At 42.3% G+C, this 138,156-nt stretch overlaps 2 protein-coding genes and 2 long non-coding RNA genes across 7 annotated transcripts; 1 reads left to right on the top strand and 3 right to left on the bottom strand.

Moving 5' to 3' along the window:
- Nucleotides 1–18,323: 18,323 nt before the first annotated feature.
- ZNF112 (zinc finger protein 112) lies at nt 18,324–51,670 on the bottom strand. Its single transcript, XM_049620939.1, has 5 exons — nt 51,619–51,670; nt 36,326–36,373; nt 33,320–33,446; nt 28,526–28,621; nt 18,324–22,412 (listed from the first exon to the last, which is right to left on the bottom strand). Exons 2-5 carry the CDS (start codon nt 36,338–36,340, stop codon nt 19,912–19,914), a joined length of 2,739 nt encoding a protein of 912 aa, XP_049476896.1. The 5' UTR covers nt 36,341–36,373; nt 51,619–51,670; the 3' UTR covers nt 18,324–19,911.
- Nucleotides 51,671–51,810: 140 nt separating this feature from the next.
- Nucleotides 51,811–52,949, top strand: LOC125915186 (uncharacterized). The gene is made up of 2 exons (XR_007455600.1): nt 51,811–51,920; nt 52,460–52,949. It is a non-coding gene; the product is annotated as an uncharacterized LOC125915186 (long non-coding RNA).
- ZNF229 (zinc finger protein 229) lies at nt 52,611–105,651 on the bottom strand. Of its 4 annotated transcripts, XM_049620836.1 has the most exons (4): nt 104,178–105,651; nt 100,583–102,734; nt 84,346–84,403; nt 52,611–52,861 (listed from the first exon to the last, which is right to left on the bottom strand). In XM_049620836.1, the coding sequence occupies exons 1-4, from the start codon at nt 104,209–104,211 to the stop codon at nt 52,757–52,759; spliced, it is 2,349 nt and encodes a 782-aa protein (XP_049476793.1). In that variant the 5' UTR covers nt 104,212–105,651; the 3' UTR covers nt 52,611–52,756. The 4 variants fall into 4 exon arrangements, 3 of the variants coding, with proteins under 3 accessions (XP_049476793.1, XP_049476795.1, XP_049476794.1); XM_049620838.1 differs by lacking the exon at nt 104,178–105,651 and having other exon boundaries at nt 100,583–102,746; XR_007455588.1 differs by lacking the exons at nt 84,346–84,403; nt 100,583–102,734; nt 104,178–105,651 and adding an exon at nt 62,905–63,157 and having other exon boundaries at nt 52,773–52,861.
- A 3,959-nt stretch (nt 105,652–109,610) lies between these two features.
- LOC125915184 (uncharacterized) lies at nt 109,611–114,129 on the bottom strand. The gene is made up of 3 exons (XR_007455598.1): nt 112,286–114,129; nt 112,032–112,088; nt 109,611–111,249 (listed from the first exon to the last, which is right to left on the bottom strand). It is a non-coding gene; the product is annotated as an uncharacterized LOC125915184 (long non-coding RNA).
- Between the last annotated feature and the right edge of the window lie 24,027 nt (nt 114,130–138,156).

Genomic DNA, 138,156 nt, shown 5'->3' with positions numbered 1-138,156 from the left:
CTGAATTTTCTCATATACTGGATTTGTCAGACAGCTCCCTGACAAATCTGTCTTTTAATTTTTCCCTTAGTTGTTGTCTTATGTAGAGGCCTCCAAAGCGATGCACATTGAGAGTCAGAGTGAAAGGCAAGTAGGCCTTCAGCCCAGCTCTAAGTCATTTCTATCTCCAGGAGTGTTTTAAGCTGATCCTGGATCACTGATGGCCTCACAGCTAACTAGCAGAAGGAAATAAAATTTTCTGTGGAAGAAAGACATTACCATCCTTGGCCACAAATTATTACCACATTTAAACCTACAACATAAATAATGGGCAAAGTAAACTTTAAGGCAAAAACACTATGCTGGAATTACTAATGGATTAATCATAATGATAAAGAGATTAAATCTTCCAAGAACATAACACAAATGTGTCTTTGTATGCTTGTAATAAATATCCTCAAATATATATTTTTTTAAATTGGCAGAACTATAAGGATAAATATTCTCCAATTACCAAATAGAATAAACACATGCAGTAAAACAGTGAAAACAGTGTATGGAAAATTTGGCACCTTCAGGACATTTGATCTAATAGGTTTTTTTTTTTTGTAGAATACACATCTATTTGGGTATATATAAAATGTTAATAAAATTTGACCATATGCTGAGCCATAGAGCAACAGCAGCAAATTTCAAAACGCTAATAATATAAGTATATTCTCTGGCCAAAATTCAATAAAGGTAGAAATCAGTAATGAAATCCTTCCTAGATAATTATAGTTGGTCTGAAAATTAAGAAAATCAATCCTGACCATGGATTCGTGATCCATGAGAGTTCAGCGGATGGGCTAGGCAGAATCTGGAATATATTTTAAAGTGAGTGGTAATAAAAATAACACACATATATATTTATGGAATGCGACCAAAGCCATACTTTAAGGGAAATGTAAATAAATATGTATACTGGAAAGGAATAAATGCTGAAAACCAGTTAGAGACATATCCATCTGAAGAAATTTAAACAGGATAGCAATGGACTTCCAGTTCTAAGCACATTTTGCCCTATTCCTCCTGCTATTTACAAGTGAAACCCCTACACACACAACAACAACAACAACAACAACAACAACAACGGGAAACTAAACAAATTCTGAAAAGTGAAAAGAAGATGGCAGATAAACTAAGATACTTTAAGGTAACACTTCTTTTTTTTTTTTTTTTTTTTTTTTTAATATATGAAATTTACTGTCAAATTGGTTTCCATACAACACCCAGTGCTCATCCCAAAAGGTGCCCTCCTCAATACCCATCACCCACCCTGCCCTCCCTCCCACCCCCCATCAACCCTCAGTTTGTTCTCAGTTTTTAAAAGTCCCTTTTGTTTTGGCTCTCCCCCCCCCTAACCCTGTTTTTTTTTTTTTTTTTTTCTTTCCTTCCCCTCCCCCATGGTTTTCTGTTATGTTTCTCAGGATCCACATAAGAGTGAAAACATATGGTATCTGTCTTTCTCTGTATGGCTTATTTCACTTAGCATCACACTCTCCAGTTCCATCCATGTTGCTACAAAAGGCCATATTTCATTTTTTCTCATTGCCACGTAGTATTCCATTGTGTATATAAACCACAATTTCTTTATCCATTCATCAGTTGATGGACATTTAGGCTCTTTCCATAATTTGGCTATTGTTGAGAGTGCCGCTATAAACATTGGGGTACAGGTGCCCCTATGCATCAGTACTCCTGTATCCCTTGGATAAATTCCTAGCAGTGCTATTGCTGGGTCATAGGGTAGGTCTATTTTTAATTTTCTGAGGAACCTCCACACTGCTTTCCAGAGCGGCTGCACCAATTTGCATTCCCACCAACAGTGCAAGAGGGTTCCTGTTTCTCCACATCCTCTCCAGCATCTATAGTCTCCTGATTTCTTCATTTTGGCCACTCTGACTGGCGTGAGGTGATATCTGAGTGTGGTTTTGATTTGTATTTCCCTGATAAGGAGCGACGTTGAGCATTTTTTCATGTGCCTGTTGGCCATCCGGATGTCTTCTTTAGAGAAGTGTCTATTCATGTTTTCTGCCCATTTCTTCACTGGGTTATTTGTTTTTCGGGTGTGGAGTTTGATGAGCTCTTTATAGATTTTGGATACTAGCCCTTTGTCCGATGTGTCATTTGCAAATATCTTTTCCCATTCCGTTGGTTGCCTTTTAGTTTTGTTGGTTGTTTCCTTTGCTGTGCAGAAGCTTTTTATCTTCATAAGGTCCCAGTAATTCACTTTTGCTTTTAATTCCCTTGCCTTTGGGGATGTGCCGAGTAAGAGATTGCTACGGCTGAGGTCAGAGAGGTCTTTTCCTGCTTTCTCCTCTAAGATTTTGATGGTTTCCTGTCTCACATTCAGGTCCTTTATCCATTTTGAGTTTATTTTTGTGAATGGTGTGAGAAAGTGGTCTAGTTTCAACCTTCTGCATGTTGCTGTCCAGTTCTCCCAGCACCATTTGTTAAAGAGACTGTCTTTTTTCCACTGGATGTTCTTTCCTGCTTTGTCAAAGATGAGTTGGCCATACGTTTGTGGGTCTAGTTCTGGGGTTTCTATTCTATTCCATTGGTCTATGTGTCTGTTTTTATGCCAATACCATGCTGTCTTGATGATGACAGCTTTGTAGTAGAGGCTAAAGTCTGGGATTGTGATGTCTCCTGCTTTGGTCTTCTTCTTCAAAATTACTTTGGCTATTCGGGGCCTTTTGTGGTTCCATATGAATTTTAGGATTGCTTGTTCTAGTTTCGAGAAGAATGCTGGTGCAATTTTGATTGGGATTGCATTGAATGTGTAGATAGCTTTGGGTAGTATTGACATTTTGACAATATTTATTCTTCCAATCCATGAGCACGGAATGTCTTTCCATTTCTTTATATCTTCTTCAATTACCTGCATAAGCTTTCTATAGTTTTCAGCATACAGATCTTTTACATCTTTGGTTAGATTTATTCCTAGGTATTTTATGCTTCTTGGTGCAATTGTGAATGGGATCAGTTTCTTCATTTGTCTTTCTGTTGCTTCATTGTTAGTGTATAAGAATGCAACTGATTTCTGCACATTGATTTTGTATCCTGCAACTTTGCTGAATTCATGTATCAGTTCTAGCAGACTTTTGGTGGAGTCTATCGGATTTTCCATGTATAGTATCATGTCATCTGCAAAAAGCGAAAGCTTGACTTCATCTTTGCCAATTTTGATGCCTTTGATTTCCTTTTGTTGTCTGATTGCTGATGCTAGAACTTCCAGCACTATATTAAACAACAGCTGTGACAGTGGGCATCCCTGTCGTGTTCCTGATCTCAGGGAAAAAGCTCTCAGTTTTTCCCCGTTGAGGATGATGTTAGCTGTGGGCTTTTCATAAATGGCCTTTATGATCTTTAAGTATGTTCCTTCTATCCCGACTTTCTCAAGGGTTTTTATTAAGAAAGGGTGCTGGATTTTGTCAAAGGCCTTTTCTGCATCGATTGACAGGATCATATGGTTCTTCTCTTTTTTTTTGTTAATGTGATGTATCACGTTGATCGATTTGCAAATGTTGAACCAGCCCTGCATCCCAGGAATGAATCCCACTTGATCATGGTGAATAATTCTTTTTATATGCTGTTGAATTCGATTTGCTAGTATCTTATTAAGAATTTTTGCATCCATATTCATCAGGGATATTGGCCTGTAGTTCTCTTTTTTTACTGGGTCTCTGTCTGGTTTAGGAATCAAAGTAATACTGGCTTCATAGAATGAGTCTGGAAGTTTTCCTTCCCTTTCTATTTCTTGGAATAGCTTGAGAAGGATAGGTATTATCTCTGCTTTAAATGTCTGGTAGAACTCCCCTGGGAAGCCATCTGGTCCTGGACTCTTATTTGTTGGGAGATTTTTGATAACCGATTCAATTTCTTCACTGGTTATGGGTCTGTTCAAGCTTTCTATTTCCTCCTGATTGAGTTTTGGAAGAGTGTGGGTGTTTAGAAATTTGTCCATTTCTTCCAGGTTGTCCAATTTGCTGGCATATAATTTTTCATAGTATTCCCTGATAATTGTTTGTATCTCTGAGGGATTGGTTGTAATCATTCCATTTTCATTCATGATTTTCTCTATTTGGGTCATCTCCCTTTTCTTTTTGAGAAGCCTGGCTAGAGGTTTGTCAATTTTGTTTATTTTTTCAAAAAACCAACTCTTGGTTTCGTTGATCTGCTCTACAGTTTTTTTAGATTCTATATTGTTTATTTCTGCTCTGATCTTTATTATTTCTCTTCTTCTGCTGGGTTTAGGCTGCCTTTGCTGTTCTGCTTCTATTTCCTTTAGGTGTGCTGTTAGGTTTTGTATTTGGGATTTTTCTTGTTTCTTGAGATAGGCCTGGATTGCAATGTATTTTCCTCTCAGGACTGCCTTCGCTGCATCCCAAAGCGTTTGGATTGTTGTATTTTCATTTTCGTTTGTTTCCATATATATTTTAATTTCTTCTCTAATTGCCTGGTTGACCCACTCATTCGTTAGTAGGGTGTTCTTTAACCTCCATGCTTTTGGAGGTTTTCCAGACTTTTTCCTGTGGTTGATTTCAAGCTTCATAGCATTGTGGTCTGAAAGTATGCATGGTATAATTTCAATTCTTGTAAACTTATGAAGGGCTGTTTTGTGACCCAGTATATGATCTATCTTGGAGAATGTTCCATGTGCACTCGAGAAGAAAGTATATTCTGTTGCTTTGGGATGCAGAGTTCTAAATATATCTGTCAAGTCCATCTGATCCAATGTATCATTCAGGGCCCTTGTTTCTTTATTGACTGTGTGTCTAGATGATCTATCCATTTCTGTAAGTGGGGTGTTAAAGTCCCCTGCAATGACCACATTCTTATCAATAAGGTTGCTTATGTTTATGAGTAATTGTTTTATATATCTGGGGGCTCGGGTATTTGGCGCATAGACATTTATAATAGTTAGCTCTTCCTGGTGGATAGACCCTGTGATTATTATATACTGCCCTTCTTCATCTCTTGTTACAGCCTTTAATTTAAAGTCTAGTTTGTCTGATATAAGTATGGCTACTCCAGCTTTCTTTTGGCTTCCAGGAGCATGATAGATAGTTCTCCATCCCCTCACTCTCAATCTAAAGGTGTCCTCAGATCTAAAATGAGTCTCTTGTAGACAGCAAATAGATGGGTCTTGTTTTTTTATCCATTCTGATACCCTATGTCTTTTAGTTGGCGCATTTAATCCATTTACATTCAGTGTTATTATAGAAAGATATGGGTTTAGAGTCATTGTGATGTCTGTATGTTTTATGCTTGTAGTGATGTCTCTGGTACTTTGTCTCACAGGATCCCCCTTAGGATCTCTTGTAGGGCTGGTTTCGTGGTGACAAATTCCTTCAGTTTTTGTTTGTTTGGGAAGACCTTTATCTCTCCTTCTATTCTAAATGACAGACTTGCTGGATAAAGGATTCTCGGCTGCATATTTTTTCTGTTTAGCACACTGTAGATATCGTGCCAAGCCTTTCTGGCCTGCCAAGTTTCAAAGGAGAGATCAGTCACGAGTCTTATAGGTCTCCCTTTATATGTGAGGGCACGTTTATCCCTTGCTGCTTTCAGAATTTTCTCTTTATCCTTGTATTTTGCCAGTTTCACTATGATATGTCGTGCAGAAGATCGATTCAAGTTACGTCTGAAGGGAGTTCTCTGTGCCTCTTGGATTTCAATGCCTTTTTCCTTCCCCAGTTCAGGGAAGTTCTCAGCTATAATTTGTTCAAGTACCCCTTCAGCACCTTTCCCTCTCTCTTCCTCCTCTGGGATACCAATTATGCGTATATTATTTTTTTTTAGTGTATCACTTAGTTCTCTAATTTTCCCCTCATACTCCTGGATTTTTTTATCTCTCTTTCTTTCAGCTTCCTCTTTCTCCATAACTTTATCTTCTAGTTCACCTATTCTCTCCTCTGCCTCTTCAAGCCGAGCCATTGTGGTTTCCATTTTGTTTTGCATTTCGTTTAAAGCGTTTTTCAACTCCTCGTGACTGTTCCTTAGTCCCTCGATCTTTATGGCAAGAGATTCTCTGCTGTCCTGTATACTGTTTTCAAGCCCAGCGATTAATTTTATGACTATTATTCTAAATTCACTTTCTGTTATATTATTTAAATCCTTTTTGATCAGTTCATTAGCTGTTGTTATTTCCTGGAGATTCTTCTGAGGGGAATTCTTCCGTTTGGTCATTTTGGAGAGTCCCTGGCGTGGTGAGGACCTGCAGTGCACTTCCCCTGTGCTGTGGTGTATAACTGGAGTTAGTGGGCGGGGCCGCAGTCCGACCCGATGTCTGCCCCCAGCCCACTGCTGGGGCCACAGTCAGACTGGTGTGTGCCTTCTCTTCCCCTCTCCTAGGGGCGGGATTCACTGTGGGGTGGCGTGTCCCGTCTGGGCTACTTGCACACTGCCAGGCTTGTGTTGCTGGGGATCTGGCGTATTAGCTGGGGTGGGTAGGCAAGGTGCACGGGGGCTGGAGGGGCAGGCTTAGCTCGCTTCTCCTTAGGTGATCGACTTCAGGAGGAGCCCCTCTTCCGTGGGCCTCTAGTCTGCGCTTGACTCCGGAGACTCCCTTCTGCTAATCCTCTGGCGGTTTTCTGGGTTCTTTAGGCAGGTGTAGGTGGAATCTAAGTGATCGGCCGGACGCGCTGTGAGCCCCGCGTCCTCCTACGCCGCCATCTTCTGGAACTCCCAAGGTAACACTTCTTCAGTAATACCACACAAAAATAATTCCTCTCCCTCCTCACTCAGCCTGGCTGTCCTGGAAGCTGTGGGTAGAGCCTTGTTGTTCATTCATGCCCTGCACTAACGAGGGGCTACCTCCTCCTCCCTACCATGAGCTTTAGGGACTGTGAGATGGAGCCCTCTTGACCATTCCCGCCCCTTGCATTGAGTGAATGTCAGCAAAGAGGCAGCACCCACTCCATCCCAACTAGAGAGTGAGAGACAGATTTCAGAGAGGAGGAGGTTGGACAAAGGAACTCAACATATCTCAGCAAAAATGAATAAACAAACAAATAAAGCAAATATGGCAAGATCTTTATTGTTGAATCCGATGGGAACAGGGGAAGGCATTTTACTACTCTTTTGGGGTATTTGAAAATTTTACGGCAAACACTCAAAAGTGATCATAGTCCAACCAATTCAGATTCTGCTATTTTTGTGAGATAAAGCTGCCACCTTAACCTCTCTGAGTCTGGTTTTTAATTTCTGCCATCAGGGTGCGTCCACTTCATCAGACTAGGAACATTACTTTTAGGAGAAATAATGGAAATCCCAAATTACCTGGAACTTAGGTAACATAGTCTATTTTTTGAAGAAAAGCAGGATAATAACAAGGCATAGTTGAGGGAGAAGGAAAAACACATGTCATTACTGTTGACTGCTTTACCAGGATTAGTTAGGTGGGGACTACAGAGCCCCAGGATGAAAACATTTAACTAGCTGTGACTATTGGGTCTCTCTCACCTGCATGATTTCTTCACACATCATGTTGTTTCCACTTTCTCAATTACCTAAATGCAATGACATCATCTAGGTTCTAAATAACTTGAACAGAAAGTACAGAATTGCTTCCTTGGGGATATATCAAGGAAAATTCTTATTATCAAGGAGTGGGGTCTTCCCCTGTTTTCATTTTCTAGAATTCTACTATTGTTCTGGTAGTTCATTGGCCTGAAAAGAAAAGCTTTAAGATGGTTGACATCTTTCAAAAGTCTCTCCCCACTGAAAATATTTGTTTTGCCCACTTTTTCTGGAAACACAACTACACATTTAAGTCAGATTGTCCAGCTTGGGGAAGCTCGAGTTATTGAGCTATTAACTTCCTAGAAATGTGAGTCTCAGAGACAAGAGTGTAAACTGTACTTTACGTACTATTATGTGTAGCTACTTAATTTTTTTAAAGCCAGGTGTGACAGAAATTGGCCATCTGCTCCCCAAACTTACTTCTTCCTTTGGGACTAGACCACATCTCCCAGGTTCCCTTACAGTTAGATGTGGCCATGTGACTGGGTTCAGGCTAGAGGAATATGAAGGGAAGCCTTGGGCAGTATTTGCAAGTCTGGTCCAGGAAAACCCTAATGCTTGACCTTACTTGCTCTTTCCTTGTTTACCAACAGAATGAAAAGGGCACGGAGGAGGCTGGAGCCGTAAGGATGACAGAGCCTGGGTCTCTGACTCATCATAGGGAAGCTGCCCATTAACCAAGTCCTCCCACTGGACAATGAGCCAGAAATAAAATCCTGTTGTGTTAAGCCCCTGAGATATGAAGGTTGATTTACAGCAGTTGCCCTATCCCCAGTAATACAGGCAGGCAAAAAAGGAGGTAGCTTTTGTGTGTTTTTTAAATTTGTTTTTATTTTTGGAAGATGTCCAGAGGTAGGAACGGGTTAGATCATGAGTGTGGCACAGGCCATGCTAAGAAAGCTAGGATTTTCAGTGATTCTTGAGTTTTTTTGGTGTGTGTATCGGGGGCGGGGGGATCAGAGATCCCTATTTAGCAGCTGAATAAAGTTATAGACCCTCTTTCTCCCCAAGTACACATACTCAAACAATTTTACAGATAATTTTGGAAGATTCTCTGGCTCTGTGAAGCGCATACATGGAAACTTGGATGATCCATGGGATCCAGGTTTCTTTGGATGATGAAAAAATATTTTTTCTTTTGCATTTATGTATTTTTGATAGACAGAGCACAAGTGGGGAGGGGCAGAGAGAGAAGGAGACACAGAATCCAAAGCAGGCTCCAGGCTCCCAGCCGTCAGCACAGAGCCCGACAGGGGCCCGAACCCACAAACCGCGAGATCATGACCTGAGCCGAAGTCGGTTGCCCAACCGACCGAGCCACCCAGGCGCCCCACTTTTTTTTTTAATGCATATAATTGACATATTAGTTTCAGGTATACAACACGATTATTCAATATTTATATATATTGCAAAATGATCATCATAGTAACTCTAGTTATCATCTGTTCATTTTAGTTATTGCATTTTGTGGTTCTATAGGAATCCAAAATCTCTGGTGAAACCTTCCATCTTTTCATCTGTTTTCTTGAATATTTTAATCAATATTATTTAGACTTTTTAAAAGTGAGATCATGACCTGAGCTGCAATCAGGGGTCGGGTGCTTAACCGATTGAGCCACCCAGGCGCCCCTAATCAATATTATTTTTAAATCTGTCAGATAACTCTGGTATCACCCAAATTCTGTTTCATTCATCTGGTCCTGATTCCTAGCAAACATGGTAATTTTTTGAATGTCAGATATTTTGTGTGAAAAATTATGAAGTTTCTGAATGATTTTATCATGTCCCATAAAGGAATAATTTTCTGGGGGCAGGCTGGTAAAGCAGATCACCTTTACTTGGTGGCAAATGGATATCCATTGTTCATAAGGATGTGCTCTTATGCACTTTTTAGAAGAAAGGGGCTCAGGAAACATCAAATTTAAAACAAATATCTTTGGACCCAAGAATCTTTAAAAAATTTCTTCTACAAAAATGGAAAGAAAATCATTAGTGTCGTCTCAGTAACTCACCCCTTCTCCCTGGAAATATCTTAAGAATGTTGACATCAATCAGACCACCATGGAAACATGCTAATAGGATTTACTAGCATGAAGATGAAATCAAGAAATTCTAGTTTAAAAGTAAGCTTTTAGCTGGGTATACCTGGCCTATCCAAGTTGTCTGGGGCAAATAAACTCGAAATTTATGTATATATGGAATATGGTTTGCTGGAGAAATAAAGTCAGTATCCATCCACCTCTTTATCCTTACGTGAAAGAATAGTCAAATATAAAATCTAAAAGTTCCCAAACCAAACGGCTTCCTCTCAGCTGACATGCATCACATACATTGTAGATGTTGATCAATTACTATGAAGCCAAAATACTACCTAGTGCATAATTACAAAGCTGCGTTTCATCATTTCAGGCCTCTCAAAAAAGGAATGCTACATCTGGGCCTGATTTGGACAAATACTGACACACTTTTTTAGTGATCATCCAAAATGCATTCCAGTGCAAGAAATGGGACTTGTGAGGAAGGTGTGGTTTTGACAGTTTTGAGGCCCCCGTAAAGGAAAGCTACATCTGGGTGTGATTTTTGCTTATATGCTTTGAATCGTTAATAAGATCTGTTTTGTAAGAACAATTCATGTGAGTTTGATGGCAATTATTTTGTTATCTAAGGAGTTAACAGGAGAATTGAAAGAATATAAATTTTATGGTTCTCAATTTTCCATTGACTTTTTGGGAGTGAAAAAACATCAGTAGGAAATAAAAATCGATACATAAGCATAGAACACTATGTAGTCAATAGAAGGATGTAGTAGGTTAATTTGTTGATAGGGTAAATGTCTTTAACATATTGATAAGTTTTTTAAAAGTTAGAAGATAGTATGCATGATATAATTGTAGTTTTGAAAAGTATTATACAGTGGTATTTGTCTTTGCAACACGGGGCATAGTAAACCAAAGTATTCACAATAGGTATTGGAGTGGTGAATTGGTGAGTTTGAAGTTTCAAATATTTTCACTTACACATTGGGTTTTTCTATACACTTTTATTTGTAATGTTCAGGCATTTGTTTCAAGGCAATTCATTGAGATGTAATTTACATATGATACATATGATGTTTACTCTTGTTAGTGTACAGTTCTCTGAATTTTGACTAACATATACATGACAAAAATCAAGATATGGAATGCTTCCATCAGTCCAAAAAGTTCCCTCATACTCTTTGTGATAATCCCTTTCTCTATATCCAGATAAGCAATGATCTGTTACTAGTCCCTGCTATTTTGACTTTTCCAGATGTGGTATAAATGGAATCACACAGTATTCAATCTTTTGAGTCTGGCTTCTTTCCCTTAACATAATGCATTTGAGATTCATTCATGTTGTTCTATCAATACTCTGTTTAATTGCCAAGTAGCTTTGCATTGTGTGGATATGACAGTTTGATTTTCCACTCTTCAGTTAAAGAATATATGGGCTGTTTTGAGCTTTTGCAGTTATAATAATGTTGCTATAAACTTTTGCATATTTGCTTGAACATGTTTTCATGGGATTGCTATATTGTATGCAATGTGTATGTTCTCCATAAGAAACTGCCCTCCATATTTCAAAGTGGCTGTAGTATATTTCTACAGCAATGTCTGAGAGATGTATCCTTGCTCTGTATCCTTTTCTGCACTTATATTGTCCCGTTTTCTCATTTGGGTCATTCTAATAGGTGTGTAGTTCTATCTCATTGTGTGGTTTTTTAAAAAGTAGTTTCCATGCCCAATATGGGGTTTAAACTCACAAGCCTGAGATCAAAAGTCATATGCTCCACCAATGGAGCCAGCCACATGGCCCTCATTGTGGAATTTAACTTATGGAATTTCCCTAATGGCTAATGATGTTGATCATGTGTTTATTTGAAATCCACACATATTATTTGGTGAAGTGCCTGTTCAAAACTTTTGAGTATTTTTTTTTAATGAGTTGTTTGTTTTCCTAGTATTGAGTTTTGAGTGTTCTTTATATATTCTGAATACAAGTCCTTTTTTTAAAGCTTATTTTAATTTAAAGAGAGAGAGAGAGAGAGAGAGAGAGAGAGAGAGAAAGCAGGAGAGTGGCAGACAGAGAGGGAGACAGAATCCCAAACAGGCTCTGCACTGTCAGCACAAAGCCTGACATAGGACTTGAACTCACAAACCACGAGATCATGACCTGAGCTGAAATCAAGAGTTGGACGCTTAACTGACTGAGCCACGCAGGTGCCCCTGAATACAAGTCCATGTTAACATGTTTTGAAAATAATTTTCCCAGTGTGTAGATTCTCTATTTTCATAACAATGCCTTTTGAAAAGCAGAGGTTTTAAATTTTGATCAAGCTTACCAAATTTCTTATATGGATCATATTAATAACTCCTTGCCTAACTTAAAGTGATAAAGAAAACTGTCCCACATTTTCTTCTAGGTCTTTTATTGTTTAGGATTTACATGTAGGCCTAAGACTCATTTTGAGTTAATATTTGATATCGTGTGATGTATAGGTTAAGATTAATTCTTTTGAACATGGATGCTTAATTATTCCTGCATACTTTGTTGAAAAATGATTTCTCCCATTGAATTGCTTTCACATCTTTGCCAAAAATCGATTGAACACATATATGTGGATCTATTTCTGGATTCTATTATGTTTTACTGTTTTATGTGTCTATTCCTTCACCAATACCACGTTGTATTGATTATAGTAACTTTATAGTAAGTCTTGAGATCAGATAGTGTGAGTCTTCCAATATCGTTTTATTTTTTTAGTTTTTAGGCCATTCTTATTTACTTCTTGCAGATTTTAAAAATAGCTTGTCAATTTCTGCAAAAACTTCTGGGATATTGAGTGAAACTGTGTTGCATTATAGATCAATTTAGGACAAATGGCTTAACAATTCCATGAGTAGGTCGTATCTACTTGTTTGAGTGGTCTTTTAAATCTTTCATCAGTATTTTGTAATATGCAGCATACAGATCACACACACTCATGCCCCCAGTCTCTCCCTGTTACCGTACATTATATACTCGGTGCTATTGTAAATTGTACTGCTTTTTTCTTTCTTAATTTCAATTTCCGATAGTTTGGAACAAGTATAGTAAAACTTTGGACTGTGAGTAAATTGTTCTGCAAGTTTTCCACAAGACGAGCAAACATTTCTAATAAATTTTAGCTTGATAAACAAGTGATGTCTTACGAGTTGTATGTGATGCCTGTTGTCACATGATCACAACTGAGCCAATGGTTCCTCTCTCTCTCCTGCTGTAGGATTGTGGGTGATCATCTCCCATGCTCGGTCTCAGGCGGTAGTATTTAGCAGAAATCAGTGATTTTTCAGAATGTTGGAAGGTGCCCACAACTGGCACTAGTGTATTTTTTGTCACTTCAAAGCACCTATGGACAGTCCTTGGCTTTTCCATACAAGGGTAAGCTTAGGAATGCTTTGCTTCATTCTGGGTCAGGCTGCCTGCAGATATAGACCCTTTCCTCTGCTGCCTTCTTGCCAGTTACATTAAATACAGTATACGACAAGAGTTTATTAATATTGTACCGTAGTCAGCATCTGTGTGAGCATATACAATGGCTCCCATGCAGAAGAAGATTCCATTGAGCTAATGGATAGCAGCGATTCCATTAGTGATAGTGAAAGTTGTCCTACACAATAACCCTCCTCTCTCTTGTCTCCCTCAAATAGCCACGAAGGTGTTCAAAGGTAAGTGTAGGCTAATTTATTTTTCTTTATATTTTGTATTTTCTTTATTATTTTGTATTATATTACAGTATTGTAATCATTTTTATATGAACATTTTTGGGTTGTGGAACAAACCATCTGAGTTTCCATTATTTCTTATGGGGAAATTTGCTTTGATATGCATGCACTTTGGATTACAAGCATGCTTCCAGAATGGATTGTGCTCCCAAAGGTTTTACTGTACAGTGATTTTTTTTTTTTTTGTATAGTCTTGTATCCTGTGGCTTTGCTATATTCATTGGTTCTACTTGTTCTTTTGTTGATTCCTTGAGATTTTCTGCATAATCTTGTCTTCTGCAATTAGAGTTTTATTTATTCCTTTCCTGTCTTTTTTTTTTTTTTTTCTCACCTTGGTGCACTGGCTACTTACCTCCCATATAAATGTTGACATGGGGCGGGGAGAGTAGAAGTCCTTGCCTTGTTCCCAAACTTTTGGGTGAAAGCATCCAATCTTTTTCCCTGCCCCCACCCTTCTAGCAGTTTGTATCTTATTTATTTTTTGTGTTAACTGGAATTAAAATACAACTTTAAAAGAGCATTCAATCTGTCACCACTAAAAAGATGTTATCAATATTTTTGCCTATGTCTTATATCAGCTTGAGGTAGTTTCCCTTTAATTCCTAGATTTTGGGTATTTTTTTTAAGTCATGAATTGATGTTCAATTTTATAAAGTTCTTCTGCATTTAACTGAATTAGACAGCTTGACTTTTGTATATTGAAACAATCTACATTTTCAGGGATGCCGGGGTGACTCAGCCGGTTAAGCATCTGACTTCAGCCCAGGTAATGATCTCACGGTTTGTGGGTTTGAGCCCCATGTCAGGCTCTATGCTGACAACTCAGAGCCTGGATTCTGCTTCAGAGTCTGTGTCTTCTCCTCTATCTGTCCCTCTCCCGCTCATGCTCTGTCTCTCAAAAATAAATAAATGCTAAATTTATTTTTAAAAAATCTACATTTTAAGTCTATACCACTTTATGATTTATTATCCTTTTTAGAAATTGCTGAATATGATATTTTGTTGGGGATTTTCAAGTGTATGTTCATGAAGGGTATTAGTCAGTTTTCTGTTCTTAAAATGTCACTATTGGATTTTGTTATCAGGAATTTGTTATCAGGAATAGTGACTTCATAAAATGACTTAGAAAGGTTCCATGTCTATTTTTTTTTTTTTTGGAAGATTTTGGTTAGAATTAGAATCATTTTTTCCTAAGATATTTAGCTAGAACTTGCCAGTAAAGCCATTTGCACCTAGGTTTACTTTGCTAGGTTTTTTTTTTTCTATAAATTTACCTTGTTTAGGAGATATGACTCTCCAGGCTGTCAATTCTTGTATGCTTTGGTAATTTGTGTATTTCAAGGAATTTGTACACTTTGTTAAAATTGTCAATTGTATAGACATAAAGGTGTTTGTAATGTTCTCATGAAGTTGTTCGCAATATTTACAGGGACCTCAACATTTGCAAGCCATGCAGTGGGTTGACAATCTGGAACTGCTGCTCCTTGTGGTTCACAACAGGTATCACTTGCTTGATACAATTTAATTCCATTTGGATTAGAGAACATATTTTTTTTTTTAATTTTTTTTTCAACGTTTTTTATTTATTTTTGGGACAGAGAGAGACAGAGCATGAACGGGGGAGGGGCAGAGAGAGAGGGAGACACAGAATCGGAAACAGGCTCCAGGCTCCGAGCCATCAGCCCAGAGCCCGACGCGGGGCTCAAACTCACGGACCGCGAGATCGTGACCTGGCTGAAGTCGGACGCTTAACCGACTGCGCCACCCAGGCGCCCCTAGAGAACATATTTTGCATGATTTTACTTCTTTTAAATTTGGTATGGTTTGCTTTATGGCCCAGAATATGATTTGTCTTGGTGAATATTCTAAATGCACTCGAAAGTAATGTTTATTCAACCACTGAGATGTTCTCTAAGTGGCAAATAAACCACGTTGGGTGGTAGTGTTGTTCAAGTCTTCTATATCCTTACTGATTTTCTGTCATCTTGCTTTGTCAATTACTAAGAGAAATATACTGAGTTCTCCAAAGATATTTATGGTATCCTATCAGTTTTTGCTTCATGAATTTTGAAGCTCTGTTGTTAGGTGCATACACATTTAGAGTTGTATGTCACCTGATGTTCCTTTGGTAATACTCCTTGTATGAATTTTTTAATATGAATATAGGTAGTCCAACTTTCTTTTGATTAGTTTTTTTTTCTTAGTCTTTTAGCCTACTTATCTCTTTATACTTAAAAAGGGTTTCTTTAGAAGGCATATAGTATATAGTTGGGTTTTGCTTTTTTTTATCCAATCTGACGATCTTTAAGTGGTGTGTTTAGAACATTTAATGTAATTATAGATATCACTGGATTTGAAGCTATTATCATGCTAATATTTACTATTTCCACCATGTGCTATTTGTTCAGTTTTCCTGTCTGCTTTTGGATTATTTTTTATAATTCCATTTTGTCTCTACTACTGGCTTATTAGTTATATATCACTTCAATTAAAAAAAATTTTTTTATGTTTATTCATTTTTGAAAGACAGAGAGAAACAGAGCACAAGCAGGGGTGGAGCAGAGAGAGAAGGGGACACAATCTAAAGCAGGCTCCAGGCTCTGAGCTGTCAGCACAGAGCCTGACGCGGGCCTCGAACTCACGAACCATGAGATCATGACCCGAGTTGAAGTCAGATACCCAATGACTGAGCCACCCAGGCACCCCTAAATTTTTTTAAATGGTTGTTTTGGGGCTTATAATATGCACCTATAATTTTTCACAGCCTATCTTATAATATTTTTATGCCAATCCATGTAGTGTAGAACAGCATACTTCCAATTTCTTTTTCCCCTGATTTAAGGTATTGTTATATTTTACTTTTTACACGTGCTATAAACTCACAAAACCTTGCTCACTTTTTGCTTTGGTGAATATTTTTGAGTTATTAAAAATAAGAAAAATTATATTTCTTTCTTTCTCTTTCTTTCTCATTCTCTTTCAATCCAAATTTATCTCTGGTATAATATTCTCTCTGCCTGTAGAAATTCCTTTAATATTTCTTGTAGTGCAGATCTACTGGTGGTGAATTGTTAGCTTTTATTCATCTGAAAAATCTTCATTTTGCATACTTTTTAAAAAGACTTTTTTTCACTGGGCTTGGAATTTTTGATTAACAGCATTTTGTTTCAGGATTTTAAAGATATCACTCCACTGACTTCTGGCTTGAATGATGAGAAGTCTGTTTTTTCTCATCTCTGTTCCTTGTACGTAATGTGTCCTTTTTCTCTGTCCACCATCAATATTTACTCTGCCTTGTTCATTTTCAGCTGTTTGGCAAGGATAGGTCTCATTTTTTTGTTTGTTTGTTTGTTTTTATATCCTGCTTGAGCACTCTGAGGTTCTTGGATCTAGAATTGGTCTTCTACTATTTATGGAAAATTCTCAGCCATTATCTCTGCAAATATTTCTCTTCTCATTCTTGCTTTCTTCTCTTCCTAGATTTCCAATTATACATATATTAGACCATAAGAAGTTTCCCCGCAGTTCTTTGATGCTCTGTGTCCTTTACTCTGTTTTAGTTTGAATGATTTCAATTGACCTATATTCAAGTTCTCTGACACTTTCCTCAGTTTTGTTGAGCCTACTCATGAGTCCTTCAAAGCATCCTTTATGATAAAATTTTTCTTGTCTAGCACTTCCTATTTCACTCTTTATTAATTTCCACTCAAGTTCCCCCATCTGTTCATGTATATTGTCTGCCCTTTTCACAAAAGCACTCAACACATCTATCAGTTATGTAAAACTTTCTGATATTCCAAAATATGGGCATCTCACTGTGTGGTTTTATTAATTGGTCTGCTGCTACTTGGCAGAGAGGGTTGTTTGTTCTTGTAATCATGTAATTTTTTGACTGAATGCCAAATAACGTGTGTCAAATGGTAGAAACTGAAGTAAATGTTATTTTTGTCTGGAACTGGGCACAGCTATTCTGCTAAAGTGTTAGGGTGAACCAATCTGGCCAGGAGTTAAGGTGGAATTAGATTCTGTTGTTGAAATAGTTATCTTTAGTATACCACTTCAAATTTTTCTAATATTACTGGCGCTTCGGGTAGGGGCTGGAGTGTTGGAGGGTTTTTCTCAATGTTCCTTCTTCACCTTCAGCTTTTGGCCATCTCTGCATACCTGTGCCACAGCATTCTCGGTCCATATTTTTGCTGTTTTTCCAATGTAGCCTGCTACTGCTTGCCTCTAGGAACAAGCTAGCCTATTTATGGGAAAAAAGGATATTCTTTATTGTCTTGGTTTAGCGTCAGTCTTGAGTGGGGGTTGGAGAGGACAGAGATCTTATGTATTTGGGGGAACTAGGACTACATAACACTAAAAATGAGACAGAAGCTCTCTTCCCTCACTTGTGAGCAAAAAAAAAAAAAAAAAAAAAAAAAAAAAGCAGGTGATACTGCCATCTTGTGAGCAATCTAAAGACAAGAGTTCACATAAAAGGACAGAGGTGGGAGAGTTAAACAAAAGCAATACAAAGCCCAGACCCACATCTTACCCTGCCTGCATCTTTTTATTTATATGAGCTGAGAAATATTTTTGGTCTAAGCAACTCTAAGTTACATTTCTTGTTACTTACAGCTAAAAGCTTCCTAAATGATAAAACCACCATGAGCGTTCATGATTTTCCCTTGGAAGTGATGACAGTAAAGAAATGCATTAGAAGCCCCAATGTATGACACTGTGCAACTTGACTTAGCACCTTGAAAGCCAGGGTAAGGGCATGCTCTGGTCGCCCCATTCATCCAACGGGAGAAATCTGAGAAAAATTATGATACACCAGTTTATAATAGTAGTGAATTGTACTAGAGCATTCTAGGCTGCATGGCCTCTGAGACCTAAAGAAATTTCACAGTAAGAAAAAGTTGCTGACACCTAATTTACCTGTATCCTTAGAAACCTAGAGAATTTTGAAAATTAACCTCACGGATTTTATTCTTTAGTTTTGGCCATAATGCCGTCTAGTGAAATAAAGCAATCACATTATGGATTCTTAAATATAAAGGATGATAACTCAGTAGTTTATTACTTTGGTAAAATTGGTACATGTTAATTGAAAAAAAAATTTTAAATGAAGTACAAAAAAAAAAAAAAGACTACGCCAAAATTTTGCTTGTCAGAGAAAACTGTTGTATATATGATGGTGAGTAATCTTTCACACATTATCTATGAAACACGTATTTGAACATATATGTATGCAGACTTAACTTAACTGGATATTTTGAAGGTACAATCCACATTTTCACTGACACAATATGTATAATTCTTTCCTATCATTATGGATTGATTCCTTACTTTCTATAATTCCATTTTTATAGGAACTTGGAGAAATTTATCTATTTATTTCTAGTTTAAAAAATTACCCTCATTGTACAAATCCCTTTATATTATTAAGATGGCCTTATCATAAATTATTATTCTAAGTTTCCAGGTGGAAATCAGTCAGACCAGTGTCATATGTAAGAGATGAATCACTGGGTTCTACTCCTGAAGCCAAGACTACACTGTATGTTAACTAAGATGAATTTAAATTAAAAAAAAAAAAGTTTCCAATAAAAATTTTGACTAAAAACAAAAATCAAATCAAAAGAACTTTGACAGAAACGTGAAGACTAAAAAAGCGAAGTATTGTAATTTTGACATTTATTAAGAAAGTACTTTTCATTAGCAACCATTTCTGACACTTTGCAAATATTACAGGAAAACTCTGCCTTAACACACACGGCAGGAGTAAAAAGTCAATTATGTAAAATGCAGTGCAACCAGAAACATTGTTTATCAATTTGTACTGTCATTTAAAGTGCACATATGGGTACACACACACACACACACACACACACAGCGCTAAACTTAAACTGATGGAATACTGTATAGAAAGAGACCAAATGATAAGAATTCAGCTCATCCCTGTTTAAGACAAGACAAAGGATGGGAACCAATCCCAACAGGGTTACAACCCAATTCGTGTAATTTCAGATGACAACATTGCTTGATATTCTACATTTCAAATATTTTCCCACTTGAAGTGCTTATGTTAAGGTTACTTGCAGGATTCCTCCTCCAAATACATTTTTAAATGATCTTTTTGGGGTAAATAAGCTTAATAAAATTTTCAAACATGAGACTTTTATACATTTTTAGCCATTTAGTAAAAAGTACTGAGCACCTACACTGAGTTATGCAATGTCATGGTTTTAAAAACTCAGTAAATGAGTGAAGCCCCTTTTCTCATTAAGCTTACATTAGAGTAAACATAGATTTAGGCACGCTCTTCACTGTACTTTCGTTCCTCTGGTCTTTTATAAGCCCTAGTACAATGATAGTTAAAGTCACGTGCAATGAATCTTAAAATTGTGAGAAAACCCCTTACGGAGACTCTCTTGTTAGATGTCTCCATAGTGTGGTCTCCTGACTATCGTGAATGTTGAGGCTGGGCAGAAACATTATTTTCATGAAAGGAATTTTGTCTACTATAAGAACTCTAGGGAGTGGAAAATTTCAGTTCCCATTTGAGGACTTCAAAACAAATATAACGGTTTTATAGATCTTCACTTCTGTATGGATTCTCTGATGAAGGATAATCCTTACCATACTCTTCGCTTTTATAGAATTTGTCACCACTATGGACTCTCTGATGAATAAGTAGACCTGAGCTCCAACGGAAACCCTTACCACACGCATCACATTTGTATGGTTTCTCTCCTGTGTGGACTCTCTGATGAGCCTGAAGGTTTGATCTCTGACTGAAGCCCTTTCCACACACCTCACATTTGTATGGTTTTTCCCCAGTGTGGACTCTGTGATGAGCTTGAAGACTTGAAAACCCACTGAAACCTTTACCACACTGTTCACATTTATAGGGCCTCCCTTCTGTGTGGACCCTCTGATGCGCTTGAAGACGTGAACTCTCACTGAAGCCCTTTGTGCATACCTCACATTTGTATGGTTTCCCTCCTGTGTGGACCCTCCGATGCGCTTCAAGACGTGAACTCTGACTAAAACCCTTCCCACACATCTCACATTTATATGGTTTCACTCTAGTGTGGACTCTTTGATGACCTTGAAGATATGCTCTCTGACTGAAGCCCTTCCCACATACCTCACATATATATGGTCTCTCTCCAGTGTGGACACTCTGATGGCTTTGAAGATAAGATCTCTGACTGAAGCTCTTACCACACTCATCACATTGGTATGGCTTCTCTCCTGTGTGGACTCTCTGGTGGGCCAGGAGGGTTGAGGCCTTACTGAAGCCCTTACCACATTCTCCACATTTATAGGGTTTCTCTCCTGTATGAACCCTCTGATGAATTTGAAGATTAAAGCTCCAACTGAATCCCTTCCCACACTCCTCACATTTGAATGGTTTTTCTCCAGTGTGAACTCTCTGGTGGCCTTGAAGGTGTGAACTCCGACTGAAGCCCTTCCCACACTCCTCACACTTGTATGGTTTTTCTCCAGTGTGAACTCTCTGGTGGCCTTGAAGGTATGAATTGCGACTGAAGCCCTTCCCACACTCTTCACATTTGTATGGTTTTTCTCCAGTGTGGACTCTCTGATGGGCTTGAAGGTATGAACTCCGACTGAATCCCTTATCACACTCCTCACATTTATAAGGTTTCTCTCCTGTGTGGACTCTCTGGTGAACATTAAGAACTGATCTATGACTGAAGCCTTTACCACATGCATTGCATTTGTACGGTTTCTCTCCAGTGTGGACTCTCTGATGATCTTTAAGTTTTGAACTCCAACTGAAGCCATTCCCACAGTCCTTGTAAGCTTTCTCTCCGATGTGAATTTTCTGATGACCTTGAAGATATGAATTTTGGCTGAAGCTGTTACCACATGCATAATGTTTGTATGGTTGTTCCCTAGTATGGACTATCTGAAGGTCCTGCAAATGTGAGTCCAGACTGAAGTTATTACCACATTCCTCAGAACTATAAGGAATCTCTTCCATGTGAACTCTATGCTGAATGTTAAGATTTGAGCTACAAAGAAAACCCTTCTCATATTCTACATCTGTGTATAGTTTCTCTCCAGTGTGGATTTTCTGGTAGACTTGGAGACAAGAACTCTGATTAAAGACACCCCCATTCTCCTCATATTCATGGGGTTTCTCCTTAGTATGGATCCTAAAAATACTATTAAGGTCTAAGCTATGATTGAAGGCTTTCTCATAAATATTGCATCTATAGGACGTCTGTCCCGTGTGAATAAGTCCACAAGTGTTGAGAGAGGAGGGCTGACTGAAGTTCTCACCATATCCACATTTATATGGCTTCTCTTCTGTATGTACCCTCTGATGGGATTGCAGAGGTGAACTCTCAAAAACACAATCATCTCTTCTATGAACACTTGGATGAATATGAAGAACTGAACTATAACTACAGCCCTTTCCACATGGACTGTAGGTATGGGTTTTCCCTTCTAAGTGTAACTGCTGATAAACTTCAGAGTTGGAGTCGTCACTGAAGGCTTTTCTGTACTCATTACAGGAGTAGGGCTTTTGCCCCATTTTGATTAAGTCTTGATTAAGCAGTGAAACCTTCATGAGGTTTTCTCCACAGTCATGGCAGCTGTAAACTTTTTCTGATCTGTGTACTCCCAGATTATCATTGTGTGGTGTGATCCAACTGGTGCTGTCACACTTACGGAAATTATTTTTCATCAAAATTTGCTGACACCTACACTGATAATTATGTGACTCTGCCAGATACATTTTCCTCCAAGAATGCTGGGCTCTCCAAGATGGAAATTCTTGACTTTTTACGCAACTGGAAACATCCTCTATATGAGTCAATATATAGTTCTCATCTTCGGGAACATGAACTGGCACTCCTGCCCAAACCTGGCAGGGGAAATCACCTCGGTTTTGCAACTGAGAAATATTCCTTTGAAAATTTTTCATGGCATCTTGACACCTGGTTAACCCGCCTGTACTTTGTTGCCAGGTCTTCCGGGAAGAAGGCTCTTTGGGGGAAATGTAGCCTAATCCCACTGCTTGACTACTCTCCATATTATGTTGACTCTTGGCTCCTATAATGATAAAGAGAATTTAGATATGTGCAGAAGTGGAAGTTTTTATTCAGAGACTTTAAGATTTTGCAATTAGATCACGACATGAAATTACAGGAAAATTCATGTTACTATGTCTAAGAATACTTAGAAAATGGCTCTGGTTCTTCTTCAGTTGTATCAGGAATATAAGTAAGGTCCACATAATTCAAGCTATCTGTATGCCTCAAAATCAGGGATTTGCAACGCAACCTGGAAATATCAAACACGGTGGCCCTGTTCCAAAGGTCTAGTAAAACCATATACTATTATTTATGGGTTTATCATGGATTGCCTGGAGATCCCAAGAAGGGGGAATTCTCAAATTGGGAAGAATGGAGATTCAAGTGGACAAAAAACTTTTTTTCTCTCTGGCATGTGGGTATGGCAATGTTTTTGTCTGTACGTGTGTCAGGAGACAGTGTTAAATACCGTGCAAAGGTAAACACAGACCTTTATGCATGAGGCATCATATGGCCCCTATAAACTCTTTATCTTCATGAGAATAATAAATTCTTCTAAGTCACTGTAAGCCATATCACTTTCACCTCTTTTCAAAAGATATTTCACAATCAGCAAGGGCCATCGTATAGGTCAGAATGTGAAACACTGTGACAGAATTCAACTCCAAAGACATCAGGGGAAAAAAGGAGGTTGAGGGAGGCGAGCACAGCCAAGTTCCCTGGCACCTGGAGGTGTACTTTGAGGCAAATCACCAAAAACCAAAAGCTCAATGAACACTGACTTTGGCTTGTGTCCTTTTAGTGGAAAAATACTTTAATGTTCAGAAAATTTGAAGCACCAGAAGAGTTGAAGACAGGCACATTTGAGTATAAATGGTTTGTCGCTTAGTTATTAACACTCAGCTTCCTAGCAGACAGCGGATCCTCAAATCCAAGAGTACCTCCCTACTGACACCGGATTCAGCAGGGCTGACATCATAACATGTACCTTCCTAACACCCGGCAGCACATTAATTCTCTATAGCATCCAGAAAAGAAAGCAGTAAAACAGAACTAAGAGGGCATGAAGATGTGTTGTTTTTCATGGGAAGGTGGTGATGGCAATTTTGCCACAAGGCTGAAAAGCTGTATGAGAGGCAGGGCTACCCTTAGGGTAGCACCTGCTGATGAGAAAAGCAAAGGTCGCAGGAATCTCTTCTGGATTGAGTCTTTTTAACTTTTAAACTAACTCAAAACAGTGTATTTCTTCTTGTATAAAATCTTACCAGTAAACCCATACTATCTCCAACTTTTTTTTTTTTTAGTTTTGCATTTTATTTTTTTTCCAATTAAAATTTTTATTTTACTGAAAATGTTTTATTAAGGTTAATTTTCTTCCATAAATATTTTTTTTAATTTAAATTCAAATTAGTTAACATAGCGTGTAGTCTTGGCTTTAGGAGCAGAACCCAGTGATTCATCTCTTACGTATGACAACCTAGGGCTCATCCCGAAAAGTGCCCATCCCGAAAAGTGCCCTGCTTAATGCCCATCACCCATTTAACTCAGCCCCCCACCCACTTTGTCTACTATCCCCAACTTTAAAAAAAAAAAAAAAAAGAAAAGAAAGAAAAGAAGAGAATAGAAGAGAAAATAAAAGATAAGAAAAGAAAAGAAACAAAATGCCACACTGATGACTAGGGTGGCACTAGGCTGTGGGACACTGCGGTAACTGCAGGGTAATACTTTATGGCACATCCATACATAACGCCTCTCAATACTTCAAAAAAGCCAAACACTTAGTGATGTCTCTGGCTTCTCAAAAGCAAAGTTTCCAGTTATTACACTAATATTTTATCACTTAAACATGAAACGAAGAGACATCCTACAGGAGGCAGACAAAGTTAATAGCTTATATGTGAGAAGTTTGGTGTCCAGCTGGAGTTCATCATAATCCTTATAGTTTTGCTTGGTATCATCAAAAACACTCAGTATACATCCATAAAGATACAGTTTAAATACTTTATATCTTTTGGGACTGACATGGTGGCTTGAGGACATGAAAAGAGGCTTGCCGGTCAAAACCCAGTTTTTTACAAAGCAGCTCTTTCAACAGAAATTTGTACATAATTTTTGATATGACTGTCTCAAATATTTCAGAGATTAAAGTTTCATCTTGACCAGTGGCTTCACAATGTGAAAGTGTTACAGGAAGGGGAAAAAAGGTCATTTTACTTAGTTTCAGGCTCTATGGAAAAGATCACACATTTAATGACATTAACTTTAATTTCCTTTAGCCAGTGGGGTGTACCAAAACACCTTGTCATTTCCTTTCCCTCTCTCAACATTTAGGTTCTCTCTTAGTATCAATGGCAGGGTGCTGATAAGAAATTGTGTTAAATCAAATTCATAAACGAACTGAATAAATGAATTTGATGGAGAAAATATGCACTGCAAGAAAAACACTAAAAGGCCTTGTTAAGGTGCACCTGGGTGGCTCAGTAGGTTGAGCATCTGACTCTTGATTTTGGCTCAGGTTATGATCCCAGTCAGGTTATGATCCCAGGATTGTGGGATCGATCCCTGCATCAGGCTCTGTGCTGTGGAGCCTGCTTAAGATTCTCTCTCTCCCTCCACCCCTCCCAAGCTCGCTCTCTCTCTCTCACTGTCTCTCTCAAAAAAAATCTCATTTGAAGAAAGCTGAGAACTTATTTCATCTTCTTAGTAGTCCTTTAGCTTTAGAGGTTGAGAAATTCAATCATTCCAACATCCTCTATGAACCAATTCGATAACAAAAATTTTATATGTGTTGTAAATACCAAATAATCCCTTTAAACAGTTAGCTATAATGAATTAAGAAAAAAAAATCTGAGTTTAGATTTTCTTTTTCTCTTCTCCTTTAATATAAATTAGTCAAGAATATCAACTCAGGCAATCCAGGCTGAGATGAGCCTGCATTCTTACTGAGCTTTTTAAATAGTAAGAGAAACCAAGGCATTTTGCAGGCAGTAGAGGATGAAGTAACAATAATGTTTTAATTACAAATATTTACAAAGCTGGCTACTCTCCTAACCACATCTGAGACTTAGCTCTATCAGAGTATATTTAACCTTTGAGGATTTCTTGTCTGTCTCCACTGTTTTACTCCATGATTAAATGAGTTCTTTCTTTTTGGAAGGTTCTTAATTATCATTTCTTCAACAGATACAGGCTTATTCAGATCGTCTATTTCTTCTTGCATAAGTTTTGGCAAATTACGTCTTTCAAAGAATTGGTCCATTTCATCGAGGCTATCATATTTGCGTAGAGTTTGTCCACAGTATTCCTTTATTATTCTTTTAATGCCCACAGGACCTGGGTGATGTTCCCTCCTTCATGTCTGATATTAGTAATTTGTATCCTCTCTCTTTTTTTCTTAGTTTGCCTGGCTAGAAGCTTACTGGTTTTAATGATTTTTCAAAAAGCCAGTCTTTGTTTTCATTTTTTTCTCCATTGGCTTCCTGTTTTCTACTTGATTTCTGCTCTAATTCTTATTATTTCTTCTCTTCTGCTTACTTTGGATTTAATTTGCTCTCCTTTTTCTAGTTTACTACAGTAGGACCTTAGACAATTGATTTTAGATCTTCTCTTCCAACATATGCCTTCAGGGCTTTAAGTTTCCCTCTTAGTACTGCTTCCACTGCGTTCTACAAATTTTTATGAGCTGTGTTTTCATTTTCAGTTAGTTCAAAACATTTTTAAATTTCTCTTGAGATTCTACTTTGACCCATGTATTATTTACAAGTGTGCTGTTGAGTCTCTATGCATTTCGGGATTTTCCAGTTACTTAGTTTATTGATTTCTAGTATAATTCAATTGTGATCTGAGAGCACAATTGTATGATTTCTATTTTTTAAATTTGTTAAGATGTGTCTTATATATATAATGCATAAAACATATAATGTATGAAAACAAGAACAGGTTATGTAGAGTGGGAGCAGAGGGGGTGAGATGCAGAAAACAAAGACTGCCCTTTATATTAGAGCATAAAATTGGCCAGCCTATCACAGTGTGAGATCTGATATCAGAACCACTATTAACGATCAAAAGTTACTAAGCATATGTGTAACTTAAAACACGGATTTGTCTTCTTTTATTAGCAACGTGCCATTTTACCCACATTTTCTTTATGTCTGAAGTTAGTTCAGGCAAATGTGGTAAGTTTTCTATTAAAAAGTAAGTTGTGGCAAGGAATTGTAATTCTGGATAAACATGTCTGGCACATGTAAGACATCACCAAATATTTATGAAAGGTTGTGTTAAAACTTAAGGTGTAGTTAAGGTTAAGTTGACATATAAAGTTAAGTCACAATTGCAGCAATTACTAACACAGTGACGTTTGGTATCCCAATGAAGCCATAACAGAATTAAAGTTATCGAAGGAAACAGAGAGAACAGCTGTCTGAGACCCACGGATAGGCATGGGAAGTTTCTCTGTTCAGTGCCAGATAAATACATAACATATGCAATAAATTTACATAATAAAATATATAAAAAATAAAATGGAATATGATTCAGCCATAAAGAAGAAAAGCATCTTGCCATTTGTGACAACATGGATGGACCTTGAGGCATTATGCTGGGTGAAGTAAGTCAGACAGAGAAAGACAAACACCATAGGATCTCTCTTATATGAAGAATTTTAAAAACAACAACAACAAAACACCAAGCTTGCAGATATAGAGAAGAGATGGTGGTTTTGAGAGGGCAGGGATAGGGGTGGGAGAAATAGGTGAACTGATGGTTTTGCGGGCTTAAGTTTAAACAAATTGAATACGAATTTTAAGGGGTGTCTGGATGGCTTAGTTGGTTAAGCATCCAACTTCGGCTCAGGTTATGATCTCACGGTTCATGGGTTCGAGCCCCACATGGGCTCTGTGCTGACAGCTCAGAGCCTGGAGCCCGCTTCAGATTCTGTGTGTGTCTCTCTCTCTCACAAAAATAAATATTCATTTAAAAAATTAAAAAAAAAAAAAAAGAATTTTAAGATAACCGGGGCACCTGGGTGGCTCAGCTGGTTAAGCGGCCAACTCTTGAGCCGGCTAAGGCCATGATCTCACAGTTTGTGGGATGGAGCCCCATGTCCACACTATCAGTGTGGAGACTGCTTCGGATTCTCTCTCTCCTCTCCCCTGCTGACACACTCTCTCTCTCTCTCTCAAAATAAATACAGTTTAAAAAATTAAAAAAAAAAAAACAAAAAATAAAACAACGGGGCGCCTGCGTGGCACAGTCGGTTAAGCGTCCAACTTCAGCCAGGTCACAATCTCGCGGTCCGTGAGTTCGAGCCCCGCGTCAGGCTCTGGGCTGATGGCTCAGAGCCTGGAGCCTGTTTCCGATTCTGTGTCTCCCTCTCTCTCTGCCCCTCCCCCGTTCATGCTCTGTCTCTCTCTGTCCCAAAAATAAATAAAAAACGTTGAAAAAAAAATTAAAAAAAAAAATAATTAAAAAAAAAAAGAATTTTAAGAAAACTGAAGCTAGGTCAAGAGACTGTTCAGATGCTAGAGGATGAAAAGAGAGGACAGAACGGAAAGATGAAGAGCTGGGCATTTGAATAGGAAGTAAGTGCAAGAGTGTCTCAGTCGAAACCGCTGCGTGGGAAGAATCAGCTGTGATGTTGGCATCGATCACTTTTGATCCTGACTTTGGTTGACAGGCTAGCCTCAATCTTCCAAGAATAATGGCTACGTGTCTATAGATACTCAAGGACACCTAAATGATTAGAATCAGGACAGGCATTCATCAGAAAACAAACAACGCTCTGGAGTATCCCTCGATTGTGTGGATTTATTTTACGCCTACCAGCTGTCTCAAGGGGGCACTGAAGACAGCGAGGACCATGCCTCTATTAACCAAGCCTGGAGCCTGCCTCAGATTCTTCAAGGCGAAGAGAAAAGCAAGTCAAGTGAGCTGAAGCAGAAGCGTGACCGTGACGGGTCTCCTGGGCAGCAGTGGGGCGGTGCGGAACAGAATGAGTGAGCGGAAATAAACACAGGGAAATATGTGAAAAGCCAGAGGAAGCTGAGGGGACAGACGCCTTAGGGCCTGACCTGTTCTGACTCATGTCTTAGGAGAGGCTCTCTAGCTGCTGTGTTACTGCAGGGCGGCTCTTACCTAAACACCCATCTCTCTGGGTTTCTGTCTCCATCATCAACAGCTTTTCTTCTCTCTCCAACTGGGATATAAGCTCCGGTTTGAAGGGCTGATTCCCTGTAGAAAGGCAAGGACAGCAGAAGTTTTAAGTTTTGACAAAATCCAAGTGATCTTTTTTTTTTTTTTTTTTTTTTTTTTTCCTGAATCATGCTTTTGGTGTCTAAGAACTCCCTGCCTAATGCAAGGTCATGAAGAATTTCTCCTGCGCTTCCTTCTAGAAGTTTCACACTTTTACATTTTCCATTCAGTCTCTTAACCATTTTGAGTTAATTTTTTGGTGAGGTGCGAGGCATGGATATAGGCGCATACAGAAGTCCAAATGTTTCAGCACCCTCTGTTGAGAAGACTATACTTTCGAGGCGCCTGGGTGGCTCAGTCGGTTAAGAGTCCAACTTCGGCTCAAGTCATGATCTCGCAGTTTGTGAGTTCGAGCCCTGGATCGGGTTCTGTGCTGACAGCTCGGAGCCTGGAGCCTGCTTCAGATTCTGTGTCTCCCTCTCTCTCTGCCCCTCTCCTGCTCATGCTCTGTCTCTCAAAAATAAATATACATTAAAAAAGTAAAAAAAAAAAATTTTTTTTTAAAGACTATACATTCTCCATTAAATTGCTGTGGCACCTGTAATGCATCTAAAATAGTTTCAGAGGGGCGCCTGGGTGGCTCAGTCGGTTAAGCATCGGACTTCAGCTCAGGTGCGTGATCTCGCGGTCTGTGGGTTCGAGCCCCGCGTCGGGCTCTGTGCTGACAGCCCAGAGCCTGGAGCCTGTTTCAGATTCTGTGTCTCCGTCTCTCTGACCCTCCCCCGTTCATGCTCTGTCTCTCTCTGTCTCAAAAATAAATAAAGGTTAAAAAAAAAAAAGTTTCAGAATGGCTTGTTCTGTATCACTACAAGAAGCAAATCCACTAAAAATTGTTCAGGATCCCGGTTTCATTCCTCTACCCCCCCTCCCATTGTACCTAATGCTAAGGTGATATGATATAGTTACGTGCTATGTTCCTTAGCTATTTCCATAAGTTCTTTTCTCTCTTCTCTCTTCAGTGGCTATGGTATTAGTTTCAAATATAATTTAACTTTTCTTTCAGCTTTAGACTGTCGCGCCTTCGCATTCTTCATTTTTTACTGTTTTTTTCTTATTTAACTTTTATCATGTGGTGAACTAGCATATTTTCAAGAGTCCAGACCAGACAGAAAGGCACACTCAAATGAATGTGACACACCTCTTCCACACTCTTACCTCCCACCCACCGTAAGAGACTAACTTCACGATTTTCTGATTAATCCTTCTTGGGTTTCTTCTTATAAAGACAAGCAGATATACATAGATTTCCTTATTTCCCCTTCGTTCTTATACGAGTTGTGGTATACTATTAATGCTCTTTTGCACTTTACTATCTTTATGTTTATTTACTTACTTACTTATTTGTTCATTTTGAGGGAGAGCAAGCCAGGGAGGGGCAGAGAGAGAAGGAGAGAGAAATCCCCAACAGGCTCTGTGTTGTCAGTGCAGAGCCTGACGCGGGGCTCGAACTCATGAACTGTGAGATCATGACCTGAGCCAAAACCGAGAGTCAGATGCTTAACCGACTGAGCCACCCGGGCACCACTGCACTTTGCTATCTTTAGGGAAAATTTCTAGAAGCGAATTGCTGGGCCCATTGCTGAATAACTGTCATCTTGCATTCCTACTTTCAATGCATGAGAGTGCTCTATGTCCCGCCACTTTGCCCAAAAAAGTATAGTGTTTGAATTTTTGCTAATCTCATGGGTGAGAAATGGTATTTCAGTATAATTTTATGTAACATTTCTCTTATTTTTAATGAAAGTGAAATATCTACTCCTATGTATGCATGTACTTACATGTATGTGAGTGAATGTATGCGTGTGTGCGTGTGCGCACACACACACACACACACAGACACACACACTCCTACCTGCTAGTTCTATCCCCTGAGGCCAAGAAACAAAGCCACCACAGTGTCAGTGACACTGGATGCTAGGTATCCAGACCTTGTTGTTAAATACCACGCTCCAAGAAATGGATGATTCCAGAGCTAGGGTAAAGTAAAAGAGGGACAAAGAACAGCATGCTATGCCATCAAGTAAAGAAGTGCTCAAAACAAGGATGGGGGGATATTACAAAAGTCCGAATTTGGAGCAATTTTAGCACCCAAATAATTACAGTAATATTACAATCCATAGAAAAAAAAAAAAGTCGCAAGTCCCTACAAATAAACAAATGGTTAAGGCGTAGGGGGCTCTTGCTTACTGTAGAATGCCAAGAGCTGACTGCTAACTGTGAAGGAGGTACTAAGGCAGAAAATCATTTTGTAATGACCATGGTAAGGACTGGAAAAGGCAAGAATCATCACTGGATGCTAAATCTATGGGGAAATATTTGTGTCGTCTTAAAAAGTGTCGCCCTATGATTGCAAGAGAAACAAAGCAGTGATTTTATAGTGGAGAATTAGCACCACCGGGGCGCCTGGGTGGCTCAGGCAGTTGAGCGTCCGACTTCGGCTCAGGTCACGATCTCACGGTTCATGGGTTCAAGCCCTGCGTCGGGCTTTGTGCTGACAGCTGGGAATCCGGAGCCTGTTTTGGCTTCTGTGTCTCCCTCTCTCTCTCTCTGCCCCTCCCCTGCTCACGTTCTGTTTCTCTCTCTCTCAAAAATAAATAAACATTTTTTAAAAAATTAGCACCACCCACGGGGGACAGACTGTGTGCCTCTATATGTGATATTCTCAAAAGGACTACCAATATAGGGTTCCAGCCAGAATGGATCATCTGAACCTAATTACAAGGGAAGTCTCGGGAATATTATATACAAAATGGGGGAAAGGGAATTATAGAGTTCTTCCAAAATGTCACGGTCATGCGGGGCGCCTGGGTGGCGCAGTCGGTTAAGCGTCCGACTTCAGCCAGGTCACGATCTCACGGTCCGTGAGTTCGAGCCCCGCGTCAGGCTCTGGGCTGATGGCTCGGAGCCTGGAGCCTGTTTCCGATTCTGTGTCTCCCTCTCTCTCTGCCCCTCCCCCATTCATGCTCTGTCTCTCTCTGTCCCAAAAATAAATTAAAAACGTTGAAAAAAAAAATTAAAAAAAAAAAAACAAAAACAAAAACAAAATGTCACGGTCATGAAAGACAAAGAAACTGTGTGGAAATGTTCCAAATTAAAGAAGATTAAAGAGACATGGCAGCTAGACTAGACTCAAGACTAGGCCTTGCTCTGGGGAGAGAAAAATCGGCTTTGAGGAATGTAAGTTGCTCTACTGTTACAATTAGAGCACAAATGAAAAATGATGTAAAACTATTATATCTGCACGGGGAATACGTAAGAGAATATTGCTATTTCTACAAAATGGACCGTTTCGTGAAGAATTAACCATGCCCAAATAGACGCCCGGTCTCTGTCCTCAGCTCTTGGGAAGTGATCTCTAAGTCCTGGGGATTTCCTGTCTGATGCGAGTGTCTTTCTCACCTGGAGGCCCTGGGCTACAATGTGACTTCTGGTGGGGCCTGTGGCCCACCTGCCATCGGCTTGATTTCCAGAGGGGATGGAAACGAAGGTCAGCCTCACAGGTGTCCAACCACATCGCCAAACGGCAATAAAAGCTCTGGACACCTTGGCTTGTGTGAGCCTCCCTGGCTGGCGACACTCCACGTGCAGGATGATCCGGCACCGCCGGGCACAGTTAGTGCTGCGCACGACCCCTCTGGGAGAGACCGCTAGGAGCTGGTGCCCGACACCCCCTGGGTTCTGTCCCAGGTGCCTCTTCCGGTGGCTGATTTTAACCTGTATCCTTTCCAGGTAATAGAGCGGAACCGTGGGGATAACAGCTTTCAGTGCATTCTGAGAGTCCCTCTACCGAATTATTGAGGCTGAGGGTTATCTGAGGGACCCCTGAGCTTGCGACCGGTGTCAGACTGACAGTAGCCTTGGGGACTCCCAAACTCTGCATACACACTGAAGTATTCAGAGATAAAGAGCCATATACATATGTTTTCATATATACACACAAATATATTTGGAGAGAGAAAAAATATTTTATTTTACAAAAATAAATGGGGTATAATGTTACTACAGGTGAATCTAGGTAGAAGCTATAGGGGTGTTCTTGTTCTTTACTTTTACTTTACCTTGGCAAATGTTCTGTACATTTGAAGTTATTTACAAAAATATTTTTTAAAAATTTTGTTAATGTTTATTTATTTTTGAGATAGAGAGAGAGGGCAAGCAGGGGAGTGGCAGAGAGAGAGAGAGAGAGACACAGAATCCGAAGTGGGCTCCAGGCCATGAGCACACAGAGCCTGACGCAGGGCTCAAACCCACCAAACTGTGAGATCATGATCCGAACCAAAGTCATATACTTAACCGACTGAGCCACCCAGGCACCCCTACAAATACATTGTTAAAGCAAAAAACAAAAACCAAAAAATAAAAAACCTCTGAAACATCAAGTTAATAAACAGTTACCATTACTGGCACCCTGGGGGGGTGGGGGGGAGCTGAGCAACTCACTAAATTGATTTCACAACAAACCATGTTGCAGAACCACAATTTGCCCATTTACATAGTTGGAAGGATGGATTTTTGCCTAGACAGAGACATCTTGTCTGTGTTGTACAGGGATTATTAGGACTCTTATTTGGCCAAGCTCAGAGGATGGTTTCAAGAGTCCCAGAGCTTGAAACACCTGAGCACATTTAAAGACACCCCAAGGCGGCTGGCATTCAGTCACCGCATGCCTGTCCTCACCCACAGAGACCAGGTTCCGGAAGTTCTCCAGCATCACGTCTCGGTACAGCTTCCTCTGGGTGGGGCCCAGCAGCCCCAGCTCCTCCTCACTGAAGACCACGGCCACATCCTTGAACATCACCGGCTCCTACAAACACCAAGCACACGCAGACCATGCTTATGGAAGGGGGCAGCATGAAGTGTGTGTCAAGGATGGGAAGCTGTTCTAGAGTCTGGGGACCCAATCGAAGTAGCTGCCTTCTGTTTGCCTTCTACACCACTCATTCCAGCCACCCAAAGGGCTGCAAGAAAAGAACTCCTTGCACACCAAGTTGCTGCCACACAAACAAATAAATTGCTCCCTTTTGTTGGCACTCTTACAGGTAAGTCCCTGGAACTGTGGCATCATGGGCTACCGATATTTTAAAGTCACCCTTACTGTTGAAGCGTCTAGTTCGTCCTCTGTACCCCCTCTGGAGTGTGCAGCGTTTATAATGTTGTGATGCGGGCAAGGCTTCACGCGGGAAGGCTCTGCCTCATGCTAGCTATGTGACCTTGGAAAAGTTCTTGATTCTCTCACCTGCATGCTGATACGTGCAGCATGGGGTACTGATAATAAAACGAGTGACCTAAGTACCCGATAGATGTTAACTGTTATCATAATCACTCTTACGACCAGCTTTCGTCCCATTGCGGGGCTGTATAGTAAGTCGAGGAATTGATGGCCTAGGATACAATGCACTGATCCAAACGATGCATGCTGGCTTAGTTTCAGCTTATCTATTATAAACAAGGCTGAAAAAAAAAATTCCTTTCACAGAGACCCTGGCTCATCCCCTTAAAATAAATTCCGAAAAGTAGAAATGGTAATGCTGAAGGCCAGCTTTTAGTGTTTTGAGCTCTTAACGACAGGTGTTTCCTCCAAAAAGATTTTTCTTGCTTCTTCTTCTTCCAAGTATAAATTCCTAAACCTCTATACCCTGGCCAACACTAGACATGAATAGCTAAAAAAAAAAAAAAAAAAAAAACCTCTGATAATCTCAGAAGTAGACATGGAAAGTAAACACCAGCTATTTAGCAAAATGTTTACAAAGGTCCTAGCAATGAAGACCATTCCCTTTTCACGTATTTGCTGGGCGTCTCTATTTCTTGTTGCATTCCAAATATTCGTTTGGGGGACATTCAGTCCTTTTCTTCCAAATACGCTGTAAATACTTCGCATTCTACTTTGCCGTTTGTCTTCTAACTTTTTACTGCAGGGGGTTTAAATCTTTTGTATGAAGACCGGGTCAACACTGCATTTGTTCTGGCTGGAGCTCTAAATATCACGACCCGAGGCCTTCAGTCTCTGCGTGAGAACACTGCTTTGGTTTTGGATTTTGTTTTGTTTTGTTTTGTTTTGCCTCTCTTTCCTCCCAAACGATGCGCCTGATACTCTTGATCCAGGAGGGAAAGGCTTTGGAGTTGGCCAGACACTGGTCTGCTGTAGGAACTTGAGCAGGACTTGAACCTCCAGGGCCGTCTTACCTTCATGTTAATGCTGCAGATTATTCTAAATTCCCCTCAGGGCAGTGAATAAAGTAACAGGTGCAAAGTGCCTGCCTGTCCTATAGTCTGACTAAAATTGTTTTTAATGAAGTCTATCGGTCTAACAAAATGAGTTAATATACAAGGAGTGAAACACAAGGACACATCCACAGACACACGCAAAGAAAGTTTCAGGTCTTGGGAAGAAAAACAAAATCTAGCTCTTTTTGTCTGAAAACATCTCACACAATTTTTTTCTGCGTTCAACTTCAGTAGGATTCGGTTAGACAGAACCACCTTTTAGGTATTCTTTTTATAAAGTAGCCAAGGCATTAGGAAAAAAAATTTTTTTTTTAGTTTTGAGTCCCTACAACAGAAGGATAAATTGTATCAGAGTTCTCTCAGAATTGCTTTTTTGGAAAGATTGTTGGTAGTAAAACCGATACTGTTGCCTTAAACTGCAAGAATTCCCAAGAACTTAACTTGTGAATGGGGCATAGTTGAAAAGGGGGCAGGGACGGCAGTTCATTGAAATTAATAAAAGATGACACGTTAGGTGAAATAATTTTAAGTGAAAAAAATTCAAAATTATAGCTATTATTGCATATCATAATGCATATGAAGTGACTGGGGAAAAAGGTAATTTATAAGCAGAATAATGTGTGGGCCTTTTCATCTTTAAAACTTTTTGTTTTTTGGGTTTTTTTTTTTTGGCAGGGGCACCTGGGTGGCTCAGTCAGTTAAGTGTCTGACTCGATTTCAGCTCAGGTCATGATCTCATAGTCACGAGATTGAGCCCCACAGCGAATTGGGGGCCACGCCCAGCATGGAGCCTGCTTAAGATTCTCTCTCCCTCTTTCTCTGCCCCTCCCCTGCTCACACACTCTCTGTCTTTCTCTCAAATAAATAAAGTTTTTTTAAAAATTATTTTTTGGGGCGCCTGGGTGGCTCAGTCGATTAAGCGTCCGACTTCAGCTCAGGTCACGATCTCCAGGTCCGTGAGTTCGAGCCCCGTGTCGGGCTCTGGGCTGATGGCTCAGAGCCTAGAGCCTGCTTTGGATTCTGTGTCTCCCTCTCTCTCTGCCCCTCCCCCGTTCATGCTCTGTCTCTCTCTGTCTCAAAAATAAATAAACACTAAAAAAAAAATTTAAAAAAATTTTTTTAAAAGATTTTATTTTTTAGTAATCTCTATACCCGATGTGGGGCTCAAACCCACAACCCCGAGATCAAGAGTCACACACTCCACCGACTGAGCCGGTCAGGTGCCTCCCATTTTTTAAAATGTCTATTTCTCTTGCACACTATTGTTTGTGCAATAAGAAGAACATAAAACAGAAACTGGAAGGAAAACGTGTTTTAAAAAGAAACTGCGTGGCACCTAGATGGTCTTAAACATCTGCTGTAGTTCTTTCTTCTTGGCAAGGAAGAGAAAAGAGCGCGTCCCCCTCAGTGAGAAGTGAAATAATGTGCTCAGTGACGGAAGTGAAAACCCCAGCTCACCTGGAACTTGATCATTTTCTCCTCCTTTTCCCAGGGAAAGGCGGATACCTGAGAAGGCAAAACAAGGCTCTGAGAAAGGAACCAGGCGAGGCAGGGAAACGCAGCTTGGTGCAAAAGAGAAAAAGGCGGCCCAGTGTCGGCCGGATTCCAGCCGCCGGTGAGGTTTCTCCTGGCAGGACGCCCGCAAGCACGGGACAGGCTGCACAGTGACCCTCAGCCCTCCCTCCTCACGTCGCCTTTCTGCTCCTAAGGAACTCGCCCCGATCCCGAGACACGTGGGCAAGGAGAGGCCCTGGGATGTACTGGTTAGAAGTGGACTCGGGCACAAAATTCTGTTTCAAAACCTGGCACCGTTGTGTGTTTGCTGTATATCTGCTGTATGTTGGCACTGCCACAGCATACGCATGCGTAATATAGAACATATAACATAATATGTATCGTAAATATTATATACAATGTATGACGTATGACAATATATAACACATGTATTATACGCAATATATAACATATATATTATATACAATATGTAACAATATATAACATATTGTATACAATAAATAATACATAACGTAATATATATTATAGTGCCTATAATATACAATATATGCATCCATTTAACCACGGTTAATTAATAACCTCTCCATGTTTCATTTCTGTAACCTAAAGCAGGAGGATCATAATGGAACCGACATTATCCGATCGCTATTAGGATTACGCGTGAATAGCAGAAAACTATTGCAATTATACCAATTTCTATTATGAGAAAACCAGATACTAATCTTCATCATAAAACCATCCTTGTAAACGTGTCTTGTAAGGCATCTGGGTGGCAAAGAGGACTTGCTTCATATTTACACACTGAGACCACCTTTCTGAAAAGTTTAATGATGGATGGGTATTTTAAAACTTATTTAGATCTTATTTCATTATTCATCTTTAAAATTAAAAGAAAAATTTTTTTAACGTTCATTTATTTTTGAGAGAAAGAGACAGAGCATGAGGGGGAGAGGGACAGAGAGAGAGGCAGACACAGAATTGGAAGCAGGCTCCAGGCTCTGAGCTGTCAGCACAGAGCCTGACACAGGCTGGAACCCACAAACCGTGAGATCATGACCTGAGCTGAAGTCGGACGCTTAACCGACTGAGCCACCCAAGTGCCCCTGGCTTTTACCATTCTTAGTGATGGACTCACACTGATTTTTTTAATGGTTGAAAAAAAAATTTTAAAGACGATTATCTTATGACATATGAAAAAATCAGATTTCATAGATACTAATTCACAAATTCTATAAGGCATTGCTAGAACAGAGCCACGCTCATGGTTTAAGTATTGTTTCTGGCTTCTTTCATACCACAGCAGAATCGTATAGTTGCAACAACTGCATTGTATATGTGCAACTTACTACGTTGCACTGTTACAAAGCACAATCCAAATCACCGTGGCTCGGTTATAAATCACAAGCACTTCATGTAGCACATGCATTGCTATACCACAACGTTTTAACTTGTATTACAGGTACATCCTAATTACATCAAAACAAGAAGATAAAAATAGACTTTCAAAGTCTTACTTTTAAGGCACAATGGAGTGAAATATTTTGTTAGTGAATTAGAAGGCAAAGATATATATATATATATATATATATATATATATATATATACACACACACACACACACACATATATATACATATACACACACATATATATCTATATCTATATCTATATCTATATCTATATATATATATATAGATATATATATATACATACACACACACACACATCAATACATATATATACACACACATCAACATTATCAGACCAAGCCCTCATCACAAATATCCTCAATTCACAGTAGTGGTCAGAAAAATTAGAAAACAAATTCCAAAGGTTGTCTTTTAGTCTTGTTGATTGTTTCCTTCGCTGTGCAGAAGCTTCTTATTTTGATGAACTCCCAACAGTTCATGTTTGCTTTTATTGCCCTTGCCTCAGGAGAGATATTTAGTAAGTTGCTACAGCCAATGTCAAAGAGATTCCTGCCTGTAACCCTCTAGGATTTTGATGGTCTTCTGTCTCACATTTAGGGAGAACATATTTGCAAATGACATAGCTGATAAAGGGTTAGGATCCACCATCTATAAAGAACTTATCAAACTCAACACCCAAAAAAGAAGTAATCCAGTGAAGAAATGGGCAGAAGACATGAATGGACATTTCCCCCAAAACATACAGATGACCGACAGACACAGGAAAAGATGGTCAAACTCACTCCTCATCAGGGAAATACAAATCAAAACTACGAGGGATCACCTCACACCTGTCAGAAGAGCTAACATTAACCACACAGGAAACAACAGATGTTGGCGAGGATGTCGAGAAGTCAGAATGCAAACTAGTGCAGCCACTCTGGAAAAGAGTATGGAGGGTCTTCAAAAAGTAAACAATAGAACTATCCTACAATCCAACAATTTGCACTAGATATCTACCCAAAGGATACAAAAATACTGATTCAAAGGGATACATGCACCCCAATGTTTATAGTAGCATTACCAACAATAGCCAAATTATGGAAAGAGCTCAAATGTCCACTGACTGATGAATGGATGAAGAAGTTGTGGCCTGGAATATTACTCGGACATCAAAAAGAATGAAATCTTGCCATTTGCAACGACATGGATGGAGTTAGAGTGTACTATGCTAAGCGAAAAAAGTCCATCAAAGACAGACAAATACTATATGATTTCACGCCTATGTGGAATTTAAGAAATGAAACAGATGAGCATAGGAGGAAAAATGAGAGAGGCAAATCATAAAACAGATTCTTAACTATAGAGAACAAACTGAGGGTTGCTGGAGGGGAGGGGAGGGGAGCTGGGGGGATGGGTTAAATGGATGATCGGTACTAAGGAGGGCACGTGTGATGAGCACTGGGTTTTATTATTATTTTTTTTATTTTTTTTTAACATTTATTTATTTTTGGGACAGAGAGAGACAGAGCATGAACGGGGGATGGGCAGAGAGAGAGGGAGACACAGAATCGGAAACAGGCTCCAGGCTCTGAGCCATCAGCCCAGAGCCCGACGCGGGGCTCGAACTCACGGACCGTGAGATCGTGACCTGGCTGAAGTCGGACGCCCAACCGACTGCGCCACCCAGGCGCCCCTAGCACTGGGTTTTATACGTAAATAATGAATCACTAAATTCTGCTCCTGAAACGAATATTACAATATATGTTAACTAACTGGAATTTAAATAAAAACTTGAAACTACCAAAAAAAAAAAAAAAAAGAAAGAAAGAAAGAAAGAAAGAAAGAAAGAAAAAAAGAAAGAAAGAAAAATTCAAAAATTTAAAATGAAATGTCTCATTGGGGCGCCTGGATGGCTCAGTTGGTTAAGCATCCGACTCTTGATTTTGGCTCAGGTCATGATCTCGTGGTTCATGGAATCAAGCCCCACATCGGGTTCCGTGCTGACAGCACCGAGTCTGCTTGGGATCCTCTTTCTCTCCCTCTCCTTCTGCCCCTCCTCAGCTCATACTTGCCCTTTCCCTCTCTCTTTCTCTAAAAATTAGTAAACTTTAAAGACAAAATGAAGCGTCTCATTGGAGCAGACTTTCTTCACCAAAACATAAACGCTTCAGCCAAGAAAGATACGAGGATGGGAAATAAGCGAAAGACGTATCTGCTGAACATCATTAGTCACTAGGGAAATGTAAGTTAAAGTCACAATGAGATTGTAATACACGTTCATTAGAATGGCTACAATTAAAAGTAAAATACAGACAATGCTAAATGACGAGCAAGGTGGGGAGCAACTGGAACTTTCATGCATCATTAGTGGAAATGCAGGATGGCAGACAGCCCGGAGAACAGTTTGGTAGTTTCTTATAATGTTAAATATTCAATCCCCATAGGACCCAACATTCCTATTCCTGGCTATATACACTAGAGAAATAGGCACAAAAATCTGTACACAAATGTTTATAGCAGCTTATTCATAACAGCCAAGAACCGGAAACAACCCAAATACCCTTCAGTGGATGGATGAGTGGATAAACTATAATATATATTATATTATTACATATATTTTATTAATTAATGGAGTATTAACCAGCAATAATGGCTAATACTTAGCCAGATGAAGCCGTGATACTTACAGTGTGGATGAATGTCAAAAGCATTATGCTGAGTGAAAGAAGCCAGCCTCAAAAGTTTACATATGGTATGAGTTCATTTATATGACACTCTCAAAAAGACAAGCCTATAGGGGGTCTAGTGGTTGCCGGTAGTTACAGATGTGGTGAAGGATGATTATGAAGAGAAAACAGGAGGGGAATTTGGGGAGCTGATGGGACTGCTCTGCATCGGATGATGGTGGCGATTATATACACTTATACCTGCATTAAAATGAATAAAACTGTACCCCCAAAAGAAAAAGATAGTGAACTTTACAAGAATTGTTTTTTAAAAGTCCATTTCCTTATCTGTAATATAAGGGTATTAGGTTTGTTATGAGAAATAAGGTTTTTTCCTTCATTTATTTTATTTTTTGGAGAGAGAAAGCATGTATGTGAGCTGGGGAGGGGCAGAGGAAGAGGGAGAGAATATTAAGCAGGCTCCATGCAGCGCGTGACCTCACGACTGTGAAATCATGATCTCAGCCAAAACCAAGAGTCGGACACTTCACAGACTGAGCCACCCAGATGCCCTGAGAAAGAAGTCGATCTATGTAAACTATTGGAAACACTGCCTCCTCGTCATAACAGTCTGCAAATATTTGCTATTATTATTTCTACCAATGTATTTCTTAGGAAAAAATATAGTTGATTCTTAGGAAATATGTTTTAGATCATCAAAAGAATTTCCCATCCACTTTTCAACACTCTGAAATAGTTGGCGGATTATGTAGCTCACTAACATTAACTGAGATTAAGGAATATCGCCATCGACCATTTTGCTACCTCATTCCAATTTCAGAAATTCTGCCCTGCCAACGTTTCATGCCAGCTGTCTGTTGAGTAGTTATTCTAACCAGAAACCCTGGCCCATCTTATACTGAGTGCTGAACACACAGAGAAAAATATGACATGGTCCCAGCAACACAAGAACTGCAGGTGTATGGAAAGAGAGGGATAAGAAACAAAAAAACCAGACGCAGGTAAGCCAAATTCTATATACGGAAACAAAATCCATCACCATCCCTCTCCAAAGTGCCATGTTCTTGTGGAGCCTTCTGAACTAACATTCTCCAAGCATCAAAGATGCTTGAAGTGAAAACCTTAGAGTAGCTGCTAACATCTCCCTTTCTTGGTCTTGGATATAAAAAAAAATGATAATCAATTTCTGGCAATTATGACAACCAACGAACCACTATCATGCTGACTCAATGTTGGGGATTTGCTTTAAGAGGCTGAAACAAAAAGACTGGGGGCGGTGGGGGTACAAGGCTGACAAATGGTAACAAGGATTAAATACGGGTGATGGTTCCACTGGGGCTCATTATGGTTACTCTTATTACATTTGGCTATATTTATAAATTTCCACAGTAAAAACTTACGGGAGAAATAAAACCTATATCTACTTTGTAAATCTTTAGTAAAAAAAGCCAAAACTATATATATGGACCAGGAAAACATTAAAATATTAATATTGTTATCTCTATAACCTGTGGTTACTGGCAATTAAACTTTTCTCTTGTGGAACCTGGGTGGCTCGGTCGGTTGAGCGTCCAACGTCAGCTCAGGTCATGATCTCATGGTTGAGCGTCCAACTTCAGCTCAGGTCATGATCTCATGGTTTGTGAGTTTGAGCCTCATATCGAGCTCGCTGCTATTAGCCCACTTCTGATCCTCTGTCCCCCTCCGTGTCCCTTCCTCACTGGTGCTCTCTCTCTCAAAAATAAATAAACCTTAAAAAAAAAAAAAAAAAAGGAAAAATCCCTTTAATAGAGAACAGAACCTTAAAAAAAAAAACAAAAAACTTTTCTCCTTATACCTCAGGTATTTTCTTAATTCTCTACAATATGCCATCGTTATTTCTATAATCAGAATATGAACTATAAATTTCTAGGATTGAAGTTTTAAATATTTATTTATTTATTTTGAGAGAGAGAGAGAGTGAGCAGGGGAGCAGCAGAGAGGGAGAGAGAATCCCAAGCAGGCTCCACGCTGTCAGCACGACCCTGATGTGGGACTCGATCTCCTGAACTGTAAGCTCATGACCTGAGCCGAAATCAAGAGTTGGATGCTTGACCAACTGAGCCACTCAGGCACCCCCCTAAGATTTAGTCTTTTTAAATTAAAGTATAGTTGACATATTATGTTTCAGGTATACAACACAATGATTTGATAATTCTACACATTATGCAATGCTCCCCACAATAAGTGTAATTATCATTTGTTACCATACAAAATTAATACAGTATTATGGACTCTATTCTGTACTTTTTATCCTTGTGACTTATTCTATAACTGGAAGTTTGTACCTCTTAACTCTCTTCACCTATCTCACCCATCACCCCCAGCCCTCTCTCCTTTGGCCACCACCAGTTTGTTCTATTTATCGGTCTGTTATTGTCGTGTTTGGTTTTTAGATTCTAATATAAGTGAAATCATACGGTATTTGTCTCTCTCTGACTTATTTCATTTAGAAGTATAAATATTATTCCAAATAAAATGCCATTAAATTACAGATGACTGAAAATATCTTATCAAAAACTCAAAGTTCATTGACATAGCTTTCATGGCCCTCTACAAAAATCCAAAACATGCCTTCTCAACATGATACTAAGCATAGTAAGAACTAAGGCAATAGGTTGAAACCTAACTCAAATCTCAGCTCAGCCTTCCTAGATGTGTGACCTAGGACAAACAACTTATGCTCTCTGTGTCTCTCTTTTCTCATCTATAACATGGGAATAACAGTATCCATGGGACCCCATAGGGCTCTTGTTGGGATTGCATATGTTAATTCACATAAAATTTCTAGGATGATGTTTAACATTAAATGTTTAAATAGAATCATTAGGACACAGGAAGATGGTGACAAAGCAGGAGGACACTAGGCTTGCCTGGTCCCACAAATGCAACTAGGTAACTATTAGATCAAGCTAAATACCCTAGAAATCAACCTGAAGACTGACGGAACAAACTCTACAACTAAACAGAGAGAAGGGGCTACGTCCAAGAAGGTAAGAAATGCAGAGACGTAGTTTAGGGGAGAAACAGATCCTGGCTGCTGTCGAGGGAAGGGTGCCGCAATCATGGAGAAGGGAGCGAGAAAGAGAGGAGCACACCAGGGACACCCGAGGAGAATGTTTCTCCATTGTCAATGGCTTGGAAAGTGAGAGGGGCTGAATTGTGTGCATTCTTACAATTGTGCGGGGCTTAAAGCCTAGAGGTTTTTTGGGTTTTTTTGCTTTTTGTTTTTTGGGTTTTTTCCCTGCATGGCATTTTTTAATTGCGCAGCCAGTTTTAAATAAATGGAGAAAGCACCTTCCAAAAATTACACCAGCAAGGAAATATTCTGTCAAGCATTTACATAGTAAATTTCCACAGTTTTACATAAGATTCTTGATATCTACTTTCACTGTACACGAGGGAAAGGAGCCCCCTCAGGTAGGTGTTCTCTCTGCTTTCAGAAACAAACTAAAGGACCTGAAATTGGAGGCAAGCCTGGGATGCCAAGAAGGGGGAAAAGAAATGATAATGGGCCATTCATAAATTCCATGTCCAAGCCACTTGTTCAATGGCCCTTACATAATTTTAGGGCAAACTACTGCCCTTATGATAAAGTTGCGATCTGAAAAGCTGTAATTCTGGATCGTAGTAATATATCTCAGTACCTTGCTAGATGATAAAGACAATACTTAGGCTCACCTATAAGGTTTGAATAGACAAATACTTTAGAGGAATTCCCTAGGACTTTACAGTCTCTACTTTGAAAGCCTGGAGCTTTAAAAGTCAGTGGGCTTGGCTGAGATAGAGCCCAGAAGGCTCTTGAAGAGAAGCTGTTCTTGAAGAGAAAGACAGGCAAACAACCGAGGGGAATGCAGCACGAAAACAGCAATCTGAAGAGCAGCTGGGGCACACAGTTGGGAGATTATTTGCTGTTCTCAGAGCATGTCCCTGAGAGGCAGCATCCACAGAGACACCACCCCAGGATAAAGGAGGTGGCCCGGCACCATTTCCCTCTCCCATCCCTCAGCATAAGCACAGAGCCACCTGCAGAAAGCAGTACAGCACAGATACTGGCTGCCTAACCTGCTTGCACCAAGCCCCACCCTGCTGTGCTCCAGTGGAACTGCCTTTTCAGTCTCGGTACAGTGGGCCCCTCCCCCAGAAGACCAACACAACCCCCTGCCCTCACCATGTCTCCAGACCAGAGAGTTTTGCAGGGCCTCAGTTCCAGTGGAGATGGTGAAGAGACTCATTTCACAAGCAGACCAGAGCACACCTATTTAAAACTCACCAAATTTAGGCCAGGGACCAATCACTGCCCACAGTAGGCAAAGAGAGCCTCTGCAGGCAAGGAGAACCTCTGCAGACAACTGGCCTGAAGGACAGAGCAACCAGAACACAACAGCAGAGTGCATGCAGCACACACTGTAGACACCCTGAAGTGCCAGGCCCTGGGAAATACATGGCTTCTTTTTCACAAGGTCATTATTTTCAAGAGCAAAGACACAACTAGCTGTTCTAACACAGAGAGGCAGGCAGAGACTTAGACAAAATGAGAAGACAGAAGAATGTATCCCAAATGAAAGAAGAGACAAGTTCACGGCTAGAGATCTAAGTGAAACAGGTATCACTAACATACCTGATAGAGAATTTAAAGCAACAATCATAAGGATGCTCAGCGGACTAGAGAAAGAATGGAGACGTTAGTGGAACCCTTAACACAGTGATAAAAGAGTTAAAAAAGAGATGAAGAGTGCAATAAATAAGATTAGAAACACGCTTGATGCGATGACCAACAGGCTGGAAGAAGTATAAGAACAAATTAATAACCCAGAAGACAAAGTAATGGAAAACAATAAAGCTATATAAAACAGAGAAAGAATTATGCAAAACAAAACTTAGGGAACTCAGTGATTCTATCAAATGTAATATTTGTATCACTGGAGTCCCAGAAGAAGAAGATAGTGAAGGGAGCAGAAAACTTATTTGAAGAAATAATAGCTGGAACTTCCCAAATCTGGGAAAGGAAACAGACATCCAGATCCAGGAGGCACAAGAACCCCCAACAAAATCAACAAAAGCAGGCCAACACCAAGACACATTGTAGTTAAATTTATAAAATGCAGTGACAAAGAAAAAAAATCTTAAAACAGCAACACAAAAGAAGTCAGTAACTTACAAGGGAAAACCCATAAGGCTAGCAGGAGATTTCTCAATAGAAACTACAGGCCAGAAAGGGGTTGCATGATATTTTCAAAATGCTCAATTCAAAAATTCTGCTGCCAAATATACTCTATCTAGTAAGGCTATCATTCAGAATAGAATGAGAAAGAAAGAGTTTCCCAGACAAACCAAAGGAGTTCACGAGGACTAAACCAATCCTGCAAGAAACATTAAAGGGGACTCTGAATGGAAAGGAGAGACCAAAAGTGAAAGTATGAGGGCAAGAAAAACAAAAGCAGTAAAAATGAATATTTATGTAAAAACTCAGTCAAGGAACTCTCTCTCTCTCTTTCACACACACACAAATATAAAATATGATGACAAATATAAAAATGTGGGGAGGAAAGGAAAAAGAATAGGTTCAAACTTAAACGACCATCAAATTAATATAGATTGCTATATGCAGAAGAGGTTATATACCAACCTAATAGTGACCATATTATCAAAAGCCACTGATAAATATGCAAAGAATACAGAGAAAGAAATCCAAATATATCACTACGGAAAATAAGCAAAACATGAAAGAGAAAAAGACAAGAAAGGATCAGAGAAAACATAAAACAAGTAATAAAATGGGAATAAATACATATCTATTGTAATTACTTTGAATGTAAATGGACTAAACGCTCCAATCAAAAAACATAGGGTGTCAGAATAGGGGGGAAAAAAAGACCCCCTACATATGCTGCCTACAAGAGATTCATTTTATACCTAACGACACCTGTAGATTGAAAGTGAGGGGATGGAGAAACATTTACCATGCAAATAGATGTCAAAAGAAAGCCAAAGTAGCAATACGTACATCAGACAAACTGACTTTAAAACAAAGACTGTAACAAGAGACAAAGAAGGGCCCTATAATAAAGGGGACAATCCAGTAAGAAGATATAACAATTGTAAATATTTATGCCCCAACATAGAAGCTCCCAAATATATAAACCAATTAATAACAAACATAAAGGAATTTATTGATAATAATACAATAGTTGGGGACTTTAACAGCCCACTTACATTAATGCACAGATCATCTAAGCAAAAATCAACAAGGAAACAATGGCTTTGAATGACACACTGGACCAGATGGGCTTAACGGATATTTTCCAAACATTCCATCCTAAAACAGCAGAATACACATTCTTTACAAGTGCACACAGAATGTTCTCCTGACTAGATCACATATTAGGTCACAAATCAGCCCTCAACAAATATAAAAAGACTGAGATCATACCACGCATATTTTCTGACACAACACTATGAAACTTGAAGTCAATCACAAGAAAAAAATCTGGAAAGACCACAAGTACATATAGGTTAAATAACATGCTACTTAACAATGAAAGGGTCAACAAGGAAATGAAGAAGAAGTTAAAAAAAAAATCCACGGAAACAAATGAAAATGAAAACACGACAGTTCAAAACCTCTGGAATGCAACAAAAGTGGTCGTAAGGGGGAAGTATATAGCAATAGAGGCCTACATCAAGAAGAAAGGAAAAAAAAAAAAAAGAGAAAAATCTCAAATAAACAATCTAACCTTACATCTAAAGGAGCTAGAAAAAGAACAACAAACGAAGCCTAAAGCTAGCAGAAAGAACAAAGATTAAAGCAGAAATAAATGATATAGAAACTAAAAACTAAAAACAAAACAAAACAAAAAAACCAATAGAACAAATCAATGAAACCAGGAGCTAGTTCTTTGAAAAAATAAAATTGAATAAACCTCCAGCCAGACTTATCAAAAAGGAAAGGGAAAGGACCCAAATAAATAAAATCACAAATGAGAGAGGAGAAATATCAACCAATACCACAGAAATACAAACAATTATAAGAGAATATTATGACAAAGTATATGCCAACAAACTGGACAATCGGGAAGAAATGGATAAATTCCTAGAAACATATAAACTACCAAAACTGAAACAGGAAGAAATAGAAACTTGAACACACCAATAACCAGCAAAGAAATTAAATCAGCAATCAAAAATCTCCCCACAAACAAAAGTCCAGGGCCAGATGGCTTCACAGGGGGAATCCTACCATACATTTAAAGAAGAGGTAATATCTATTCTTCTCAAACTATTTCAAAAAATTAAAAAGGAAGGAAAACTTCCAAATTCATTCTATGAGGACAGCATTACCCTCATACCAAAACCAGACAAAAGACTCCACTAAAAAAGAAAACTATATCCCTGATGAACATGGATGTGAAATATCTCAATAAAACACTAGCAAATCGGATCCAATAGTACATTAAAAGAATCATTCACCATAATCAAGTGGAATTTATTCCTGGGCTCCAAGCGTGATTCAATAGTCACAAATCAATGTGATATACCGCATTAATACAAGAAAAGATAAGAACCATACAACCCTTTCAATAGATGCAGAAAAAGCATTTGACAAAGTACAATATCCATTCTTAATTAAAAAAAAAAACTGAAAAAAATAGGTTTAGAGGGAACACCTCAATATAATAAAGGGCATATACAAAAAACCCACAGCTAATATCATCCTCAATGAGGAAAAGTTGAGAGCTTTTCCCCTATGGTCAGGAACAAGACAGGGATGTCCACTCTCACCATTGTTATTTAACATAGTACTGGAAGTTCTAACCTCAACAATCAGACAACAAAAAGAAATAAAAGGCATCCAAATCAGCAAGGAAGAAGTCAAACTTTCACTATTTGCAGATGACATGATACTCTATATAGGAAATCCAAAAAAAAAAAATCCACCAAAAAACTGCTACAACTGATAAACAAATTCAGTAAAGTCATCAGATTCAAAAAAACAGAATCTGCTGCATTCTATACGCCAATAATGAAGCAGCGGGAATCAATCTCATTTACAAGTGCACCAAAAATAATAAGATACCTAGGAATAAACATAACCAAAGAGGTGAAAGACCTGTACTCTGAAAACTAGAAAACACTGATGAAAGAAATTGATGAGGACACAAAGAAATGGAAAGACTTTCCATGCTCATAGGTTGGAAGAACAAATACTGTTAAAATGTCAATACTACCCAAAGCAATCTACACATTTAATGCAATCCCTAGCAAAACATCACCAACATTTTTCACAGAGCTAGAGCAAACAATCCTAAAATGTATATGGAACCACAAAAGACGCTGAGTAGACAAAGCAACCTTGAAAAAGAAAAGTAAAGATGGAAGCATCAGAATTCCAGACTTCAAGTTAAATTACAAAGCTGCAGTAATCAAAACAGTATGGTACTGGCACAAAAACAGACACCAAGATCAATGGAACAGAACAGAAAACCCAAAAATGGACCCACAATTATAGGGTCAATTAACCTTAGGCAGAGCAGGAAAGCATATCCAATGGGAAAAAGACGATCTTTTCAACAAATCGCGTTGGGAAAACTGGACAGCAACATGCAAAAGAATGAAACTGAACCACTTTCTTACATCATACACAAAAACAAATCCAAAATGGATGAAAGACCTAAATGGGAGAGAGGAAAGCATCAAAATCCTAGAGGAGAACACAGGCAGTAACCTCTTTGACAGTAGCTGTAGCGACTTCTTTCTAGACACGTCTCCTAAGGTAAAGGAAACAAAAGCAAAAAATAAACTACTGGGATTACATCAAAATAAAAAGCTCTGCGCAGCAAAGAAAACAATCAACAAAACTAAAAGGCAACCTATAGAATGGTAGAAGATATTTGCAAAGTACGTATCTGATAAAGGGTTAATATCCAAAATAAATGAAGAACTTCTACAAATCAACACCCAACAACAAAGAATGCAGTTAAGAGATGGGTAGAAGACATGAGCATACAAGTCTCCAAATAAGGCAGTCAGATGGCCAACAGACACACGGAAAGAGGCTCAACAACACTTATCATCAGGGAAATGCAAATCAAAACCACAATGAGATACCACCTCACATCTACCAAAATGGCTAAAACCAACGGCATAAGAAACAACAATTGTTGGCGAAGATATGAAGAAAAGGGAACCCCCTTACACTGTTGGCGGGAATACAGACTGGCGCATCCAAGGTACAAAATGAAAGGAGGTTCCTCAAAAAGTTCTAAATAGAACTACCCCACGACCCAGCAATTGCACTTCTACGTATTTACCCAAAGGATATAAAAATACTGATTCGAAGGGATACATGCACCCCGATGTTTACAGTACCATTATCTACAACAACCAAATTATGGAAACCCCTCGACTGATGAATGGATATGGAAGATGTAGTATATGTATACACGATGGAATATTACTCAACCATAAAAAAGGAATAAAATCTTGCCATTTGCAATGACATGAGTGCAGTTAGAGTCTTACGCTAAGTGGAGCAAGTTAGTCACAGAAAGGCAAATACCATGTTATTTCACTCCTGTGTGGAGTTTAAGACACAAGCAAAGGAAAAGAGAGAGGCAAACCAAGAAACAGACCCTCAACTATAGAGAACAAACTGATGGTTACTAGAATGGAGGTAGCGGAGGGATGGGTAATAAGAGGTGGGGATTAAGGAGGGCACTTGTATTTTTTTAACCCTTCCTTCCTTCCTTCCTTCCTCCCTTTCTTTTTTTTTTTTTTTTTTTGGTGGGGGGGGGGAAGCAGAGAGACAGAGAGAGAGAGAGAGAGAGAGAGACAGAGAGACAGAGAGAGTGAGAATCTCAAGCAGGCTCCAAGCACAGCTCAGAGCCCGAGACAGGCTGGATCCCACCACCCTGGGATCAGGACCTGAGCGGCAACCAAGAGTCAGATGCTCAACAGACAGAACCACCAAGCCGCCCCCAAGGAGGGCACTTGTGATGACCATCAGGTGTTGGCTGTCAAATCACTATACTGTACATCTGAAACTAGTATTACACTGTATGTTAACGAACTGGAATATAAATAAAAACTTTTTAAAAAGTAAGTGCAATCCTTATGACTCGTGCCCAAGTACTCCCCCACCCCTTCCTGTATTTAAACAAAAGTCAGGAAAAAAAACAAAAAAAAAACAAAAACAAAAACACAAAAGTCAGGGCGTGTTCCTGGTAGAATTTGCAGATGCGTAAAGGAAATATCTTCTCCCCTGAGAGGAGATAACCTAAGAGGAAGAAAGATGCTAAGTCCTACTCAGGTGAGGCTCTTCTTCCAGGAGGCAAAGCGTCATTTCCCCCCTCCCAGCAGCCTTTTTCAACGATGTCCAGGCTGCGGAAGGAAAGGAGGCTCAGAGAAATCACAACTTCATCAGAACTCCCATGTACATTACAGTGGGCAGTGCAGACAACATCCGGGAATAACCCCTACAAAAACCTACATTTAGATTAAAAACAAACAATTAGGAATCTGGGTGCAGCTTCGCTTTCTTCAGGGATCTGAGAAAGGCCAGGAGCCGGAGCTCTGACCCCATCCCAGGTTCACAGAAGCTTTCAGGGGACTGAGAAATTAAAAGGTACTGCTAACAGGGGACTTTTTTTTTTTTTTTTTTTTTTTTTAAACCCGAAGCCAGGCTCTAAGTCCTTCACTTCTCCGTCCTCCCTTAACTCGCAAAATAACTCTATTAGGTAGACGCTAATATCCACTTAAAGAAGAGGAAAGAGAGGCAGAGACGCACAGAAATTCTCCGAATATTCCACCGCGGGGATGCGGCAGCACTGGCTGGGGGTCGGGGAAAGGGCGGGGAGGCGCAGAGCCAGGAGGAGACCCTCACCCCCGGCGAGGTGGGAGCCTGGCCCGGCCCCGAGCCGGGGGATGCGCCCACCGCCCCGCAGTCCACAGAGCTCATTCAAAGGCAACACCAACCCCGCCCTTGGCTGCAGGCGGCTTCTCTTCCCCAGCGTCCAGATCCTGGTCACCGTGGGCCAAGGCAATGGGAAGCCAGGTCAGTGCGGCCGCGGGGAGGGCCCCCGGGGAGGCAGGGGCTCACCTTTCGCGGAGGAACGAAGGCCGCGGCCTCGCGTACCTGGAGCGGAAGCGACTCTGCCTACAGAACCCCCCCCCCTGGACTACGCTTCCCAGAATTCCCGGCGGGAGCAGGGACGCCGCCTTGGCCGCCTGCGGCGGAAGTTATCCAGCCTCACTGAGTTCCGGGACTACACTTCCCAGAATTCCCAGGCCACCTCGTCGCCTTCCTAGGGTGGAAGTATCGGCTGTCCCAGCGAGAGGCTGGATTGTATTTCGGAGCCTGCGGGTCGGAGCGAGTTCCGTAACCCCGAAATGCTGCCACAGGTACAGAACTCCTTGATGTACTTCTGTATTATCTCCAGCCAACCATGCAAGCGAGGCGTCTTTCGGGAGCGTAATACGTCTGGCCTTGTGCATCGGTGGACTGCAAATCCCGGAACCTCCTGCGGAGTGGCCTTTCCTCAAGGCTCTCCTCTCTCTTTGGGATAGTCAGTATTTGGACAGGCGGTATTCTCTTTTGGATAGTCAGTACGAATTAATTCTATACCGTTAGTGGAGCTTGGCCGCCCCCTCCCCCGTTGTTTTCTTGAAAAATTTTTTTTCTTCCAAACTAAGTGACAAAAACTAAGAAAAAACTCAACCAAAGCAAACTATGGAGCTATTCTAAGAAGCTACCTCCTAGAGACCAGTGAACTGGAGAAAGAGTAGAGGGGAGGGGATTATGGAAAGGAAGGGATGGCGGGGTGGGGGTGGGGGTGGGGAGCGGAATGCAGATACTAAAAGGACATTGTACTGACCTATACAGAGTATTGAATTTGACAAATAGAGTCTCAACCTTACCTTGACTGGATTGCCTTTTTTAGTCTATATGGGCGTGCATGCATTTAGAACCGACAGTGCTACCTACCCTGAAGTGTTCATCGCAAGATCCACAAGAATGGACGTGGATGCCAAGAATCCACAAGAAGCAGATGCAACCATTGATTGGTCAGGCCATAGAGCAGAAGCAACAAATGTTTTCCACATTTCCTTGGCTTTAATTGCTGATTTTGAAACGTGAGTCATAAGGCAAATGGGAGGAGCTATACTGACAGAGACAAACGTTGGAAACCTTTATAAAATCTTGAAGTATTTTTCTTCTTTAAGCTTCTGGCATCACATCACTGATCTTCTCCCTGCTCTAGACATAAAAACTTGTAAGTTGTCTTATGGAGGACGTGATTCAGGGAGGACAGGAGATGAAATAATGGCTTAATCCAGAAAATCTGCAAAGAGAGAAAAGAGAAGAAAAAGTTTAGTTGCTCAGGTTTCTCCTGGGGAATAAATATATTATCGTTTTCCTTTATGCTGGAATATTAATTGTATTCAATGCTATGTCACTTGAGCCTCTTATCATCTAGAACAGCTCCCCTTCTTTTTTGTGTGCCCTTGACCTGCTGAAATAGTAACTCGGTTGGCATGTAGGATTGCTCACATTCTGGATTCGTCTAATGACTCTTCTGGCATGTGTTGTCCTGATGCCAACATTTTCTGTAAAGTATAAGTTAAGGCCTAGATTTTTGGCAATAATAAGTACAGTGTGGTGCTGAAAAACAGCTGAATGAGGTCAAATACAATGTCCACCTGAAACTATCTCAAATGTTGGGTGAGTACTGTCACTGAGGAGTGAAGGAAAAATGACAGGACAGGTGTAAATACCAAATGAAGACACCTTTTACAATCTGTATAAGCAAGAAAGAGAGTTTTGTTTAAGCCCAAGTTAGGACAGCTGCCCGGGAAACACTCTTCACAGGGAAGAATGTGTTCTGGAGAATGAACAGTTTTCAAAGGAGTGTATACCTTTTTTTACATCTTATAAAAGCTCAACAGGTTATAGATTAACATGTATGCAGGGGTCACAAGTTTTAACATCAAGGAATGCAGGGAGAAGGAGCACTGCTGGCTATCTTAAGGACAAGATGGTTTTCCGTTAGGCTACTCATTTACAGAGCAGGTGCACAATGTATGCTTGGTGGGCCATAAATCAGGCTTTTGGTTTAGACAAAGTTTATGTACAATCAGGCTGACTTAGATAGAAATCTAAAATGGCTTCCCTTATATCTCAGGCCTTTAGAGATTTTTTTTTTTTTCTCTCATCACATCCGTTATGTGAAAATGGTCCGTGGTTCAAAAGGACCAGAATCGATGTAAGAAATCATGCGGGGTACCGAACTAACAACACAGGAAACAACAGGTGTTGGTGAGGATGTGGAGACAGGAACCCTCTTACAATGTGGGTGGGAATATAAACTGGTGCAGCCACTCTGGAAAACAGTATGGAGGTTCCTAAACAAAAGTTAGAAATAGAACTACCCTGTAATCCAGCAATTGCCCTACTAGGTGTTTACCCAAAGGATACAAAAACACTGATTCAAAGGGATACATACACCCCAATATTTATAGCAGCACTATCAACAACAGACAAATTATGCAAAGAGCTCAAATGTCCATCGGCTGTTGAGTGGATAAAGAAGTTGTGGCATATACATACAATGGAATATAACTCAGCCATCAAAAAGAATGAAATCTTGCCATTTGTAATGGTGTGGAGCTAGAGTGTATTATGCTAAGCGAAATAAGCCAGTCAGAGAAAGACAGATACTATATGATTTCACTAAGAAACAGAATTTAAGAAACAGAATAGATGAACATGGGAAAAGAGGCAAACCGTAAAACAGATTCTTAACTATAGACAACAAACGGATGGCTACTAAAGGGGAGGTAGGTGGGGGATGGGTTAAATGGGTGATGGGTATTAAGGAGGGCACTTGTGATGAGCACTGGGTGTTGTATGTAAGTGATTAATCACTAAATCCTATACCTGAAGCTAATATTACACTGTATGTTAACTAACTGGTGTTTTTTTTTTTTTTAAACATTTATTTATTTTTGAGACAGAGACAGAGCATGAATGGGGGAGGGTCAGAGAGAGAGGGAGACACAGAATCTGAAACAGGCTCCAGGCTCCAGGCTCCGAGCTGTCAGGACAGAGCCTGACGCGGGGCTCAAACTCACAGACCACGAGATCATGACCTGAGCCGAAGTCAGACACTTAACCGACTGAGCCACCCAGGCGCCCCAACTAACTGGCGTTTAAATAAAAACTTGGAAGATTAAAAAAAGAAATAATACCATGTAATTCCTAACTTAACAACCCCTCCCAAAAGACAATGCTTTAAAAAATACCTAATAGTTTGTATATTAAGGAGGATCAATCTGATAATAGGTGAATTTTCTGGATAAAATGACAGGGAAATTTTAAAATGCAATAGATAAATTTTTAATATACTTCCACTCCCTGTAATAATAAAACAGGTCATTTGAATAAACTTCTGGCAGATGATGGGTAGATAACACTTTTTTATTGAATTTTTTTTAACGTTTATTTATTATTGAGAGACAGACACAGAGCATGAGCAGGGGAGGGGCAGAGAGAGGGGGAGACAGACTCTGGAGCAGGGTCCAGGCTCTGAGCTGTCAGCACAGAGCCCAACGCGGGGCTCGAACCCACGGACCGTGAGATCATGACCCGAGCTGAAGTTGGGCACTCAACTGACTGAGCCACCCAGGCGCCCCTAGATATATTTTTAAAGCTGTCAAGAGGCATCGAAAGACAAGATGATGGAGAATTTGTGGGCTAAAATTCAGAGAAAGTGAGGGAGTCATGCGCTTGTGGTGACTTTTCTTGTGGGGTGATAGCTGAAAAGCCTGGAAGGTCCGCAGCATTTTTGACACCCATTTGAGGGTAAGGGGAACAAAACGTTCTGGCAAACGCTCCAAAATACACATCTTTTCAGGCACACATAAAATATTTACAAAAAGGGATCACATGACGGGCCCTAAAGGAATAGCAACAAATTTCACAATGCTGAGATAATACCGGATGTGCTTTCTGAATGTAATGAACTTCAGCCAGAACTCAATAACAAAAAAAAGATGATTTTAAGACTCCCATGTGTGTTCTAATACAGTACTGTCCCTCAGCTCCCAAACCACCCTTCTTTACCCTGTTTTATGGCGCTGGGATGGAGGCTTTGCAGCCTATCCTTCTGCTTTGACACCTGGTTCTGTGTTAGTCTCTGCCGACAGAAGGAGACTGCAAGGCTGGAGAAGGAAGAGACTTGCTACTTCCTCTGGGCTTCCAGGAACAGCACTGCCTTCTGGTAGCAGCTGCTCACTCTAATTTGCACCTTTCCCAACACCTGACAACCAGTTTCATGGCTCCTCGCAGACACTATCAAACAGCCTCTCACATCCTGCTCCTCAGATGTCTAAGTCCTAGAACTGCAGCACTCTTCCTCTGACTGAGCTCGGGAACCAGAGCCAGCGGAACACTCCTCCCACCTTGGCGGTTTGAGTTTCAAGATATCAGGACCTTCCTCCAAGCTTGTCAGTTTTAATCCCTGTCTCTTCACTTTGTTACCCCAGACCTGGGGGTCGTTGCTGATTGTTGTGCTTGTTACCTGCACCACGCCTTAGAATCCTCTGTTCTTGGGGCGCCCGGGTGGCTCAGTCGGTTGAGCGTCCGACTTCGGCTCAGGTCATGATCTCGCGGTCCGTGAGTTCGAGCCCCGCGTCGGGCTCTATGCTGACAGCTCAGAGCCTGGAGCCTGTTTCAGATTCTGTGTCTCCCTCTCTCTCTGACCCTCCCCCGTTCATGCTCTGTCTCTCTGTCTCAAAAGCAAATAAACTTTTTAAAAAAATCCTCTGTTCTCCCTTTCAGTAATCTAGTCATCAACTCCCTACATATACCAATTCTCTCTTTTCAAATAACTGGTGTGGTCTGTCTTTTCAGTGGACTCTAAGTTATATACCATGTTTGGAAATAAACCAAATCCATATAGATCAAAGAAATACTGCATACAAAACTAAAATGTATTTTAACTGAGTGATAATAAAAATACTTCCTATCAAAGCACATAGGATGCACCCAATACATCAAATTAAAGGAAAGCTTTAAGTAAAGGCATGAAGGAAGTAAAAAAAAAGGCTGGAAATTAAGAAATGAAACATCCATCTCAGTAAGTTAGAAAAAGAGCAAATTACTTCTCCCAATGTACAGGTACAATAAAAATGAGAACAGATGGGGCACCTGGGTGGCTCAGTCAGTTGAGCGTCCAACTTCGGCTCAGGTCATGATCTCACGGTCTGTGGGTTAAAGCCCTGTGTTGGGCTCTGTGCTGACAGCTCGGAGCCTGGAACCTGCTTCAGATTCTGTGTCTCCCTCTCTCTCTGCCCCTAACCCACTCGCATTCTGTCTCTGTCTCTCTCAAAAATAAACATCTAAAAAAATTTTTTTTAAATGAGAACAGATACATAAAATAGAAGACAAACATAGTACAAGAGGACTAAAAGGTTATTCTTTGAAATGAGAACAAAAACATTGACAAATCCATGTGAAGATTTATTATTAAAACAGTTAGAAATCACAAATTACCAAGGAAATGAATGAAAAAGGAAACATCACTATTCATTCTTATGGACATGAAGGGATACTCTGTGAACTTAATGCCAATGAAATTGAGAACTTAAGTGAATAAATTTCTAGAGAATTTAAAACATAGTTTAAAACACACATCAAAACAGACACAAGAAGTTATCACAACTCTGAATAGAACTAGTACTTGAAATGGAATTTATTAAAAATCCACAAAGGAATTCTCTGAGACAGTGTCATCAGTGAACTCTATCAAACATTTAAGGAAGAACCCATGCTTATCTTAGAATACAATGGAATATTACTCAGCAATCAAAAAGAATGAAATCTTTTTTTTTTGCAACAATGTGGATGGAATTTTGCCATTTGCAACAATGTGGACGGAACTAGACTGTATTATGCTCAGTGAAATAAGTCAATCAGAGAAAGACAAATATCATATGATTTCATTCATATGTGGAATTTAAGAAACAAAACAGATGAACATAGGGAAAGAGAAGGAAAAATAAGATGAAAACAGAGAGGGCGGCAAAGCACAAGAGACTCATATATAGACAACAAACTGAGGGTTAATGGAGGGGTGGGATGGGCTAAATGGGTGATGGGTATTAAGGAAGGCATTTGGGATGAGCACTGGGTGTTACATGTAAGTGATGAATCACTAAATTCTACTTCTGAAACCAATACTACACTGTATGTTAACGAACTTGGGTCTAAATTTAAAAAGAAAAAAAAAAAAAAAAGAATTCTTCCTGAGAGTAACAAAATAGGAAACACCTTCAACTAATTCCCAACCAACACTGATCAAAATCTGTTGCAGTCTTTATTAGAATGGAAAACGGTAGGCCTATCTCATCGGAAACACACATGTAAAAATTCTATGCCATAACTTATTCAACAGTTTATAAAAAGATAACACATCATGCCTAGCAGACTTACCAGGAATGCAAAAAACAGAGAGGTTGATAAATTAATCCTCCATTCATGATGAGAAATTTAGGAAACTGGCAATAAATTACAGCGAACATGGAAAGCAATGTGAAGAGTTGAAAACATTTGCTATGAGACTGGCAATAAGATAATGATTCTTACCCTAACCACTTCTACTAAATGTTGCTTTTGCCCCTTTATTCTTCAATCTTGCCAGCTTTTCTGATTAACTTTGATAATTTATACTAGATCCTTTGGATTTTCTAGGCACAAGAGCACATGTTGACTTCAGGCTTGCAACAAAGGTGGCACTGCAGAGCTAGGGTAACGAGGAAGGTATTCCATACATGGTGCTGAGTTAAACTGGGTGGTGTCGAGGGGGGAATAATGATCTCTACCTCAAGCAATAAGCAAAAAATCTCATGCTGGTGGACTATAGAGCCAAATTTGAAGTATTTCTTATGAAACTTCCAATCTACTCAAGATATATACCCATAAGTACTGTGTGTGTGTGTTTACCAAAAAGACATGTATACGAATTTTCATTGCAGTATCATCCATAATAGTGATATGTTAGAAATACTCCAAATGTTTATCCATGATGGAATGAATAAATTTTTTCACAACGGAGCCGGACACAGGAAGGATATTGAACAAACTTTAGCTATATGCGACACCATGGGTGAATCTCATAAATATGATGTTGAACAAAAGAGCTAGGCAGAAAATAGGAGGTGTGGTATGATTCCGTTTATACAAAATTCATAAGCCAGTCAAAATTGAACTGTACTATTCAGGATGGACACTTTTGTAGTAAAAACATAAAGAAAATCAAAGGAGTCTATAAAAATTAGGGTAATTGGTTACTTATGATAGAGAAGGAAGCATCACGGTGCTGTGGGTAAGAGTGGAGCTTCTTCTGGGGTGCTTCACTTCTTGGTGTGAGTGGTGATTATGTAGCTGTCCATTTTCTGTTGATACTTTCACATGCATATTTATGATTGGGGCATTATTCTGAATATGAGTGATTTTTCGCATGCATAAAAATCAATGATATATGGTTGTATGGTACATCCGTACAATGGAGCATTATTCAGCAATAAAAAAATTAACTATCAAGTTATAAAACGACATGGAATAACATTAAATGCACATTGCTAAGTGAAAGAAGCCAGTTTGAAAGAACTATATACCATAGAATTCCAACTGTATAGACAGTAAAAATACCAGTAGTTGCCAGGGGCTTAGGGGAAGGGAGGGCTAATCGGTTGAACAGAGTGCTATTTTTGAGGCAATGAAACTATTTTGTATGATACTGTATGGTGGACACAGGACATAATGCATTTCTAAAAATTTTTTTAAACATGTATTTATTTTTGAGAGATAGCGAGACAGAGCATGAGCGGGAGAAGGGCAGAGAGAGAGGGAGACACGGAATCCAAAGCAGGCTCAAAGCTCTGAGCTGTCGGCACAGAGCCCAAGGTGGGGCTCGAATTCACAAACCGTGAGATCGTGACCTGAGACGAAGTTGGACGCTTCACCAACTGAGCTACCCAGGCGCCTGTGACATTATGCAATTTTCAAACCCACAGAACTGTACAACACGAAGAGTGAACTCTAAAGTAAACCGCGAACTTTAGTTAATAATAATATATCAATATTGGCTCATCAACTGTAACAAACATGCCACACTAATGCAAGATGTCAATAATAGGAAAAGCTGTGTTTGAGGGGGGAGGCGGGTATATGGTAAATCTCTGTACTTTCTCCAAAATTTTTCTGTAAACCTAACACTGCTCTAAAAAATAAAGTATTTTTTTAATCAGATCGGCTTCAAAGGAAAATGAGTATATGGCAGAAAAGAACGTTTCATAAACTTGTTTTCAGAACTCAAAGGAAAAGCCTGAAGATAATGAGAATGTCTATAATGAATACAAACACATCAGTTAGGTGTATCTTAGAAACTAATTAGAAAAAAAAGAGGATTACAGAAGGAAGCAGATTGTAGTAAGTAAACAATCAAGAGAGGATGAACAAAATTTCTCCACGTGAGCAATATTAAATAGTGTAACGAACAGAAATAGGAGAAGGGGAGGAGGGAGAAGAAGAGGGAGAAGAGGGGGAGGGGAGTGTGGAGAAGCGCTTGTCAACATTTGAGGTATTTTTGAAATACAAGGTAAAGCTAAAAATCAAGTCAGTTTCAAAGGAATGAAACATAAGCCGTGCATTTGAATTCTTTTCTGCAACATTAAAAGCACTCAAAAAATATAATGGTATCTACAGGATTTTGACATGAAAAGATTGTGTTCTTTCTATGGTCAGAAAATGTACTGTCCATGTGCAATATACTTGGCACACAAAATTCAGGTGTGATTCACTTCCAGACTCTTCCTGGAAAATTATAGGTCTCTGGCAACAATGTGGACAGAATTTCCATAGACCCTATTCCTATTCTAATTACATAGAAATGCTGAACAAAATGTAAAACTAAAAATAACATTTACTTATTCAATTATATCCCCTACCACTCACATTCTCATTCTCTCCTGCCCCACTGGTAGTCATGCTGTGATCAATGTGCACCTTTTATGTGTGTGTGTTTCTGTCAAATTGTGTGGGATTGTGTGTGTGTGTGTGTGTGTGTGAGTGTGTATATATATATATATATATATGTGGGTGTGTGTTATATATATAAAACAAAAATTACTCATAACTTTTCTTTCAAAAAAAATGTTTTAATGTTTATTTTTGAGAGAGAGGCAGAGACAGAGACAGAGCATGAGCAGGGGAGGGGCAGAGAGAGAGAGGGAGATGCAGAATCTGAAGCAGGCTCCAGGCTGTGAGCTGTCAGCACAGAGCCCAACGCGAGGCTCGAACTCACAAACTGCGAGGTCATGACCTGAACCCAAGTTGGACACTTAACCAACTGAGCCACCCAGGCGCCCCATACTCATAACTTTTCAAAGCTATGTTCCCCCAATATTTTTACATGAAAAAATTTTTAATGTTTCTGCATTTTGAGAGAGAGAGAGAGAGAGAGAGAGAGAGCGAGCGAGCAGGGGAGGGGCACAGAGAAAGGGAGAGAAAGAATGCCAAGCAGGCTCCTCGCTGCCAGTGTAGAGCACAACACAGGGCTCTAACTCACCAGCTGTGAGCTGAGATCAAGAGTCAGATGCTTAACCAACTGAGCCACCCTGGTGCCCCTTTAATGTGGAGATGAGTTGGAAGAATTATAGTGTTCACCCATATACTCACAGCCTAGGTTCTAAAATCAGCAATATTTATTTCTTAGCTCTCCACCCAGATATCCTACCTATCACTTCTGTATCCAATTCAGAGTCCTATTAAGATACAAGACATTAACATCACCCCAGAAAATTCCCTCGAGAGACTTCCCAATGTCTACCCCTTTCCCCAGTAGCAACCACTGTTTTGATATTTTTTTCACCATAGATTCATTTTAGAATGTCAATTATATGGAATCATACAGTAGTACTCTTTTGCATTACAGTTATTGGAGCATAGTGTTTTTCAAATCCATTCATGGTGATGCACGTATCAGTCATTTGATCCTTTTATTAGAGTGATGTTCTATTGCATGAATACATCACAGCGGGTGGATTATCTGTTAATATTTTTTTTAGCTATTATGAATAAGGCTTTCACAGTTTCTCTCCGTTATAAGATACTCTTGAAACTCAAGATAAAAAAAATCCAGGAGTGCCTGGGTGGCTCCATCAGTTTAGTGTTCGAGTTCAGCTCAGGTCATGATCTCCCAGTTTCCGGGTTTGAGCCCTTCGTTGGGCTCTGTGTTGACAGCTCAGAGCCTGAAGCCTGCTTTGGAGTCTGTGTTTCCCTCTCTCTCTCTCTCTCTGCCCCTCCCTGATCATGCTCTCTCTCTCTCTCTCTCAAAAATAAATAAACATTAAAAAAAGATTTAAAAGAGAAAAAAATCCAGAGAACGATTTGTAAATGTCTCTGCAAGCACACTTAGCCAGGGAAAGGGCAGTTTAGACTTACCAGATTAGTTTTTTAAAACAATAAAGTCCATTGTAATATCTCCTGCCCCCCTGGAGATTTCTGAATTCAAATGATAATCAAATCTGTGTCAATTAGGTGTTTAACAATGGTGATCATACAGATCATCCAAACATTTCAGGTATATAAAAGAACTAAATTTTAAAAAAGAAAAGTAGGGGGTGGGGAGGAAGCGAGTACTTTAAGATCACAATTCACATACTTGGTCTCAGAATCACCCAAAGAGCTAAGAAAGAAGAGAGGCCCAGTCTCCTGAAACTATTACAGGGTTTGGATTTTTTTTTTCTACTTCTACCAAATTTCCCAGGTAATTCTAACACCTAATTTTGAGAACTACTGCCTTAAAAATATTATGATATTCTCTATGTTTCCTAATATAACTGATTGAATTTCCCACACACTACAATTATACTGTACTCTGTAACATAGAAGGCACATAGGGTGTGCTAGGAACGATTCCAAGCCCTTTTCATATAATCTCATTTAAGCCTCGTGACCGCTTAATGTGATATGGAAGCAGATTATCGCCCAAGATCATAAGGAATCATGGAATCGTGCTTCGGAGGTTTAACCCTGGCCCAGCCACTTATTGGCCTATTATCACCCATCTGTAAAATGAGGATAATCATAGGGTTGTTCTGAGAAAGAAGTAAGTTAACACAAGAAAATTGGAAATACTGTCTGAGTCCTCAGGGACTCTCCATAAATATTGGCTGTTATCAGCCCCACCATGATCACGGTGGGATAAATAGAGAACTCAAGGAGGTGGCAGAGTTGCAGAGAAAACAGAATACAGGAGATCCGCTACTCGCTGAGCAATCTCTATAAACCTGGAAAGCTCACTCAAATGGGGGCCAAACCCACCTTCTGCTACTGCCTACAGATTTCTCTTCCAGAAGGGCAAAGACGTGTTTGTCGCAGCTGACCTCCGGCCAAGAGAAAAGGCATCGCCGCCAATGCGGGCTCAACTCCCTCAGAGGAGACCCTACCACAGCCGCACTTCCCTGGAGCGGAAGCGACTGCCCGCAGCGCTCCCAGAATTCCCAAGGAGACTCTGGTTACAGCCACGCCCTTCTGTAAATGGAAGTTCCCGACTGCCTCGCGCTCTTAACGCTGACCTTTCCAGAACCCTGGGAAGAACTTTGGCTTCCTGGGGAGGAAGGTTGGCCACGTCTTAGAACGTGGCTTATGTTTCACATGATTCCGGAGCAGTATGCGAGCTTCTTAGTCCTGTCCTTGAACAAAATGCCTTTTATAATGAATTTGGAAGAGTTCCCTTATCTTCTATTTCTTTTTGTGCAAGTCTGAGTAGAATATGAATGCTTTAAATATTTGGTATACTTCACCGGTGAAGCCATCTACTCCTGGATTTTTGTTTGCTGGGAGAGTTTTGATTCCCAATTCAATCTCCTTTACTAGCAATTGGGCTGTTCATATTTTCTATTTCCTCATGATTTAGTCTTGGTAGGTTATGTGTTTCTAGAGATTTATCTATTTCTTCTAAGTTGTCAAATTTGTTGGCATATAATTGTTCATAGTAGTTTCTTAGGATCCTTCGTATGTCTGTGGTATCAGTTATAACCTCTCCTCTTTCATTTCTGATTTTATTTCAGTCCTCCCTCTTTCTTTCTTGGTGAATCTAGCTAAAGGTTTGATGATTTTGTTTATCCCTTTCCAAAGAACGAGCTCTTAGTTTCATTGATTTTCCCCCCATGTGTCTTTTTAGTATCCATTTCATTTATTTCTGCTCTGATGTTTGTTATTTCCTTCCTTTTACTAACTTTGGGCTTTGTCCTTCTTTTTACAGATCCTTGAGGTGTAAAATTAGGTTATTTATTTGAGATTTTTCTTGTCTCTTGATGTGGGCACTTACTGCTATGAAATTCCCTCTTAGAACTTCCTTTGCTGTGTCCCATAAGTTTTGGTATGTTGTACTCCCATTTTGACTTTTCTCAAGGTATTTTTTTTTTAATTTTATTTTCTAAATTTACATCCAAATTAGTTGGCATATAGTGCAACAATGATTTCAGGAGTAGCTTCCTTAATGCCCCTTACCCATTTAGCCCATCCCCCCTTCCACAACCCTTCCAGTAACCCTCTGTTTTTTCTCCATATTTAAGAGTCTCTTATGTTTTGTCCTTCTCCCTGTTTTTATATTGTTTTTGCTTCCATTCCCTTATGTTCATCTGTTATGTGTCTTAAAGTCATCATATGAGTGAAGTCACATGATATTTATCTTTCTCTGACTAATTTCGCTTAGCATAATATCCTCTAGTTCCATCCATGAAGTTGCAAATGGCAAGATTTCATTCTTTCTGATTGCCAAGTAATACTCCACTGTATATATAGACCACATCTTCTTTATCCATTCATCCATCAATGGACATTGGGCTTTTTCCATACTTTGGCTATTGTTGATAGTGCAGCTATAAACATTGGGTTGTGTGTGCCCCTTCAAAACAGCATACCTTTATCCCTTGGATAAATACCTAGTAGTGCGATTGCTGGGTCATAGGGTAGTTCTATTTTTAGTTTTTTGAGGAACCCCCATACTGTTTTCCAGAGTGGCTGCACCAGCTTGCATTCCCACCAGCAGTGCAAAAGAGATCCTCTTTCTCCGCATCCTCGCCAACATCTGTTATTGCCTGAGTTGTTAATCAAGGTATTTCCTTATTTCTTCTTTGAGCCATTGGTTCAACATTTTACACTTTTTAAACATATAAGATCTGTACATTTCAGTCCTTTACTAACAAACACATATATCCTTCAATACCAAAGTAAGAAGTAGCCATTTTACCTCATGCCCAAACTTTGAGGAATTCTAATTTGTGTGCCACTGGCCTTAAGAACAACTACATTTTTTCATGTAATAAACAAATTTTATTAGAAGAATACAAGTATTTTACAAAATCCAAGAAACTAAATCAACAAACATACTTTAAAGGCAAAGAAATGAGAGATGGTCAGGAAAACATAACAGGCAGTCTGTTAAATACATAATCTGCAAATACATACATATGTGCATACATACATGGAATTAAGGAGACTTAGCAGAAAATCACTCAGTTCCATGGTTTATTTTCAAAATCCAAAATTTGTAGGACAAAGACTGTGAGTGGCTCAACCAGGGTAAGGTGAAAAGTATGAAACCAAGTAGCTATGGGCCAGAGGACTCAGTCACAAACACAAGATCTCAGAAAACAAGTGCCTGCCGGACAGACCAATCAGCCTGAAACTACTACCTTCCACCCTGTAGTATACAAATACTATAGTACATATGTTTTGACATATTGTCATAGGTAAAATTTCAGAATCCTTATGTAACCACAAATGCACATACTGTACACAAAGTAAACAACCCAAAATCCAAGCCAAAACCAGTCCCAAAACCAGTCCCCAAAGAACAAATTCCTTCATATCAATAAATTACTGATGTCATAGGGCTGTTTGTCGAGTTAAAATCAACCAGGTGAAATTAATGTCTCCTGTAAAACTGCTGTGATTCTTTGAGATTCAGAAACCTATAGACTAAAGGTTAAACAGTGCAAATATAAAACATTATATGCAAATTAAAGAATCAAGAAAAATCCATTTCCCTATTAGAAACATTCTTCCCTTTGAGTTTTAAAATCTAAAAGCATATGAGGACAGTAATCTCAGAATAGAGGAGCACTTCCTCAGCTTGAAAGAGTATCTACAAAAAACCCTACAGCTAACATCATACATCATGTGGAGAATCTAGAAATTTTCTCACTAAGATCAGGAACGGGGCAAAGGTGTTACCATTCAACACTCTTTTCAACATCATACTAGAAGTTCTAGCTAATGCGTTAAGATAAGAAAAGGAAATTAAAGGTATACAGATTGGGAAGGAAGAAATAAAACTGTCATTTTTCACAGATGACATGATCATCTATGTAGAAAGTCAAAAAGAATGGACAAAAACATTCCCAGAACTAATAAGTCATTATTGCAAGGTTGCAGGATACAAAGTTAATACAAAAGTCAATCACTTTCCTATATACTAACAATGAAGAAGTAGAATTTGAAATTAAAACATAATACCATTAGCAATCCCCAAGGTGAAATACTTAGTTATAAATCTTAGTTATAACTACAGTTATAACAAAATGTTTATAAGATCTATATGAAGAAAACTACTCTGATGAACGAAATTAAATAATAACTAAATGAACGGAAAGATATTCCATGTTCATCGATAGGAAGACTCAATATTGTCAAGATGTCAGTTACTCCCTATTTCATCTATAGATACAATGCAGTCACAATAAAACTCCCAGCAAGTTATTCTGTGAATATTGAAAAACTGATTGTAACGTTTATATGGAGAGGAATAGACCCAGAATAGCCAACACAATACTGAAGAATAAAAAAGTTGTAGTATTGACACCATTTGACTTCAAGACTTACTATGCCACAGTATAGTTACAGTGATAAAGACAGTGGAGGTGTTGATGAAAGAATAGACAAACAGATCAATATAACAGGAGAGAGAGCCAGAAATAGACTAAAATAAAAACAACCAACTGACCTTTGACAGAGAAGCAAAGGCATAACAGTGCATCAGAGATAGTCTTTTCAACAAATGGTTCTGGAACTAGATGTCCTACTGCAAAAGAACGAGAAGGAGAAGGAGGAAGAGGAGGAGGAGGAGGGGGAGGGGACGCAAGGGAGGAGGAGGAGGAGGAGGAGAAAACAAAAAGAAAAAGGAGTCTAGATCCAGACCTTAGATCCTTCATATAAATTAACTCAAAATGTATCAAAGACTTAACTGTAAAATTCAAATGTAAAACTCCTAGAAAATAATATAGAGGAAAATCTAGATGATCTTGAAGATGGCTGTGGCTTTGTAGATCAACATGAAAGAAATAGTTGATAAACTGGACTTTGTTAAAATTAAAAACTTCTGCTTTGTGAAAGACAATCTCAAGACAATGGGAAGATAAGCCACAGACTGGGAGAAAATATTTGCAAAAGACAGATAAAGGACCTTTATCCAAAATACACAAAGAACTCTCAACACTCAACAAGAAAACAAACAATCCAATTTAAAAATAGGTCAAAGACTTTGACACCTCACCAAAGAAGATATACAGATGGCAAATAAGCATATGAATAGATACTCTGCATAATATCTCACCAGGGGAATTTAAAGCAAAAGATTATCTTCTCGTTTTTCCTAATCAAAATCCCATCAATAACTTTAAAAAAACAAAAAACAAAAAAACTGTGGTATATCCACAGTACTAGTCAACATTAAAAAGAAATAAACTAGAAGAAATTACTAGATTTATGCAATAAGGATGAATTTCACAAGTATTATGCTAAGTGTAAGAATTAAGACAAAAATATACATTTTATGATTATACTTATATGGCATACTGCAAAAGAAAAAAAAAAACTATAGGGAAAAAAATTGGATCTATGGTTGCCAAGGGTTGGGGTGGGACTGATGATGTTGTGGCACCAGGGGTCTGTTTCTGTTGGGCAAAGGTTTTCTTTCTAAATAGGACAATTAACTGTCTGGATTTGAATTTGTCTTATCAGTCCACTGTGCTTACTTCAATTATACAATATATAGACTACTGACTGCTGCCAGGCAGTCCATCTAATAACTCATACTTGGGTTGTCCTTGCATTTTTTTATTCATATGCAAATCTATTGTACTGCTTCTTAATAAACTTGAGAAAAGAAAATGTGTTCAGTGAACCCTAATGAGATCCAGGGATTTTCCCAGTCTCCCCGTCATTCAGACACAGGGATCTTAAAGAAAGCTGAAAAGGCCTGTTGTAGATTCCACTCTAGTATCAGCTTGGAGACCACAGGTTGTGCAGTCAATGTGTTGAACTACAAGTTGTGAAATATGGTTTAAGCCAGGAAAAAAAGTATCTATTCTTCTCCTCTAGGGCCCTGAATAGATGAATCTGGGAATTTTGGGTTAGAGATAAGCATGGAACCTCCCATGCTTACAGATGAGTGCTCCTCATTCATGTGTTTTTATTAAAAGATTTTATTATTTAGAACAACAAAATTAAGGAACATATAGGCATTTATCACATAGCCCCTATCCCAACACGTGCATAGCTTCTGTCATTATCAACATTCCACACCAAAGTGGTACATTTATAACAACTGATGAACCTACACTGACACATAATCACCCAAAGGCCATAGTTTACAATAGGGTTTACCCTTGGTGCTGCATATTCTATAGGTTTGGACAAATGTATAAAAACATGTATCTATCATTACAGTATCACGCAGAGTATTTTCACTGCCCTAAATCCTCTGTGTTCTGCCAATTCATCCCTCCCCTCACCGACCCCTGGCAACCGCAGAACTTACTACTGTGTCCATGGTTAGGCCTTTTCCAGAATGTACAATTGGAATCATAGTATACTGTAGCCTTTTCAGCTTGGCTTCTTTCACTTAGTTTTTAAGTTTCCTTAGCATTTAAGTTTCCTCTATGTATTTTCATGACTTTACAGCTCATTTCTTTTTATTGCTGAATCATACCCCATCATCTAGATGCATCACAGTTTATTTATCCATTTACCTACTAAAAAACATCTTGGTTGCTTCCAAGCTTTGGCTATTATGAATAAAACTGCTACAACCATCTGTGTGCAGGTTTTTATGTGGATATAAGTTCAACCCATTGAGTAAATATCAAGGAACACAACTGCTAGATCATTTGGTAAAAGTATATTTGATTTTGTAAGAAACTACCAAACTGTCTTCCAAGGTAGCTGTATGGTTTTGCATTCCCCCCAGCAATGAATGAGAGTTGCTGTTGCTCTATATCCTCCCTAGCATCTGGTGTTGTCCTTGTTGTAGATTTTGGCCATTCTAATAGGTGAGTAGTAGCATTTCATTGTTTTAATTTTCATTTTTCTGATCACAATGATCTGGAGCCTATTTTCATATACACATACATTCAAAATACATTTGTCCAAAAACCCATAGCATGTATAATACCAAGAGTAAACTCTATTGTAAATTATGGACTTTAGGTGATTATAATGTGTCAGTGTAGTTCATTTAGGTCAGTGATCCACCTTCAGTTAATTTTTGTGAAGGGCATAGAAACTAACCTTTTAAAAGAGACACAGAGTTTGGGGAAAGGGAAAAAAGACATAATGCAAATTCTTTAAGCTACCCGTGAGAAGGGGGAGGTATATTCTGCCTTTAAAAATTCTCCTCCCAGGTAGTTTTACCTTAATCTTTCACATCTCTCAGGGCTCTGCTCAAATGTCACCTCATCAGTGACAGCATACCACTCAATGTAATTTAGCAAATCTCTTCCAACCCACCCTCAACCCTGGCAATCTTCATCCCCTTACCCTGATTAGTTTTTCTACATAGGCTTTATTACTACCTGACTTACTATATGTACATATATACGTATACATGTATATGTACATATGTTTTTCATCTTTATTTGAGATAGAGCATGAGTGGGGGAGGGGCACAGAGTCCAAAACAGGCTCCAGACTCTGAACTGTCAGCACAGAGCCTGACACGGGGCTCAAACCCATGAGCCGTGAGATCACGACCTGAGCCAAAGTTGAATGCTTAACTGACTGAGTCACCCAGGCACCCCCTACATTTTTGTTTTCATAGGTCTTTTCCAACTGAAATGAAATATTCCTAAGTACAAGTACTCATATTCCCTTTTCCCAGAAAAGCACTTGTCAGATAGCAGGTGCTTTGTAATGAGGTGTTAAATAAATGTGTCCACTTAATTTTTCTGTGAGAACTTGGACTAAGTCACAGAAGGTCAAAAAGATCTTTTCAAGTAATATATTCATAAGAGGAAAAATTGCATGTCAGTTCTTCTAGAGCTAAAGGCTATCAGGCAAAGGTACACTAAGGTGGAATACGGTAATGAAAAATAAAAGCTGAGGTAAAAAGAAGGTATAAGACACAAGTTCAGCAATGGCACTGATAGGTTGGTTCTTTCTGTAGTTCTTATACAGCCTCCCTGGATGTATTAAAATATTCATTTTCCAAGAAGCTCATTTGAGCCCCAGTGTCTAGAGTTTTTATTGGAGTTTCATTTTGTGGGCATGACGCATCAAATCATTAGCCATGTGATGGGGCTGGTATCACCTGCTTCTCAACCCCAACCATCGTATGGTTAGTTTTGCTGGTGACCAGCCCCCATCCTGATTCATCTCATTAGAATAAACTCAGGTGTGATCCAACTGGCTCACCCTGAGTAACAGGATACTCCTATCAGTTGGGAAAATCCAAGAATTTAGAAGGTACCCCTCAGGAATCCAGAAAAAACACCAGACAAATTATTTACAGATAGGCATTCATCAGAAGATTAAAAAAAAAAAAACAAAAACCCTACCACAATTCTACAACATACATCAAAACGGTTTTCTGAAAGGGCCAGATAGTATTTCAGACTTGAAGACTATACAAAACTACTCTGTTCTGCCACCACCGTGCAAAAATAGATAATATGTAAACAGATGGGTGTGGCTGTGTTACAACAACAGGTAATATGTAAACAGATGGGTGTGGCTATGTTACAACAACAGAAATTTATTTACAAAAAACAGAACCATAGTTTGCCAACACTAGTAGAATATCTATTAATCACATTGGCTTATTCATAATCTCAAAGTCTAAGGGATGCCTATCCACTACTTTGTTCACACTCAACAATCATTGGCTGAACACTTCCATGTGCCAGGCCTGTCCTAGTCACCAGAGATACAGTAATAAACAAGACACAAACTTCCTCCTCACAGGAAAATTACATTAAAGCAGAGAGAGAGGTGATAAAATAAATTTATGGTCATGGTTTTGAATACTCAACAGTGGTAGGATACTCATACTCCCCAAAATGATCTACAGGTTCAATGCAATCCCAATCAAAGTCCTAATAGGCTTTTTCATAAAAATTAAGAAGCTAATTCTAAAATTCACCATCTTAAAAAAATAAAATCCACAATCTTAAAAAGAACCACCTTGGGATACTTATATGATCTGATCTCAAGATTTACTATTAAACTACAATAATCATGAGAACGTGGAATTGACAAAGGATAGATATAGGCCAAAGGAGTAAAACAGTCCATGTATGTATGTCAACTAAGGTTTTTCTGCAAATGTGCTAAGGTAATTCAATTGGGAAAGGATAGTCTTCAGCAAAAGGAATTTGAACAGCTGGATATCCATGTGGGAACAAAAGAAGAAACTTGATCCTTAGTGCAAGCTATATACAAAAATTAACTCAAAATATATCATAGACTCAAACTTAAAAAGCTGAAATTACATAACTTCTAGAGGAAAACACAGGAGAAAATTTTGTGATGTTAGGATGGGCCAAGATTCTTAGGTAACATACAAAAAGCATGAGCCATAAATTAAAATATTGATATATTGGATTTCTTCAAAATTAAAATATTCTTCCCTCCAAAAGAAATCCTTAAGAATGCAAGAAAAAAAAAGCCACACACACACACACACACACACACACACACACACGAGGAAATATTTAAATACATATGATAAAGGACTTGTATTCATAATACTTGAACTACAACTCAGTAATAAGAAATCCAACAACAAAAAGGGCAAAAAACCCTAAAGATACTTAAAAATGGAAGATACATAAATTGCCAATGAGTACATAAAAACTGTTCAACATCATTTGTCTTCAGGAAAATGCAAATTAACACTACAAATGCATTTTGATTGATATTGCCAAGTGCCCCATAAAAGTTCTTACTAATTTCATCCCAAAAGTGTTTGGTAATTGTCACTCCTGTATTGCACATGCTAACTCTGGATAATATACCTTTTTTATTGCAACAGGCCATCAGTCATTCTTTAAGGACAGTCATGAAGTTTGTTCTCTGTGTTCTCAAGGTACATGGCACATTCATCTACTCTGCTTCAAGATTAAGAGCATGGTCTCTGGAACCAGACAACCTCATTAGAATCCTAAATTTGTATATCTTATTAGCTTATTAGCTTGCTCAGACAAATTCCTTCACCATTCAATATTCAATCTCCTCATCTGTAAATGGTCCCTATATCATAGTTACAGAAGGAATCTTCAAAAAAGATACATGATAAGAATTCAAAACAGGGTCTGGAACCTACTGTGTGCTTAGTAAATGTTAGCTTTTATTATTATTTTCATCATCAATTTTATTCCATTCCATGGTTCATGGTAGTTCATGGAATTAATAATTAAAATATAGGTAATGCACACACACACACACACACACACACACTCCAAGTAATGCACAATGAACTTTAGATTCTTTCCTATTAAGAATGCTGCAAAGAACTTCTCTTTCCTAGATCTTAGCCTACTTGTCCAATTGCTTCTCTTGGATGAATTTCAAAAAATGAAAACTGAAACACCAAAGTATATACATTTAAAATTTTTGATAGTGAAGTAGCATATTTTCTTACCAAAAGTTTTTCCTATGTTTCCCTTCTCCCAAGAAAGTATAAGTATCCCTGATTCTCCATACCATGATTAATATTAGGTATTACCAATTTTTAAAAACCTTGAGTGCGGGGCGCCTGGGTGGCTCAGTCGGTTAAGCGGCTGACTTTGGCTCAGGTCATGATCTCGCGGTCTGTGAGTTCGAGCAGCACGTCGGGCTCTGTGCTGACAGCTCAGAGCCTGGAGCCTGTTTCAGATTCTGTGTCTCCCTCTCTCTGACCCTCTCCCGTTCATGCTCTGTCTCTCTCTGTCTCAAAAATAAATAAATGTTAAAAAAAAAAAAAACCTTGAGTGACATAATCAGTGGAAAACAACATTAAGAATGTTTATTTACGAATAATATTTTCATATCTTTACTTGCTATATCTATTCCTTCTTCCTAAAATTTGTCTATTCACATTTTTGTATTCATATCCATTATTTCTATTGGGGTTTCACTACCTTATGAATCTCTAAGATTATTAAGCCACTTTCTAGCATATATGTTGTTGACATTTTCAGCTCAGTTTACCGTACATCTTCTACACATGTATGTATGGTGCCTTTTTCACACAGGGAAATCTAAAATTTTCATACAGACTTGCTCATTGTTATATTTACTTTGGCTAGAGCCCTGCGCACCCGTAACCAGAAGCAACCTTTTGTGTGTGTCAACACCGTTCTGCAGCGTTTTAGAAGTATTAACCCCATTTAACTCTCACAAGCTCATTGGGTAAGTACTATAATTACACCTCGGAAACTCATTCACGGAGAGCAACTTGCCCAATGTGACGGCGCTAGGAAGCGGCACGGCTGATTGGCGAGTCAAGGAAAGGGCTGCGGGAAGCGGTAATACTGAGTGTGGAGTCCGAGAGGGCTGGGGGCGCTCAGTACCTAGGAAACTGTCAATCCCGGATGAGCGACGGTAGCCCGCCTCCAAGCTGGGACTCGCGATCCGCCCCCAAACGCCAGGAAGCTCTGCCCAGCCAGAGGGAAACGCAAATGCGTCTACCCCTTGTCCTCCATCCACCATCACTTTTCGCCCTTCACACATAGGGCTGGGACACCACTGGTCCCTGGCCTAGGCTAAGGAGGCCTAGAGTCGCTGCCAGAACTCAAGTCTCACCACTATCTGGGGAATCATGGCCGCAACCTCCCCTGGAGCGGAAGTTCCTGCGACTCACTTCCCAGAACCTAGAACCACACGTGAGACACACCACCCGCACTGCTAAAGAGGAAGTGTTGTCCACGGCACGGAACTTCTGGACTACACTTCCCAGAATGCCAAAGCGGTCTAGGGCTACAGCCCCACCTGCCTGGAGTGGAAGTGCTTCCGACTACACCTCCCAGAATCCTCTGCGGGATCATGCTTCTTCCCTACCCTCTCTATTTCTTTTCGTTAATTAAATATTACCTGAGTCACTTCTCCAGCGCTATTAGCGTTTGGCTTTTTTATATTTGTAAAAAAAAAATTTTTTTTTTGTCAAGAAAGCTCTAGTTTTTTTTTTGGGGGGGGGTGGGAAACAAGCAAAGCTTTCTATACGAAAAGAAAATTAACATGTTTTTTAGCAGAAAGACAAGATTTTAAAAGGGACTTGGTCTGGGCTGCATTGTACATCAGACTTAAGGAAGATGGGATGCCAGACTTGGTTTGACTTGATTGCCTCTTTACTTGTGCTTGTATTCATCTATCTCTGACTGCTATCTGGCACGAAGTATTTATTTCAAGATGCCAAGAATCCATAAGAAATTCCAAGCACAAATCAGGCCATAAAACAGAAACAGCAATGTTATTCCTGACAAATGAAAGGAACTGCACTGGCAAGGAGTTGGAGAAAAGATTGTAATAGGGAAAATGGCTCTTTCCTTTAAAAATTTTTTTTAAGGTTTATTTATTTTTAGAGAGAGAGAGAGCGGGACAGGCACAGAGAGAGGGAGACAGAGAATCTCAAGCAGGCTCCACACTGTCAGTGCAGAGCCCAATATGGGGCTCAAATTCAGGAACTGCAAGATTATGACCTGAGCTGAAGTTGGAAACAACCGACTGAGCCATCCAGGCGCCCCTTTCCTTTAAATTTTTTAGTGCAAACTCATGCTTCCTTTTGACTACTCCTGTGTTGGTCTTCAATATTATATATTTGCTGAGTATTTCTTTTATTCAGGAGGGGAGGTAGGTTGAGGTAGGAGTTGGAATGCAGGTAACCATGACCAGTGAAACCATAGGAAGTAGTACTTACCACTTTGCTTCTGGGCAGAAAAAAATTTTTTTAATGAAACAATAATGCCAAAGTATTGAGAATAGTAACATGAAACACCAAATGCATATACCTTAAATTCCACGCTTAAAATTTTTTTGCCACACTGGCTTCATTTACCATTTTCTGAAATATTGTATAGCTACTTCTTGATATTATTTCCTTCCAAATACTACCTATATCACTTAAAAAATAACGATATTATATATCCACAAAATCATTACCTTATGGGACAAAATTAACAATTCTTAGTATTATCTAATTTGTATCCCAGTATGAGTTCCTGTTTATTGAAAAATACTTTTTTTTTAAAAAATACTTTTTACAACTAGTTTATTCCAATCAGTATCCAAACGGATTAACCATATTTGATCATCTCATCTGAAGTTCATTTATTCTAAAACTACCCTCCCCAACACACATCATCACCATCATTTTTCATTTCTTCAACTGTTGTAGAATCGAGATGTCAAATTACATATCCAAATCTGCATTTTCTATTGGCCTCCTCATACTTTTTCCTGCAAACTTCTAAATTTTCTGTAAAGTAGAATTTTGATTTAAAGGCTAGGTTGGATACAGGGTCAAGGGGGGGGGGGGCAAGAATACTTCATAGAAGGGACTGGGAATATTTGAATAAGAAACCATATTCCCTTAAACCAATTCAAGTCCTAGAAGCACCTGGGTGGCTCAGTCGGTTAAGCAGCCGACTTCAGCTCAGGTCATGATCTTATGGTTCATGAGTTTGAGCCCCGCATTGGGCTCTGTGCTGACAGCTCAGAGCCTAGAGCCTGCTTCAGATTCTGTGTTTTTGTTTCTCTCTCTGCCCCTCCCCTGCTCATGCGCTCTCTCTTTGTCAAAAATAAATTTTAAAAAAATATTAAAAAATGAAAAACCTTGTCAGGTCTATTGTAGCTACAATAGAGCAAAACCTCATTAATTCAAACTACTCTGATGCACAATTGGGATAATTATATGTAATTAATATTGAGTTAAAAGTTCAAATTTTTCAACATAATTTAAGACTTTTTGATTTAGGTTTTGATGATCTATTGCCTATAAATTGCATTTGCATGTTGAATAAAACTGCAAAACAACATAATGTATAGAACATTTTGAAAAGTGCCATAGAAATAAAACTACTGTAATTCACCATCTTTCATGCTTTTTTTTCAGATTTAAAAATTGAGATGTAATTGACATAAAATTATATTAATTTCAGGTGCACAACATAACGGTTCAATATATGTACATATTGTTAAAGTATTACCATAATAAATCAGTTAATATCCATTACCATACATAGTTACACTTTTTTTGTGGCGATTGGAACTGTTAAGATCTACTCTCTTAGCAAGTTTCCAATATACAATTCAGTATTATTAACTATAGTCACCATGCCGTACATTACATCCCCAGGACTCAATTTATAACTTGATGCTTTAATTTTGCACTACTCCACCCATTTCAACCATTCCTCATCTCTTGCCTCTGGCGACAAGTCTTTCCTTTGTGTCTATGAGTTGGTTTTTTGTTTTGGATTCCACATATAAGTGAGAGCATATGATCTATTTCGCCTCAGGCTGGATAATTTCAAATGACTAGTCTTCAAGTTCACAGGTTCTTTGCTCTGCTTGATCAAGTCCATTTGATGTTCTCTATTGTGTTTTTCCCCCATCTCATCCATTGTATTCTTTTTTTTTTTTTTAATTTTTTTTTCAACGTTTTTTATTTATTTTTGGGACAGAGAGAGACAGAGCATGAACGGGGGAGGGGCAGAGAGAGAGGGAGACACAGAATCGGAAACAGGCTCCAGGCTCCGAGCCATCAGCCGAGAGCCTGACGCGGGGCTCGAACTCACGGACCGCGAGATCGTGACCTGGCTGAAGTCGGACGCCCAACCGACTGCGCCACCCAGGCGCCCCTCATCCATTGTATTCTTGAGCTCCAGACTGTGTTCAAATCTTTTGTGATTTCTTTTTTAATGTTGATTTATTTTTGAGACAGAGAGAGACAGAACATGAACGGGGGAGGGTCAGAGAGAGAGGGAGACTCAGAATCCAAAGCAGGCTCCAGGTTCTGAGCTGTCAGCACAGAGCCTGATGACCCTGGGGAAGGAGGGTTGTGGGTAAAGTGAAACTGTTCTTACCCTCTTCAATGTGTCTATTTTTTGCCCCAAAGTTGTGCTGGAACTTTGCTGGACTCCTGGACTTCCAGAAGGGTACTCTTGTTCATGGGTGGTTGTCAAAATCAATGTTCTTTGGGGGGAATGAATGTAGAAAACTCCTGTTCTACCATGTTGCTGATGTCGCTCTCTTTCAGAATTTTATTTACAAAGCTAAATGTAAAAATGGCAGGATCTTCTTCTTTTCAAGGCTGAATAATATTCCAGTGTATGTATATGCCATATTTTCTTTATCCATGTATCTGTTGAGAGACATTTGAGTTGTTTCTTAACTTGGCTATTGGGAATGGTGCTGCAATAAACATGGGACTGCAGATATCTCATCCTGTTTTCAATTGTTTGGTGGTATATATCCATAAATGGGATCATATTGTAGTTACATTTTTAATTTTGGGGAGGGGGGAATTTCCACTGCTATTTTCCATATAGGCTGCACCATTTTAATTCCCACAAACAGTGCAGAAGAGTTCGATTTCTCCAAATGTTCAACACTTGTTATCTATTTTTTTTTAATAATAGCCATCTTACTGGTGTGAGTTGATATCTTATTGTGGTTTTGATTTGCATTTCACTGATTAGTGATGTTGAGCATATTTTCATATACCTTTTGGACACTTGTACATCTTCTTTGAGAAGGGTCTATTCAAGTCTTATATCCATTTTAAAATCCGGTTATGTTCGTTTTTGCTATTGAATTGTAGGAGTTCATTTTATATTTTATACATTAACCCCTTATCAGATATGTGCTTTGCATGTATTTTCTCCCATTCCATAGATTGCCTTTTCATTCTTTTGATTGTTTCCTTAGCTATGCAGAAGGTTTTTAGTTTGATGTAGTCCCACTTGTCTACTTTCACTTTTGTTAATTGTGCTTTTGGTGTCATATCCAAGAAATCACTGCCAAGACCAACGGGAAGAAGTTTTTCCCTTATGTTTTCTTCTAGGAGTTTTATGGTTTCAGGTTTTATATTTAAGTCTTGAATCCATTTGTATTTATTTTTGTGAATGGTGTAAGACAGCATCCAATTTCATTCTTTAGCATGCTCAGGACTTTATGCTTAGTGAAATCAGCGAGTCACAGGTCAGAAGTGGCATGATTCTACTTAAATGAGGTTCCTAACTAGTCAAATTCACAGAAGCAGAGATTAGAATGGTGATTACCAGGGGCCAGGGGAAGGGGTAAATGGAGAGTTGTTCAATGGGGCTACAGTTTCATTTATGCAAGGTAAATTAGTCCTAGAGATCTGCTGTACAGCATAGTGCCTAAAATCAACAATACCGTATTATATACCTAAAAGTTTGCTAAGAGGGTAGATCTCATGATACCACACGCACGCTAGTGCATGCGCGCGCACGCACACACACACACACACACACACACACACACACAAATCATAATAAAATAAAAAAGAGAGAAGGAAACTTTTGGAGGTGGCAGATATCATGTCTCCCAGTTTGCCAATAGATGTTAAGGCCAGTCTTCCAAACCCTTTATGTTTGCAACTATCAAGGCTGACAGTCAAAGAGTATATTCCATATATTTTCTCCCTCACCACTGTTGAATTACCCCAAACTCACTGTACTCTTTGGCCTTAAAACTCCCATTGAAACAGAAATTGCACTTGTCACCTGATCAGTCTGGGTCCAATAAGGAGACAGAAACCACACAGTGCTTTCAATGGACATTTAATTTACAAATGATTCAACTTTTTAAAAAGTAACTATACAATATTTTTAAACTTTATGCGGTACAATGCTGAGGGTATCGAAGGAAAAACAAACTTCAGCAAACCTCAGACTTTGTGAAGAAAAAAGGTAACTGTAGCCCACTGGATGGCAGAGAATTTTCTGTTTTGCCTGGGTCAGTGGTGCTCCCTGGTTGCTGGTCAAGTTGGAAGCAACATTCTAGGGTGTGGGTGGTTTGTAGGTGAGTCGCAACTGGTGGTCGAGTGCATGGGCATGCAGAATGAGGAAGGGTGCAGATGGCATCCATTTGGGGAACAGATGAGTCATAGCCAGTGGCCACATTCATGGATGGACATAGGGAGTGGGTGTGCCTGTTTCGGTAGAAGGCCTGGAATGTGCAGGGTCCACATCCAGAGGTCCACGGGAATGTGATCAATGGCCTAGAGTTGCAAGATCAGCAAGGGACTGTACCTTCTGAGTGTGTGGAGAGTGCAGAGTATGAGCAGATGTCCTCACACCCACACTGCTGACTGACCATGCAGCTGCTACAAAAGCAGAAGACCCCTTCCTCCTGCAGCCTCCTTCCAACGCCCTCTGCGGAGAACACTTAACATTGTGTTTACTGCAAAGGAGAGATGCTCAAAGAAATTTCTTTCATTATCACAGAGGGTGTGTTAAAGGGTGAGTTTGGAGCTGAAAGTCAATAAACTGGCACAGTGTCCCTAGAGTGAACTGCAATCATTGCCCTTTCAAAGTCCCAGCAACGGGTCTGTAAGTGTTGGGTTACATGGGAAGACATACAGGATAAGGGTCAGGAAATCAAGGATTGGCCTAAAACAGCACAGAGACACAAAGGAAGACCACACAGTGGGAAGACAGCTGGCTTTCCTACTGGTCCATTTGCAGTAATTACTCACTCAAGGAGCGATATACTACAGCAACCACCTAGCGATAGGTCAAGTCCATCGCCTTCCGTCTCTGGCAGCATCTTTCTAAAGCAAATGTCACAACCTTTCATCAGACTCACTTTCTCCAAACAGAGCATTTCCTATGTTATACATATACCCACCTGGGTTAAACAGTCCAAACAACCCTTGAAACAACACTGAAAAGTGTAGAGTAGTGGAGGCGACTACTCCCAGTGCTACTCACGTTCTCAAACTTGTCAGTCACGGGTCATCCTGTAATGATCTCTAACAACTTGATTTTTTTTTCTTCAAAAAGTATGTGGAAATTTTTATAGGTCTATATCATTTTTAATGGTGATATTTTGTTTCATTTTATGGGGGTACCATAATTTACTCAATCTCTTATTCGTGTATCTTCAGGTTGTTTACAATTTTTTTTTTATTATTGTAAATATTCTGGGAGCATGTTCCCTTCTGAAATCATCTTTTCCCTCTTGTACAATTACACCCTAAAGATAAATTTTGTGAGGTGGAATTATTAGCTCAAGACGATGCACATTATACCCTTTGGTACATGTAGATAAAACCCTCTCCAGAAAGGTTGCACCTGTATTTTTTCCCCGCGAATTGCTAGTTTTTCCACTCCATTATTGGCATTGAGCTATATTGATCTTTCACTGTTGCTCGCCTGAATTGGTAAGAAAGCAACCCTTCAGGAATGGTTTTATTTGCATTTGAATGGCTGTTCCATGTACAAACCATAACTAGTAGGAAATTCTAATGTAAGAAAAAGTAGAAATAAAACACGGTACAAATAAGTTTCCATTATTTCTTATGGGGAAATTCGCTTTGATATACAAGTGCTTTGGAACACAAACATGTTTCCAGAACAAATTATGCTCACAAACCAAGGTTTTACTGTATCCCTCCTCCTCCCAAACCCATCTATAGTCCCAAACTAAACCACAATTGTGGAAGGGACTTGACCAAACTAGCACCTTCTAAAACCCCATTATTAAACAAGACTATTGAGAAGTGCTGGGGCCGGCTTCTGACAATAAACAGCCTTGCCCTTCTGTAAGTTGTTAGTCATGTCAGTAAATATTAGTTTTACTGAATTAACTTTATTAAGACTATTTGTAGGACACCTGGTCTATTTCTTACTGCACTTAAGTGGTAAGCTGACAAACTTTTCTCATCGTTACACATTACAGAGTTTCCCTACTGCACGGGATTTCTGATGTCTATAGATTGCACTTTTGGAAGGCTTTACCACATGCATGTTATCTGGGCCACTTCTTTTTTTTTATTTAAAAAATTTTTTTAATGTTTATTTATTCTTGAGAGAGAGAGAGAGAGAGTGGGGGAGGGGCAGAGAGTGAGGGAGACACAGAACCGAAGCAGGCTCCAGACTCTGAGCTGTCAGCACAGAGCCTGATGCGAGGCTCAAACCCATGAACCATGAGATCATGACCTGAGCCCAAGATGGACGCTCAACTGACTGAGCCACCGAGGCACCCCTGGAACATTTCTTTTTTACGTACGTACCAATGAATGAAGATTCTCACTGAAGCCCTATCCACACCATTTTAGACGGCTGCACTGCCACATATGGCCATAAAGATTTAAAAGTTTCAAACTCTGAATTATGAAGTTGCTTTCTTACGCGAACTCCAATGACTATAAAATATGCTGCTGTTAAATCTCCCTGTCATAGTCAGTATAGCCTGGGCAAAACTAGCAACAAAGAAACTGTCAAAATGTCAGGACTATAACACAATGAATGTCTATTTACGGGGCGCCTGGGTGGCTCAGTAGGTTAAGCGTCTGACTTCGGCTTAGGTCACGATCTTGCAGTCTGTGAGCACGAGCCCCACGTCGGGCTCTGTGCTGACAGCCCAGAGCCCGGAGCCTGCTTCGGATTCTGTGTCTCCCTCTCTCTCTGCCCCTCCCCCACTCACGCTCTGTCTGTCTCTCTTTCAAAAATAATCATTAAAAAATTTTTTTAAATAGAAGAAAAATGTCTATTTATTTAAAAAAAAAAAAAAAAAAGGTCTAACACAGATCAGATAGCCACCTTCCACCAATCCAGCCTGGAACAGCCTCTAGGAAACATTTCTAGGAAAGATGCCTGGAGGACATCACAAGATGTCTGTAAGGGTCAGGCCTGGAAGTAGCTTACATCACTTTTGCTCGTACTCTGTTGCTTGGAACCGTATCACATGGACGAGCTCTCAACTGCAAGGGGTTCTGGGAAATGAAGGCTCTTTACGTGACCAAGAAATGGAGCCAGCAAGGTGAACGCACAGTAAATGTGCCCGTAAAATATCACTTCTAGAGAGCCCCTCTCTGTGTAGAAAACCGTGTGGGCTTGGAAACCTGAGGATATGGACTAATATTCTCACCACACGAATAACAATAACATGGGTTTCATTTCTGAGCACTCATTTTGAGTATCTTTCTAGCAGGTACACTCTTTAAAAAATCTACAGATTTTGGCTGGCCTGAAAGCCTCAGTGTCCTCATCTCAATTATAATTTCCTTCCTGGGCATATCCACTCGTGGAAATCTGACCTCTAATTATTGTCACTGCCACAAAGCGTGCGTCTGTCAGTTATCACTTACTTTGCCACTGCAGCATGCGACAGCTGAGGGGAGTCTTGCAGACATTGTCGAGATCCAGAGTAGTTCTCTGGAATGCTCTTGTGAACCCCTGCTTCCGTGCCTCAGGACGACATCATGGGTGACAGCGTCCTTGCCCTTTGCTGCCCCAGCCCTCCCAATGGCCGAGTGAGCCTCTATCACCTTCAGTGCATGGACTTGCTTGGTTTCCTGATTGAACCCTGACTAACTACGTTGAGGATGTTTCCGTCCCCTTGTGCAGTCTTTGATGAGTAAGAAGGTCCGAGCTGCAACGAGAGCCCTGGCCATCCTCACGATACACACAGTGTATCTCATCCGTATGCAGTCTCTGGCGAGCAAGAAGGTATGAGTTACGACCGAAGCCCTTACCGCACTCATCACATCTATACGGTTTCTCTCCGGTATGATCTCTTTGATGTAAGTGAAAATATGAGCTGTAACTGAAGCCCTTACCGCACACGTCACACGTGTAAGGCTTTTCTCCTGTGTGAACTCTCTGATGAGTGTGAAGAACTGAGCTGTAGGCAAAAGCCTTTCTGCACACGCTGCATGTGTAGGGCTTTTCCCCTGTGTGGACTCTCTGGCGAATGTGAAGGTGTGTGCTTTGGCTGAAGCCCTTTCCACACTCGCCACACCGGTAAGGCTTCTCCCCCGTGTGCAGCCTCCGGTGGACTTGAAGAACAGGGCTTGAACTGAAGCAGAGGCAGGCTGGAAAAATGGTCGCCTGGGTGACACAGTGTGAGACGCTTGGCAAAACAGTTGCTGGCAATAATTTAGAAGCTAGAAAATGTCCCTAAGGGGAAGGGGTGGGTCAGGCAAGATGGTGTCCAGGCAGAGGAAAGGAGCGGGAGCGCATTTATGTTAGCTCGCACCCGAGCTGCTCTAAGAAAGTAATGGGCTCAGAACAAAACCAGTATAAAACAAAATAACGTGCTATAGGGATCTTCTTTTAAAATGCTTTGGGAAAGGAAAAAGGCAAGTGAAAACGAGATCGATGAAGCAGATGTGGCAAGACGTTGAGCCTGCGCTCTACGTCGGCATTCGTAGTACTCTTTTCCCTTTTTGTATACTTTCATAATTAAAACATTTTTCATGATTTAAAAAAAATCACGGCTGCACCCTCTGATGGCCTTTTTGATGCGTCAACTTGGCTAGACTACGGTCCCATTAATGAAGCAAAAATTAATCTAGGTGTTGCTGTGAAGACGTTTGGTAGAGGTGATTAAAGTCCTTAATCAGATGACTTTGAAGGAGATTATTTTAAATAATCTGGGTGGGCCTGACTCAGTCAGTTGAAGGGTCCTCAGACTAGAACTGAGGCTTCCCTAAGAGAAAAAATTCTACCTGTAGACAGCAGTCCCAGTCTGTATCTAAGAGTTCCAGCCCGCCCTGGGATTTCCAGTTTGCCCTGCACCCCGCCCCCACCCCCAGTCACATAAAAGAAATCTCATCCAAATCTCTTCTTACTATATATCTCATGTTGTTCCTACTTCATTGGTTGAACCCTGATGGACATATACCCATTCAAATCTTGCTACTCATGTGGACTGGACCCCGCACTACTCAGAGTGTGGTCATGTATGTACTGACCACGCACTCGAATGTTGTGGCAATGCTGCATTGCTATAGAAGTTTCTGGGGCGCCTGGGTGGCTCAGTCGGTTAAGCGTCTGACTTCGGCTCAGGTCACGATCTCACGGTCCATGAGTTGGAGCCCTGCATTGGGCTCTGCACTGACAGCTCAGAGCCTGGAGCCTGCTTCCGATTCTGTGTCTCCCTCTCTCTCTCTCTCTCTGCCCCTCCCCGGCTCGTGCTCGCTCTCTCTCTCTCTCTCAAAAACAAACATTAAAAGCTTCTGGATTCTTCCTTTTGATTGCTGTATTGATCTCTCTGTGACAAGCAGCTCATGGACTGGCACTTGTGTGCGAACCACACTTGGAATAGCCTGAACTAGGCATCCTGACATCTCTGAGCCTGTTCCTTCCTTTCTGCAAAGGGCGTTAACACCACCTCTCTCACACAGCTGTTAGGAGCAAGGTGAAGTGTCTAAGACACAGCCGCCACTCAAAACTTGGCCATTTCCTTTCAGAAAATAGCTCCCCAGAAGGGACGTGGTATTTAAGAGAGAGAAAGGAAACCTTGACTTACCCGGAACTTAACCATACTGTCTTCCTCTTGGAAAGAGTGGGATCCCGAGAACGCAGAACTGCAAAGAAAGAATCCATGAGGGGCGCCTGGGTGGCGCAGTCGGTTAAGCGTCCGACTTCAGCCAGGTCACGATCTCGCGGTCCGTGAGTTCGAGCCCCACGTCAGGCTCTGGGCTGATGGCTCGGAGCCTGGAGCCTGTTTCCGATTCTGTGTCTCCCTCTCTCTCTGCCCCTCCCCCATTCATGCTCTGTCTCTCTCTGTCCCAAAAATAAATAAAAAATGTTGAAAAAAAAAATTAAAAAAAAAAAAAAAGAAAGAATCCATGAGAGCGTGGGTTTAACAAATTCCGAGTAAATCCTGGTTTCTTCTTTTTTTTTTTTAAACTTTTTTTTTAATGTTTATTTATTTTTGAGAGAGAGAGAGAGAGATACAGAGAGTGTGAGCAGGGGAGGGGCAGAGAGAGACAGAGACACAGAATCTGAAGCAGGCTCCAGGCTCTGAGCTGTCAGCACAGGGCCCGACGTGGGGCTCGAACTCACATGCAGTGAGTTCACGACCTGAGCCAAAGTCTGACATTTAACCAACTGAGCCACCCAGGTGCCCCTGTCCTGGTTTCTTCTTATCTGTGCAATTTTTTCACACATTCTTCCCTCCCAAGGTATCTTTACCTCTCTTCTCATTCTCAACGGACTGAATCTCACCTCCTCAAGCCTTCTCCCCTGCCCGCATTCCGCCCAGGCTCTCCTGTCACTCCTGTCTCGCTCCTCAAACTTTTCAGTCAAAACTGCCATGCTTTTCCTTTTCTCAGACTTGCCAATGTGTTGACGTCACCTGCATCCCAGTCATTCCGGAAAACAGGCTCCAGAATTTCTGACTTGGAGGGTGATCTCAGCATGACGGGGGAACCTTCTTTTGCTCCCACTGTCACATGCAAGTTACTCCTGTGTAACCAGGACCTGGAAGCTGAAGAACTTTCGCTTAGCTAAGACCTTACAAAACAACGTCTCCCCAGCACCCATTCTACGCTCTGGGACCCTGTGACTTTTGCAAATACTGATGGCACAGCTACAACATGGAAGGCACACTCTGCTCTGGAAAAGCTCACAGGATGGAGCGAGGAACTCTCTAGATCTGCTGGTGGACAGAAGCAGGTAGAAGGAGGCCCTGGGAACTTGGCACTCTACATCCACTCAACTCCTTTCCCTGTCCTGCCTGTAGCAGGAGACCCCCTTGCCCTCCAGCTTCCAGTTGAACTTAGCCAATAGGGCAAGTCAGCAGGAGATCCAGCGAAGGGACATAAGTGAAGTCAGAGTACTTCCCCAGCTCTTTCCTGGAGTTGCTTTGGACTGGCTGTTTCATACCCCTTGACCAAAGCTCACAGCACCTATCAGTGGCCCTCCTCTCAGATCTCTTTCCCCAGGTCTGGTAACGGGCTCCTCCCTCAGCCCTTCCACCCTAGGGACGACAGTCAGTTACCCTGCTATGAGCAGATCTGGGACATTGCAAGATCCTTTCTTGATTACCACACCATGCCCCCACTTTGGTAAACTGCCCCTTTATTTTAAGCTCGTCTCAACTTACCATTCTGACTCTGGTGTTTATTTCCTATCTGAAAAACTCCGTAAACATCTGTAAAAACTCTGTAGCCTCTGGCCTTCCAGGAGAAACTGAGTGTGTAAAATTTCTGCTTTAGACACTGTGGGAACCCCAAAGATTAAAGGATAAAAACCAAAGACCATGTCTCTGTCTTCTCAGATAGTGCTTCTCAAAACTACCTGGGGGCGCCTGGGGGGCTCAGTCAGTTAAGAGTCCGACTTCAGCTCAGGTCATGATCTCATGGTTTATGGGTTCGAGCCCCATGTCGGGCTGTGTGCTGACAGGTCAGAGCCTGGAGCCTGCTTCAGATTCTTTGTCTCCCCCACCGCCTCTCTCTCTGCCCCTCCCTGGCTCTCACTGTCTCTCTCTCAAAAATAAATAAACTTAAAAAAAAATTTTTTTTTAAACTACCTGTTGTGAGAGGTGTGTGGGTAGCTCAGTTGGTTAAGCATACAACTCCTGATTTCAGCTCATGTCAGCATCTCAGTTTGTGAGATTGAGCTCCGCATCAGGCTCTGTGCTAAGCATGGAGCCTGCTTGTGATTCTCTCTCTCTCCCTCTCTCTCTCTGCCTTTCCCCTGCTCACACTTGCTCTCTCTCTCTTTCAAAATAAATAGATTAACATTAAAAAAAAAACAAACTACCTGTGGTGAAGGACCAGTTTCATGTTATTTTCACTGTTATTTTCATCTGTCACTGACCAATATTTTGGTAAAATACAGTTAAAAAGAAATTTCTAACTGGACAGTAACATGCAGAAAAATTAAACTGGACCACTTTCTTACACCATCACAAAAATAAAATCAAAATGGATATAAGACCTAAATGTGAGACAGGAAACCATCAAAACCCTAGAGGAGTAAACAGGCAACAACCTCTTTGACCTTGGCTGCAACAACTTCTTATTCAACATGTCTCCGAAGGCAAGGGAAATAAAAGCCAAAATGAACTACTAGGACCTCATCAAGATAAAAAGCTTCTGCACGGCAAAGGAAACAATCAACAAAACTAAAAGGCGACTGACAGAATGGGAGAAGATATTTGCAAATGACATATCGGATAAAGGGTTAGTATCCAAACGATATACAGAACTTACCAAACTCAACACCTGAAAAAAAAATAATCCAATGAAGAAATGGGCAGAAGACATGAACTGACACTTTTACAAAGAAGACACCCAGATGGCCTACTGGCCACACGGACACATGAAAAGATTCTCGGCGTCACTCATCATCAGGGAAATAGAAATCAAAGCCACATTGAGATACCACCTCACACCTGTCAGAATGGCTAACATTAACAATTCAGGAAACAACAGATGTTGGCGAGGATGTGGAGAAAGGGGAATCCTCTTGCACTGTTGGTGGGAATGCAAACTGGTGCAGCCACTCTGAAAAACAGCATGGAGTTTCCTTGAAAAATTAAAAAGAGAGCTACCCTGTGACCCAGAAATAGCACTGTTAGGAATTTACCCAAGGGATACAGGAGTGCTGATGCATAGGGGCACATGTACCCCCAATGTTTATAACAGCGCTTTCAACAAGAGCCCAACTATGGGAAGAGCCCAAATGCCCATCAACTGACGAATGGATAAAGAAGATGTGGTTTATATATACAATGGAACACTACTTGGCAACGAGAAAGAATGAAAGCCTGCCGTTTGCAGCCTTGTGGATGGAACTGGAGGATATTATGTTAAGTGAAATAAGTCAGGGAGAGAAAGACAGATATTATGTTTTCACTCATATGTGGAACTTGAGACACTTAACAGAAGAGCATGGGGGAAGGGAAGGGGAAAAAGTGGTTTCGGAGAGGGAGGAAAACCCATAAGAGGCTCTTAAATACAGAGAACAAACTGAGGGTTGATGGAGGGGGAGCGGGGGGAGAGGGAAAAAATGGGTGATGGGCATTGAGGAGGGCACTTGTTGGATGAGCAACGGGTGTTGTATGTAAGCGATGAATCACGGGAATCTACCCGCAAAACCAAGAGCACACTGTATACACTGTATGATAGCTAACTTGACAATAAATTATATTTAAAAATAGATAAATAAAATAAAATAAAAATACGGAAAAAAGTAAAAAGAAATTTCTAGAAAAAGTACATACTTAGGCATACAAATTACAAGCCCATTTTTAAATCATCAGATTAATCAATTATCATACAATTGCTAAAATTGATATACAAATTTTTCAATGTTTACACTCAATTTCTGAAATGATCTGGTCACAGACCAATAACATTTAGCTCTCTGACTGGCCCCAGTCTGCTGGCCACCCCGCGAGCAGCTTGCAGGGTTACAGGATCAGGTTAATAGAATACAAAATGACTTTTTGGCAAATCTTCACCCTTTCCCCCCCACTCCTTTACTACCTCTTGTAGAAAGCACGAATCGCCTTATTCTGGGCCCCCGCAAAGATTTGTTAAACCCCTAAGTACAGTGCTAATCGCATTCTGATCTGAGTGCTGAAGCAGGACAGAGACCAGGTCCCCACGGCAACCTCTGGAGGGGAAGAGGAGCTGCAGGGAAAGCAACAAATTGAATCTGGAACTTCAGGTGCCAAGAAACACAATCAGAAAGAGAAGCCCCGGGGCTCCTGGGTGGCTCAGTCAGTAGAGCACCTGACTTCAGCTCAGGTCACATGATCTCACAGTTTGTGAGTTTGAGCCCACATGGGCTCTCTGTGGTCAGCACAGAGCCCGCTTCAGATCCTCTGTCCCTCCCTCCCTCTGCCCCTACCCCTTGTTCTCTCTCTTTCTCTCTAAAAAATAAACATAAAAAAAAAAAAAAAAAAAAAAAAGAAATATAAGCCCCGAGTTTTCCCCAAAACCCTGCTTCCAGATTCCTGACTTTTCTTAGACGTTCCAGAGGATTCAAAAGTGAGAGAGATGTGCCTAGCAATCCTGTGTAATCATCTCAGGAACGGGACAAAGACCATTGCTTCTGTGTGCATGAGGGTGAATGTCATGTGATAATGCCAAAGTGGTCCGTCTGTAATCTGTGAGTATCTGAGCCGGACGGCTCTACGAGAGCTGGCTTCAGCCCTCAGCCCTCAGGGCTTGTGGCAGGACGGCAGGCAGGGCTGTCTCTAGTCCATGCCAATATGCCTTTGAGCATATTAGAAAATGTATCCCTTCTTCAAGATACTTTTCTTCCACCTGTTGGAAAATTCTTATCACATACTGATTTTTGTTGGAATAAAGCAACGGAGTACTTTTATTGCTACTTGCTGAAAATTGCATGTGTGTCCTATGTGAATAGTATGGCTTTGATGTAGTCTCCTTGTGCAGTACGCAGCCTGCACAGATGTGCATAGCCGCCCTACCCCCAGAAAGCCTGTCCAAAAACTTAAAGGCTAGTGAGACATGGCTGTGGGCACATGACAAAGCCTGTCACTGGCCAGTTCAAGTGACTATGAAGTATAGGACTATGGGAGGGCTTTTCTAGTGACCTTCCCATATCCCCTGCCCATGGGGATCAGTCTTCTATGGTCAGACCACAGGATCTGGTACTGATGTCCACTACAACACTTTTCATATCCTACTTCAATTTTCCTGGTTACTTTTTGCTTTCTCTCCTGTAACATGTGCTCCTAATGACTAGAAGTTGTATCATTTGTGTACATATGGCAAGTTTAGCATGCAGTAGGTGCCGAATGAATGAATGAATGAATGGAGAAGTCTGGGCCTTTGCCTGACTCAATCCTCAGACTGAAAAGATCAGATCCTGAGATCAAAGGTGCAAGGAAAACCCATGCATTGGGTATATGACCCATGCAGTGAACGCTGACTAGGAGAAAACGCAGTAGAGCCTGGCTGTTTAAAAAAAAAAAAAAAAAAAAAATTAGGGGCGCCTGGGTGGCTCGGTCGGTTAAGCGTCCGACATCCGCTCAGGTCACGATCTCACGGTCCATGAGTTCGAGCCCCGTATCGGGCTCTGGGCGGACAGCTCAGAGCCTGGAGCCTGTTTCAGATTCTGTGTCTCCCTCTCTCTCTGCCCCTCCTCTGTTCATGCTCTGTCTCTCTCTGTCTCAAAAATAAATAAACGTTAAAAAAAAATTAAAAAAAAAATTAAGACTCTGAAACCAGACTCCCTGGGTTCAAGGCGTGGCTTTGTCAGCCACTGGCTGTGTGCCCTTGGTCGAACCAGCTCCTGGTGCCTTAGTTCCTTCCTCTGTACAAGACAGGATATCGAGAGAACCTATTTCTAAGTGTCATTGTGGGAACTCAGTAAGTTATGACGTGCAAGGTGCTCAGAGTGGCGCCTAGCACACAATAAGGAGTAAGTGTTGTGTACTGGGCTGTATGCTAAGTGCTCCAGATAAAAATGTAAGATTCAGTCCCTGATCAGGGTGCCTGGGTGACTCAGCCCGTTAAGCCTCTGATTTCGGCTCAGGTCATGATCTCGAGGTTTCTGAGTTCAAGCTCCTCATCGGGCTCTGTGCCAATAGCTCGGAGCCTGGAGACTGCTTGGGATTCTGTGTCTCCCTCTCTCTCTCTGCTCCTCCCCTGCTCACTCTGTCTCTCTCACTCTCAAAAATAAACATACATTAAAAAAAAAAAAAACCCTAAAATTAAATAAATAAATAAAAATAAAAGACATCCCTTTGGGGCACCTGGGTGGCTCAGTTGGTTGGTGTCCAATTGGCTCAGGTCATGATCTTCTCACGGTTTGTGGCTTTGATCCTCATGTCTGGTTCTGTGCTGACAGCTCAGAGCCTGGAGCCTGCTTGGGATTGTGTCCCCCTCTCTGCCCCTCCCCAGCTCGCGCTCTGTCTCTCTGGCTCTCAAAAATAAACATTAAAAAAAAAAAAATCAGTCCCTGATCTAAAGGGGAGGCAAACTAGGGGGTAGAGAGGTGAGCCAGTAAATTCACTGGAACGTGAGAAGGGCTGCAGCAGATGTGGCTGCACAAAACTGAACAAAGACACAGGGAAGAAAACCCGACACAGCCCGAGAGGGCTCCAGGCTGTCAGGGAAGGCTTTCGAGAGATGATAATTGAACTGTAGCTGATGCCCAAAGAAACAGAAGGCATTTGCCCAACTGACAAGGAAGGAGAAGGCTAATGAACAAGTGGCAATGTGGGCGAAAACACACACGTGGGCAATGCTGCGGTCCCACCAAAGGCCAGGAAGCACATGGGTATAGACTAGAACAGAGAGTCACAGGGCCAAGTCCGGCTAAGACAATGCCGGAGACATTACCAGGGGCTGATCCTGAAGAATCCTGAAGAGTTTCAACATTGTGTTACTATTATTATCATTATTATTATTGTTATTATTATTATCATCATTATTATTATTAACCTTCAAGTACCAGTTTGGGTGTTACTTCTGCAGGAAGCCCTCCTTGATTATCTCCACCTTATCACGTACCGTCTTCATCCGTTCAAGCCCCTATAACAAAACTACCACATACCGTGTGGTTTATAAAGAACAGAAATTTATTCGTCACAGTTCTGGAGGCCAGAAGCCCAAGATCACCATTAGGTGAGGGCCCTCTTCTGGATCACAGACTTCCACCTCTCCTCACAGGGTGGACCAGGCAAGGGAGCCCTCTAGGCCCTCCTTTATAAGGGCATTGATCTCACTCAGGAGGGCTCTGCCCTCAGGCCATAACCACCTTCAAAGCCCGCCTCTTAATACCATCACGCTGGGCCTTGGGATTTCAAACATGTGAATTTCAGGGGATCCAAACATTCACACCATGGCAGAGGCTGACTGTGGCTGGCATTTCTCCTATCGTAGCACTATACTGTGGTTGTTTCATTATCTTCCACCCTTGGCCATAAGCTCAGAGAGAGCAAGGGTGGCATTGCCTCGTCCAACACATATTTATTAAGTGCCTACTGTATGCCAGGCAGGGATCTAGAAACTGAAGATATAGCAATAAGGGTTATGGAGGGGGGAAAAAAATGGGGCAGGGGGATAGGGAATGAAATGGGGTGGTCAGGAGAAGCCTCACGGGGGTGATCTGTGAGTAAAGACCTAACTGAGTAAAGGAGTGACCAACACAAATATCTGTACAGAGAACATTCTAGACAGAGCGTACAGCAAGGGTCAACACCCAGAGGTGGCAGCATGCGCGGCATGTGGCTGAAGTGGAGCGAGTGAGGGAAAGAATAATCAGAGACGAAAGAAAGGTAAACGCGAGCCAGATGCTATGCGGTCTTCTAGGCCGTTTTAAGGCTTTTGGCTGTTATCCTCATTAGGTGGGAATAAAGGCAGGGCTTTTGAACAGAGGAGTGACATGATCCAACTTAGGTTATCAATAGGGTTATTCTGGCTGCTGTTAAGAATGGACTAACAGTGGCAAGATGGGAAGCAGAAGACCAGATGGTCGGTTATCACGACAATCCCAGCAAGGGATGATGGCGTCTTGGGTCAGGGACGCGGAGGTGGAGGCAGTGAGAAGTTGCTGGGGTCTGCGTTTATAATGAAGACACGGTCACTGGGCTCCGTTGATGGCTTCCATCCAGGGTGGAAGGCAGGGGGTGGAGGCTTTGGCCTTGTTCACTGGAAGGATGGAGAAGGTTTTGGAGAGCCAGGTTTTGCAGCCGATTAGGAGCTCAGTTTTGGAAATAGTGGGTTTGAGGTGTTGAAAAACACACCCATAGCATGAGAAGTAAGGCAGAGGATTCATTTTCAGAAATACGAAACAAAAGCTGGGCAGTCTAGTTAACAGTAGGTTTACAAAGTACTGGAAATATGTATAAAACCCCACCCTGCCCGGACCCACAGCGGAGTCCCAAACCCTTAGAAACTTCACTTCCTGGTCCTCCTTCCCCTCTCTGTTTCGCAGGCTTATTTTCACGGGCTTATTTTCATGGACTTTGCAATGAGCATGTGCCAAGGAATAAAGGGAGGAGGGACTGAAAGTCTCTGGTCATCTCGGGGAATGTACATTTGTTCTAATCAGACCGCTTTATGGCATAGGCATATGGGCATAGGCAACGCCTGGGTAAGGCTGTGACCTCTGTAGTGCTCAGCCAATGAGGAATCAGGGGAGGGGCTTCACACTAGGAGATAAATTGTCTGCTGTAACTGCCCCTCAGACACCAGCTCTTGCAAGCACGTTGATTAAAGCCTCACTTCACTGTGTTCCCAGTCTCCTTGTCCCTCCTTTGATTGGGTCGGTGGGCTGATTTCTCACTCATATTTACAGAGATCGAAGAAAAAAATTATCCCCTTCACAAGAGACAAAAGACATAAAATGCCTATGAATCAATTTCATTAAGAACACGGGGGCCTGGGTGGCTCAATCGGTTAAGTGGCCCACTTTGGCTCAGGTCATGATCTCGTGAGTTTCAGCCCCGCGGCGGGCTCTGTGCCGACAGCTCAGGGCCTGGAGCCTGCTTCGGATTCTGTGTCTCCCTCCTTCTCTGCCCCTCCCCCACTCTCTTTCTCTCTCTCTCTCTCTCTCTCTCGCTCTCCCTCAAAAATAAACATTAAAAAAATTTTTTTAAAGAATAGACGAAAACCTCAGAATTTTATTGAGACACTTGAAGCTCTGACCACACCTCTGAGCTCACAGCGGCTCACGGGGCCCAAGGGTCTAGTCTGAGAGGGAATTTGCGATGTCTGGCTCCCACATACTATATGCAGCTAGGAGCAAAATTCAACCTTTCTATGCTTCCTCAGAGCACTTCCTAGCTAGTTCATTGTAAAGCTGTTTCAAAACCATTTTATTATAAACATTTCAAACACATGCAGAGGGAGACAGACTAGCAGAATGAACCCCCAGGTACCAATCATGCAGCTGAAGCAATTACCAACGCGTGGCCACTCTTATTTCAACCATACGGCTACCTAGTCCCAACGTACGCACTTAGTATTTTGAAACGTTCCCCTGACACCATATTCATCATATTGTCTAATCCAAACATACGTCATCACGTAGCTCTAAAAGATGTGAAATAGTTTTAAAAGTGCTAACATTACACCTCAAATAACTAACATCAATTCTCTAATTTTATCAAATGGAGAGGCAGTTTGACTGCAACCGAACAATTTGCCATTTGCTCTTTATGTCTAATCAGCCTCAAAGGTTGCATTCCCTGCCTCTCGGCGTGCAAGGTGAGGATGGGGCTAATAGTTTGGGGCAGTTCTTTTCAAACTGTATTCAGAGACTACTCTAGATGTCTAGCTAGAGGGAGGAGAAAAGCCAAGAGGTAAGCAGAGTTAGGGCTCCCCGGAAAAAGACAGAAGAGACATAGCTGGGTTTTTTTGTTTTGTTTGTTTGGTTGGTTTTGGTGGTGGGGGGTGGTTGACATAGCTTCTTGACATAAGAAAAGTCATTTTTATGTCCTGGCCCTCTTGTGATCTAAGCCTGACTGGCACCTGACACTACTTGCCGGAAGCACTTTTCTTGCAGAACTCCCTGCGATATGTTGAAATTGCAGAATAGACCTCGGTAGTTAACGGTTTTAAGGGAACAAAAAAGAATGTAAGAATACACAGCCACTTTCAGGCCACGAGATAGCCTAATCATATTTGGGACAATAAATCGATGGTAAAACTCCCAGGGCTGACCCCAAAGTGAAGCGTGGCCTGAAGCACATTCTTGAGTAATCTTTGCAGGATCTAAACCCCTTTGAGCACCCAGATCCCAGACCAAGTGAGGCCAGAGAATTGATGATGCTGACCCTTGCCAGCCCTCATGACTTCAACCAACGAAGACGCGGACTCGCCCACTTTAAGATGACTTTTTTGCCCCACTGCGCAAGACCCTTCATGAATATGTATGCACCCTTAGCTTAAAACTTCCCCAGTTTTATTGTTCCAGGAGACACTGCTTTGGGAAATATCCCGGGTGTTCCCCTTTACTCGTTGCAAGTAAAATCCTTCCTTTTCCTTTTCTTTTTGTTTTTGTTTTTTGTTTTTTGGGTTTTTTTTTTTTTTTTTTTTTTTTTTTTTTGGCTTGGTTGTGTCCTTTAGCTCAACACTTACCAAGAGGTGAACCCAGTTTGGGGTAACAAGATACCCCCCTGGAGACAGAGGTACCAGATGCCAAGCCCAGCGTTCAGAAGCCAAGATTCCAGAAACCTTGGGGTGCTGAGCCCGAACCGCCCCCCTGCCAACCCCAGGGATGAACAGACCAAGCCGTCCCCCATACTCGGAGATGAACTGCTGGGCCCGTCCCTCTCCCCAGTCGGGGACGCCTGGCCCCGACCATTATCCCCCAAACATGAGCCAACGCCCTCCGGCCCCCCCGCCTGGATGTGGAGATGAACATTCCAAGACTGACACCAATCCCGACGCGGGGATGCACAGCTCCTACCTCCAAAACCTGCAGAGGCACTGCCGCAGTCCCCCCAAATCCAGCTCAAGCTCGCCCACCTCTTCCCAAGGAATGCCGGGCGAGCACCTCAACACTCCGCCCCGCCAAGAAGGCTCTTTCATTGGCCACCAGTCCCCGCTTCCAACTCCTCCCATCCAGAAACAGGGCGCGATCACGACTATACACCCTCCACCCCTAGCGCTTCCGACCGGGGCGCGGTCGGGGCTGGACTCACCTCAGCGCCCCAAACAAGGTCGCCCACGGCGCCCGCCAGAGCCCATAACGCATGCGCAGGAAAGTCTGCGGACTACAATCCCCAGAAGCCCCTGCGCCGCAGCAGCCAGGGGGCCCGTGCCCCTGCTGGGGTCACCCGCACGCCAGTCATTTACCTAAAACGAAAATAACAACAATCGCAAGAGTGGTAAAATAACAGTGAAACGCTAGCAATAATGAAAACAAATCATTCTCCACCCGTGATAATAAAGGAGAGGCAAGATTCTCTTACCACCTGGAAATGAACACTTGTTCCCATTTTAGTGAAAATCCTTTACAGGTTCTTAACTCTGCAGACATACACTTTGATTTTATAAACACGCAATTTTTCAATTAAAATGTATTTAAATACCCTTTTCACGGCTTGTTTCCATTGAAGGGGACCCTGGAAGATCTTCCACACTTCAGAGCTGACATAGTCCTGTAATAGGTTTCCCCTTCTCTGAAGCAGAAAGAATTAACAACCAGTGCCTTCTGTTTTTAATCAGGGGATAGCAGGAGTCTGGGTGGGTGGTGGGTGAAGGTCTTATAAGAGGTCTATTTCTACAAATCACAAAGACACGGGAAGTTTTCAGATTCCCTTTGAGAAGTCTCTGCTCTTGGGACTTACTTTTTGCATTTTAAGATTCCTGTTAGAGAAAGTGTCTTTCTTTTTGTGCCATCATGGGGTAAGAAAATAGTAGGATTTCCCTAGAGGCCCACAATTCTCGCCTGGAGGAAAGCATCCAAAACAAAACAAAACAAAACAAAACAAAAACAAACCCCAAAACAAAACAAAACACAAAAACAAAAAACGGGTGAGAACACATTCTCTCTTTGCTAGCTCTGGTCCTAGACTTGCCAGATAACTGAAGACCCCCATCGCCATGCCTTGGCAGGAGCTGGAGAAATAATATCCAACTACCAACTGGCATTGCAACTTAGGCACATGAAGAGAACAGCAAAATTCTTTTGGCCTATCCCTGTCTATTGGTATCTTGACATTAGTTTCCTCATGATGGAAAAAAAAAAAAAAAAAGTGCAATCTTCCAGGGCTGGGAGTCATCCTTAATTTTGGCAGATACTAAGTCTTTTTACTGGATAGAGGGGGATGTTTTCTTTAACGTGCTTCAGTAATATCTGCCATAAATACGTCAATTCTCCACGTTTGCATTAATTTATTCTGTAGCCTCTCCTTTTTTTTTAACATATATATTTTAACATTTATTTATTTTTGGGAGACAGAGAGTGAGAGGGGAAGGGGCAGAGAGAGAGGGAGACACAGAATCTGAAGCAGGCTCCAGGCTCTGAGCTGTCAGCAGAGAGCCCAACGTGGGGCTGGAACTCACGGACCACAAGATCATGACCAGAGCTGAAGTCGGACGCTCAACTGACTGAGCCACCCAGGCGCCCCTTAGCCTCTCCTTTTTGACCTCTCTCCTATTACTTTCTCGCTTGCCCACTCTGCTCCAACCACAGCGGGCTTAATGGTTGTATCCCCAGTGCTTAGACCCACAGTGCCTGACACATAGTACCTCTCGATTCATCAAATTTCAGTCAGAAGTAACAATTCAAGAGATAAAGATGCTATGCATGTACTCCTGATGGCCAAATTGCATGACACCGTGTTACACCGGGACCCTGGGGTCCAAGGCAACAACAGGCTTATTAGGTGTTTTCAGTGCTGTGAGCAACACAGCTGGATGCGGGAGATCTCCCAAGTGTGTGAATAACTCCACTTTAATCTCTGACCTGCTATCCTATCACCTCATCCTAGTGGGTGCTGGTAGATTACCTCACCAAATTGGCACGCTTTCTTCTCCATCTGGTGGTGGAATAATACTAGGCTGGGTTTTATACCTGAAATATTTACATTCAGGCTAACGACTGTTCTGAGGAACAGTTACACCTCGTCTGGACCCACAAAAGCTGCTTGGAGATGGGTAGCTTAAATCTCTGACTCTACCTTATAAAATGACCACATGTCAACCTTTTGCTAGGACTCAGCCTTACTGTCACCATACACTTTATACCAGACTCGTCTCCCCCCAACCAACCCACTTCCGTTAGAGCCAACTCGTTCAACATCATTCTTGGTATGCTACCGATCATTCCATCGCTGACTCCGCTCTGCAGATGGTGCTCTTACAACTCTCCAAACGCCCTGAAACTCGTATTAACCTTTCTACCATATGACATTCAAAGAATGACAACAGAGTAACACCTCACTTCACTTGCTGCTGATTTTGCACGGAAAGCACCGCGCATTTACACCCAACGCAAACCAATCCATAGCGGTTACAGCACTGCCCTTGACTCTCTCGTAGCCCTTGCTGCCACTGAAATACCAGCAGCCGACTGGCAGCTGGGTCAGCTGTAGGCAACCCAGGGGCATGTCAAGGCCAGCCTCCAGCAGGTAAAATGATCAGGGCACATCTACAAAAGTTGACTGTTGCCACAACCATTCCAACCGTGTGATTCTCCCACGCTTGTTAGTAGGTATGGAGTTTCAAGACACATCCACGAATTCTCTGGTCCTCCTTCCAGGAGGCCTACTGCCCCTTCCCATAAACTAGTGGCTCCGACAGAACAGAAGAAAGCAGAAGTGATGGCGATTTCAGGGTCAAAAAAGGCACTGTGGCTTCTTGCTTGCTCTCTCCCCTCTGCTCACTTGCTCTGAGGGAAGTCAGTTGCCCTGTCATGAAGACTCTCAGGCAGTCCTGTACAGAAGCCCACGTGGTGAGGATCTTAGACCTTTTTCAACAGCCACTGAGGAACTGAGGCCTCCTGTTCAAGGCTCTTTTGTGCCCAGAGCCATCTTGGAAGCAGATCCTTTAAGCCCTGGTCAGGCATTCAGAAGACTGTAGCTGCAGGCAGCATCTGACAGCCAGTTCCAGAACACTGGGGATGTGCTGCCCAATTTTAAGAATCTGAGGTCCTCCTTTGGAAAGCCAGTAAGCGAGTTGAACTTTCCGACCACAAACCTTGAAGGTCTGAGGTGTAGGAATGGCGTCTACACTGGCTCTTTGGCTCTAAAACCCACCCCACGATTAGAAGGAATCACCCTGCTGCTGTTCCATAAAATACTGGAGATTTTCTTCAAGCCCCCTTCCGAAAGCTAACCATTGCACTCTGCTCAACTCCCAGACATGCTAACTATTCGCTTAGATAGAAGGTGCCCCTTGCCCACCTCCCTGACGTTCTTTGTCTAGTAGCCCAGGCAGCAGAGAGGAGCTCAGCCTGGACTGTGCCCCAGGTCTCGAGCCTCCCAGATGAAGAAGTCAGACTACCGGGAATGCCCTCTGTGAAGCCAGGCTTGGGGGCTCACTGGTCCCAGAGGGTCAGGATGCAGACTGGAGCACCACAGCTCCTCCCGGTTCTCCAGATCACCTCGTTTCTGCCCAAGCCAAAAAAAATTATGCAGCCTCTGAAAGTATCTACATCACAAATTTCTCAGTTCATTTGTATACCTTATATTTGGTACTAGGTGCTAAGTAAACAGTAGAAAAAGCCAAAAAAAAAAGGAAAAAAAAGTACAGAGGTTGTAACAGGGATCTTTGACCATAAGGCACTGTTCCACCAGACTCATTTTTTTAAAAAATAGCTTTACTATCATTATAAAACTGATATATACTCTTCGTGAAAAAGTAAAATGCATAAAAGTACATGAATGTATTACATACCCCGCATCCCACTTGCCAGAGATATGCAGTTATCATACTAACCTTTCACACTTTTTTTTTCTTTTCTCTCTCTCTAAACATACACACACAAAAACATACCAACAAAATGGAGTCATACTAAAATTGTTCCACAACTCTCCTGACTCACAAAATAATTTGTGGGCAACCTTCAATGCCACTGTAGGCACTGAATATTTTTAGTGGTTTTCGCTCATTTACATGTGCCTTTATTTGTTACACTTGGGAGTTGTTTTTTTTTTTTTTTTTTTTTTTGCTATAGTAAGAAAACTCTAAGAAACTCAGCTGGAGGCATACATATTCTTCCACATGTGCAACTATCTCCCAACTACCAATGACTACACACTCATTGCCACTTCAAAGGTTATACAAATTGGACTCGATACACTGACAAATCCTTTCCAAAAAAAGACTACTTATTTTCACTCCTACCAGTATATTCACGAGTGCCTATTTCCACAGGTCCCACCGATGGTGGCTTTGGTGACTCTATGTTCTGTTCTGACAAGTTAAAGGGGTGTTTCTGGGTTTTTTTAAATGCTCTAATATGTATCTTTAAAAACACGGGGAAACGAAACGAACGGGGCAGAAATATTCATGACAGCAATAAATTAACCAATAAATTCAATGCAATGCCAGTCGGACTGTGTTTTTAAAACTTGATAAAATGCGATGGTCCTGCCATACAGCACAGCCTGTCTAGGAGAGCGGTGTATCTCTAGGAGATAAAACACATTCACCGCAGCATGATAAAAACATGATGGCGATACATCACGTGGAGATACACCTGCCAAGAGGCGGACTCTCGAACTGTTCCCAGCCTTCTGAAAGTGACTTGCCCTAACCAACGTGCGCATCATCTCTCCATTTTTGTAGAAACCATCTTCTAAAAGGTACGCACGATGTCGGTTTTAGTAAGGTGACGACTTTTTCCTACATTTGTCCCATGTGTAGGTATTCCCCCCTCTCCCCCACCCGGCAAGGAATCCACGTTCACAGTCTGCTCCTCGGACACACTCCTAGGTCATTCGTAAGAAGCTCCCTCCTGGGCCGACTCTGATGAGAGCGGCGATTTTTACCGAGGCCCCGCCGTACTTCAAGGACGGCCCTCTGGGGGACAGACCCTTGGAGAGCAAAGTTGGCGACCCAAGTGCTTTTCTCATCTATCAACCTTCCGGATCGTCCCTTCCTGGGCAGGCCAACTGCTGGGACGGGTCACCCTCCACCGGAGCCCTCCCTGCGCATCCCGTTGGCAAAGCCTTCCTCCTGCGTCGGCGCTCAGACGGGCGTCAAGTTCTGAGTTCTGCCTCGGCGCGTGTCTGCTTCCCCGGTTTCTCGCCAGCGTGCGCTCGCTGGTGATTCCGCAGCCCTGAGCTGTAACTGAAGCCCTTCCCGCACTCCCCGCACCTGTAGGGCTTCTCGCCGGTGTGGACCCTCTGGTGGACGTGAAGACAGGAGCTTCGCCCAAAGCCCTTCCCGCACTCCTCGCACCTGTAGGGCTTCTCACCAGTGTGGACCCTCTGGTGGCCTTGAAGATGTGAGCTCTGACTGTAGCCCTTCCCACACACGTCGCATCTGTAGGGCTTCTCTCCCGTGTGCACCCTCTTGTGACTGAGGAGACCAGAGCCGTACCTGAAGCCCTTGCCACATTCGTAACACGTGTAGGGTTTCTCCCCCGTGTGCAGTCTCTGGTGGGTGCGCAGATTTGAGCCGTAACTGAAGCCCTTGCCACACTCCTCACACGTGTACGGCTTCTTCCCCGTGTGGATCCGCTGATGTTTGTAGAGGCTCGACGTGCACCGGAAACCCTTCCCGCACGCTTCGCACTTGTAGGGCTTCTCGCCGGTGTGGACCCTCTGGTGGATGAGGAGCCCCGAGCTGTAACTGAAGCCTTTGCCGCACTCGGCACACTTGTAGGGCTTCTCGCCCGTGTGGGTCCTCTGGTGGATGAGGAGGTCGGAGCTGTAAATGAAGCCCTTGCCACACGCGTCGCACACGAACGGCCTCTCCCCCGTGTGGACCCTCTGGTGACTGTGGAGGTCCGAATTGCGCCGGAAGCCCTTCCCGCACTCGCCGCACTTGTAGGGCTTCTCCCCGGTGTGGACCCTCTGGTGGACGTGGAGGTCCGAGCTTCGGCCGAAGCCCTTCCCGCACTCGCACTTGTAGGGCTTCTCCCCCGTGTGCAGCCTCTGGTGCCGGAGCAGCCCCGAGCTGTAGCTGAAGCTCTTCCCGCACACGTCGCAGTCGAAGAGGCGCTGCCCCGTGTGAACCCGCTGGTGGGCCCGGAGGTACGAGTTGTAGCTGAAACCCTTGTCGCACTGGTCGCACCGGTAGGGCTTCTGCCCCGCGTGCGCCTTCTGGCGGCTGCTCGGGTGGGAGCCGCACGAGAGGCCCTTCCCGCACTCGGCGCCGCAGCCCAAGGGCTTCTCCCCGGGGTGCACGTGCCGGTGCTTGTGGAGCGCGGACTTGGCGTAGAAGCCCTTGCCGCACTCGCCGCACGCGTAGGGCTTCTCGCCCGTGTGCAGCCGCCGGTGCACCTGCAGCACCGAGCTGTAGCTGAAGCCCTTCCCGCACTCGCCGCACTTGTAGGGCTTCTCCCCGGTGTGGACCCGCTGGTGGACGAGCAGGTTGGAGCTTCGACCGAAGGCCTTCCCGCACTCCTCACACGCGTAGGGCTTCTTTCCCGTGTGCACGCCCTGGTGGATGAGCAGAATCGACTGATACCGGAAGCCCTTCCCGCACACGTCGCATCGGTAGGGCATCTCCCCGGCGGGGGCCCGGGGCCGGCTGGGACCGCGCGCGTTCTGCCGGAGGCCCCGGGCGCGCCCGTTACCCTTGGAGGGTTTCTCGTCCGTGGGGGCCCTCTGGGGCCCCTCGAGGCGGGCGGTCTGCCTCAAGCCCGTACCACCCTCGGGATATCTACCGGCTTTCTCTTTCCAGGGTGCTCCGGGCTGGGCGGGAAGGTGCGAGGCGCCCCTGAGGCCATCTCCGCGTTCGCTGCTTCTCAGGTCATCCTCTTCCGGGGCAGGGTGACGGAGGGTTGACTTTTTCAGGCGGTCTCTTCCACAGCGCTCGCGATCAGACGGTCTCTCTCTTTCAGGTAACCCGTGGTCATCGTGACAACGTGACACCCAGCGGAAGCCGAAACCATCCCACTCAGGTTTATACGTTGTACCCTGCGTGTCAAGTTTTTTACACCTTTCCAGAACATTCCACGACTCGTTCACAAAGGCTTTCATCCAAGATTCTTGAACGGATACCGGTCTTAGAGCTTTCCAGGGTGGAAACGCTTGATTTTCCGAACCGATGGGTCCTTGAAGACCGCCGGCCAAATTGCCAATTGGCGAACCCCGAGGAGATGCTCCTTCCCACCCCTGGCAGGGAGAAGCGTCCTCCGAGAACTGGAAATCCTTCCCTTGAAGATTCCCTCTACGGTCTTGACTCCCAGTTAATTCAGCAGCCGCCTGTTCCCCGATTTTCCAGTAGGACAGCTCTCTGTAGGAAAGGCACTTAAGTTCCCTTTCTTGATTATACTCCAGATCCTTTTCATTCTTGTCTCCTGTGGGGTGAAAGACAGTTCAGAGATGAGAACAAGTACAAGAATGGCTCAGGGATCTCAAGTCAAGTCAGGCTTTCAGGCCCGGACCAGTAACGGCCTGGAGCAAAATCCACCTGTGTGTATCATAACTACCAAGGCACTTCTTTTATATCTGGAAAAGAAAAAAAAAAAAAAAAAAAGAAGAGGTTCCTATTAATAAGCTTCGTAGCCAGACATTAAATGACCCTACCAGTAATGAACTGCATCTCATCTAGTTGCCCAAGCGAGAAAGAAATTCCAAACAGATTCCTACAGAGAAGATTCCCTTCTCCGCTTAATGTTGTTGTTCATAACAATAATATCCAACATTATTATGATGCTTCCTACGGTGCTGATGATATACACCGGTTAACTCACTTAACCCTCAGAGTAACACTGAGGTGGGAACCCTTACCATTTTTGTTTAACGGATGAGGGATCCAGGGCACAGAGAGGGTGAGTGACCCAGTGAAGTCACTCCACCATGCGGTGCCGAAGGGGTGGGCAGGGAGTCAAACAGGGAAGTCCGGTTTCAGAGCCATACTGAGCACTGCCTCCCAGAGTGAATCTGTGAGCACGTGTGAGCTGAACTTGGGGGAGAAACAAAGCACCAAATCCTCCAAAGTGCACCAGCTGTGTCCCGGCTTCCAGAAGCGTATCGAATAGGAATCCACATGATACTGACAGGGCACAGAGGCAGAAACATGTTCAGCTTCTCTCTGTCACTAACCGCAAGCCATCAAACCATCACGTTTACCACGTAGTTCAAGGTTAAAGAAATCTGTCCATACTTTTTGATATTCCTTATTGGCGATTCTTATCATCATGGGCCAAAATAACACAAATCTGTTCATACCCGAGGACTTGTAGGATATTGGAGACAAATGAGAAATCCATCAGTGGACTCTCAATATGCTGGAAGAGTCTCTCTGCCACTGGCTTATCTTAATGCTGACCGGCTGTTTCTAGCAAAGGGAGGAAAGTCCAGGGACCCCTCAGTCACTCTGGATACGTTACTCTCTGAAAAGCATGAAGAATCCATGTGAAGGTGGGGACCGAGGAGCAGAAATGAGGTCGGAGAACAATCACCTACCATAGTACAAGTGTCCACAGGCAAGATCAAGGTCAGAAGCGGCCTCTGCATGACAAGTTCACCCCACCCCTGCCTGCGTCAGACCCCAGGCTGCATGGTTCTTGCCCGGGCGTGCATCTCTCGGGAGTTTCTCTGTTACCCAAGTCTCTCTACCTTGTTCCATGGAGGTGCCTTATCAGGTTTCAAAGGTTGTTGCCCTGAAAATCCAAGCCTTGGGCTCATTTGTGAGGTGCAAACAATGATCAAAAAATGTAGTCCTGATCTTTCAAGTTCCCCGGGAACAAGAACATTCCAGTCAAGGTAAGTGTGGATTACCCAGACATTCCCCTTACCCAGGGACAGCAGGTTCCGGAAGTTCTCCAGCATCACATCTCGGTACAGCTTCCTCTGGGTGGGGTCTAGAAGCCTCAGCTCCTCCTCGGTGAACACCACAGCCACGTCCTTGAAGGTCAATGGCTCCTAAAATGTGAAACACCATTAACACAAACACGTACCAGATGAAAGGCAAACTTGGCGTCACTGAGAAGGGTAGACAAGCACGCAGGCAGTTGCTCGGTCTGACGAGTCAAATCAAGTTTTGTTAATGTCTGATGCCAACAACGTCGGTTCTTACCAACTGATCTTCCGTGGTTATCCACAGAGCAAAGCAACAAACATTCTTCGCTCAGTGTGAGCACTTCAGAGGGCAATTCCATAGAGCTACAATGCTTCCATCGTGCGGTCTGTCCATTTTACAATTTTTGTATAAGTTTTAAAAAAAATTTTTTTAACATTTATTTCTGAGAGAGAGAGAGAGAGAAAGACACAGCACAAGTAGAGGAAGGGCAGAAAGACAGGGAGACACAGACTCTGAAGCAGACTCGAGGCTCTGAGCTGTCAGCACAGAGCCCAACGTGGGGCTCGAACCCGCAAACTGCGAGATCATGACCTGAGCCGAAGTTGGGACGCCCAACCGACTGAGCCACCCAGGTGCCCCTCAAGTTTTTTTTTTTAAGTGTATTTATTCATTTTGAGAGAGACGGAGAGAGCACAAGTGGGGGAGGGGCAGAGAGCGAGGGAGAGAGAGAATCCCAAGCGGGTTCCATGCTGCTGGCGCAGAGCCTAACGAGGGGCTTGAACTCATGAAACCGTGAGACCCCGACCGGAGCCGAAACCAAGAGCTGGATGCTTAACTGAGCCACCCAGGGGTGCCTTGACTCTCACTTACAGAATACCAACTTTTCCTCCAAAACGACTGTTTCAGCAGTACCTGATGTTAAGAGTGCCCACGTCCGCACACACCTCCAGATCACCTCCTCGGTTCTTCACCAACCAGCCCCTCGCCCCTCCATCAGCAGTGGGGCAAATCCTGCTCTTTGCCGCCCCTGCCCCCCACCCCCTCCACACACACACGCCTTTTACGGGTTTCCATGTCAGCACCTGTCAGAAGCAACCAACGGGTGTTTATGCGACCATGTCCCCAGCCAGAGGAGGCCTCTGAAGCAGCGGTGGAGTTTCACGTCATGCTGTGTCATCCTCAGTTATGAACTGTGGCCCACGGCCTTCAAGCAAATTGCTCTAGTCCACGGAGGAAGACAGCGGCAGTTGTAAACACAGTGAAACACAGCAATCAACTGTATCGTGATACTCGTCGTCCTTCTCGAGAGGGAGACAATTGTGTATGAGGGACTTCAGAATTCCACTTTGCCTGCAGCCTGTCCCAGGAATACCTGTAACAAGGTCTTACGAAGTACAACTTGAGCTGTGATTCTATACATAATTTAAAAAAGAAAATTTTTTTTACTATTTTTGAGAGAGAGAGAGACAGACAGACAGACAGAGTGCAAGTGGGGGAGAGCAGAGAGAGAGGGAGACACAGAATCCGAGGCAGGCTCCGATTTCTGAGCTGTCAGCACAGAGCCCAATGTGGGGCTTGAACTCACGAACTGTGAGATCATGACCTGAGCCAAAGTCAGAGGCTTAATTGACTGATCCAGGCACCCAGGTGCCCGTATACATATTTAACTTAAAAAAAAAAAAAAAATTTCATGGGTACGTTTTTAAGAAGGAAGGCAAAGTAGCTTTAGTAGTAAGGTTTCCTTTTTTTTTTTTTTTTTAAGTTTATTTATTTATTTTGAGAAAAAGAGAAAGAGAGAGAACAGGGGAAGGGAAGAGAGAGGTGGGGCGGGGGGAGAGAGAATCCCAAGCAGGTTCCATGCCATCAGTATGGAGCCCGATGGGGGCTCGAACCCACGAAACCATGACATCATGACCTGAGCCGAAGTCAGACACTTAAGTGAGCCATCCAGGTGCCCCCATAGTAAGGTTTAATGCATGCATGTCTATATATGACTCATTCCATAAATGTTCAGTACCTATAAAACAGTATTAGACACAGGAATTCCAGAGATAACGAAGAAAATAACAGCCCTGCCTCTGTGGGGCTTGTGCCCCACAGTCCCCGAGATCCCTTCCAAGTTCTATGATTTGCTAGAAGGACTCACAAGACTCAGTACATAGTCATACTCACAGCTTGCACTTAGTATGGTTAAAAAACAAAGCAAGGGGCGCCTGGGTGGCTCAGTCGGTTGAGTGCCGACTTCGGCTCAGGTCACGATCTCGCGGTCCGTGAGTTCGAGCCCCGCATCGGGCCCCTGTGCTGACAGCTCAGAGCCTGGAGCCTGTTTCAATTCTGTGTCTCCCTCTCTCTGACCCTCCCCCATTCATGCTCTGTCTCTCTCTGTCTCAAAAATAAATAAACGTTAAAAAAAAAATTTTAAAACAAAAAAAAAACAAAAAAAAACAAAGCAAAATCATGGGGCACGTGGGTGGCTCAGTGGGCTAAGCATCCAGCTCGGCTCAGGTCACGATCTCACAGTCTGTGGGTTCGAGCCCCATGCCGGGCTCTGTGCTGATGGCTCAGAGCCCGGAGCTGGCTTCAGATTCTTGTCTTCTTCTCTCTTTGCCCCTGCCCCACTTGTTCCTTTTCTTTCTGTCTCTCTCTCTCTCTCTCTCTCTCTCTCTCTCTCAAATAAATAAATAAATAAATAAATAAATAAATCACTTTTAAAAAATCAGCTGAGGGAAAGGGCATGTGGGGTGAAGTTTGGAGGAAGCAGGGTGCAAACGGGTGTGTTTCTGTGACAAATCTCAGCCACGCATAGAACTACACACTGGACCCCATGGGTCCTGGCAGATCTCTGAACATGGGCGTGGTCTCGGGGAGCCCTGAACCAGGCGGTGAAGGAACCTGGCCATGGTTACACAGCCAGTAAGAGACAGGGTTCGAGTTCAAACTACAACATGAGCACACAGAGTCTAGTTCCAGAGCCACTGTACTTTAACAACTGTCCTATACGGGCCAACCTGTGTGTTACCAGGGGGCCAGAAATGCATGTATAAAGCAGATAATTTGCAGAAAAATCACTCTAAGGCAGGCTCTAGCCTACGTATCTTTACGTGGTTTATCTCACTGAACCCTCACAAAACTCACAGAAAGCGAGAACTTTCTGGAGCACCAGGAATGCTCTCTTGTCTCCTCTCTTAACGGTAACTACTCACAAGGTAGTTATTGTTGCTATCTCCATTTCACCGACGAGAAAACGGGTCTCAGAAAGCGAATGCTACCTGTCGAACAACATACGCTTCGGAAGCCTGACTCGGGACTGGACTCGGGCAGCCCGAGTAATGACGCTGAAACCACCCAGCCCTACCGCCGCCCAAATGAGACTGGAGGCGCCAGACCAGAGGAACCCACCTCCCCACTCGGGAGGGCGAGCGCCACCAACACAGCACATTTCTGAGCAGAATCCCAGATCGATCCCAAGACCAGAGGCAGCGTCACAGGGGAGAAACGTCGGGCCAGAGGCAGCCGATGTGACAATTACACAGTTGTGGCCCTGCCGCTAACTCCCGAATCTCTACAACCAGTCCTGCCTTCTGCACTGAGCCCTGCCTACTCCGCCTGCCGCCTGGACGCCTAAAAGGTATCGCGAAGCAAAAACAGCCCAACTGGAAGGGAGTCTTTCCTCCCAAATAGTTCCCTTCTCATCTCTCTGACGTGGGCAAACGCAAGTACCATCTGCCTTAAAGGCATCGCCTGGATTCTTTCCTTTTCTTCATTTCTTACATCTAATTAAAAAAAAAAAAAAATTCATGGGGCGCCTGGGTGGCTCAGTCAGTTAAGTGTCTGACTCTTGATTTCAGCTCAGGTCACAATAGCACGGTTCGTGAGTCCGAGCCCCGCGTCAGCCTCTGTGCTGGCGACGCAAAGCCTGCTTGGGATTCTCTCTCTCTCCTCTCTTTCTCTCTCAAAATAAATAAAAATAAACTTAAAAAAATTCTGCCACTTATTATTCCAAAGTATACTTCAAGCTTCTCCCTGTAACTACTTCTACCTCTCTAATGTGACTCGTCATCGTCCTTCGCTTGGATGATCGCACAGACCTCCTCCCAGTTCATCCTGCCTACGTCCCTCAAGATACTTCAGAGCCCTCATCTTGTGTTTAACCCGTTACTACCGGTCTCCCCCTTCTAGAAGGCCAGCCCCATGAAGGCAGGGGTGTTATCTGTTTTGCTCTCTGATGTATCACCAGGGCTTAGAATAATGTTTGGCCCATAGTAGCTGTGCAACAAACGTTTGCTGAATGAAGAGAGAAAGACTAACTTTTGAACCTCAGAGGTACATGCTCAATATAAATAGTAAAACAACACAGGGACATACAACTCAGTAGACCAGAGTACAGTATACAGGAATGGTCACGTCCTATGAAAGCTAAGTCAACTGTCATTTTTCTTTCTCCACATATATAACGCACACACCTATTTTTTTTTTAACTTTTTTACTGTTTATTTATTTTGAGAGAGAGAGAAAGCACACGAGCAGGGGAGAAAGAGAGAGCACACAAGCAGGCAGAGAGAAAGGGAGAGAGAAAGAATCTGAAGCAGGGCAGAGCCTGACATGGGGTTCAAACTCACAAACTGTGAGATAATGACCTCAACGGAAATCAAGAGTCAGACGCTTAACCAACTGAGCCACCCAGGCATCCCCATACACACCTATTAAATATATACATGTTTATATACATATATACATATACGTATACATAAACATATACAAAAATATATAAATGATAAAGTCAGCATTTCAGTTGACCTACACATGAATGATTAATAAATGGCACTGTCCTGACTGGCTATCCATCTTGAAGAAAATGACATTAAATGTCAACCTTAGGCCACTTACAAAAACCAGTTATAATCATTTTAGAGATTAAAACGTTTTTAATCTAAATAAAAACCCATTTAGGTGCCTTTTTTTTTTAATTAAAAAAATTGTTTTTTTAATGTTTAATTTTGAGAGACAGAGACAGGGTGTGAGCTGGGGAAGCGGCAGAGAGAGGGAGACACAGAATCTAGAGCAGGCTCCAGGCTCCGAGCTGCCAGCACAGAGCCTGACATGGGGCTCGAACCTACAAGCCACAAGATCATGACCTTAGCTGAAGTCAGACGCTTAACCATCCAGACTGAGCCACCCAGACGCCCCCATTTAGGTGCCTTTCTGATTAAACTTAGAATGGGTAAGGCCTTTTGCAGCTAGGTATGGAGCCATATTTTCAAAAGGGAACTAACAAATCATTTAACTGTGTACAAATTTTACACTTCTTTATGGTCAACTCACCATTCAGAAAGTAAAAATTGAGAGAAAGTAACTTTAACACTTTTGATGCGCATGAGTTAACAACCCTACTCTTGAAAGAGCTCCTGTCAATGAAAAATGGACAAAAGCATTTCATAAGCAATTTATAGGTGAGAAAACATAACAGCAAATATATATATGAAAGATGCTTATCATGCACCTAATGTGTGAGGAACTACAAAATACATACGTCTTGGCCACATACCCTCCTCCATCAGATTAGCAAAAATGTTTAGTACTGATATATAGCCTGGGGGGGAGAACTTGCCAAAAAGAAAATTAATCAGAATTTTTACAAGTGTGACCAAAAAAACCCACTCCTACGATTCGGGGAAAATAAAACCTCAAGAGACAAGCCAACCAGCAGAATGAACATCACTGAAGCACAAGCCGGTGAACTGGAAAACAGAGCAGCCTCCTGGAAGGTGACAGAAAATTCCGAAGAAGAGAAGTTTAAGAACAGGGAAGATAGATCTGGAAGTTACACCTTCAGTAATGGGAGTTCTGGCAGGACCACATGAATAAAATGACAGTAACGGCAGACAGACATCCAGGCAGAGAGAGAATTAACGCCACAAGATCGCAGAGCAAAGGCAATAAACGTGTGATCCTTGAAAATGACGCTCAGCCAAGATGCCATGTATAAACACAACAGACCTTTCTGAGAAAAAGCGCTAAACTAACTAATAAATAAGCATAAGCTTTGCTCACCAGAAGGTGAATGGAGAAGGGAGAGAAAGACCAGCATGAGACTTAATGCCAGTTCCGAAAGTATGAATGAAGACTCTTCAGCTTCGGCAATGTGCCATCCGCAAATTCCATTCGCCTAAAGGCACAGACATTGTTCAGCACAGAAACGGTCAGCGGAGACAGCATCCGCAAGTCTTCTTTGGGAAAAGCAAATCGTGGAATGACGCTGAGCCAGCCAACAGGCAAGTCAGTGAAGCCAGGACTACAGAAACCAGAGACGGGTGGCGGACAAGGACCACTACGGAGAGAACTGACACAAGCTCACTGTGGGAATCGGTGGTGACAACCGTCAGAAGGTGATGACGGTAACGACAGTATCATACCAGGAACTGGTGGGAAGCAGAACCGTGTTAATTTCTTCAGCCCTCGTGGCAGGAAGTTCCCCAATAACATTTACAATTAAGGTGTACAGTAAGGAAGTAACTCAAACCTTCCGAATTTTTCCATAACATCTTTTCGTAAAAAAAGGAAGCTTTGTAAAATAATTTTGCATGCGCCGAAAAGAGCACGTACTTAAAATTTGCAAACTGCTTTGATTTCTTTTTCTTGCAACCTAAAGGAAAAATGAGTTAACACGTATGCACAGATCTACGGTGTGTGTGTATGTGAGAGAGAGAGCGAGCGCATCTTTTCATGTCCTGATATTTTCATCCGCTTGTGACCACATTTGACGGCGGCACAGGACCTGGACGTGAGAAGAAACAAAATGATAACAGTCCATCAATCCAACATCAATCCAATGGACGGACACGGAGTCCACCCCACGGTTTTTTCTTTTTTTTTGCTGTTACAAACAACGTTGCAATGATCAGTCTTTGAATACTCGCTCTGATTTGGAATGAATTCTTAAGAGTAGGAAATATTGGAGCAGACGTGTGCAGAACTTCCAAGAAGACTAAAAATGCCCCTTTCAATGGTGTGAACGCACCATCTCTCCATCTGGCTAACAGTGAGAGCTGACCTTTCAAATCTTTGATCTGCTAGAAAAGAAAAAAAAATCAGTATCTCATTTCAACCTGTATCACTTTATTTTTTTTGTTAATGTTTTGATTTATTTTTGAGAGACAGAGCATGAGTGGGGGAGGGGCAGAGAGAGAGAGAGAGAGAGAGAGAGAGAGAGAATTTGAAGCAGGCTCCAGGTTTTGAGCCGTCAGCACAGAGTCGGATGTGGGGCTCGAACTCATGAACCGTGAGATCATGACCTGGGCCAAAGTCAGACACTCAACTGACGAAGCCACCCAGGCACCCCTGTATTACTTTAATAGAAGCTGATCGGACTTTTCATATAATTGTTGGCCATTTGTACTTCTGCTTTTCTCCCTTCCTGAGCAAGAATGCTTGGGTCTTTGAACCCCTCTGTCAAAAGATCGGACTTTTCATATAATTGTTGGCCATTTGTACTTCTGCTTTTCTCCCTTCCTGAGCAAGAATGCTTGGGTCTTTGAACCCCTCTGTCAAAAATAAAGACATTAGAATTTATAATTTTGTCGTAGACGAAATGTTTTTTCCCCTAATATGCTCTTTTAGCCTTGTTCACGGGGTACTTTTTGTAGGGTGTATTCACCTGGACAAAAGGACACCTGGAAAGGAAACAGAGAAATGTCCCACGGAGGAGATAAACTCGGGCAGAGAAGGATTCATTTGTAATTATTCACCCAATACACTGTTTCCTCGACTCCCTTTTACCAAGGGAGGGAGACATTTTTACACTCCGATGCCTGACGTGTGATTTCTGGAAAGAAAAGCGATCTCAACCCACCTGAAACTGTCCTGTCCTCCCCATCCTGGGAAAGGGCTGAAGCTTGAGAACGGAGAGCTGCGGGAGGAGAAGGAAGGCCATGAGAAGATGTGGCTCCTGCCTGTAGACTCTCTACCTGGACCTCAGCAACGTCTGCTGCGTCACAAACTGGTTTCTTCTCTCTCCACACCCGGCTCGATTCTCCCCCACCGCACCCCCTTCATGAACTCTCAACCTCTCTCCCTAGGCCTCGAGGTCAAAGTCTCCATGGTTACCTCTCCCAGGTTTTCCCAGAGCAGCAGCAACTTTATGTATCCTCTGATCTTCCGAAGCCAGAGAAGCAGAAGATCTGGGCTTTCTTCATTCTTGAGGTTCTCCAAGCTCTGACAAGGAATGTCAGATGGCTACCTGGGCTCAGAAGGACCTGCCTTCCCCTGCATGCTCCCCAGCCTGGGTGGTTCCCGCACTCCGCGGACCCGTGGGCTCAAGAGGGAACTTGACTTTATGGAGTCCTTTCTTCTGGGCCCCAAAGCTCTGGGTCTCCAGAACGGTTCATACCCTGTAGACATCATTCATTCAGCGGACACTGACTGAGTCACTGTATGCATAGTCCCTGCTCTGGAGAGACTCACCATCCACAGAGCCAAGGATGCTGCAGGTGGCTGGGGACAATTTGAGAGGTTTCTGTGGGGAGGGCTGAGCAGAAGTGTCACAGGGAGACACAGGGCCCTACAGAAGGGTGCAAACGCCACAAACACAGGACACCTGTGTTCTATGAAAGAAAATCTGGAGCGTGAAAGCTTTACTGATGCAACACTGTAGGCCTCACAGAAGAAATGATGAAAAAAAAAATCCCTGTCGTCGGGGCGCCTGGCTGGCTCAGTCAAAGAGCATGAGACTCTTGATCTCAGGGTTGTGAGTTTGAGCCCCACACTAGGTGGAGAGATGACAAAAAAAAAAAAAGAAAGAAAGAAAGAAAGAAAAGAAAAAAAGAAAAAGAAAAAGAAGAAGAAAAAATCCCTGTCCTCGAGGGTCCTATCAATCAAGATACAGGTTAGCAAAGATCTTCTAAATCAGAGTTTGTAACCTTTTCTGTTCAATGGCCTCCTGTGTCAGTCTGGTGATACTTATGGGTTCTTACTCGGAATGATGTTGTGAAAGCATAAAATAAAACACACAGGGTTACTTTAAAGGCTAATTATACCGGAATACAATGTTCAAAAATAATAAAACACCAAGGATGTGCTTCTTTTTACACATTAAATATCAAGAATGAATCAACTGCTGGAATTTCCAAAAAGTAATGAGCATAAGTGATATTCTGAAACATCTACACCAACTACAATATAAAAACATCTATGATTTACCTGAATAACAGAGTCACGGGTTCTGATGATACTACTGTGGTCACCTGCATTCATAATCAAAGGAAATACTAATTTCCAGTATGACTGGTGCACAGTTTTTTTTCCCCACTCAGGTTCATGATCACCCTGCATTATGCCCACGGACTTGCGTTCAAGAACCCCTTCCGTATGGGAGTCCTTCTGCCGCCACCAGATTGAATCAGTCACCCCGGGACCCCAGAACCATTTTGTAGAAACTGCTGGCTTGCCACCTTTCACACAGCCGCCCTGTTGAGATCTCTAAGTCATCAAGAGAATGGGGTCCTCTACCTTCATTCGTGGTCTCCATTTTGCACGGGGTTGGCACACTGGACACGCTTAGCAAATTTCATCAGTGGGGTGTGGAGCACAGAGATGAACAGAACTCTCGGCACGGGCCCGGAGCTAGTCAGTAGGCAGCAGAAACACACTGGCCATAAGCTCCTTCCTTTTGCCTCTTTGCCTGATCTCCTTTCTCCTGAGACTCGAGCCACAGGGCAGGTTCATAGGAACGTACACACCCTTAGGGTGCCTGCTCTAAGATACTCCCTGTACTGTACTGAGTCGGGAGCTCATGTCTCCACCTTGCCTCTAGCCATCGGTCCCAGGCCTCTGCACAGCCCGCTCTGGCAAGCGCCTCCCTGTCTCCCACCGTTTGTGCACTGCCCTGCCCCAGGGATTGTCCTCTAAAGCAAGTGTGGAGAGGTGCCTGGGTGGCTCGGTCGGTTAAGCGTCAGACTTCAGCTCAGGTCATGATCTCACGGTTCATGGGTACGAGCCCCACGTCGGGCTCTGTGCTGACAGCTCAGAGCCTGGGGCCTGCTTCAGATTCTGTGTCTCCCTCTCTCTCTGCCCTCCTCCACTCATACTCTGTCTCTCTCGCTCCCCAAAACAATAAAATACCAATACAAATACAAATAAAGTTAGGTCACTCCTCCGGCCAAGAACTTCACCTCACTCAAAACCTCCGCCAAAGGCCTTTCAAAAGGCTTAAAGACCCTATGCTATCTGACCTCCCAATACCCAATTTCCTACCGATCCTTCCTCTTTCTCACTCTGCTAACCCTCTCTGGCCTCCACACTTCTTCAAATGGACCCTGCCTTCAATGCTGTTCCCTTTCCCCAGCGTCCACAGGCCTCTCTCTTCCTTTGGATCCCTACTCACCTACTCACCACCTTGTCAGTGAAATCATCCCTGGTTATCCTACACAATTGCAAGTCCCTCTGCCAGTCCTCCCAAAGCATCTTCCCTGCTTCATTGTCCTCTGTGAAGCTTAGCTAACCTACCATCTATTTTTCTTGTTTACTATCTTCCTGTACCCATGAGAGTATGAACTCTGTGAGGGCTGGGATTTTAGTCAGCTCCAAGCAACAGGGTAAGCACTCAACACATATTTAAATGGGAGAATGGGGGGTGGGGGGAGCCTGGGTGGCTCAGCCGGTTAAGCGTCAGATGTCAGCTCAGGTCATGATATCACGGTTTGAGTTCGAGCCCCGTGTTGGGCTCTGTGCTGACAGCTCAGAGCCTGGAGCCTGCTTCGGATTCTGTGTCTCCCTCTCTCTCTGCCCCTCCCCTGCTCACGCTCCGTCTCTCTCTCTCTCTCTCTCTCTCTCTCTCTCTCTCTCAAAAATAAACAAACATTAAAAAAATTTTTTTTAAATGAAATCAATGGGAGAATGGGACTAATGCGAACTCAACCTGCTGATACTTGGATCCTGGGTCTTTTGAGACCAGCTACAGAGCGGGATGGTTTTGTTCTGCAGTTTGTTCGCTTAATCAATTACATGCAAAGGACCATGCAGGGCATGCTGGGACACGATGGTGATCAGGGCAGGCAAGGACTCTGCGCGCGAACAGCTAACATTCTAGCCGGGAAGACAGCACACATTCACTGGAGTTCTACTTTTATGTCAGGTGCTTAGGTTTAAGGAAAGATACACTCCTTTACCATATGGAGCTCACACTGGACAAAGAGGACGACCAGTACAACTGACGCCAAAGGCACTGGGATCAAGGGGTAATGGGACTAAGGGATACCGCAAAAGTAGAAAGGACAGGACTAGACGAATAATTACACGTGAGGGTGAAAAGGAGAAGTCAAATACGAGTCTGGAGTTGAAGTTTAAAGAAAACAGGTAAATTATGGCGTTTTAATCCAGCCAGCAAGACGAGAGGCAGGGGTGGGAAGTTGCTGGTCTTGACTCTTAACACCGAGGTTGTCACACGGCCTGGGTCTAAGTTCTGGCTCAGCCATTCTGTAGCTGCGTTAACACCAGAAGAGAGAGAAATCTCTGAATGAGCCTGTTCTTTCTGCTGTTAAGTGAAGACAGTACTTCTCACTCACAGAGTTGACAGAATTAAGTCTCTCTCTGTGACACACGTACACGGGCATACCTATTTGAATGAAGTTCAGAGTCTAGTACGTGGTACACGGAAAATCCTCAGCCAACTACTGTCACTGCTGTCATTCGCTCACCCCACCGCCAACCCGGGAATACAGGCACCCATTCGTTTAACAAAGACACGTTCAGTGTCCCACTCTGTCTCCGACGCTGTAACAAACCCTGGGGACACGGGACCAAGTAAGATGGGCAAGGTGCTCGTTCTTACGGTGCTTGCATTCTGGCGGGTCAACAGGTCTTACAGATGAGGTGACCTCTGATTACAAAAGGGGCAAGGACGAAAATAAGTTGAACGTGACAGATTCTCGTTCTGGGTCAGACCACAGGGGGCAGGTGTGGGAGACGCAACATGAATCAGGTTGTCGTGGACAGTCTCCAAGACCTGCATGAAAATAAATCAGCCACGCAAAGATCTGGGATGGGAAGAGAACGGAGGGACACGCATAGGGCAAAGGCCCTGACTTCTGGTTGTAACACCTCAGCGTTCTTATCTGTGACATGGGACTAACGATAAGTTACTGAGAAAATTAACTATCAATTCTTACTGACAGGCTAGTACACGCCAGGCACTGTCCCAGGTATCAGGGATACTCAACCAAAGCTGTCCGCAGCACTGGCATGTAATAAGCACTTAATAAACGCAAACCATTACAGTCACTGTAATTATTTCTTCCCTGTAGCTAGCACAGCCCTGAAGCAGTGTAAGCCTAAGTGATTTACTGGCTACACGAACCAATACTACAGGCCAGGGAGAGAATACACTAAATAGAGTCGCTGGGAAATTCCCCCACCCTTAGGAAAAAAAACATCTCTGGGGGAAAGCAGCCACGGCTGAGGGGCCGGAATGGGCATTTGGCAACACCGTGGTATGACGAGTAAGGAAGATCAGGAAAGCAGGCCTTTGGGAAGAGAGCTGGCATTGCCATAAAACAAGAAACCAAACTTTTATTCACCTGGAGCTCTGACGTCAAGAGACCAGGGGTTACTCCTTTCTCTTCTACGCAGATCTCTCTGAGAAAGGCACAGTCCCAAGAAGGCAAGGCCATGAAATAAAAACAAGCCAGGAGATGACATGATTTTATCACAATTCCCAGCTACACAACAAGGAGAAAGTTCTGAGCACCAGCTGAATGTAATCTAGCCTTCCTGGAATCTACTCCTACCCCCAGGAAAGTGACCTCCCTCCCTACAGGGCTCAGAGGGTCCACACCATTCTAACTGTGGGCCTTGTCTACAAGCCTGCATTCACTGTAGCTCCTAGGAGACCATCAGATGGCCAACAGATACCTGAAACGATGTTCAACGTCACAAAACATCAGGAAAACGCACATCAAGATGGAGAGACCACCTTACCCTTGTCAGAAGGGCTAGAATCAAAAAGACAAGAAATAACAAGTGTTGGTGAAGACGTGAAGAAAAAAGGAACCTTGGGACGCTGTTGGTGGGAATGCAAACTGGTTCAGCCACTGCGAAAACAGCATGGAGGTTCCTCAAAAAATTAAAATTAGAAATGCCATATGATCCAGTAATTATCCAGTAAAATATCCAGTAATACTACTGGGTATTTACTCCAATAAAACAAAAACACTAATTTGAAAAGATCTACGCACCCCTGTGTTTACTGCAGCACTATTTACAACAGCCAAATTACGGAAGCCACCCAAGTGTCCATCAAGAGATGAATGAATTGGGGCGCCTGGGTGGCGCAGTCGGTTAAACATCCGACTTCAGCCAGGTCACGATCTCGCGGTCCGTGAGTTCGAGCCCCGCGTCGGGCTCTGGGCTGATGGCTCGGAGCCTGGAGCCTGTTTCCGATTCTGTGTCTCCCTCTCTCTCTGCCCCTCCCCCGTTCATGCTCTGTCTCTCTCTGTCCCAAAAATAAATAAAAAACGTTGGAAAAAAAAAATTAAAAAAAAAAAAAAAAGAGATGAATGAATAAAGAAGATGTGATACATATATATACAATGGAGTATTACTCAGCCATAAAAAAGGATGGTATCTTGCCATGTGCAACAACACGGATGGACCTAGAGGGTGTGAAATGAATCAGAGAAAGACAAATACCATACGATTTCCCTCAGATGTGGAATGAAAGGGGGGGGAAATGAACAAAGAAAAAAAGAGACCAAAAACCAGACTCAAACACAGAGAACAAACTGGTGGTCGCCAGAGAGAAGGTGGGTGGGATAAGAGTTCTCTTATCATTTTCTTAAACGCTTATTTATTTATTTTGAGAGACAGTGCGTGAGAGGAGGGGCAGAGAGACAGACAGACAGAGAGAGAATCCCAGGCAGGCTCCACGCTGTCAGCGCAGAGCTCAATGCAGGGCCCCACCCCATGAACGGCGAGATCATGACCTGAGCCAAAACCAAGAGTCAGACGCTTAGCCACCAAGGCACCCCAAGACCACTCTTGTCTCGATGAGCACTGAGCAATGTACAGTATTGTTGAATCATTACATTATCTACCTGAAACTAACATAGCACTGTATGTTAAAAAATATTTTTAGGGGGGCACCTGGGTGGCTCAGTCGGTTAGGCGTCCGACTTCGGCTCAGGTCATGATCTCACGGTCCGTGAGTTCGAGCCCCGCGTCGGGCTCTGTGCTGACAGCTCAGAGCCTGGAGCCTGCTTCAGATTCTGTGTCTCCCTCTCTCTCTGCCCCTCCCCTGTTCATGCTCTGTCTCTCTCTGTCTCAAAAATAAATAAACGTTAAAAAAAATTAAAAAAAATATTTTTAGGGGCGCCTGGGTGGCTCTGTCGGTTAAGCATCCGACTTCGGCTCGGCTCATGATCTCGTGGTTTGTGAGTTCAAGCCCTGCATCGGGCTCTGTGATGGAAGCTGGGAGCCTGGAGCCTGCTTTGGATTCTGTGTCTCCCTCTCTGCCCCTCCCCCGCTCACACTCTGTCTCTCTCTCTCAAAAATAAATAAACATTAAAAAAAAATTAAAAAAATATTTTTAAATGCCTAAAGATATACCATGTTCATGCAATTAAAGACTTAAGGTTGCCTGTTCTCTCCAATGCAATTTCAATCAAAATCTCAACGGACTTCTTGCAAGATTTGACACCCTGATTCTAAAATATGCGCTGTAATGAAGAAAATCTAGAATAGCCAAAAAAGAATCCTACCAAAGAAGGAAAAATTGGGACTCATTCTTTCTGACTTCAAGATTTATTCTAAAGCCACAGTAATCAAGAAACAGTGGTACCGACTTAACAACGAACACACAGATCAATGAGAAGAGTCCTTTCAACGTATGGAGTTGGAACAACTGGAGTCTTATGTACCCCTCCTTAAATCATACACAAAAATTAATGCAATATGGATTAAAAGTCGACTATTAAAAGCAAAAGGTTTGAATTAAGAGTTGCGACTCTCATACGCTGTGTGACAGAACAGAATTCAAACCATGTGGCTCGGACGCTGCAAAAAAACAGAGCTAGCATCACTACACCAGCAAAATGATTTCTTAAAGCTTGCACGGCGCTTAGTAATTCTCAAAGGAATACATACAGACCGTGAAGAATCAACTTCTGCAGCTCTTTATAGAAATGACTTCACAGAAAAGTCTGAAATTCACACAGAAGTAGGTGTGCGGCTACCGTGAAAGAATTCCAGATATCACCAATCCAAAACTACTTGGATTGGAGTCTCCCAAACCGAGAGATGCCCGTCTCAAAGCCACAGCTGCCGACTTCCAACTGCTCCTTCCAAGCCTGGGGGCGCCCAGCGCTGCCGGCCCGAGCCCCGCCCCCCATCCCAACCCGGGATGCTCTCTCTGTGCGTCCGCCTCCTCAAACCTCTCCTTCGCCAGGCGGAGCTGCCGAAATCTCCCGGCTCTGACCCCCCGCCACACGCCCCCTCCCCCCAGATCCTAGAGCCCAGGCCCCTTGTCCCTGCGGCGGGAACGAAGACCTCCAAAAAGCCCCACGTCCCGCAACCTACTCACCATCGCAGAAGAAATTATGGCAGTGCTGCGGTGGCCGGAAGCGGAAGTGGGCGCCTCGGCAGGGCCCGGACTACACTTCCCAGGACCCTCTGCGGTGCGCGTTCTTACTTAAGGGAGCCGACGGTGTCGTAAAGAAGCGTACACCTGGAGCCCCGCCCAAGGCCAGGTGGAAGGCGGAGTGCCCCGCGGGGCTACTCTGGTTGGTGAGACGACACACGCTGTTCCGGCGCTGAGCTTTGGAGCTCCGCGACAGCTTTTTTCTTTCCTTAAAAAAAAGGTTATTACTCGGTACTAACACGTTCACGTTGTGGAAAATCTGACAATACTCTCAAACAAAAAATCCATAATCCCATCACCAGGGAATATAAAGCATTGATGTTTTTGATTACACACACACACACACACACACACACACACATAATTTACACCATACATATATAATTTACACCATATATGTATATAATTTACACTATATATTTATTTATGTATTATTTTTTTTTACAAAAGCAGTGCATGATCAATGTTAAGGGACAAAAGTAAAAAGAATGTTAAGAAAAGTAAGGGAAAAAAGTAAGAGAAAGAACGAAAGTCCCCCATAATCCTAGCACCCAGAAACAAGTATCATTAAGATCTTGGCCTATGTATTTCCGGATTTCCTCTTTGAGTAAATATATACTTAAAATTTTTTGTCCCCACAGAATTTGCATCATAATATCTTAGAGCCGATTTTTTTCTCTCGCCTCATGCATGTCACTAAATAATAAATTCATTTAAAGTGGTTGTTTAGGATTCTTTAGTTTTAGGTCCGTTACCACCTTATCCACTAAAGAAGTTAGACTTCCAATCTCATGCGTCAAGAGTAGGAATAATCATTTTCTTTAATTTCTTCCAATTTGATAGCCCAAATATGCTGTCTCCTTATTGACTGCGTTTCTTTATTCATGGAGATGTGGAATAAATGTCGATATGTCAGCGGTGGGTAAATTGCCTGTTTATATCCTTTGCCCATTTTTATCTTTTGCTTATTTATTTATAAATTCTCTTTGTATACAAATGGTATTGACGCTGTCCTGTATGATGATTTTTCCCCCCAGTTTGGACTTTTATAAGGCAGTATTTAAAAACCACCGACCTTTATTTGATCAAATTGATCAGTCCTTTCATTTTGGATTCTGTATTTTTCCACACAATTATAAAGACTTCCTTCCTCTGATATCCAATAAGGACATCTATATTCACTTCTGTTCTAAAATTATACCTGAGATTTGTCTTAATCAGGTATGGTAAGACACACAAATACAGAAATGGTAGTCATGAGGAAAGAAGTTTATACTCACAGATTTCTAGAAACAAAGTGTGTGGCATGCCACACAGGGCTTCACAGGGAAGGACCAGGGCTGGTCAGGAGGCAGTAGAGAGGACACGGTCCAAAGCCTTTATTGGGTTTTGATGGGAAGAGATGAGTGAATCAAGGTAAATAAGATGAATAAGTTTAGGATAATATTTTGGTGGGCTCTGGGTGGTCCCTTGGTGTCCAGTGCCTGGTCCTGGGTTGATTCAGGGCAGGGGAATATTGCCTTGGTGTATGAGTTCGATAAAGGACACAGTTGGGTGTCTGGGCTCTGGATCGGTTTATTTGTATATCAAAGGCAGCTAACAGGGAAGTAGTTTGCTATCTAGGAATTTAGGTAGCCTTGGGAGGGGCGTCTCTCTGGGATCAAGGCCTCAAATGCCAGATCATAAAAATAAATGTATAAAAATAAAACACAGGAAAAAAAAAAGAAGATATAGTCAATTCAACTTTTCATGGTTTTATTGGTCTGTTTTATTCTGTGTCACTTATTTTAGTATATGGTGTGAAGAGAGATCTACTTTTCTTTTTTACCAAATGCTTGAGTATTCGCAACAAAATTTCCTGAAAAATTCATCGTTTATCTACTGATTTAAAATATCATCCTACTCATTTACTAGGTTATTGTACATACTTATATATTTTCTGGGATACAACTGTTCCAATGACAGAGATGTTTTTTTCTGTGCTAAAAGATCTCAATTAGAGTTATCACTATTGTATAATATATATATTTCTCTCTCCCTCCCTATTCTGTTTTTTTTTAATTTCATCCTATAAATTCTAGCACTCTCTTTTCCAGATGAACTGTTGAATTGTTTTGACAAATTCTCAAGACTTGTCAAGGGTTTCTGTTGATTAGAAAAATAACCCAATCACAGCACTGCAAGCCTCTTGGCATTTGCTTGAGTGTAAACAGTTTCAGTTCCCAGCCAAAGTCCTGCCATTTTTACCACTCTGTCTGCTACTGTTGATCCCTCTTAAAATGCCTATCTCCTTGTTCACTTTTGAAACATTACCCAATTTTTTTAAAAGTAGTCTCCATGCCCAAGCCCAATGTGGGGCTTGAACTCACAACTGAGCCTAAGAACTGAGCTGAGATCAAGAGTGGGACTCATGATCAACTGAGCCACTCAGGTGCCCCAACCTTACCCGATTTTTAAGACTTAAATAGAAGACCATCCATGGAAACTGTATGAGTGCTATCACAAATAAACAGAGCAGCCTCTGGTTCAGGAGAGTTCCATGTGAATATAGTTAATGTGATCTCATTTTTGGAACATTCTCATTTCCCTGGGAAATCAATAAATTGGGGTGTTTTTACCTGCAGAACTGAGGAAGAACTCCTAGATGTGGGCAGATGAATCTCTCCCAAGGCTCTAGGAGTTATATGTTAATTATATGTTAAAATGAAAGATGATGAAAAACATTTGTTTATGTTAAAGCAAAAAAAAAAAGTATTTATTTATCAAAAGGTGCATAGTGCTTAACTAATCTCCAGCTACCTAAATGTTTTACAAAATGAAAGTTTTCTAAATGTTTTACAAGAATGAACTCACTGGGAACTGTTAATGGCCCTTTTGTTATCATTTCCCTTTGATAAGGAAACTGAGGCACAGAAGACATAATCACTTACCCAAGGTCTCAGGTACTGTGTGTCAAGATCCAATGGGCACCTGGTTGCAGGATCTCTACTCCCTCTGCACTGTGGTGCTTCCCATAACATATATGTAGACATGCTCACGGGTGCACAGAAACTTAGGGAAGGTCACACAGAGACTGGGGATGATGGTTTGGTGGGGAGATCTTCCCTAAGGAAGGACATGGGTTAAGAAGGAGGAAATGAATCTTGCTTCTAATTTTATTTCTCTCTGTGGAAAATTTAGATTACATCCATGGTCTTACTTAGTATATTTGTGAAAAAAACAACAATCGTAAATAAGATATCTAATGTAAATGTAAAAATTCATGAATAAAGTAAATTATAAATAAAACAAAGTATTAACAATGATAAAAATCGCCAGTCTACGAGAACACGTAGTGACCGTAAATATGTGCGTACCAAACAAAACATGTAAACCCAAAACTGACAGCGCTGAAAGAAGAAATCGACGTGCAGTTATAGTTGGGGACTTCAGCACCCCACTTCCTGCAGCTGATATAATTACCAGACAGAAAATTAGCAAAAATATAAACTAAGTGAACAACACCATCAATGAAGAGAATCTAACTGATGCTTGTAGAATGCTCCACAGCAGAATATGCATTTGTTTCAATGTCCATGGAACACTCACCAAGATAGACCATATCACAAGTCATTTTTCAGTCACCTATGTAATCAAGACAGTGGTATTGGTGGAGGGATGGACACGTAGGTCAATGGAACACAGTTAAAGAACCCAGAAATATACCTACACAAATATGTTCAACTAATTTTTGACGAAGGTGCAAAAGACATTCTATAGAGATACTGCCTTTTTGACAAATGGTACCATAACACTGGAAATCCATAGGCACAAAAAAGTGGGCATTGGCATAAACTACAAGCCTTATGCAAAAAAATGAGTTCAAAATGGACAGTTGGATTAAATACAAAACAAAGAACTATAAAACTTTTAGGGAAAAGGCAAAGAAACTCTTTAGAATCTAGGGCAAAGCTGAGTTTTTATTATTTTTATTTATTTATTTTTTCTTTAATATAATTTATCATCAAATTGGTTTCCATACAACACCCAGTGTTCATCCCAACAAGTGCCCTCCTCCCTGCCCATCACCCACTTTCCCTCTCCCCCACTCCCCCCCATCTACTCTTAGTTTGTTCTCAGTCCCTAAGAGTCTCTTATGGTATGCCTCCCTCCCTCTCTGTAACTTTCCCCCCCTTCCCCTCCCCCATGGTCTTCTGTTATGTTTCTCAAGATCATATGAGTGAAAACATATGGTATCTGTCTTTCTCTGCCTGGCTTATCTCACTTAGCATAACACCCCCCAGTTCCATCCACGTTGCTGCGAATGGCCAGATTTCATTCTTTAAAGCTGAGTTTTTAGACTCGACACCAGTAACAGGAACAGAAGAGGAAAAATTGATAAATTGGACTTCATCAAAATTCAAATCTTTTGCTCTGAGAAAAACCCTGTTAAGAGGGTAAAAAACAAGCTAAAGACTGGGAATAAATATTTGCAAACCACAGGTTGGTTCGCACCCCTCTTGGTAGCCTCCCTGGCATAATCTGAAGTCAGCCCCAGTACTCAGAGGGCAGGGAGAGACTGAAGAATGAGGCAGGCCACTCCAGGTTGGCAGGCGGCAGTTTCAATAAGCAAAGAAAACTTACATATGAGGCGTGTCTTGGGCGCCAGCAAGGTGAATGAATCCCCGTACCTGCTCTCCAAATGTTAAGCCCTAACTGGGCAGTCATGTATACCGTTCTCAACACCACCTCATTATTTCAGGACTGTGTCCTTGGAGCAGCCTGGGGGAGCAGGAAAGGCAAGCAGAACCCACATTTCCAGGACAGGGAAGGGGCGAGGAGCTTCCGAGTGCCCCTATCCAGCTCGTGGGTCAACTGGAAATCATGTACTTTTGTGTTCCCCAACACTTCAACCCTCGCGATCAGCTTAGAATCTCATCTTCCCCCTCTTCCATAATAAGCCCTGAGTGGTCAACAAGGGGTTTCATTAGTGTGGAGGTGGCTCTTTTGGTGGCTATCTGGCCACACTGGAGGCAGATTAAGACTATAATATCCAAAATCAGTGACGTTTCTATCGAGAGCCCCAGGATCCAAACCATTGATTTATTAAATCCCCTAGAATGGGGGTTGTATCACTCAGGGAGATTACTTGTGTCCCTGTGTCATTTGGTAAAGATGATACATTTAGCAGACTTATCAGATAGGAACACATGTATCCTGTTTGGATAATGGCACAGGTGTCCCTTTGCAAGGCAGAAATAATGTCCAAGGCCATCCTATCTGGGAGGACAACTTTTCTATTAGAGTCATTCAGTGTTCAGTAATGGTAGGTTTCACTGGCTATCATTCAGGGCTTGCTGAGTGAACTTAGTAAAGGCTTCTGTGTGTGCTATAACACCTTCCAGGCCCATGGAAGGAACAAAGACAAGAGCCAGATGATCCTACCAGTGCAAAATACAAGGTGTCTCCCTGGCCTTAAGGAGATTGGCAGCCATTGTTACCAAAGGGCGGATTTTCCCCTTTGCCTAGGGAAAGCCCAGGGCATAACGGCCCAACCATCCAGGTGGAAGCCATGGCCAAAGATCTGTGTCATATAACCATTGTGTTTTATTTGGTGCTACCCAACAAATACTGGACATTGCAACCAATCAGTGCCAAACCCATCATTACCCCTTAATATGACAGAATGACTACACAGCTCTCCTGGTATCCATCCAATGTATCTAATATGATTGGGTTGATTTTGTTTAGAGTGATTTTTTTTTTTTTTTGCTCCCAACACAGGGGTGCCCGGGTGTTCAAATGCCCATAATCTGGAGTAAAACATATAAACCCATCCCAAATGTGAGCATAACCATCCATTGCTCTGATGGTAGTATTTCCAAGACCTTTTTGGTAAGCAATTTGACTCTTACAGTTTGCTTTCCAGAAGAATACCCACATCCAGGGTCATTAATACTGTGTGTCACGCCATGTTTCCGGGTTAGTATTGGTAATACCAGATGGACTAAGAATACTAGCCTTAGATTGTTGCTGTTGTTGCTTTACTGCTTTAGGGCTTTCTGATCACATCCCTGAAGGAGTGATATGCATTTTGGCAATTCTGACAAGCTAGAGAGGGGCAACCACCCACATATTCAATAATTGGATTGATTTCTTTGTCAGGCACACAAGTGGGCCCCTAGTAGAAAGGTATGTTTATCAGGTGCCCCTCCTGTGACTAGACGCCACAGGAGCATGTCTAAAGGCCAAAAAGACAGGTAGTTTGTGAAAAATTGTATGGCGACGTCTCCCCCTTCACAAGAGTTACATCTGTGGCCCAATCCTTAGATGGTCACGCAGACTTAGGAATTTGACCTGCTGTGCATACCCAACATGCTGGTCAGGGCAGACAGCATAAGGAGGTGGGGTGGGGGCAGGATATGCCAGACCAGGACCCCCCACCTTCTCCTGTTTTCAATACTGCGTGTTCCCTTCCATGTAGAGGTGTTCCCACAGGTTCAGCAGCTCATAGCAGGACAATGGGATCCCAGTGGGGACTGAGAAGTTCCCCTTCACCCAAAGGTTCAAAGTAACTCACTCATCCCAGCAGCGCATCCCATTGCAAATTCTGGTAAATAATTCCTCTTCCAGATGTGAGGGGGACTGCTGTTCTCAGCAGCAAAGCACGGAGCTGGTCTGCTGTGAGGATGGAAGCATGGCTGTTTCCTGCCACTTCCGCACCCCTACAGTACCGGGTGCCTTGGCAGGGGTCCCCAGTCTGGCATATGGGGCAATAGGTTCTGCTGGTTGATCATTCAAAGGTATTAAAGCCTGGGACAATACTTTGGTCCATCCAGCCAAGATGGTTTAACCTATTCACAAGTTAATCTGTCGCTTTAATATTCCATTTTTTTTCCTTTCTATTAACCCTGCTACTCATGGGTTATAAGGGAGATGAAGCTTCTTTTTAGTGGCATGTTTTTTGCCCAGTCTGGGATATCATGACTTTTGAAATGGGACGCCCAATTACCATCTATTCAATGAGGGTATCCATATCAAGGAGGATATAAGCAATTTGCCAATCCCTCGCCTGTTGGGAACTCCAGTGAATGGTCTCAGATTCTTTTGGCAGTTGCTTTGGGTGTTGTTTAGAACATACAGGACAGGTTGTTGCTTCATTAACCAAGTCACCGTATTTCAAGGGCAATCCAGCACCCCTGGCAATAGGCCATCCCACCCAGGCATTGTTAAGGTCACTCTATGCACCGGATCTGCTGTACCTAGTGGAGGGTCAGTAGCTAAAACTTGTACCTGAGGGGCACCTGGGTGGCTCAGTTGGTTAAGTGTCTGACTTCAGCTCAGGTCACGATCTTGTGGTTCGTCAGTTTGAGCCCAGCGTCGGGCTCTGTGCTGACAGCTTGGAGCCTGGAGCCTGCTTTGGATTCTGTGTCTCCCCCTCTCTGCCACCCCCCCCCCCATTCACATTCTGTCTTTCTCTCTCTCTCTCAAAAATAAAGTTAAAAAAAATAAAACTTGTGCCTGAGCTAGGACATCAGTTTTCTGTTTGCAAGGGGATGTCAGTGCCTTGTGAGACAGGACGTGAAGAACAGTGAGGGCCGCCTTAGGCGCTTGTAGATGGACCCAAATGTCTTTCCATGTATCTTGACCCCACTAGGGTTTATTCATACTCATCCACCCCTAGGTTTCCCATTGTCGGAGCCATAGGGCTTATCCCTTCAGAAGAGCCCAGCTGTTAGTGCAGAGAGTTAATGGCCAGGACTCAGGACCATCACCAGCCAGACTACTCTGAGCTCAGCCCACTGGCCACTAAGGTTTGTTTCTGTTTCCATCCAGATGGTGTCCGTGTTGGGCTGAATAGCAACTACAGTCCATGTGGGCGGGGTTCGCCTAGACTAGACCTATCTGTATAGGCAGCATCAGCGGGAATCTCCCCTGCCCCCCTCTTTACAGGGACACCATAGGAATAGGGGTGGGAGCATCTGGAGGATGTATATATACTCCATGGGGCCTAGCAGCCCTAGAGACAGTGAACTTGTGCGTAGGGCCGTCCTCTACTGTAAATAGACCTGCCACTTAGTCAAAATGTGGGTTTGAGTCATAGCAAAGGTGGGTTGACGGAACATATATTTAACTCACCCCTTGACTGGGAAGTTCTCATGACAATGTGTTGTTCCTTAGTGAGAGGCTCCACCTGGAAGAGTACTGTGTGCTCCATGGGGGTGTATCAGCTTTCTGCCTCCTTCATTTAGACCAAAGTCTTGGCGGTATTGTCTCCTTCTCTTGTTTTTGTCGCAGTGCCCAATCGACACCGTCTGGAGTCATGGACACATTTAACTCAAATGGGACCCCTGCTTGATATATGCCAAGGGCTTTAGTCTGCTTTGTGAGCATTTTTGCCTTCCCAAAGGCAGCCTGCTGCTCTCATCCCCGGTCCCACACCTACCCTTTCATTATCAGGTAATATAAGGGACAGAGGCACTGTGCCATGTGGGGAATAAAAGTCCTCTGGAGACCTTAACATTCTTACAAAGGCCTGCACCTCTTTCATATTCTTGGGGGTTGGGCAAGCTTGCATCTATCTTATCAATCACAGCTTCAGGGACAACATGGGTCTTACCCGACAAGACAACTCCCAGAAACTTCACAGCGGTGTCTGGGCCTTGAATTTTCTGTCGGTCCGTTGCCTATCCTCTCCCTCACAGATGCTCCAGCAAAGCCTGCAAGATGTCCTGGCAGGAGAGGCAGATCGTTCCATGTTAATATTACAACATCAATATCATGGGCCCATCTCATTGATGTGGGAAAGGACAACAGGGACAGGTCTCGGGCTTCCATCCCATGACACACAGTGGGGCTATGCAGGTAACCTTGGAGGAGCGCTTCGAAGGTCTATTGTTGCCCCTGTTATGTGACGGTAAATTGATCTTGTGACTCAGTGGCCAGGGGTATACTGAAAAAGGTATTTGCTAAGTCTAGCACAGCACGATACCTTCCTAGGACTGTGGCTAAGGTGTTTAAGATGATGGCAATGTTGGGCACTATCTTATTTAGTTTCCAGTGGTCCATCATCAACTGCCATGAGCCATCTGGCTTTTTTACTGGTCATACAGGGCTGTTGAAACTACTATGGGCAGTAGTGTAGCTCTAGATGGTTTCCCTATAATCCCAGGAAATTTATATTGTTTGACATTTACCATTCTATGTGAGGACAGCAGGCTTACTGGTTCCCAGTTGGTGCTTCTCCTCAGCATGGGTTTGATTCCTCTAACCTGGAGGTATCAGAGGTTTGCAGAGTCTGATCTTGTAGGATGGAGATCAATGCCCAATATGTTCTCTGGTATTGGAGAGATAAAAACCCCCATAGTCGCAGGGAGGGCAGAGAAGATGTCCAAGAGGACCTTTCTGACCATAACTGTCTGTCCTCCATGACTACTGATGGCACTGAAAGGGGCAGAAAACCTCTGAGGGTTACCATATATTAGAGTACATTTAGCTTCAGTATCCACCCGTGCTGTCACCTTTTATGGATTTCTGGAAGACCAATGAACATAGGGCCTCTGATCACCTCCAGTGGCCCTCACCTGGAGGCAATCTTGGCCTGCATCTTATACCCAGGGTGAGGGACACACCCATCCCAAACAGGCATGTATCCCTGAGGCCTCTGGTGGAACAGGGGGTACATCAGGGATGACAGGAGTGGATGAGACAGATCTAAACTGTTACTCAGGTTTTAAGGCTTTCCATAGGCCAACCCAGTCTATCTGTTTAGGCAGGGTCCCCACAGCAATGAGGTCACACTATATTTGCTTCCAGGTTATTCTGACTGGATCCTTGAGAGCAGGTTGGGATAGCCTTTTAGCTTTCCTGGCTCCCCTCTATCTCTAGCCCATGTCTGTTCCCAGGATCTGTCAGTTTCCTCCAGTTGAGCAATGGATTGCCCAACATGGTAAACATCTCATACATGGGCTCGGCATGGATATCAGTGTTGGGGACAGACTGGAGAATCTTGGCTTTGGTCCATGCAGTGAACGTGGTCTGAAAAGGGCCTGAAAAGGCAGAAGCATTGATCACCTGTCTCATTCCCAGATTCCTGAAAATTTGCTGTACCTCCTCTATCGATTTCCAGATTCTTACATGCCCAGGGAGATACCCCTCATCGGGCCAAGCCTCCCTTACAGGATAAAATAATCCAATCTATAAGGAAGTGAGTACTTTGCATCTCTTGGGCACCATACAGGTGCTGCCAGAGGGCAAGGTGTGTGGTGATGTTGCTCGTTTTCTCTGCCTCCTGCTGGGTCAGAGAAACACCACCACCCCTGTATCCTATAGCCACACTAACCATGCCAGGATATCTTCCCTGGCCTTTTGCTGAAACTGGCATCTATATCAATAAGCACAGTTGGGAGTGTATTCTCTCATCATCAATGTTTCCTGAACTGGGGGCTGTCCCGCTGCTTAGGGTTGCTGTGCTGTGCTTTTGTTTTTTGTTGTGTTAGGGGTGCAACGGCATGGGGCATTCCATCCACTTCCCTGTCAATCACCACAATCTCTTCCTCCTCGTTCCCATCATTCTCCCAGGGATTGAATGTCTTAGCTTGCCAATTGGACTTAGTCACAAGCACTGCCTTTGTCTGAAGCTCCTTGCACCCTCCCAGCTTTGCAAAAGGGCATGAGAAGGTCTCCAACGTATTGTCCTTCAACTCCCATCATGTCTGCCAGCCCCAGAGCCATCAGCCTAGTGGACATTCTCATGTCCTTTTCTAATCTTAGGTTGTCTTCTAACTTCCTGACATGAGCCTCAGCCTCCAGTTGGGCATCGATGGCCAGTCGAACTGCCCATTAGTATAGGCCAGCCCACTGCGGCCACCACATGCCTCACTTCCTTGCTCAGAGCACAATGCACAATTACTCCAACAAGCACACCAGCCGGCATTTTCAGGGCATCCCTGTACTCAGAGGATGGTCCACAAGTACCTAACATACAGGCCACTCCTCCCCACAAAGAGGTCGATGGCCAACACTGGATTTCCCCCATGGATGCTTCTTTTCCAAGGCCCATCTCTTCTGTCTTCTGGCTCTCTTGCCAATTGGTTTGCAACCCTCCTGGGAGCTTCCCTGGTGTGATCTAAAATCATCTACAGTACTTGGAGGGCAGGGAGAGACCGAAGAAAAAGGCCACTCCTGGTTAGTAGGTGGCAATTTTATGAAGCAAAGGGAACTTACAAATGAGGCTTGTCATGGGCAACTGAAAGATGAGTGGATCCCCAGACTCACCCTCCAAATCTTCAGTTTATAAAGAGGACTTAACTGTGCTTAGTCACATATACCATGCAGGTGTTTTCAAACACCACATCACCATTTCAAGACTACATCCTTGGAGCAGCCTCTGGGAAGAGGAAAGGCAAGCAGAACCTACATTCCGAGGACAGGGGAGGGGGTGAGGAGCCTCCAAGTGTCTATGTCCAGGTCGCGGGTCAATCAGCAATCACGTCTTTTTGGTGATGTTCCCCAATACCACATATCTGATAAAAGATTAGTGTACAGAATATGTAAAGAAACTCAATAGTATAAAACTAAACAATATAATAAGTAATTAGAAAAATGGGCAAGAGGGGTGCCTGGGTGGTTCAGTCAGTTGAGCATCCAACTCTTGATTTTGGCTCAAGTCACGATCTCTTGGTTCATGGGATCAAGCCCTACATCGGGCTCTGCGCTGACACCATGGAGCCTGATTGGGATTCTCTTTCCCTCTCTCACTGCCCCTCCCTCCCTCAAAATAAGTAAACAAAGATTTTTTTCAAAAAGAAAATGGGCAAGAGATGAACAGGCATTTCTCCAAAGTATACACAATGGCAAATAAGCACATATAAACACGTTCAACTTCATTAATCATTAGTGGAATGCAAATTAAAAGCACAATGAGATATCCCTCTGCATCTATCAGAATTGACAAAGTAAAAAAAGTAAAAAATAGTGACTCCACCAAGTGCTGGCAAGGATGGAGAGAAATGGGATCACATCCCTCATGATGCTATGACTACTTTGTAACAGTTTGGAAGTTACTCTAAAACTAAGTATGAAACCACCTTACACAACTACACTCTTGGGACTTATCCCAAAACAATGGAACCTTTTGTTCATACAAACACTTGTACACAAGTGTTCATAGTAGCTTTTTTTTTTTTATTTGAGAGAGAGAGAGAGAGCAAGCAGGGAAGGGAAAGAGAGAGGGGACAGAATCCCAAGCAGGCTCCACACTGTAAGCACAGAGCCCAATGTGGGGCCTGAACCCACAAACCGTGAGATCATGACCTGAGCTGAACTCAAGAGTCAGACGCTTAACCGACTGAGCCACCCAGGCACCCCATTTTTTTTAAATAGCTAAAAACTAAAAATAACCCAGATGTCCTTCAATGGGTGAACAGTTAAACAAACTGTGGTATGTCCAAATCATAGGACACCACTTAGCAATAAAAATAAATGATACAAGAAACAAGTTGGATGAATCTCCAGAGAATTATTCTGAGACAAAAGAAGCCAATCCCAAAAGACTACATACCTTCTGTATTCCATTTATAAAAATTCTTGAAATGCTAAAATTATAGAAGTGGAGAAGAGTTTAGGGGTTGCCAAGGTGCTAACTGGGGGAGAGGGTGTGGCCGTAAAAGGGTATTTTGGTGGAGATGGAACTAGCCTGTATCTTGAGTGTGGTGATGGTGGACACGTGAGCCTAGAAGGTGATAAAATTGCATAGAACTAAACACACACAGCCAAGCACAAATGATTACAAGTGAAATTGGGGATTCTGCACATGATCACAGGATTCTATCAACGTCTATAGACACTGACTGTGATTCTGTATTGTAGTTCTGCAAGATGCTAAGTGAGAAAAACTGGGTAAAGGGTCCAGGAGATGTCTCTATTGTTTCTTACAGCTACATGTGAATCTCCAAGTATCTCAAGATAAAGTTTTGTTTGTTTCTTTTTTTAATGTTTATTTACTTTTGAAAGAGAGACAGAGTACGAGCAGGGAAGGGGCAGAGAGAGAGGGAGACACAGAATCCAAAGCAGGCTCCAGGCTCTGAGCTGTCAGCACAGAGCCCGATGCAGGGCTTGAACCCACAAAACATGAGAGCATGACAGGAACCAAAGTCAGACGCTTAACTGACTGAGCCACCCAGGGGCCCCTGTTTTGTTTCTTAAAAATTCATTAACCAAGGGGCGCCTGGGTGGCTCAGTTGGTTGAGCGTCCGACTTCGGCTCAGGTCATCATCTCGCGGTCCATGAGTTTGAGCCCTGTGTCGGGCTCTGTGCTGACAGCTCAGAGCCTGGAGCCTGTTTCAGGTTCTGTGTCTCCTTCTCTCTCTGACCCTCCCCCACTCATGCTCTCTCTACCTCAAAAATAAACGTTAAAAAAATAAAAAAAAAAAACACATTAACCAAGACTTAAAAATAAATCTTTTGAACCAACTCTTTCCAAACATCAGTTGGACAAAAACTTTATACACTAAGAATAATAACATGGCAGATATACCCTAATTATTCACTAAAACGGTTATGAAAAGCATAGTCTATTTTATTTGACAGATTAAAAAAAGCATAATTGATTTAGGAAACTAAGTTTTTTCAGTCCTTACCTTAGGAAATGCACTATAAAAAATAAGAAATATAAAAAGCTGAAATACAGAGATGGTTGCACAACAGCGTGAATGTACTTAATGCCACGGACCTGCACACTTAAAAAAAATGTTAAGGGGCACCTGGGGGGCTCAGTTGGTTAAGCATCCAACTTCGGCTTAGGGCCCATGGATTCGAGCCCCACATGAAGCTCTCTGCTCTCAACGCAGAGCTGGCTTCAGATTCTGACTCTCTCTCTCTCTCTCTCTCTGCCCCTCCCCAACTAGCTGTCTCTCGCAAAAATAAACATTTGAAAGAAATTGTTAAGATGGTAAATTTTGTATTATGTATATTTTACTACGTTTTAAAAATGGAAACATAAAATCCCCTGTAATACCATGACGTAAAGACTACTGGTGGGTACACACACACACACACACACACACACACACACAAATATTGTGTGTTCTTCCCAACTTTTCCCCATGTATACAACATATAGATGTGTTCAAAGGAAAAGGTGCGATCATACACTAAATGGTACCTTTAATCTGCTTTACTCCTAACACGGGCCAGCCTCACCCCTGCCCATCAGCAAACCTGCGCTCCCAGCGTCACCATCTCCCTGCATCCCCGCACCTTCCTGCTACAGTCGCGGCTCCCAGGGACGTTTGCAATTATCCACGTTCATGAGGCCGCGATGGAAACACCTTTCCGCGCTCCTGATTTCATCCCAGTGACCAGACACACGAAGGGCATCGCAGGTGGAATTTCCCCCTAGGAGGACCCGGGTTGGGAAAAGAAACTGGGGACGGCCCTGAAACGTGTCACGCGGGGTCACGAGGCCAGCAGCTCAGACGCCCTGGGCTGACAGCGGGGAACCCCCTGCCCTGAAGGATCGAACCAGGGGTGCCATTAGGGGGGAAGTCCCGAATGATGAAGCTCCAGGTAGGAAGGCCTGTTCACCTGCCCCACTACGGTACACCTGCCCCACTTCCGGTGGTATGTCTAGGTCCTCCAGGAGCCTCCCATCCATTGCCGCGCATGCGCGATGGCAAATCGAGGCCACACCCCCACACCCGGATGGCGCCCTCTTTCTGCTTCCGGGAGAGCCGTGCTACTAGAGATTCCCACCCAGAGTCGGCCCAACGCATGCGCATGCGCCCCAACGAGTGGCGCCGCGACTCTGCCCCTCCCGGGCTCTGATCTGCCGCTTCAGCTGGTTCTTAAACGGCCTTGGGCCTCAGGACACCTATCCCTAAGCTCGCCTCCTGCGGAAACATCCAGGCTTGGTCTCCGAACACACTCCCATTGGAAACCAAAATCTGCAGCAACCAACCGCCACCTCCACCAACCCAGGGTCTTCAGCTCAAGCATGACGCAGCCTCACACTGGATTCAGGGACTCCTGGTCTAAACACTCACGGAGCAGCCCTCCACCCATAACAGGTCCCTGAATCCAGCGAGCCCAAACCACCATGCCTAATAAACACAGAAGTATACTAAGGCAGACTCAGCGGGACACTCTGACTCTATCTTCAAGCTTGTTCTAACCTAGAGCCACACCTCATAGGTCCTACCTGCCTCCCCGACCCCATCTCTTCACCACCAGATTCCACCTACGTACGGGATTCCATCTCAGACATACAAACCCTACACCCAAGAGCTGGGGCCTCCACCAATCTGGGTCTGTAGGCCAGTTACTTAGAAAAAGACATCACAGATGCCTGCCAGGAACATATTTTGTGCCCACAAACTACCACTCCTCCCACCCCCTTACTTCCACCCACCTGAACATCCTGTGGGCTCTCCCACAGCAGAAGGTGCATCTGCACTGAGGTCATTTCCCCTGGACAACCGCAGTCCACCCCTGGACCCACCCTGCCAAGAATGGTGGCCCCCCCCCCCATGCCATTCCCTCCCAAATGCATTCACATCTGAGCACACAAACAGCCCCAGCCCGCCAAGAACTTACATCTCTAACCCGGGCTTCCATCAACCCCAGTTTCACATCCTCACCCACCACCATTTGTTCCCATGTCCCAGGTTTGGCCCACAGAGTCTAACAAAACCTCTCTGCCTGCATCTCTGAATGGGAAAGGGGGCCTGTCTAGCTGTTTTTCTCTCTGACCTCAGTCTGCAGTCCTTAATGGATTCTGGACTCTCCATCCCATCCCAGATAGACAACTCGGGGTGGGTTTCCCACCTCCCCATATTGAGGGAAACTGTGTCTTGTCCACATAGCCATCCAGGTACTAAAGATGTGCCTAATGCACGCACCAGGGTCCCAAGTCATTGGGTGGGGAAATCAATTTAGAACCATAGGTTAGGAATAGCGTTTTAAAAACATATTAGAGGAGCACCTGGGTGGCTCAGTCGGTTAAGCATCAGACTTCAGCTCAGGTCATGATCTCACAGTCTGTGAGTTAGAGCCCCTGCCTCGGGCTCTGTGCTGACAGCTCAGAGCCAGGAGCCTGCTTCCGATTCTGTGTCTCCCTCTTTCTCTGCCCCTCCCCTGCTCATGCTTTGTCTCTCTGTCTCTCTCTCAAAAATAAGTAAACATAAAAAAATTAAAAACATATTAGAACACGGTAGGAACAAAGATCAAAGATTATACTCAATGGATCAAGATTAAATCACAAAGAAAATTAGAAAGTATTGGTAATGATGAAAATGAAAGCACAACATTGGATTATTTGTTTTTTGGGTGTTGAGTTTGATAAGTGCTTTATGGATTTTGGATACTAATCCTTTATCAGATACATCATTTGCAAATATCTCCTCCCATTCAGTAAGCTGCCTTTTAGTTTTCTTAACTGTTTCCTTTGCTGTGCAGAAGCCTTTTATCTTGATGAAGTCCAAATAGTTTATTTTTGCTTTTGTTTTATTTTTGACATGTCGAGTAAGAAGCCGCTCTAGTTGAGGTCAAAGAGGTTGCTGCCTGTGTACTCCTCTAGGATCTTGATGTTTTCCTGTCTCACATTTAGGTTTTTCACCCATTTTGAATTTATTTTTGTGTACGGTGTAAGAAAGTGGTCCAGGTTCATGCTTTTGCATGTGGCTGTCCAGTTTTTCCCAACACATTTATTGAAGAGACTGTCTTTTTTCCAATGGATATTCTTTCCTGCTTTGTCAAAGATTCATTGACCATGCAGTTCTGGGTCCATTTGAGTTTGCTATTCTTTTTTATTAAAAAAATTTTTTTAGAGAGAGAGATGGGGGATGGGGCAGAGGGAGAGGGAGAGGGAGAGATAGGATTAGGCAGGTTCCACACCCAATGTGGAGCCCAATGCAGGCCTCGATCTCATCACATGAGATCATGACCTGAGCAGAAATGAAGAGTCAGATGCTTGACTGAACCACCCAAGCCTCTCTCTGGGTTTTCTATTCTGCTCCATTGATCTGTGTGTCGGTTATTGCGCCAGTTTGGTCACTACAGCTTTGTAATAGAACTTGAAGTCAGGAAGTCTGATGCCTCCAGCTCTGCTTTTCTTCTTGAAGATCACTTTGACTATTCGGGGTCTTTTGTGGTTCCATACAAATGTTAGGGTTGTCTGTTCTAGCTCTGTGAAAAATGCTGGCGGTATTTTGATAGGGATTGCATTAAATGTGTAGATTGCTTTGGGTAGTATAGACATGTTAACAATACCTGTTCTTCCAATCATAGTGAAAGTTTGACTTCTTCCCTGCTGATATAGATGCCTTTTATTGCTTTTTGTTGTCGGATTACTGAGGACCGGACTTCCAGTACTATATTAAATAACAGTGGTGAAAGTCTTATTCCTGATTGTAGATGAAAAGCTCTCTGTTTTCCCCCATTGAGGATGATATTAGCTGTGGGTCTTTCATATATGGCCCTTATGATGTTGAAGTATGTTCTCTGCATTCCTACTTTGTTGAGGGTTTTTATAAGAATGGATGCCATACTTTGTCAAATGGTTTTTCTGCATCTTTTGAGAGGATCATATGGCTCTTATCCTCTCTTCTATTAATGTGGTGTAACATGTTGATTGATTTGTGAATACTTAACCACTCTTGCAGCCCAGGAATAAATCCCATTTGAGCATGGTGAATGATTCGTTTAATGCACTGTTTGATTTGATTTGCTAGTATTTTGTTGAGAATTTTTACATCCGTGTTCATCATGGATATTGGGCTGTAATTCTTTTTTAGTGGGGTCTTTGTCTGGTTTTGGCATCAAGGTAATGCTGGCCTTGAGGAATGATTTTGGAAGTTTTCCTTCCATTTCTATATTTTAGAAAATATTTGCAAATGACATATATGATTAAGGGTTAGTATCCAAAATTTATAAAGAACTTATCAAACTCAATACCCAAAAAATAAATAATCCAGTTAAAAAATGGGCAGAAGCCATGAATGGACACTTTTCCAAAGAAAACATCCAGATGGATAACAGACACATGAAAAGATGTTCAACATCACTCATCATCATGGAAAAAGAAATAAAAACTGCAATGAGATATCACCTCACACCTGTCAGAATGACTAAAGTTAACAACATGGGAAACAACAGATGTTGGCAAGGATGTGGAGAAAGGGGAACATTCTTGCACGGTTGGTAGGAATGCAAACTGGTGCAGCCACTATGGAAAACAGTATGTAAGTTCCCCCAAAAAGTTAAAAATAGAACTACCTTATACTACTGGGTATTTATCCAAGGCATACAAAAACTGATTCAAATAGGCACATGCACTCCAATATTTATAACAGCATTACTAACAATAGCCAAA

This window comes from Panthera uncia (genome assembly GCF_023721935.1).
Source record: "Panthera uncia isolate 11264 chromosome E2 unlocalized genomic scaffold, Puncia_PCG_1.0 HiC_scaffold_19, whole genome shotgun sequence".
Classification (NCBI taxonomy): domain Eukaryota; kingdom Metazoa; phylum Chordata; class Mammalia; order Carnivora; family Felidae; genus Panthera; species Panthera uncia.
The sequence above is the reverse complement of the archived record's forward strand: the minus strand, read 5'-3'. Positions and strand labels throughout refer to the sequence as shown.

Excerpts from the sequence above, each read along its gene's own strand:
- ZNF112 (XM_049620939.1), bottom strand. Across the intron at positions 28,622-33,319 it reads CCGGAACCTGGTCTCTGTGG|GGAATCAGCCCTTCAAACCG; the intron begins GTGAGGACAGGC and ends GCCTTTCTACAG. Across the intron at positions 22,413-28,525 it reads CCAGAGAGATGGGTGTTTAG|GAGCCAAGAGTCAACATAAT; the intron begins GTAAGAGCCGCC and ends TTATCATTATAG.
- ZNF229 (XM_049620836.1), bottom strand. The coding sequence starts at position 104,211 with ATGCTGGAGAACTTCCGGAACCTGCTGTCCCTGG. Across the intron at positions 84,404-100,582 it reads ACCGGCGAGAAGCCCTACAG|TTCTGCGTTCTCGGGATCCC; the intron begins GTGCGGGGAGTG and ends CTTTCTTTGCAG. Across the intron at positions 52,862-84,345 it reads ACAGTATGGTTAAGTTCCGG|ATTTTCTGGATTAAGCCATT; the intron begins GTAAGTCAAGGT and ends CTCTCTTTGCAG.